The sequence below is a fragment of the Garra rufa genome, chromosome 3 (genome assembly GCF_049309525.1).
Source record: "Garra rufa chromosome 3, GarRuf1.0, whole genome shotgun sequence".
Lineage (NCBI taxonomy): Eukaryota > Metazoa > Chordata > Actinopteri > Cypriniformes > Cyprinidae > Garra > Garra rufa.
Window position 1 is genome coordinate 30,488,222 of NC_133363.1, and position 144,179 is coordinate 30,632,400.

The window sequence follows — 144,179 nt, forward strand, 5'->3', positions numbered from 1 at the left end:
TATTAAAACCTGCTGGAAAACCAGGAAGTTAAATAAAAGATTGCATATATAATGTGACGTCACCTGATCTGAAGGTCCATGATGATCTGCCGCTTGTCCACGTTCTCAGAGTAAACTTTGACCCCATTGATTCTGAGAGGCTGTGACAGAGATGAGCACAGATGCCCTGTCAGGGGGTTGACATTTCTTTGACCAGCATGCATTCCTTCACAGAGCCCTGACAACATAAACTATTTCCATCTGACAGCTGGTCAGCATTTTAGTGTTTTAGTGTTAAGCAATGTCTTATGTTCAATAAAATATGCAAGAATATGCAGTTTTTGAATGAAATATAGTGTATCAGAAATTATATCGCATTGGTCTTCAATCCACTTATTTATTCATTTCCTCTGGAAAAATTATGTAAACTGTTTGTTTGTTTAAAAATTTTACTTGCTGTATAAAAGACAACACAATGCATGCAAGTTTCATGCCCTCACAATACAGGCTTTAATGGCATTAAATCCCATTGGGAACTCCAGGCTACATAAGCCAAGTACATGATTTATACAATGAAATGTTTAGAGAGACTTTTGAATTAATGCCTAGTTATATTTACAGAATTGTATGAAATGTATACTGTGTCTTATAGCAGTGGTCTGCTGAAGCGCAGTCTGTTCTTACTATTCAAAGTCTCAAAGAGCAATAAGGCTGTCAGCTGCAGTAACTGGGTGTACACACACAAAAAAACAGTGTAACTGACTAGAGGAACAATAAAAAAAAAAATAGTAAAATAAAATGAAATAAAAACTAAACTAAACTAAAATAAAATGTGTACCAGAGATTGAAAAAAAACACCTCAGGAATTGTTGAACACGTTTCCTGTGCAGCTGGTCTGAAGATGCGTAGATGCATCCATCTAATTAATGGCCTTCAAAAGTTAAAGATCTTATAGGTATAACTTTTAAATCAGTAATATATTATCATAAACTACAGTGTTTTTTTGTAGAAAAAGATAATACTACAAAACAACAACATGTCTAGGCAATAAACTACACTAAACATAAATAAATAATTATTTATCATATTAATATGTGGATTTATCATCATAGATGAAACTGTTGTGCTGCCTAATATTTTTTGGAACATGTGGTACTTTTTTCTTTTTGAAAAAAAAACAAAACAAACAAAAACAATATAAAATAGAAGTCTTTACTATCACTTTATCAATTTTACACATCCTTGGTGAATAAAAGTATTAATTTCTCTTTTTTATTTTTGATTAAACAGAGAAACTTAAAAAAAAAATCTTACTGATCCCACACTTTTGATCGACAGTGTATAAGCATAAAATCACAACAGATAACCTTTGTTTATACAATAGCATGCCCTTAAATTGTTAAAAAACATGCATTTCTAAACTTTTAACAAGAGAAAAAAATTTGGCCGAATTTGAAATTCTGGAGCCTGAGGATGAAAATCACCTTTAAAGTTGTCCAAATGAAGTTCTTAGCAATGAACATTACTAAAGATAAATTAAATTTTTATACATTTACAGTAGAAAATTTACAAAATATCTTCATGGAACATGATCTTTACTTAATATCCAAATGATTTTGGCATAAAAGATGAATACAATGTATTTTTAGCTATTGCTACAAATATACCCATGCTACTGTACTTGAGACAGATTTTGTGGTCCAGTGTCACATATTGAGTTATATTGAGGCAATGCCTACTGATTTATTTTTTTTCTTAATTAAAAAAAAAATCAGTAGGGACAGTGGTGACAGCCCAGGAAATAGTGAGAATAGGTGGAGACTCATGTCGTCTGTCTGAGCAAAACCACAAAATGTGGCCGCATGTGGACTGCTAAGCCATTGCATTCCCTTTCAAGACGACACTCTAGGGCTGAATAACTGGATATGTTAAATCTCAAGTTGACAGAGTGAAACGAGCCAAGAAAAGTGCATGCAATTCGTTGGTGTCTAAGTGTGAGCCTTAGCTCTGTAAAATACAAGCCAGCTTGACTGATGTTACATTAAAGGTGCCATAGAATGCATTGATACAATATTTTAAATTGTTCTCTGATATCTACATAGAAGGTATATGGCTTAGTTAAGGGCAAAAAGTTCATTTACAACCCTATGATTTGTCCCTAGAATGAAATGGTCTGTTATTACCTTATTTTGAAGGTTCCTGAATAATAATGAGGAGCTCCGCTCGGATTGGCTGTCTCACAGAGCGGCTCGGCTCTCACAAAGCATGAAGGAAACACATGGAGGAAAATATATATTTAATTACAAGCTCAAGCCGCTATTAATATGCGGGGCATTGAAACTGCCTTTTTGAATGCACGATAGCATTTTAGTTTCACTTTTGATATTTGCATCGCACGTGCCCTGTGTAACATTATACTACAGCAGCGGTATTTACCACATTTGACAAGTTCAGATGCTGTTGGCAGTGATCAGGATCGGCAAATTATTTGCCATCATCCACGCAGTCATCTCTCCTTATTCTGTTGTTTATATGGTAAGTGAAATCTTATTAACTGCAAAATAACAGGCTAGTGCTAGCAAGAAGCTAACCGTGTCCCTTTAGTGGCTCGCCTTATAATATTAGATTGCCTTATTTGTTTTCCTTGCCTTTCTGAGTACAGACACCAACCACCCCTGCACTTGACATCCCATGCACAACCTGGAACATAACATTTATTCCCGTGATCTGCCATTTTCACTATTGTCCTTGCTTTTCTTTTTTTCCACAAAAGCCTACCGGCAGAACGTCTGGGGCCGGTGTTCTGAAATATTCGGTGTCTGAGATTTTCTGTGACACTGGGCGGAGCTAACATGAATATTCATGAGTTTCCTGTTCATGAGTTTTGTCTTAAAGTTGCACTCAAATATTAGTGCTCCTGATAAAAAAAAAAATACAGCTTTCTGTAACCTAATTTAAAGGATAACTATTGCCAAAATGCAACCTGGGCTGTTTTTTTTTTTTACTGTAAACGAGACAAACTTATATCTAAAAGCATAATTACGACAAACAGGCCGTTTTTGAGATTGACCGTGATTTCGTTTTGTGGTCAATGGCCGGTGAATGGGAGTACTAAGGGCATAACTTTGAGCGCATCAAAATCGATATTTTCAAAACGAATACTCGAAGTATCGCCTGGGTCTCTACACATGAACTCGAGCACTGAGAAGATTGTTTGTGTACACAGAGTTTACTAAAAAGAAAGTTTTTGAACAACCCACTTTCACTGTTTGAGTTTCCGCTCGCGGCCGTCTTGCCAGTCAAGAGGTGTCGATCTCCGAATGCGAGTAGAGTAAAGATGGATAGCTCCTAAAGCATATTTCCATATAAATGCACGGCTAATTCATTGTTTTGTCGCAAGTGAAAAACAATATTAACCCTCTAGTTGTAAAAAGAGCCTCATATAAGCCTAATATTTCGTCCTATGGAGTCCATTCATTCGTATTCGGAGATCAACACTTCTTGACTGGCAAGACGGCTGCGAGCGAAAACCCAAACAGTGTAAGTAAGTTGTTCAAAACCTGTCTTTTTAGTAAACTCTGTGTACACAAACAATGTTCTCAATGCTCGAGTTCATGTGTAGAGACCCAGGCAATACTTTGAGCAAAGTTTCATGGTGTGTCGAGCCTTCTTAGTGTTGTGTTAGTGTTAGGCCCAATCCCAATTCTATTTTATACCCCTTCGCCTACCCCTCGCCCCTTCCCCTTGTCCCTTGAAACAAAGTGTAAAGGGGAAGGGCTAAAATATTTCCCTTAAGAAATGGGACACCACTACAACACTGTTATACGTCATCATAGGTTGTCGCTAGTTCCTAATGTTACGTCAGAGGACATGCGCAGATGTTTATCACTCATTCCAAGATGTCAAAATGTTGTCATGTTTCAAAAAGTACAAATGTACGGCGTACGCACCGTTCATTCACAAACAACGCATTATCATATGCGCGGCAAATTGCTAATCAGTGTAGTGGTGCCTGGAGAAGTATATGCTTCATTTGTGAATTTCGTTTTCAACTTTCTCTTTGAACGCGTTCGTTTTCGTTTTTATTATTATGTACTGATTTAAATTACTGGTGCGGTAGACTTAGCGGGCGCAGGTGCATTAGGCGCAATCATCAAATACATTTCAAAGCAAGCCGGCTCCACGGTCCTGACTGCATCATCACTGCCTTTATTGGGTGTTTTTAGCGAATATTTACATTTATTCACATGACTGGATGTGGTGGACTGCCATGATTTTGGCGAATGCAGGACACTACTGAATAATGCGCATCAGAGGGGATTTAAAAAGTGGAAGTGTGTATACACCGTATACCTGCGTACACCATCCACGACTACACCACCGTTGCAAATTGCCGTGCCTGGTCTTTCATGTTTCTAACATGCAGTCAAGTGTATATGACATAAAAATATATTTTGTAATATCGTGCAATCAGTGCTATCTGCTAGCAAACTTTAGTGATTTTTTTGCAAACGTTTATTTACAAAACACCATAAACACAAACACAAGATTGAAGGTAATATACATATAATGAAACATTGTCATCAAAATCCTTATTAAAGACAAAAATTACTTATATTTACGAGTCTGCTTGCTCGAGTGAGCAGCCATGTTGGAAATTTCTCTTAGCCCTTCGTTTGAAGTGAGGTCCTGAAAAATCTTCGTTTGGAGGGCTATCTGGCCCTTCCCCTTACCCCTACCCCTCCAACCAAAAGAGAAATGAGACACCCCTACCCCTTCACGTGAACGCGCCAAACGGAGGGGTAGGGCTAAGTGTAGGGGTAAGGGGTAGAATTGGGATTGAGCCTTAGTGTCTGCGACGTAAATGGACACTAAGTTACAATTTACACACTACTAAATATTTTTGAGTTGCACCATTAAACTTAGTTTCAACGTAACTCTACGTATAAACTAAATATTTACGGAAGCGTCTGGTCAGGAGTAACAGTTGGAATAAATAGCAGACTGAGTGAACTGCATCAAAATGCTCTTTTTTGAACCGACAACTTTCAATTTAGACATATATGATGCTGCTGACATTTACACTCACACACATTAAGAGAGTGAACAATATGTGAATACCGGTAAACGTGCTTGTTTCTTTTTTAGCGCGTCTTTAACACCCCATCTACAGTGCGACTCTATGCACTTCGTGTTGCGCATGTCAGATGAAATAATAAATAAATAGCATTTATTTATTTTATTTTTTTATTGATCCTTATTTATTTCAGTTAGTCTCTGAATGTTATTTACACATGTGACCCTGGACAAAAATAGCTTACATATAAACTAATGTTATTATTGTTTCGTTTTTAATGGAAACTTGTTTTTACCGTTAGTATATGTGAGGCAAAATAAGTTAGAATGAAGGATAAATTACAATTCATAGCATTTAAACAAGTTCTGCTCGTGTATTTTGAAGGTTTCTATTGGATGATTTAGTGTAAACGTCATATTATGCGACTACGCATTACTTTACGGAGAGCTTACGATCTACTAGCTAAGTCCTGCCTTACGAACAACTGGTGCAACCAAATAATGTATAGATTTAGATACAAACTAGCTAGTAGTTACTAAGCCTCTAGTGTGGACTTTACGTTCCAATTTAAGTAAGAACTTACGAATGGCTGGTGCAACCCTACCCTGATGATTGGGCGATGCAAATGTTGGGGGCATAACTATTAACGATTGTGACCATTATGCAATAGTCGCTGTTATGTTGGAATTGACCTATCTTTCAGTGGTCTTTTGCAAACACCAGATTTATATAAGAAAGAGGAAACAATGGTGTTTTAGACACACAGTATGTCATGTCCATCATGTACTGAACTGTTATTATTCAACTATGCCAAGGTAAATACAGTTTTACTTTCTATGGCACCTTTAAGCATTATAAACAAAGACGTTATCTAACAGGACACACTTTGTGAGCATTTAATTTTAATAGACAGTGAGCATAAGCATGAATACCTTATCTCCGAGATCAACCTTGGTAAAGCTGAATGTACTGAGGTGGGCATTGGCTTCTTTGATTGCTGGCTCGATTGTTCCTCTAAACAGCTTCTCCACAAACTGACACACGTAAGGCCACATCTGTTTCACTGTCTGAAAGGCAAAGAGTGTTTCTGCTCAGTACTAAGCAAGGTATGATAAATAAACTGTGTTAGTTAAGTATCATTAGTTTAAAGGGATAGTTCACCCAAATGAAAATTTGGGTGAACCCCCAGGGCATCCGAGATGTAGGTGACTTTGTTTTACTCATTAGAACACAAAAAAAGACTTTTAACTCAAAGCGGTGCAGTCTGTCAGCCATATAATGGCAGTGTATGGGCACCAAACCTTTGAAAAAAAAAAAAAAAAAAAAAAAAAAAACACATGCACAGACAAATGCAAATTACACCCTGCGGCTCGTGGCGATACACTGATGTCCTAAGACACGAAACGATAATTTTTGCTAGAAACTGAACAGTATTTATATCATTTTTTACCTTTGATAGACAGCCATGTCCATCTGTCCTGAGCATAAGCTCATAATCTATGGTAGGCCCAATTATTAAAAATGTGTTTACATGTTACGTGTACAGACGATATAGGCTAACGTGTGTTCACGTAAATGTGTCGTGTTGTGATGTTAACGTTTGGCCAATGGCAAGGCCAAAAACATCCAACTTGGCATAAAATTGATTAAACAAATAATAGTGACGTAAATACCTACATAATTACATGTCATTAATTAATAATACATATAAAAGTACCAACATAACGCACTTGGTCTATCCATAGTCACATGATAGTGCCGTATTACTACCTAGAAGGCATTTCAAAATACACGTCTTAATTTTTTATGACTTACTTTGGTCATTACTACAAGATAAAAAGTCTAAATTATGAGATAAAAAGTTTCAATTGACTTATGACTTTATAATCACATTGGTCACAGGATAGTGTTCTAAACGGGACATTCCATAACTAATTAACTTGTCTTAAAACGGTTTTGGATGACCAAGTTTAGTACACCTTGTTAATAAAGCATATTACATTTACAGACAAGCAGAATATACCCCAAAATATGAACGCAACACGCTGAGTTCTGCAATCAAGCGCACGCTTGCCATCAAGATGAAATAGTTAGGAGGTATTTTAATTATTAATAAAGTTTCTCCGTTTTTTTGAGTCAGTGTCACAAAGATAAAGTTGACGATGCTAACAATTTCCTCACACGCCTTTAGAGAGAAATGCATCTTTATGGATTACATGTCTTTGTTTAAAAATTATGGTTTTAAAGTAGTCTGTTAAATTCGAAGCATTCTATGGATATTTATCTTGTCTGTAAAGCAAGTAGGCTATTTGCAGAGTTTTGATTAATCACTGTGAAGCGCTCCTGTTCAAGAACGAGATGGCTGAAAAGCACAACCTTTTTGTTTTATTAATTTTTATCTCATAATTTTGAATTTTTAAGTCATAATTATGACTTTTGAAGACAATATTTTTTTTTCTTTCCTAGCGGAAATAGGTTTCCATATGTTATTTAAACAATATATACACTGTAAAATTACACCCTATTTCCACCAGGTAAGAAAAAAATCATGTCTTCAAAAGTCATAATTACGAGATGTCGAAATTATGACTTAAAAATTCGAAATTTTGAGATACAAAGTCTCTGTTACAAAAAGGGGACGACTGAGAATGAGGATCCAAATGCAGGCTTTATTGTAAAGATCGTAGTCAGAGCAAACAGGGTTGAACACCAGCAAACAGGAACAAACAGGGCAAGACAAAAAGCGAAATCCAATAAGGCAGGCGGGGTCGAAAACCAAGAGGGCAGTCCAAAGTAGCAAAGAAACCAAACAATGAAACTGGGAAGAACTATGGCTAAGACTGAAAAACAAAAACAGAACTATGGCTAGGGAAAACAACAAGGAAACTTGGAAACAAAGAAACTAGGAAAACGCTTGGTAGTGTCTGCTGGAGCAAAACAATACTTTGCACTGTGTTTTTGGCATGGCCTTCCTTAAATGGCTGACAGACAGGAAATAACCAACGAAGCAGCAGAGGGAGCAGCAACTGTCTGACTGGGTGAGGGCTCCCTCTGCTGGGCTGGTGTTACATAGCCAGCGAGAACCTGGGCCATGGAGCAGTGGTGGACTGGATCTTGGAACAGAAGAGGGCCCGGACCGTGGAGCAATGGCAGACAGGGAAACAACGGAGAACCTGGGCCATGGAGCAGTGGCAGGCAGTGGAACAACGGAGGACCTAGGCCGTAGAGCGATGGGAGACAGTGAAGCTCTAGGGGCCTGGGTAATGGAGCAAAGGCAGACTGTGGAGTAGCGGAAGCCAGGGTGGTGCAGGCAGAGCAGGAAGCCTTGGCGGAGCAGGCAGAGCAGAGGGCCTTGGCGGAGCAGACAGTTCAGGAGGCCATAGTGGGTCAGGGAGCTTGGGTAGCCAGGGCAGAGCGAACAATTCAGGAGGCCATGGTGGATCAGGGAGCTTAGGTAGCCATGGCAGAGCAAACAGTTCAGGAGGGCATGGTGGATCAGGGAGCTTAGGTATCCATGGCAGAGCAAACAGTTCAGGAGGCCATAGTGAATCAGGGAACTTGGGTAGCTATGGCAGAGCAGACAGTTCAGGAGGCCATGGTGGGTCAAGGAGCTTGGGTGACCATGGCATAGCAAACAGTTCAGGAGGCCATGGCGGATCAGTCAGAGCAGGAAACCATGGTGGGGCAGGCCGAGCAAGAACACTGACAGTGGTTGAACAGACAGTGAGTTTATATATAGTTTGCACCTCCTCTTGAGGATCTGCAGCGGAGCTGCCTCCTCAGGGGGTTCCGCCGTAAACGCCGCCTCCATAAGAGGCATTGGCGCAGCGGACACGTGGACAGACGAGATCTTCAGAGCAGACTCATAGACAGACAAGGCCTCTGGAGCAGACTCGTGGACAGACTTATGGACTAAAGAGGCCTCTGGAATGCATTGTGCAGCAGACACACTTAAAATGGCATCGGCCATCACAGGCAGTGCAGTGGTTAAAGGGATGCCCACCGGGCTTGAGAGCGTAGGCTCTGCGTGGCTTGGGAGCGTAGGCTCTGCGTGGCTTGGGAGCGAAGGCTCTGCGTGGCTTGGGAGCGTAGGCTCTGCGTGGCTTGGGAGCGAAGGCTCTGCGTGGCTTGGGAGCGAAGGCTCTGTGTGGCTTGGGAGCGAAGGCTCTGTGTGGCTTGGGAGCGAAGGCTCTGTGTGGCTTGGGAGCGAAGGCCCTGCGTGGCTTGGGAGCGAAGGCTCTGTGTGGCTTGGGAGCGAAGGCCCTGCGTGGCTTGGGAGTGAAGGCTCTGTGTGGCTTGGGAGCGAAGGCCCTGCGTGGCTTGGGAGCGAAGGCTCTGCGTGGCTTGGGAGCGAAGGCTCTGCGTGGCTTGGGAGCGACTAGACGTTGAAGGAGCGGCTGTGACTTGGCTTGGCTCTGAGGGATTAGCTGTTATGTCTTGGCTTGACTTAGGGTGTGACGCAGTGTCTTGACTTGACCCAAGAAGTGAAGTTGTGTCTTGACTTGACTCAGGGAGTGCTGCTTGACTCGACTCAGGAAGTGCTGCTTGACTTGACTCAGGAAGTGCTGCTGTGACGTGACTTGACTTAGCTGAAATAGCAGCTGTGACATGACTTGACTTAGCAGGTACAGCAGCTGTAACGCAACTTGACTTGGCAGGAACAGTGACTGTGACGTGACTTGACAAGAACAGCAGATGTAACTTGACTTGACTAGACAGGAACAGCAGCTATAGCTTGACTTGAATTGACAGGAACAGCAGCTGTAACTTGACTTGACTTGACAGGAACAGCAGCTGTAACTTGACTTGACTTGACAGGAACAGCAGCTGTAACTTGACTTGACTTGACAGGAACAGCAGCTGTAACTTGACTTGACTTGACAGGAACAGCAGCTGTAACTTGACTTGACTTGACAGGAACAGCAGCTGTAACTTGACTTGACTTGACAGGAACAGCAGCTGTAACTTGACTTGACTTGACAGGAACAGCAGCTGTAACTTGACTTGACTTGACAGGAACAGCAGCTGTAACTTGACTTGACTTGACAGGAACAGCAGCTGTAACTTGACTTGACTTGACAGGAACAGCAGCTGTAACTTGACTTGACTTGACAGGAACAGCAGCTGTAACAGGACTTGACTGAGGAACCGCATCTGAAGGGACGGCCATGATAGGTGCATACTCTGGAGCAGAAGACATGATGTGAACAGGCTGTGGCTTGGCTGACATGACGTGAGCGGGCTCTGACTTGGCAGACATGGCGTTAGCAGGCGCAGACTCTGGCGTGGCGGCCATTTTGGGTGCAGGCTCTGGTGTGGCGGCCATCTTTGTGACAGGCTTTGGCGTGGCGGCCATCTTGTGCAGTGGCTCTGGGCTGGCAGCCATCATGTGAGCAGACTCTGGAAGGATGGCCATCTTGGCCGGGACGCAGGAACGGCGGCCATCTTGGCCGGGGACGCAGGAACGACGCCCATCTTGTGAACAGGCTCTGGAAGGGCAGCCATCTTGTGAACAGACTCTAGAAGGGCGGCCATCTTGTGAACAAGCTCTGGAAGGACGGCCATCTTGTGAACAGGCTCTGGAAGAGCAGCCATCTTGTGCTGTGGCCCTGGGCTAGCAGACATCTTGTGCAGTGGCCCTGGGCTAGCAGGCATCTTGTGCAGTGGCTCTGGGCTGGCAGACATCTTTTGCTGTGGCTCTGAGCTAGCAGACATCTTGTGCTGTGGCCCTGGGATAGCAGCCATCTTGTGCAGTGGCTCTGGGCTGGCAGACATCTTGTGCTGTGGCCCTGGGCTAGCAGACATCTTGTGCTGTGGCCCTGGGCTAGCAGACATCTTGTGCTGTGGCTCTGAGCTAGCAGACATCTTGCACTGTGGCTCTTCTAAAACACCCACAGTTAACAGAGAGCCACATAGCAACAACGCATACTGGATAAAGTCCTGTAGTGAGCATTTAAATTCCCCTCCAGTCAGCATTGATTTGGCGGGTTCATTAAGTCCAAAACGAAATAAGTCCTTAAGCCACGCTTCATCATAAAAGGGTACTTGATAGGAAAACTTACAAAACTGGTGAACATGCTCCTCAATGGGCTGATATCCTTGTCGCAGATGAAGTAGCTGGTTGTGAATAAAGCTGCTGGATCCGGGTTTGGCAAAGTATTCTGTTACAAAACGGGATGACTGAGAATGAGGATCCAAATGCAGGCTTTATTGTAAAGATCGTAGTCAGAGCAAACACCAAGGGTCGAACACCAGCAAACAGGAACAAACAGGGCAAGACAAAAAGCGAAATCCAATAAGGCAGGCGGGGTCAAAAACCAAGAGGGTAGTCCAAAGTAGCAAACAAACCAAACAACGAAACTGGGAAGAACTATGGCTAAGACTGAAAAACAAAAACAGAACTATGGCTAGGGAAAACAACAAGGAAACAAGGAAACAAGGAAACAAGGAAACAAGGAAACAAGGAAACAAGGAAACAAGGAAACAAGGAAACAAGGAAACAAGGAAACCGCTTGGTAGAGTCCGCAGGAGCAAAACAATACTTCGCACTGTGTGTTTGGCATGGCCTTCCTTAAATGGCTGACAGACAGGAAATAACCAACAAAGCAGCAGAGGGAGCAGCAACTGTCTGACTGGGTGAGGGCTCCCTCTGCTGGGCTGGTGTTACAGTCGAAATTCTGACTTTACAACTCGAAATTGACTTACTGACTTTAAAACAATTGATAAATGTGACATTCCAGAAGAATTAACTTGGCTTAAACTGTTCAAAATTCAAAAATTCAGTACATACCTTATTAATAAATCTTAACTTTTACAGACAAGCAGAATATAGCCAACCCTAAAATATAAACGCAACGCGCTGAGTTGCACTATAAACTTGTAGAACCTGGCTTTCAGCTATTAAAATAATTCAGTTTAGTAATGTCATTTGTAATGGCAAAGTGATTATATTTCGTTTCGGTTTTTTTTTTAAGTTAATTTAGGAAAACGTTTGGATAAATATAAGTTTTTGATTTTTAAAGTAACGACCAATCGTCCAGTGGCAGACATCAAGTTGATCTGTTTGATCTATTTAGCCTTCTCAAAACATCATAACTTGCCTAAAATTAAATCTACAGATATTAAAAAGTTCAAGCATATCACAATTATATTATATACAATTATTTAAACGATAACCTATATAAATGTGCACTGCTTAGACGCATATACAATCGTTTGTGCGGAGAGTGGAGGCTAGCACGCTTTACAGGACATGGAGGCGCACTTGCATTGAAAAACATTTTAAAATACGCCACCTTTTTTGTTCATAAAATAAGAGACAGAGTAATAAATTATTCGGACCTGTAAAGGGTCTACGTTTATTTGTGTGCACTCACAATAGTAACAAAAAGTTGTGCTTCATAAAGAAAACAAAAAGGATGCGCTTTTCAGCCATCTTGTTCTTGAACGAGCGCTTCACAGTGATTAACCAAAACTCTGCAAATAGCCAAGGTCTACTTGCTTTACAAACAAGATAAATGTCCATAGAATGCTTCGAATGTAAAACGACTATATATTATCACTGGATAAATGTACGAATTTGTAGAAGTAAAAAAATATCACCACAATAACACACTCAGCAAAATATAGTCTAATTATTGCTATTGATAAAATACCAGAAAATATTGTTTTTTTTTTGGTCAGTATTGCACACTCCTATTTCTGAGTAATGCATAATGAATGACTTTTACTAACACTGAGTGCTAATTTTACTAGTTTTTTCAAGAGGCTTTTAATATATTTTTTTTTAATAATGGAAAGGAAAGGAAAGGAAAGGAAAGGAAAGGAAAGGAGGTGATGTGAGGCCAAGTATGGTGACCCATACTAGGAATTTGTGCTCTGCATTTAACCCATCCAAGTGCACACACACACACACACACACACACACACGCCGTGAACACACACCCGGAGCAGTGGGCAGCCATTGCTGCGGCGCCCGGGGAGCAGTTGGGGTTCGGTGCCTTGCTCAAGGGTCTCACCTCAGTCGTGGTATTGAGGGTGGAGAGAGTGCTGGTTATTCACTCCCCCCACCTACAATCCCTGCCGGACCTGAGACTCGAACCCGCAACCTTTGGGTTACAAATCCGACTCTCTAACCATTAGGCCATGGCTGCCTTTTTTTTTTTTTTTTTATCAAAATTTAATTAATATAGTATATTAATTATTTATTTTAAATTGAATTTTAATTATTATAAATAGTGTATTTATTTATTATTATTTTAAATTATTATAATTATTAGTGTATTTATTCATCAAAAATTACATTATGCTACACAATTTAGTGTTTACATTATTTAGATTAAATATTAGAAAAGATTATACACAACAAATAATACACAAACAAACAAATAAATAAATAAAGTGTAGGTTTTGTGCAGCTAGTGGATGTCACTTTTATTTTGACACCGAAAATCTTTTGTTCACATGTCTACGTAATTACGCATCTACGGGTCAGAACGTCTGTACATGAAATAACGCGTTAACGAAACAGCTTTATTTATCTTGCATCGCATACAAGCAAGAGAGAGAACCAAAATGTGCGCGTGTCACTATACTCCATTCACAACAGAGACTGTGTGGATTTATGATTTTTGAACATTTTTAATATATAATAGAGATATATATATATTAGTGGTGGGCCGTTATCGGCGTTAACGTGCTGCGTTAACGTGAGACTCTTATCGGGCGATAAAAAAAATATCGCCGTTAATCTATTCTCAAAGTTGGGTTGGGAGCTGGGTCTAAACTACGTAAACTATGATGACTTTCACTTTGATATTTTAGCGCGGATGACGTAAACCTATACGAATTGCACTGTAGGAGGCGGGAACGAGTCTTCAACTTCTGGTGAAATTACCACATCAAATGAGACGTGCAAACATGAAGTTATGAAGCCGCTTCAGGGCAGGTGCGTGCGTTGTTAGACCCTTTTTACTGGGGCACGTGTCCCAATGAAAATCTGCTGTGCCCCAGTAAAATCTCAAATTTGAGTTATAATTTACTTTGATAATCCCGAAATAAAGACATTAAACTATATGCAACAACTGAATTGACGCTTCTAAAAGCAACGCAGTTTAATCGAAGCACGGATAAATCCATGCCCGTGCGCGTCTGTGTATTTACCGGCAACGCGCACGTCGTGCAGCCTTTTGCGCAGAAGTACTTGGTTACACAAGTTTGTATAGGTAATTATGTTGTAAATGCAATTGTCAAGCAGTTTGTGATGCATTTTGGAAACAGGAGATGAGCGCCTGGTCTAATGCGCCACCTGACCCGTTCTCGAAGACTTACTTTTAGTCATTATTTGGGTAGCACACATATTCTGAAAATGCCTTCAGCAGAATTCAAATTAGCCATTTTAATCTAGATTAATCTAGATTAATTCCAAGATTTAATCTAGATTAATCTAGATTAAAAAAATTAATCTATGCCCACCCCTAATATATATATATATATATAATAGAATTATAATTGGGATGGTATGGGGGCCGTTCGTTTTACAGAGGGGATGCTTTTTGTCATTTTACTCAAGTGGGATGCATTCCCTCGTATCCCTCTTCAAATTGAGCCCTGGGTATAACAGGTTTATTGTTATACTAACCACAAAAGCCTATATATATATATATATATATATATATATATATATATATATATATATATAATTTACTGTACAATGAGTAAGGAATAATTGACTTCGGTCTGTAGAATTCTTAGAAAATAATGCACACCTGAGGTGGTGATGCGGCCACGCACGTAATACATCAAACTCATTTTTGAAAAAGAAAGATAAAAACTAAGATTTCAACATTAATATGTTAAATTCAGTACAACTTGAAAGTTAAACCTATTCACATCACTAGATTTATTACACATCGCCACCTGCTGTGGAATGAGGGTAAGAGTTTTTTTTTATTAATGCCATAAACAGATAAAACAGTAATACAGAGAAAATACAGAAAAGACAGAGTTATTATTTGATCATTTTTAATTCCTAATTTCCAAATTTTATAGCGCTGACGTCACGTGAGGTTGTCACGTGGATCACCCGCAGTGCTAGAAGTTGAGAGTTCAAGACGTGTGGTCAGACGTTCGATTAGCCGTTTGGTCGGTCGCTTGGTCGTTCGGTTGTATGGTTTTGGCACGGAGTACGCGCCATAGAGTACACGCCATATACGTATACTACGCCAGAGAGCGTACACATGTAACGAGCCGGATGATGAGCTCGTGCTCAGGACAGACGGACATTGCTGTGCATCAAAGGTAAAAAAATGATATAAATACTGTTCAGTTTCTTGCAAAAACTGATCGTTTCATGTCTTAGGACATCAATGTATTGTCACGAGCCGCAGGGTGTAATTTGGATATATCTGTGCATTTTTACTTTTAAAGGTTTGGTGCCCATCCACTGCCATTATATGGCTGACAGACTGCACCGCTTTGAGTTACAAATCTTCGTTTGTGTTCTAATGAAGCAACAAAGTCACCTACATCTTGGATGCCCTGGGGGTAACCAGATAAACATCAAATTTAAATTTTTGGGTGAACTATCTCTTTAAATGTATTGATTATCAGTAAAGTATGTTGTTTGATACTCTCTTGACTACTATGCTGAAAACAGTCTTCAATGCATGCAAAATATATTTTTCCACAACAAGGTTGTGTGATACGGTTCACAGTTTTCATTTAAACAGGCTCAAGGACATGTTGTAACTTGACTAACTGTAAATACTCTAGGCATTTGGAATCTGTTCTCCATGACAACAGACCAGGTAGACACGCTGGGACAGCAAATACATAATTATTCAAATATAAATGTACGATTGTGCGTCTGAGAGCAAACAAATATATCTAATATATCTAACAAATAATATCTAAGAGATGTAGACTGCCAAATTATGAAAAAGAAAGAATTAAACATGGTTTTACATTCATATGATGTATATCACATTTATGAGTTACAAACTGCTTGTGTGGAAATTTTGGTTGTAATATTAGTATCAGTACAGTACTGTAAGACATTTTATCCTTCTCAGTTCTGTTGAAAACATCAGTGATTCTGCAGTGTTTCATGTAAATAGTTTTGATCACATGATTTTGAATGTTGCAGATATACCTTGCAGAAGCATGAGGCCATTCAGGTACATAAATTACGCCGCTGGGAAAAAAGCCACTGAAATATACATTCAGTGGTTCCCAGCCTTGAAAAAAATGCCTGATTTGAATATGTACAATGAATATTTTAAAAAGCCACAACGTGTAGTTGCTATGTGTAGTGTAACATGAGCAAAGCACACTGAATTATCACACCAGTGCACAGCAAATGTTAGAGAGTATCAGACTGCATATTACTAACTGCAGACACATGAATGTATGCTGGATGATGATTACTTAGAAATGTTGAGGGACAGGCAATTATTATGTAATAATTCTCTCACCTTATTTAGCCACTCAACTCTCTCCACATCTGGATAATGAACCTGTTGGAGAAATATACAAATGTATCATGTTATTACGAGAGAGAGAACAAGACTGCTTCTGTAAACATGCTGCAGTGTATTCAAAGAAACCCCTGACTATTTTACACACGCACACCCTTGGTTCATAGATGAGATGAAAAAGATCAGTCAAAGTATTATAAAATAAAAAGACTTAGTCTAAACATGTGAAACATTCTCTATACAAAAAAGTGGCACCCATGTGTATTCTCTCAGTGTTATCATGTATGTAGAGCAATAGGATCAAGGATGAGTGTAGCTGCAGTTAAATCCTTGCATGCCTAAAATGCTTAGTCTGGATTTGTTTCATGCAGTGGGAGAGAGCAAGATAACACACTAACTTCAGTGAATCAGGTGAACTACCCCTTTAACTAATCAGGTATCAAAATTTTCAGATATTTTGCTCAGATACAGTTTTTTTGGACATTGTCATTATTTTGGTGGCCATTAACAGATTCAAGTGTGAACTGGTCACAGTCCTGAACTGACCCACATGCACAAAAGACCAATACTATACAGAAGTGGTGAACACGTGATAGGGAGGACAAGGATAAGGAGAAAGTGGGGCTGGATAAAATACAGATTTCTCCATTTTAAACTAGTCATTTTTACAAAATGATAACAGAAGAGCCAGCAGAGGAGCCAAAAGAGCTTTGCAGCTAATTTACTGCTTTAAAAAGCCAATCAACTATGTGAATTGAGCACTAGAAGACAAATAAATAGATAAAATAAAATAAATCAAACTCAACAAGTCAACTGAAGCCATAAATTATTTTATTATCATTATTATCTTTATTTTTTTTTTTAAATCACGGATCAGGGAGCTGCACTCATAGCTTTTTGAGCTTCAGGTTTGAGCGTCGGGACGGAGGTAATGTTCATAAGCAGCTGACGACCATCACCCCATGGCCTTCAAAGCAGAGACTTGAGTTGAGGAGGCTGCAGTCGTAGCTGCCCCCTTGCCCAAAGAATGAGCTGTGTAATGTCCTGGGGGAAGTTCAAATGAATCAGTGCGTGAAAATTCACCACCTCTGAGAAAACCGTAAAAAGCTGTGAGTAAAACAACTTCTAGCAAAAGATCAGAATAGGAACCGAAGCACCTTTCTCACAAATGTGATATTTGTACGAGTGGAAGTGAGAATGGGAGACGCTGACCTTTGCCTTAGTAAGCTAAGGCTGGAAGGATCCAGGCAGTGCAGTTGGAATTGAATGCCGGCAGACATACATTTGATGCTTGAAGGCTGCATCCTTTGTGACTCGAAACAGTGAACTATGAAGCACTAACATACAATACATCAACAGGCATAATGGCTACAGAGAATGTAGAACAGAAAGATTTCATTAGAGCGTTATGCAATGAGCGAGCTGTTGAGTGCCAATAAGACTGAAGCATTGTGTTCAATCTAGCACTGTTTGACTGAAAGGGGGGCAGACCAGGCTGGACGCTGCTGCCTCTGGGCACAGGAGGTGAAACTTCTGAAATTCAAACCAAGACAAAGAATCAGCTACTTGGTTATTTAAACTCTGCTCTCTTTCTCTCTCTAAAAAGTTATTACTTGTATTTACATATTTTGTAACTTATGTAATGCATTTAGGTAGACATTAGTGTAGCAAGCTTGAAGCCTTTAAACAAGAGATTTTGAGACACAGATTCTTTAAGACACATGTCCCAGAGAACCAAGAAAAAACTTGACATAACACACTTTTCCAGGAACCACAGAGAAACTGGACAAACAAGTCATCAGTGTTTCAAAAGCTACTTCTTGGTGTAAAAGCACGGAACCACAAAATGAGAATAATCACAGAATCCATAACTTCACTGTTTCTTAGAAAACAACTTCAAACTCATCAACAAAAAACAGTTCAACAGACTTCTAATCTCACAAAGGCAAACTGACTCAAGTTGGAATGAAATTTGATTAAGGCTCAAGAGCAGTTAAGACTAAATGAAGTGTAGACCATGTAATGAAAACATATCTGATTATTATCCATCATTGGAAATCCCATACTGACTGACCTCTAATTTATTATTTACAAGATGTCCCCAACAAGGACTGTAAGATGCACAGCTTTTTTGAACCAACATGTTTATACATTCGCAAGGCTCCAGAAAGCATTTCACTTCTATATAAATCATCATTTCAAATAAATAATTTCTTACATCTCCTATTCAAAACACTTTACATGTTTTGAAAGGAAAAAAGCAATAATACAATAATGTGCTTAATCTAAATTTTAACAGTAATTCACAATAAAATTACATATAATGTAGTTTATCACCAAATATGGTAAGATAATTATAGTTAACTACTTAAAGGGGTCATGACATGATAAATCAAATTTGCCTTGATCTTTTGGCATATAATGGGTCTTTCTATCAATAAAACAACCTGCAAATTTCATAGCTTAAAAAAATCCTCATTATAAACCAATTATTTAATTAATCTCAAAAAAATAACTCGTTTGGATCCAGAGCAAGACATTGACAAATAGTCGTCTTCTCATTATAGGCCCCGCCCACTGGCGTTCGGTTGCTTAATGGCTGACACTCTGAATGTGAGTGTTGCGTCACGTCAAAAGCAAATAGAAATTGCAATCACTGTCGCCATCTTGTCTACACTGGATACAGTATATAAATGTGCATTCGCCTGGATCGTGTCAGTGGTTTGATAGGAGCATTTTGTTTTGTAAACGATAGGGATGCACGGGAGTTGCTAGACCTAAAGCACTACTGGGGCACAGGCCCCCATTACTCGTAAATTCAGTTGTTACATGTATTTAAATGTCTTTATTTTGGGATTATCAACGTAAATTATAACTCAAATTGGAGATTTTACTGGGGCACCGCATATTTTTCCCGGGGCACGTGCCCCAGTAAAAAGGGTCTAGCAACGCCCCACCGAATATTCGGCCACCGAAAATTTTCGGCCGAAAATGGCCCAAAAGTGCATTTTCGGTTTTCGGCCTAAAGACTTTTATCACCGAAACAACACGGCCGAAACAGTACGTTGACGCAAACAGAAACCGCGGCCTGCACGTGCTTGTCTGAAGCAACACGTCTGCGGTGTGGACTTATTTCAGTATATCTGAGAGAAAGACCCTCGGATTGCGATTTGCAAAACATGTAATGCCGAAATTTCAAGAGGGGGTGTGTCTGCAGTCGTGCGTGCAGCCAGTGATGAGAACAGAGATCGGCGCATTGCAAGCAGACAGATGTACGTTAGCTTTCAGTGAGTGAAAAACAATGGCTTTATGTTGGTGTTATATCGCAATATTTTAAAGATATGTCTTTTCTATATACTGCATTTTTATAAATATTTATGTTTTAAACCATGGAGATGAGCCAATGGATATCACACAAGCAACGTGAAAACTGTGCAATATGTGAAAGCGAAAGTAAAAACTGACAGTTCTTTCAGCATCTAATGTGCTTTCTCTCAGATACAATGAGAGACGATTATATTTAATATGCTGATATTAAAGCCCCCTAATATTTTTCTTGTGCCCCGAACATGGTGGGGAAAAAATAAAAAGAAACATATTTTGTGTAAGGTTTGTTTTTGAAAGTCGGTTCTTGAAATAAAGCTCTTAATTTTCATTGATGACTGCAGTGTTATTTCAGGTGGTCTTAAATGTGGGACTGAAAGACAAGAATTGCAATGAAACTTCAAAAGGCTATCCATTGAATAAATGAGCGCTGCACGTTTCAAAGTCATTTTGCTGCACTGCTTGGTGTACCAGTCTGACAGCGCCTCCTGCTGGAAGAGAAACGCATGAGTTGTAAATGTGAACTGATGGATCCACAAGATAATGTTTTAAACAATTTAAACAAAGGCTGTATGTTATTTAAGTAATATAATGCTTGATTGATAATAATTGTTTAAATTAATATAACTGATTTATTCTTTATAACTTTAATATTAATTTATGCAATTGCAATGCCTTGATTTTAGTAAGATTAGTACACAATCATAGTTATAAATTCAATGGTACTAATAATTGCCATAATTCTTTCGGTGTTTCGGTTTTCGGCCTTGGTTTCGGCCAAGAATTTTCATTTCGGTGCATCCCTAGTAAACGAGGCACAGTGTCAAGGAGAGTTCACAAAGAAACATTTGTTGAAAGATGAAGCAGTACTAGATCTGACTGCAGCTGCATCACAAACTGTAAGTAAATGATTTCATAAATGCGTTGTCTGGAAATTACCTTTTTTATTTTTTATCATGATGTCAAAACACAAAGCACTGAGACTATTTCCTATGCAATGACAGGGTACCAGGGTGACATCACTTGGACATAAACCTTTGCATAAACACTGCCTCCAGAGCAAGGCATCAACGAATAGTCATCTTCTCTCCATAGCCCCCGCCCACTGGCATTCAGTCACTTAATCACTGACACACTTAATGCAAATAGAAATTATAATCACTGCCGCTATCTTGTATACACCGAACACAGTATACAGATGTGCATTGACTTTCTGACACAATACTCGCGCTTGAGTCTGTTGTCAATAGGACAAAAGTAGTGAAAGAATGTTTGCTTTGACACATTTGGTTTAAACAGCTTGTTTGTGTCTTTGTAGATATCAGAAGGATCCCAGCGTATGGAATGAATGGATAGCTTATTTTTAACGGCATCACGAATCCTGCCTGAGGACTGATCAGAGCATTTTGTTTTGTAAATGAAGCAGTGTCATGGAGAGTTCACAAAGAAACATCTGTTGAAAGATGAAGTGCAACTAGTCTCAGCCTCAGGCGTCACGCCCACGGAACGTTGGCTAAACGTCTGATGCATATGGTACACTTAACTGGAAACACTTCAGGAATGTCGAAGTCGTGATCTGATTAGTTGAATTTGATCGGATATCCGGAACACGCGAGTGTCGCGTTTATTTTCGGTCTGCCGGGAAACAAAGCGCAGACTGATTTACTCGCGTTTTGCTAAAAGGTGCTTATGCAGACGTCGTTGTTGTTATACACATTTGCGACGTTCGCGAACAAATTACTGACTTACTGCTTGTTCTCCCTCTTCTTCGTTAACTTTCAATGCTGGTTATTTCAATGACTGACTTGTTGCACGCCAGTCTGTTGTTGTGGGGGCATTTCTACACCCCGAAACGTGACGCTGAACGAAACAAACTGTGATTGGTTGTTTGACATGTCGGTCAAACGGCCTTATGGGCGGGCCTTGGCCAATTAAAGCTGCCATGAATTCCAGACCTTCAGCCATCAGTCTGAAGGTCTGGCTACGCGAGACTAAAGTGCAACTAGATCTGACTGCAGCGTTGCTTAACGGCTGACACGCTGTATGAAAGTGTTGCATCACGTCAATAGCAAATAAAAAAACACTTACTGCCACTATCTTGTCTACACTGGATGCAGTATACAGATGTGCATGCACTTTTGTCTATGCGCTTGATTCTGTCTCTAATAGGACAAATGGAGTGAAAGAACGTTGCCTTGACGTGTTTGGTTTAAACAGATCATTCGCATCATTTGTACAGATATCAGAAGGATCCCAGCATAAGGAATGAATGGACAGGTTTTTTTTTAACGGCATCCCGAATTATGCACTCTCAGAAAAAAAGGTACAAAACTGTACCTTTTAGGGTGGAAGTAGCTGTCACTGGGGTAGTACCCTGAAGGGTACAACTTTTAAAACACGTTTTGGGTACATAATAATTGTAGCCTAAGGACCTACTGTGTACCTTTAAATGAACCGTCTGTAAGAAATTTATTTCAGTTAATCATAAAATGGCCCTGACATGTCACTAGACATTAAGAAATCATGTTCATTTCAAATACTTATATCACTGACAACAGTGGTCCGGCCAGGATATTGTCATTTAAAAGTGAAAGTTGCAGCCATCAACTGATGTTGATGTTTTCATGTTGTGTTTTGGCCTGAGGTGCCACCCTCCAGCTATCTACCAATCACGAAGTCAGTAGAGTTTCGTCATCCGGGTTGCCAGTGTCACTTAGGACAGCGGGCACCTCATAACTGAGGTCTGCATCAGGCTGATACAAGTGAGAGCAGTACAAGATCTACCTCAAAATAAACATTCTCTACCTTTTGGGCTATGCAGTAAGTTAGTGATGGTTTGGAAGTACTAGGTGAAATTCCACGGTAAAATAACTTTTTGTAATGTCCATAACACCAATGAAAAAAGCACATTGTAGCCTATGATGTGAATAATTTGGCCCACTTGGAACGTTTTGTAATGTTACTTGTTTTTCATGCAAGAAATAGTAGAATGTCATGTAATCTTTCACATCACATATTTTAGCGTTATGGACGTGGACATTTCCTTTGGCATGGAATTGACCCTCGACTTTTGAATGCTATATTCTACCATGTTTGTTGGTATAGGCTAAAAGCCCTGTGCTTCCGTACACAGTGGATTTTTCACGGTCGCCCGTGCTAAATGCGTTCATAAAAAGCTTTATATCGCACCACTAGCAGGGTATGAAAACAATCTATGTTCTGACTGAAATGTGGTATTTCAGTACGTCTTTACGAAATATTTTTGCGATACATAATCACTTCGCAAAACATCTCTCGTGAAGCTGATTTGCAAGCAGGACTGGAGAATACTTCAATTAGTTAGCACGGACTACCGTGGAAAGTGCTCGCAATATGCTTATGTAAGCGAACCGGGCACACCTCTATGTTGTAAACTTCAACATTATATAAGGCATTACACTGTGTAAAACCATGCGCCATCCTTTATCATTACTCCAACTAATAAGACAGTGAAGCTGCATCAATCCATACATTTTAGACTACAGTGGGCACACAGCTGAACAACTATAGAAGCCTGAGTTATAACCACTTAGCAGGACACAACATATCATACATAACTACATATTTTGACCAATCACTAGAAAATACAATCATCAATTATTAATCATACTTACAGATAAAGGTTCAGAGGAGCAAGCTTCTGATAAACTGGCCACTGATCCATCTTTTAAAGCCCCCATGAAATCAAAATTAAAAATTTTGGGCTTTTAGTATAAATATATTAGCCTTAAGGTTATCTATAAGCTAGTGTGCTTCAAAACAACGACAAAATTTACATTTATGGGCGATGGCGAGGTGGCTGTGTTGGATTGCGCAGTCGGGCGCAGTAGCTCTCCACCGACTGCACTGACCAAAAGCACGATGGGAAACGACTAGCTGACGACACAGCTTATTGCTCATTGGTTCAAACAACTGTGATGCTACGTTCTCTTCTAAAATGTTTTATTTTTTAATCTAATATCAAGTGGTTATGTGCTTAAATTACGCATGCATATTCCCAAACACTATGATAGTGCGATCTCTGTGTGTGATATGTGATTGTTGTCATATTACTATAAAAATCTAAAATGCATGTTTGTATTGAAGTAACAAATGGATGATAAATACGGCTTTTGTATGGAATTAAATAGCAAGAACTTAGAGTGTCTTGTGCATCTTATTTATTTTCATATAAAAGCAACAGAGCTGAAATTATATCATGTTTATCAGCAACACAGCACGTGAGTGTGTGAATAACGCGATATCCGCCTTTGATCTCGTAGGTATCTGTTCCGCTTCCAGAGCTCAGAACTGTCCGTCTTGACTGCGCTTATTTTACTCCTCCCCTCACTGCAGCTGCCTACTCTCGCCTACATTTCAGGCAAGGCAAGGCGCATCTCAAACGAGCCTAACGATTTTGATGATATCAGCGTGCACTTCAGCTTCTCATCAAACATTCTGTCCAATCAAATGCTCTCTAGACTCCGCAATGTGTCCTGCCCCCTACACTATAAATAGACGCTGACTCTGAGGCTAAGATCGGTCCCTTGTTCACAGTGTAAGGGTTTTCTGTTTGGTGAATGGCATGTAGTGCGTAATGTAGGTGATAGAGAACGATTCAGACAGTGTAAATGTGCTTTCCATTGGGGCAAATGAGGTCTGGTTTGACGTTGTGCCACGCGAACTGTGGCTAATCAAAAAAAGTGGGCAAGGCTGTTTTGGTTTCAGTTAAAATTACGTCACCACATAGAATAACACTGCATGTTTTAAGGCACTTCAGTGGACCTTTAAGAGCAAGCATTTAGTGAATCTGCATTGTACCAAAGACAATAGAATACCCAAGACTTGTCACTCGTATAGTTTTGAATGGGGGAAAATGCAACACTCATTATGGCCCTTTTTCAAGCTCATTTTTGAAAAAGCATAATAGGAGCACTTTAAGGGAATATTTGCATTTAATCACATGCGATTGAATAACTATTCATGTGGTGGACTGTCATGATTTTGGCTAATGCACAATCACTACTGAATGATGTGCATCAGAGGGGATTTAGAAGTGGGTACACGCAAAGCTGACAAATAAAGAAGTGGGTGCTGTATACCCTGCACTACACCACTGGTTTAAACTGCTTGTTTGTATGTTTGTACAAATATTAGAAGGATCCCAGCACAAGGGGAGTGTTTATTTTTAATGGCATCCCAGATTGTGTCATAGGACTGGTCAGAGCATTTTGTTTTGTAAATTAGGCACAGTGTCATGGAGAGTTCACAAAGAAACATTTGTTGAAAGATGAAGTTGTTCTATGTCTGACTGCAACTGTATTACAAATTCATAATGCTTTGTCTGGAAATGGCCATTTTTTAATCATGTTGTCAAAAACACACATGCAATAGCGAGGGGGCTTTGATACTATTTCCTATGCAATAACGTTAATCATAACAGCGGCCAATTCCTGCCCCTTAAAACTGGCCATTTTAGACAAAGGGTCAGAATAAGGGTTGAAAATTGTATTTTTTCCCTACATACTTTTGTGCAAAAAACTGTATTAATGTTGTGACCCTTTTAATTGATATTTACATTTTTAGCATTATTCTGTACAAATTAAATTTTTATAGCATACAGATTGCTGGGGAGTAAATCCTCACTTTTACCTACAGACTGACATTGGTTCTCACCCTTCAGGTCTAAATATCTCATTACATAATGTGTATTTACTTTGTTGCACTTTGGCTTTTTAATTACAGCCATGATGAGCAGAGGCTCAAGATAATGCTTATACAAGATAAAAATAGACAGAAAATTTGTAAAGACACATGTGGCATCATTTGGAAAAACACTGTTTACCTTCACAGACAAAAGGGCAAAAAGTCTGACAGCCTGGGATCAGATCCAAACTTAGTTGTTGTTTCAAGCACAGAGTTTGGTGAATGGACACAACATTAAAAGCAAACAAGATGCCCTAATTTAATAAGCATGAATGAAGAGAAACAACTCTGAGTCTGAACATGTGTTTGTTTATCAAATTTCAAACTTTAAACCACCCACCCACAACATCAATTTCACAAAATTAGAGAACTCATTCTGTCTTTTTTAGTCCAGCTTTGGTGATGGACAATTTAGTATTTTAGAAAATAAAAATTAAACTCGGAAAATAAAAAATAAACTCGGAAAATTAAAATGAAACCCGGTGAACCGGGTTTAAAACTCACCCATGACGGTAACTCAGTTGTCTCCAGCTCCTGTTTGACCGTGTCATCTTGCTCAAAAAAGGAAAGTGCTCGATGTAAACGGTTCTTACACCTCGTGTTTCTTCTCCAAAAGAAAAATATCGTGAGTGCGATTAAAAGCCAGCTAAAACTGAACTCAAAATAACCCAAGACATATATGGAAAAGATAATGACGAAAGCATTGGCAAACTGCAGCCACGTGCGTGACAGTTCGCTGGTGCAGGACGGGGAGTCCTGGCTGAGCTCCGCGGGTAAGGTGGAAGGGATCGCCCCGTTGGTCGGTTCAGTTTGTCCGCTATCCTTTTGCCCCGAGGCACCTGCTGTTTGAGAAAGATTTCCACGCACAGCCGTCATTATGTCCTCTGTCATATTCAGTGTTACGCACGGCTGTCTAGTCAAAGCTGTACATTATGCTTAAATGCAAAAGCTTCGAGAGTAAACAAGATACTTCAGATCATCCCGGTGTTGTGTAATATTCAGTTCCCGTGAAAAACTGTTCCAATGGGCGGTGTTATCATGAATATTCAAAGGAAGTTCCGCGGTGGGCGTGGCTTTGTGAGCTACGAACAATCGAATGGAATGGTATAAATTATTTTGTTAAGGTTATAAAGCCGAGTGTTCATAAGTCCCGTTTAGATGTACAGCTGTTTATGTTATTCACATAAAAGGCTAAAATGCTTTTTGTTTTGTATGTGCTTTCATCAGAACGCTTTATCATGGCCATATGACAATGTTTTTTGCGGTGTGCCTAACGTGAATAACAAACACCAAGCACAGCATGAATCGAAGACATTTCTGTTGTTCCTCATTGTTTTGTTTTTTTTGTTTTGTTTTTTTGTCGTTTATTTAAAAGCTGTGTCAGTAGTTGCTGTGTATTTCGCTTTTCATAACTGACTGATAGCAATTAAACTCAAATGTCGTTAGATGCATGTTCAAATAAAGATTATTTAATGTACTCAGGTGTTGTTTTGTGTTGCCTTTTTCCTTGTTTTTTTTTTTTTTTTTTTGGTCAAGTGCCTTGCAACAATTCAAAATTTGCAAATAAGAGATGTTGTTTATGGAGCATTTAAGAGAAGAGAACGAAAACAAAGTTATTTTAAATTTACTGCCCATAGTAGGCTACTTAAACACATGAAAAGTTAACTTTTACAATTTTATTCATGCATAAATACTTGCAGCAATGCATTACACAGAATGCCTAGACATTACAAGAAATTACATTCTATTCAAATAATTATATAGCACTTTGCTATCCTGTGTTGTATTAAAGCAGCTTTACATGAAGAAAAAAGAGCAAAACTATGAGAAAAAATAAATAAATACATGGAGTATTCCCAGAACCAGAACTTATGCATCTGTCAGTCACAGGTTTCCTCGGGATGGGTGTCACATCTCCACGGTCTCTGTGAGAGGTTGGCATACAACTGGAGCTGGGGATTATATGGACATCCTGAGGTAAGGTGGAAAGGCAGAGAGAAGCATGTTCTACAGCAACATTCAAAGAACATTCAAAGAGCAATTGCTGATTGACAAACCCAAGAGTCCTGTGTATCTTGTGTGGATGGATATTTGTCCCCACATGCCAAGCATAAGTCTGAAAGGTCATCTATGGAAATAAAAGCATCAATATAATGCACTTAATATTGATTAAACAAAGTGTGTGTGTGTGTGTGTGTGTGTGTGTGTGTGTGTGTGTGCGTGCGTGCGTGCGTGCGTGCGTCTGTCTGTCTGTCTGTCTGTCTGTGTCTGTCTGTCTCACACACACACACACACACCACATTCTTGTAGCAGACACAGGGCCATTTCTTTGCGAAACATCTCAACATTGGCAGCTGTGGTTTCAAACTCCAAATTGCAGCCTATTAGAATTGCTTCTGCAAACTACCAGAAGAACTCATTAAACCCTCAATACTTTTAAAAATTTTAATTAGTAAGTGTGCATTTAGAAAAACACCTACTTTACATACAAAAATACCACATGAAGTGCCATCCTGTTGGAGGCTGTGTGGTAAAGTGCCACATTCCCACTCCCCATCCATTCCTTTTGTGGCCATAAAGTTGCTTTACAGAAGCTTTTGAAATGTTAATAAAAACAGACAAACAATTGATAAATGAGGACATGAATGGCATATGTTTGTTCTGACCTTATAACCTTTTTACCCCAAGCTTCTTTTTGAGTGGTTTCACCAAGGGAATTCAGGTATAAAATTCTCCATTCTTTCGGATATATCACCTGCAAAATAAATAGTTTAATCTTGATTTAATCTTGCTTTAAATTTAAAATCACTTTAGTTTATAGAAGGATGAGATTTGAAAGAAACAGACCATGAGTGTCCAGTAGTTCTTATTAATTGAACCAATCACCATATCATATTCTTCTGGATCCAGCTACAATGAAGATTCATGGAATACTGTAACACCTAAAAAAGGCCATTTTACTAGTTCTAATATAACAATAAAGATCCATTTGAATAAAGGAATTTTGTTTTTACCCTTTTCATTGAACTGACACTGCCATTCCAGAGGTTCCAGAGGACGGACAAGGAATAAGTTGCCAAACACAGTATTATATATATATTTTAGTTTGGGCAGTTGTTTTTCATTGCTATAACCACCTTTCACATTTTTATATTTTCCAACTTGCTTTAAACATACTTGTGTACATGTTTGTAAATTTGTGTAAACATACAAAAACATGGAGACATGTCCTAGCAGTGTCATCTATATTTCTTTTATTTATTTTGTAATGTCTTGTATTTGTACATCCAGAGAGAACATGCATTGTGATAATACCTACTATGTGTAATGCATTGCTGCAAGTATTTATGGATGAATAAAATGGTAAAAGTTGACTTTTCGTTTAAGTACTAGAGGCACAGCCTTTTATGGGCAATACATTTCTCTTCTCTTAAATGCTCCATAAACAACATCTCTCATCTGCAAATTATTATTTTTTTTAATTGTTGCAAGGCTCTTGACCAAAAAAAAGGAAAAAAGCAACACAAAACAACACCAGAGTACATTAAACAATCTTTATTTGAACATGCATCTAACGACATTTGAGTTACTATCAGTCAGTTATGAAAAGCAAAATGCACAGCAACTACTGACACAGCTTTTAAATAAACGACTAAAAAAAAAAAAAAAAAAAAAAAACAATGAGGAACAACAGAAATGTCTTCGATTCATGCTGTGCTTGGTGTTTGTTATTCACGTTAGGCACACCGCAAAAAACATTGTCATATGGCCATGATAAAGCGTTCTGATGAAAGCACATACAAAACAAAAAGCATGTTAGCCTTTTATGTGAATAACATAAACAGCTGTACATCTAAACGGGACTTATGAACACTCGGCTTTATAACCTTAACAAAATAATTTATCAAACCAGAGGTGAAGAACAGACAACGCATTCAATTCCATTCGATTGTTCGTAGCTCACAAAGCCACGCCCACCGCGGAACTTCATTTGAATATTCACGATAACACCGCCCATTGGAACAGTTTTTCACGGGAACTGAATATTACACAACACCTGTTCGAGTACAACGCTTAGCTAAATCAATTTGAAGATGTTTTCACAGTAGTTCGCCGATACACAAGTCCATGTTGACGCGGATACTGGCTCGCTTTGCTTTAGTCTAGCTGTGCATAACTGAAGACCCAACTCAGCAGACGCCAGCGCTTCTGTTTGTGTGCCGTCTGGTTTGCTCCTGCTGGCTGGTGTGCTCTGGAGAAGGGTGTGCTGTTGTGACAATCAGCTGATCGCTTCACACACGCGCGCGCGCACACGTGTACACACACACACACACACACACACACACACACACACACACACACACACACAGCGGGTCTAAGGGCCCGTATTTATCAAGCTTCTCAAAGTGCCATTTTAGTCTTAAGTGCTGAGAATTCATGAAATTTACTCCTACTTTCAAACTTATGTATAAAAGCAATTTATCAAATTTCTTAAAGCTAAGAATCACTCTCTCACAGTTATTTAAGACAGCTCCAGAGGTCTCTCAAGCTCAGATGACACGTCAAACAGACATGGCTGCTCCTGTCAAATTTCCACAAATTTTTCTTCCATTTCTTGGGTCTAAATAAACCGAAAGCCATGCTTGTTGATATTGTGGTCTATACCTTCGTAACTCAACATCCCGCCGGCCTGGATGTTATTTTCTCAATGGCTGTAGGTAATCGACGATGTTATTTTCAGTCAGAACACATTTCACACGGCATGATTTTGAATCACCGACAGGTCCAGATATTTAGCATGCCAAATAGCTCACGGGTGTCAGCGACACGTCGGTGATTCTCTCAGATCGCGTCTTTGATGGTTAAATTTGCCTGTGATTTCGGGCAGTTGTCAGCGATTTCTCAAAACCTGTTGGCGAGTCAAAATCGGGGTTCAAATCATGCAGTCTGAACTGAACTTGCTTCAGTAGGTACTACATTTAAGGGTGATTCTTAGACTATGGGCACTTTTATGTACCTTGGTCATATTTTTTAAAATACATACAATTTTGGACAAATTCCTCTTTCTTTGTCAAGCTAACAATAAAACCAATCTAAAAAAAATTTACTACCTTTCTATTATGATTTTTTCATACTTTTCAACCGTCTTATAGGTGTCAAAATCACTGTTTTCTCCTTGTCGCACACCCAGACTTTTAAACTTCAACAATGAAAATACAGTTTAAAAATATGACTTATCTGGTAACTATTAATGTACTTGAACTAAGCACTAGTAAAATAATTAAAATACATTATAGTATTTAATGTGAGACCTCTATCAATATTACTTTTTATACAAAATATAGCTGTCGCACAGTATTAGTGTCATTTCCACCACAACACTGTAATGTATCTTTAAAAAGTTTGTGTGAAAGATTTTTTAGGTGGTTTCAATGGAAATGTTCAGGGACATCAGAGCACATGTTGGACATGGAGAGAATTTAAATTTTCATCAACAACAAATGAAGAAAAATCAAAGTAAATATTGCTTGATCAGTGAATGTCATTTCCACCACATACTGTACCATCAAGGGTGTTATTAAAAAGCTAAAAATGTTAAGTTAAATAAGAGTATTTTACATACACGAAATGCTAAGTACTAATTCAAAGCCAGTCAGTGAAGCTGTCTTCCATTTTTTCACAAAAAACTACAGAAATGTCATTTCCACCACACTGCCCTATGTGGTGGAAATGACATTTATGGTTACAAAGTACAATTTATATGGGTTGTGAGAATAGATTTGCATGACTGCAAATGTTTCAATCCAGAAAGAGTCATGTTCCAGCATTGGGACGAAGCTTCCTTAAATTTACCTTAATTTCTTGTCATTTCCACAATACGCTGTCATTTCCACCACCACCATGTCATTTCCACCACACACACATCTTTAAAAAATATTTAAAAGGTTCTCATCACACATAAAAAAAAAATATCCACAATTTATGAACCATGCTCTACTTAATATAAAAACCAAAGTTATTCTATTTTTTAAATAACAGCTGTATATTGAGATGCACATTTGTTCATTGCAGGTCAAAAATAAAAAGAAAATATTAACTATTTCTCTTGTAATATAAGTTTGTCCTCTTACAGACCTTAAAACTAGACAAATTATTTAAACTTATGAGACTGTGTTATGTGACTTTTGAACATTTTTTTTTCTTCAAATTCTCAAGGCTAAAAGTGCACCTAGTTGAAGAAACGCCCTTAAATTTGAACGTACTTCCCGACTGTTAAAGTGCTCCTATTATGCTTTTTCAAAAATGACCTTTCATGTGGTGTGTCATGTAGCTGTATGTGAACATAAACTAGCTGCAAAGTTGTGAAGCCGAAAATGCATGATAAATAAAGTTATTGCCTATCAAAAAAAAAGTTCCACTGATCTATAATAGAGAACTGGATTGCTCATGACGTCATAAGTGAAGCCACCGCACCGCCATATTAGTATTCGCATACATTCTATTGAATGAATAGGAAATTATATGATTTTATTGAGAAAACATACTTCCTAAGCATGTAAACGGTTATTTGTTTAATGTCGGGAATTCCCTCTGCTTATTAAAAATGTACGTTCACATAGCCTACATTTACAGTCATGTACATCAGATAAACATAAACATTGGACGTTCAACATATGTTTACAAATGACAAAGTGCTCATTTAGAAATCTGAATGAAGATTTATGATTTGTAGGTATGTAGGGGAGAGTGGGGTGAGTTGTGCCAGTTTTTACTCAAAGTGACTTTATAGTGAAGCCATGACAGTAATCCCTTCAATTTAAGTATGTGCATATATTTCAGGATGTGGTGCATCTCTGGGAACAATAACTTTGGATATGAAATAAACAGATTCAGAATTATAGCTTTCATAAAAAAAGTGGTCTTGTGGCACAACTTGCACCCGGTGCGGGGTAAGTTGTGCTTTTGGGGAGAATACATCGGGGTAAATTGTGCCAGTGATTATTAAAGTAAAAAAGAACATTTTAATGTCATGAACTATAATGCAATATAAAATCAAGACAACTTCAATACAAAATTACTCATTTAATGTTTATTTAGATATCGTTACCCTATTAAACTATTGGCATGTCATATTTTCTCAAATACACAATATATGATATTTGTGAATCATTAGAACGCTCTCTGTCAACAAAACACTGTCTGTCAATTATGTAACATATAAGAATAAAGTGGCTTTTTTCTGAACAATTCTGAACATCCCATTGTGACTTAGGCCACTTAAAAAACCGAATAAAACTTCTCTTTAATAGTGCAAACTCAAAACTCAAAAAATTAGTGTTAGCTAAACTAAACAAACCGCAGGTAAATCAAACACTGATGAGGCACGCTCCTCACACAGATTATGCCCTGTGGGTATGTGGGTCTAGATCAGGGCTGCCCAACCCTGTTTTTGGAGATCTACCATCCTACAAAGTTCAGCTCCAACCCTGATCAAACACACCTGAACCAGCCAATTAATCTCTTAGGTAGCACATGATAATTACAGACAGCTGTGTTGGAGCAGGACTGGAACTAAAGTCTGCAGGTAGGTAGATCTCCAGGAACAGGGTTGGAGGGTGTTCCATAAAACAAGTTTACCAAATAAGTTAGGCTTATTTCAGGTAGTCTGACTTATTTTGAGCCAAATCAAGTGATAATAAGTCAGACTAACTAAAATAAGCCTGGCTTATTTGATCAATTTGTTTTATGGAACACCCCTCTGGTCTAGATCCGGACTACTAACATCCCACCGGCACAACTTAACCCCGTCCCTTTGGCACAAATCACCCCAGCCCGACAATTTTGAAAGACTAGCATGATCCAGCAGTTTAGAGCTAACATTATGCTAACTGTATAGACTCATTGTGTAGCATACTAATGCACTAAAACATGTGAAATATTTTCAAACTTGTATATAATTGTTCAGACGCAACAATCAAAAAACCTTGATCATATAAATTTTACTTTGAAAGGCAAAAAAATGTTTTTTGAGCTAAAATGTGCTTAGATCTCATGCCATGTGTCTCTCTTCTTTGGGGGATGGGTTAATTGGATGGCTCTTCAAAAGTATGTGGACAAATGACCAATTTCTTCTATGGTTTTCTAGAAACAAGGGGTGGAACTACTTCCCCCCTGGCACAAATCACCCCACTCTCCCCTATATATATATATATATATATATACAGTCGTGGCCAAAAGTTTTGAGAATTACATAAATATTGGAAATTGGAAAAGTTGCTGCTTAAGTTTTTATAATAGCAATTTGCATATACTCCAGAATGTTATGAAGACTGATCAGATGAATTGCATAGTCCTTCTTTGCCATGAAAATTAACTCAATCCCGAAAAAAAAACTTTCCACTGCATTTCACTGCTGTCATTAAAGGATCTGCTGAGATCATTTCAGTAATCGTCTTGTTAACTCAGGTGAGAATGTTGACGAGCACAAGGCTGGAGATCATTATGTCAGGCTGATTGGGTTAGAATGGCAGACTTGACATGTTAAAAGGAGGGTGATGCTTGAAATCATTGTTCTTCCATTGTTAACCATGGTGACCTGCAAAGAAACGCGTGCAGCCATCATTGCGTTGCATAAAAATGGCTTCACAGGCAAGGATATTGTGGGTACTAAGATTGCACCTAAATCAACAATTTATAGGATCATCAAGAACTTCAAGGAAAGAGGTTCAATTCTTGTTAAGAAGGCTTCAGGGCGTCCAAGAAAGTCCAGCAAGCGCTTCCGGAGAAGAAAAGGTGAGCGCTACCATCAGTCCTGTGTCATGCCAACAGTAAAGCATCCTGAGACCATTCATGTGTGGGGTTGCTTCTCATCCAAGGGAGTGGGCTCACTCACAATTTTGCCCAAAAACACAGCCATGAATAAAGGATGGTACCAAAACACCCTCCAACAGCAACTTCTTCCAACAATCCAACAACAGTTTGGTGAAGAACAATGCATTTTCCAGCACGATGGAGCACCGTGCCATAAGGCAAAAGTGATAACTAAGTGGCTCGGGGACCAAAACGTTGACATTTTGGGTCCATGGCCTGGAAACTCCCCAGATCTTAATCCCATTGAGAACTTGTGGTCAATCCTCAAGAGGCGGGTGGACAAACAAAAACCCACTAATTCTGACAAACTCCAAGAAGTGATTATGAAAGAATGGGTTGCTATCAGTCAGGATTTGGCCCAGAAGTTGATTGAGAGCATGTCCAGTCGAATTGCAGAGGTCCTGAAAAAGAAGGGCCAACACTGCAAATACTGACTCTTTGCATAAATGTCATGTAATTGTCGATAAAAGCCTTTGAAACATATGAAGTGCTTGTAATTATATTTCAGTACATCACAGAAACAACTGAAACAAAGGTGTGAAAACTAATATTTGTGTCATTCTCAAAACTTTTGGCCACGACATATATACACATAACATCTTACTCACATGGAAACGGAAATGTTAGTAAATTATTACAGAATTTGCTGATCTGAATAGTCTGAAATAGATGTTTCTCAATCAGGCACATAAAAATATGTACACCATAACTCGAAAATATAACTTACCCCTGACTACTGTTACGATTCGTGCTGGTTTGATGAGACGGGAAGCAGGATTCTGACAATAATAACTTTAATCAACTTCTTTAACAGAACAGGAGACATCCACACACGCAGGTAAACGTTAATCAATGACCGACAATAGACTCAACTCAAAGACAGACTTATAAAGGCAAACTAATCAAGAAACACAGGTGATACAGATAATGACTAAACAAGGACTAAACCAAATGATTACAAACAGACGGGGGAAGACTGAGGGAGAAACCAAATCAGAATAATGCAAACACAAAGGCAAAAGACAAGAAACATAAGGCTACATATGACATTACGTCCCCCTCCCGGTAGGCGCGTCTCGCCCTGGCGGGCGCCCTGGAGGCCGTTACGGGGCAGGACCTTGCTGGGTTGGGAAGGCCTCCAGGGCGGAACAGGAAGCCATGGCGGATCAGGCGGCCACGGCCGGACAGGCAGTTCGAGGGGCCATGGCGGATCAGGCGGCCACGGCCGGACAGGCAGTTCGAGTGGCCATGGCGGTAGAGACCTGCAATCCCGCGGGAGTACCGCGGGACCCGCGGGACCCAACGCAACAGAGTGCGGCGCGGGACAAAACTTGATGGGCGAGTGCGGGTGCGGGCGGGTAGAGACTCGTGTGTGTGCGGGATGCGGGAAAATAAAATGATTCGCGGGACTCCCGCAAAATAGAAATATCTAAACATAAAATATCTAAAAACAAAAAATTGTTATTCATCTATTGCACAAAAGCAGCAAGAACAACATAAATATGATCAGTAAGCGCAAGAATAGGCAGTTTCGGTTTAAAACTTGTTTGAAGTGTGAGCAATGTAGCCATCTGCTGATTTCTGGAGCGCATCGCCAATCAGTGGTGTTTAAGTTAAAATCCACTCACTGCTCAAAAGTATTGAACAGTGTTGAATATTGGGTGCTTACAAATTACAACACTCAAAGTGTAGACATGTATGAAAGATTAATTGTGCATAATATCCATTGTGTTATAAGAGCTTTATGAGATCGCGTATATACTGAGATGTCAGCTTTAAAGGAGCCTTGTTTGTTTGCATTCTGCCGTGGATGCACGCATAGCTCATGTTTGCTTTTTTGTTAAGAATAACAGTGGTTTGTGAATGTTGATGCTTAGTCTAAATAACACATATTTTATCCAGAGCGTTTATGCTGGGGTCTAGTGGAACTTACAAGATGTTACAGAACTGTTTCATGTAAATTCAATCGATGTACAGAAAAAATCAATATAGATTAATTTTATGCGGGCTTTTGCGGGCGGGAGCGGGACAAATCATCAATGTCGCGGGCGGGAGCGGGACGAGATAACGTATATTTCTGCGGGAGCGGGCGGGCGCGGGACACAATCTTGCGGGAGCGGGACTGAAAAATCCGTCCCACGCAGGTCTCTACATGGCGGTTCAGGCGGCCACGGCCGGACAGGCAGTTCAAGTGGCCATGGCGGATCAGGCGGCCACGGCCAGACAGGCAGTTCAGGTGGCCATGGCGGATCAGGCGGCCACGGCCAGACAGGCAGTTCAGGTGGCCATGGCTGGGCAGTCCCCGTGGCCCTGGCCTCAGTCCTCGGCCAGACAGGCAGTTCAAGTGGCCATGGCGGATCAGGAGGCCACGGCCAGACAGGCAGTTCAGGTGGCCATGGCGGATCAGGAGGCCACGGCCAGACAGGCAGTTCAGGTGGCCATGGCGGATCAGGCGGCCACGGCCAGACAGGCAGTTCAGGTGGCCAAGGCTGGGCAGTCCCCGTGGCCCTGGCCTCAGTCCTCGGCCAGACCACGTGGACTCGGGGTATGTAGCCCCCCCCCCCCAATTTTCTTTGGGAAATTCAGCAGTTCATAGGGGGGATACTCTGGAAGGCTGGGTTGGACCAGCGGAGGCTCTGGAAGGCCGGGTTGGGCCAGTGGAGGTTTTGGAGGACTGAGTGTAACCAGCGAAGGCTCTGGACGTCTGGACGGGACCATCGAAGGCTCTAGACGGCTGGACGGGACCAGCGAAGGCTCTGGAAGACTGGACGTGACCAGCGAAGGCTCTGGACGGCTGGACGGGACCAGCGAAGGATCTGGACGGCTGGACGGGACCAGCGAAGGCTCTGGACGACTGGACGACCCCAGCGGAGATTCAGGAGGGCTGGGCGTCTCCAGCGGAGACACTGAAGGAGCTTGCTCTGGGCGAGTGGTCACTGGAGGGCGCTCTGGCGGCGCAGTCACTGGAGGGCGCTCTGGCGGTGCAGTCAACGGAGGACTGGGCCGAACCAGCTGGGTTTCAGGAGAGAGGATAAGAGCCGTGAACTCCATAGGGAGAGCCATATCCATAATGTCAATTTCACCCCTCTTGGCCGGAGACTCAGGAACATCGGCCATCTTGGCTGGGAAAACAGGAACATCGGCAATCCTGGCCGAGAACTCAAGAACATCGGCCATCTTGGCCGGGAAAACAGGAACATCGGCCATCTTGGCCGGGAAAACAGGAACATCGGCCATCCTGGCCGGGGACTCAGGAACATCGGCCATCTTGGCCGGGAAAACAAGAAACTCAGCCATCTCGGCCGGGAACTCAGGAGCGCTGGCCATCCAGACTGAGGGATCAGGGATAGCGGTCACCTCGACCGGGAGATCAGGAGCTGTGGCCAGCGGTGTTGGGCTGAGGAAGCCTATGGAGCTCTGGAGGGTTGCCGGATGTTCAGGGCGAGGCAGGCGGTCTGAACCGTTGGATCGGTATGTAGAGGCACTTGGCGTGGGGTGAGCTGGTGCGATGTATTGTGTTTCTGAGGGGGTTGGACTTTGGATCGGACCGTCATTCTCTATTTGCTCTATCTCAAAACTGGAGCCATTTAAATAGAGAATAATGTTAACTAACTCGACAAACGGGAAATCATGGACAGAGAGATCACAACGAATAATATCCTTGTCCAACCCCAACAGAAACACAATGCCAATAGAGGCGTCGGGCCAGCTCACCCGATGATAAAGCTCAATGAAATCCTCCACATACCGCTCCAACTCCCGACCGCTCTGCCTCAAGCGCCATAGGCGTTCCTCAGCACTGCAGTTAGGGTCGGTCATTCTGTTACGATTCGTGCTGGTTTGATGAGACGGGAAGCAGGATTCTGACAATAATAACTTTAATCAACTTCTTTAACAGAACAGGAGACATCCACACACGCAGGTAAACGTTAATCAATGACCGACAATAGACTCAACTCAAAGACAGACTTATAAAGGCAAACTAATCAAGAAACACAGGTGATACAGATAATGACTAAACAAGGACTAAACCAAATGATTACAAACAGACGGGGGAAGACTGAGGGAGAAACCAAATCAGAATAATGCAAACACAAAGGCAAAAGACAAGAAACATAAGGCTACATATGACAACTACATATGGTATAGACTTAAAGACATGAAGCTTTATTTCAAAAATTTTAATTTCAATACAACGAGCAACAGAGTAACAGAGGCTTGTATTATATTATTTATTGTATAATCAAATCAATTTCAGATACTAATACCAGATATATGGTAATGTTTATTATTTCCTGCATAATTAGGTACATAAATATAATCAGTCTCTGCAAGTGCGCAGCTGATACACCCACCTAAACGATTTCAATATATCGCTTATCCAGCTCGAAAAGACCATAAACATTCCAGATAACATCTTAAGTACAAATTAATGTACAAACACATATCCTAAAACTTAAGCCTGTGTGAATGATACGCTTCAAATCAGGTGATTTTAGGTCAGTGGTTTACATGCAAATCAATGGCGCACTCTGCCGGTAGGGAATAGTAGGACAGAGCTCTGTAGTAACTTTTGTTTTATAATCACTTCCAAAAGATGAATCTACAAAGAATCAGTGGTTAACAACACATTTTTTTCAACAACACCTCAGCAGTACTTCCAATCTTGTGTTTCCGTTATTTTACTGATGACTGCTTTTACAAACTTGGGGAGTACACCACCAAACACTTGCTCTTAAAACATGGATCAGTGGCCAGTTTATCAGAAGCTTGCTCCTCTGAACCTCTATCTGTAAGTATGATTAATAACTGATGATTGTATTTTCTAGCGATCGCTCAAAATATGTAGTTATGTATGATATGTTGTGTCTTGCTAAGTGGCTATAACTCAGGCTTCTATAGTTGTTCAGCTGTGGGCTCACTGTTGTCTAAAATGTATGGATTGATGCAGCTTCACTGTCTTATTAGTTGGAGTAATGATAAAGGATGGCGCATGGTTTTACACAGTGTAATGCCTTATATAATGTTGAAGTTTACAACATAGAGGTGTGCCTGGTTCGCTTACATAAGCAAATTGCGAGCACTTTCCACGGTAGTCCGTGCTAACTAATTGAAGTATTCTCCAGTCCTGCTTGCAAATCAGACCGTGTCTACACCGGACGTGACAAAGCCACCTTTGCAAATCATTTGAACTTTTTGTGAGCACGTCATAAATAGAAGGCGGTAGCAGTTTAAGGATTTGCCGTGTCGCGCTGGATCCAGTGTAGACAGCATCATAGGTTCTATTGTATTTTGTGGTGCCACACTGCTCGCGTCCGGCGTAGACACGGTGTCATTTTCTTGTCGATCAGCCACTTCAATAATAATAATAATTTGTTACATTTATAAAGCGTTTTTCTAGACACTCAAAGCACTTTACAGTGTCAGGGGTATCTCCTCATCCACAACCAGTGTGCAGCATCCACCTGGATGATGCGACGGCAGCCATAGTGCGCCAGAGCGCCCACCACACAGCAGCTTACTGGTGGAGAGGAGAGAGAGTGATGAAGCCAATCGGAATATCAGAATATGATATATAGAATATATATCACAAGGTGAGAACCCCCTGCTGGCCTCACTAGCACCTCTTCCAGCAGCAACCTAGTTTTCCCAGGAGGTCTCTTATCCAGGTACTGACCAGGCTCAACCCTGCTTAGCTTCAGTGGGCGACCAATCTTGGGCTACAGGGTGATATGGCTCCCAACCGTTTCATCATCAGACTCTAACTCGAATTGATAAGGCACAATCGATACCATCTTTTATGTATTGACAAGTCTCCAGGGCAGTCATTCAGTTACGGCAATGGGCTTTTTGTTTCCAACACATGTACGTGGTGTGGTAGACCAATGCAGAGCCATCTCTACGACTCTGGACCAATCATAAAGGATTAAATTTGACATTAGAATTCGTAATGGCGGCACTCATCGTTTACTCAGGAAAAAGGTCTATATAGTATGAATATGGATAGTATGAATGGAATTCGGATGTACTACATCTGCCTTGCTGATGTTGTCATGTGTAATGCGTCTCCACTTTCCGCCTTGTTTCAAATATGAGGACTTCTCTCCCGGAGCCTCACGGGATAGGAAAGGAAAGTGTCCATGGTATGCATACTACAGAATGCGGGCGGAAACAGTAGGTCATCTGGGTACTTCTTGCCTACTGTATTTCGAATACTATGAATTCGGACATACTACTCACCTCGCATACTGTTTTTCACGTACTATATAGTAAGGAAGTATGCAATTTCAGATGCAGTGTGAAGATTTAGTCCTACAGTTAGCTTAAATTACGACTGAGATGCTTGATAACTGACTTTTAAGTGCAGATTTGAGCCAAGAATTTTTTACACTTAAATTCAATTTCTTAGCAGTGTTCTTGAGAGTATTTCTTAGATGCTTGATAAATACGGGCCCTGAAGGTCAGTGAGTGTTGCGGATAGCCCAAACTCGCCACCCTGAGCCAAGCAACTGCAGTACACAAACAATGAGGCACCGACAGCGACACTGTACCCAAGTGTTAACTGCAAATTAAAGCAGTGGCGGAGCTAGGTTGTTTAGGGGTGGCCAGGGAGGGGCCAGCAAACAGTCTGGGGTCACAGAAATCTTTATTATTTCAATAAAAAAGTGTTTGACTATAAAGTGCTGGAGTGTTTTAGAGTCTAAATCAAAACTGAATACAATTAATTTCTGCTTAATTATAACTGTGATCAGGGGCGGACTGGCCATAGGGAGCACCGGGAGAATTCTCGGTGGCCTGGCAACCAATTTGGCCCACTGCCCTACAATTTATTATTAATTTTTTTTATACTGTTGTTATTGTTGCCTGCTGAATGTACTAAAATGATTATTTACGAATTCACCATTCAAACTCTAATAAATCATGTGTTGGTTAGTCTTGAATGGCAATGCGATTCGCCTCATTTGTCCGCCAAAAGGCAAGGCCATGTTTACCACAGTGTGGAATCCCCTCTTCTTTCTTCTGCAAACGTCTGGGGACTTGCTCAAGTTTAGGAATAGGAATGTTGTCCCATTCTTGTCTAATACAGGCTTCTAGTTGCTCAACTGTCTTAGGTCTTCTTTGTCACATCTTCCTCTTCATGATGCGCTAAATGTTTTCCATGGGTAAAAGATCTGGACTGCAGGCTGGCCATTTCAGTACCCGGATCCTCCTTCTACGCAGTCATGATGTTGTAATTGATGCAGTATGTGGTCTGGCATTGTCATGTTGGAAAATGCAAGGTCTTCCCTGAAAGAGACAAAGTCTGGATGGGAGCATATGTTGTTCTAGAACTTGGATATACCTTTCAGCATTGATGGTGCCTTTCCAGATGTGATATTGAAATTTGCATTCTGTTTTTAATCAAAATTTGTACAGTGTCCCAACTTTTTTGGAATCGGGTTTGTATAAAATAATCTAAATAGAATATTGTAGTTTTGTCTTAGTTTACTTAGTTAAGCATTAAACTGTTAGCAAATGTTAGCAGTAGCAGTCAATTACTACAAAATTAACCAAAGTAGGAATTTAGCAGACAAATATTCACATTAAGTCAGACAACAACAACCCTTTTGAGAATTAACCATGTTTTACAAAAAAACAAAAACAAAACATGGTTACTATAGTTAAACCATGGTAATCACAAATTAACAATGGTTTTGCTACATTATGTAGTTTCGCCATAGTATTTGTAGAAACTCTTTTTATACAAATGGTAATCAAACCGCCAAAAAACATGGTTACTATACTTTTACCATTGGCCTATTACCATGGTTAATTTTCATTAGGACAAAACATGACCCTTGATAATGCTAAAACATGTTCAGTTTTAAGATTGTTCTATAAAGATATATTCAAGATGTAGCAATTTTTGTACTAATTTTGACATTTAGGCAAGATAAAACAGAAACACATGGTCCTAATGTAATACTTAAATAAATGTAGGCCTACTATGTGCAAAAAATTACAATGAGGTGGTTGTTTTGCAACAAGGTGGAAATGTGTTGTTGAAAATGTGACAGGTAAGAAAATTTGTGGAAAATATAAACACGCACATGAGAGACAGAGAGATGTCAGGGAAAATAAAGAGACTAAAAAGGAAACTGGAAGTTAAAGATAAACTTTAATTATTTAGTGGGGCCATAGTCTAGGGATTTAAACTTTTTTATGTGGTGGTGATGATGATGATGATGATGATGGCCGTACAAACAATACTGTTATCTGTGGATTCAAAATTTGGTGTGGGTGTATAGGATGGCCTATATAAAGTGACATTTCCCAGCCTGAAATTCTGTCCCAGTCCACCCCTGATGGTGACCAAGAACCTGATGGTCACTCTAGCTGAGCTCCATGATCATATACGCCGACGGGAGAAACTTACAGTTACTTAAACTATTGCTCCTGTCCCAAAGAAACCCCACCCTGCCTCCCTCAACGATTATCGCCCTGTAACCCTGACCTCTAGTAGTGATGAAGTGCTTTGAACGGCTGGTTAGAGACTTCATCATTTCTTCACTACCTGACACACTGGGTCCACTGCAGTTTGCATATCGCCCGAACCGCTCTACAGATGATGCCATCTTTCACCTCCTCCATACATCACTCACTCACCTGGACACCAGAAAGGGGAATTATGTTAAAATGCTCTTTGTCGATTACAGCTCTGCATTTAACACTATAATTCCCTCCACACTCACCATGAAGCTCCATCTCAGACGATTGAGAGACTTTAGACTGCCCTCTAAGGTGCAACTTCTACTCCTGCACCTGCACAATATTTAAAACAGTTGAGTACATTTTTTTAGCATTCTTCGATGAATAGAAAGATCCAAAGATCAGCATTTAAGCTTTTGTAACATACACTATGCCATTCACAGTGTTGGGCAAGCTTCTTGGAAAACATAGTGAGCTAAGCTAACAGTTACTCTTCATTAAATGAAGCTTAACTACACTAAAGCTACAGCCTTGGGTAATGTAGCAAGCTAAGCTACAGCAACATGGCAAAAGTAGTTTACTACATCTAAGATATTTTTTTAAATTAAAATTTTTTATTGAACCAACATCATACCAAATCAATGCTCTCTCAGTGATCAACTAAATTGTCAGTCATACAGGCATAAAAGTTCAGTTTAATTGTTTATTCAACCACTCTTTCAAACCAATTTGGAAACAAAAATCAGTATCATGTACAGGGCTGGATTTATCTCATAATTTGGGGGGTTGTGGGGTTGAATTCTTTCTTGAAAAACATTTTTTTGAAAAACAATGGCACCTGTTTCTGTATATTGAACGAATAAAACAGGGAAAACATGACATTTGTGAATAAAATAATTTTATACATAATTGTATTACATATAGCCGAATGGGTGTTTGTCAACTGATTGTATGCCGTCAGAGTTTACAGTGTTGACAGCTTCGTAAAAAATAGCCTAATGGAAGCGCTGTAGTTTTGCTGTATATAGCTACTAAAATATGAAAGTACAGACACTTAAATTTACTGCCGTTTTTGAACAAAGATAGAAATTGATTTTACTGAATACAAAATGTACTTTTGCCTTATAATTAAAATAAATGGTCTGTCATTCCCAAAGACAAATTAGCACAAATCAAGTAATCAATACAGCATATTCTGTCCTGTATTACTTGTGGTCTATTTGAGAGACCACTTTTCATTTACACATTTTCATAATTTTCCCATTTGCAGTTAAAATGATTCCAGTTGCAGTTAAAAAATCCGAAGGACATAATGTCCTTTTTTCATAAGAAAGCGAAAGATAATAGCTTATTAGTTTGCTTCTAGAGAAAACATTAATGAAAAAGTGAAAAATGACTGAAAAATAATCATAACAAATGTTAGCATGCCCCCTAAAAGCATAAGTGGCCCTGCCTGGCCCCCCAGTTACAGTAGTCTAGAACCGCCACTGGGCTGATCTTCCTCCATCTAAGCTCAATCTGTTCAAGCCTTCTTTCTGGTCCAAAGGGACTATTTAGGGCCATTTGTGATCAAGTCTGGTCGCAAGACTGAGAAACGATGGGGATTACTTTTCAAATGTCAGACTACTAGATGTGTTCACTTGAATTACTGACAAGTCTTGATGCTGATAGCTTTTTACTGGCATTGCGTCGCTTTGTAGCTCGTAGAGGACAACCTTATGAAGTGATCTGTGATCAAGGAAGGAATTTTCATGGGGGCAAAAGTGAAATGAAAAGTGTCTTTGGAGGAACATGGGAGAGGGAAATCCGATCCATCAAGTCTGCACTTCAATCCATCTTAAGAAGTCAAGTTGTTACTGAGGAAGTCCTAATGACTGTATTTGTGGAGGTTGAAGAAATATTAAATTCCAAACCTTTAGGATAAGTCTCTTCTAGCGGCGATGATTTGGATCCTGTTACTCCTAATTTGCTCCTTATGGGGCGACGAGATACTTCGTGCTTTATGGCCCATTGGAAAAGTACTAAAGACTTTCTTGGGCAAGGACGGCCGATAATTTCGACTTTTTATCTCGTAATTACGACTTAAATATGTCATAATGTTGACTTTTTAAGGCATGGATTTTATTCTGACCTGGCGGAAACATAGTCATGTGATCAATGTGTTTAAGTCATAATTTCAACTTTTTATCTCGTAATTATGACTTAAGTCATAATTTCGACTTTTTATCTCATAATTTCGACTTTTTAAGTCATAATTTCGACATAGTAAGTCATAATTTAGATTTTTTTATCTCAAAATTTCGACTTTGTATCTCATAATTATGACTTTTAAAAAGTTTCTCGTTAATATGAGATGTTAAGTCATTATTACGAGAAAGTTTCTCGTTAATATGAGATGTTAAGTCATCATTACGAGAAAGTTTCTCGTTATTATGAGATGTTAAGTCATTATTACGAGAAAGCTTCTCATTATTTTGACTTGCGGAATTTTTTTTTTCTCAACTGTGGTGGGAACGGGCTTCCATAGAAACCAGCCTTCTACACCTGTGGAAATTCTGTGTACTGGCATCGGAGTAAATAAAATATGCAAACGGATGTTGACTCAAGATGTTTTAATTAGAGATGCACCGATTGACCGGCTAGAGATCGGAATCGGCCGATTTTTCGCATGATCGGCCCTGATCGGTGACCGGCCGGTCAATTTCTCCTCTTGCCGATTCCTAGCCGATCCCTTTATTGCCGGTGGCGCATGCAATTACGTCACAGCCACGCGCGCACACTCACAGTCGAGTGTAAACATGTCTTTGGTGTGAGTGAAGATAACACAAATATCGCAGTTTGTAACAATTAAGGCCAAAATACAACGTCAGGGAACAACCACAAACACCTTTCGTAACAACTAACCTAATAAGACACTTCCATCATCAGAACCATCACTCAGCTGAATATGCCCAGTTTGAAAAGAGGAAAGCGGCTAAAGCTAGCGCTCCGAGTCTAAGCCAAAGCTCGCCAAAGTGTCGAAGGTGGTAGATTGTGCCCCCCGCTCTGCATATTTTGTTGTTTCTTGTAGTTAACACACCTGACTCAGATAACCCTCTCGTTAGAAGTAAGCTCTGTGAATGAAATGTGTTCCGATTGACATGGTCCCTGCATAGTGTTCATTGCTCCCTACTCCCTGAGCAGGGGAAATCCGTTCGCGTTTACTACACTTTCATTCATTCACATATTTTTGCTGCGCCACCGCATACAGCCTCTTCACACACTGAAATATTTCGAAGCGAGCATATATATATATATCATTAAAGCATATATATAGGTCATTATATGCGCAAATATGGGAATGAATGTTCCTTAGTGTAGTACCGCTGGATTAACTGATGACAAGGCAGAAATGCTTCTCTTTATCAAGAAACATTGGCCATTAATGCTCAAGCAATAGATTTAGAACTAGCATTGCTATTTCTACCTGTTTGAAGACACAGTGCAAAAAAAAAAAGTAAAAAAAATAGATTTTTGTAAGTAAGCATGCTTTGTTACTTATATTTTATTTCTAATGTTTTCAAGGCTCAGAGCACTTTATTTTGTTAAAATTTTTATTATGAGAAGATGCTGTAATGTTTATTCATTTCTTTTATTATAAAATATCAAAAAGATTTTTGTTACTAGTATAACTATTACAGGAACTAATTTTTTTTTTTACCTTTTTCGAAGGCACAAAGCACTTTATTTTGTTGTTAAAGTTATTTTGTTGTAAGAAGATCCTGTAATGTTTATTAATTTATTTTATTATAAAATAAATTTAATTAAAGAAAATATTTCTGTATATGCTTTCATTACAGTAAAAATCGGAATCGGCAGGTCACACTTACTAAAGATCGGAATCGGAATCGGCCAAGAAAATTGCAATCGGTGCATATAGTTTTAATTGACATCCCATTGTGATGTTCCCCCTGCAAATCAGCAGTAGCCTAAGAGTCTTTTACAGTAACTTTTGGGTGACTGTTTTATTTTTCAAACAAACAGGCAAACAGCTGAATAGCAAATTGCTTCCTTTTGGTCATAGTAAAAGCATAATTCGATACTGCAAAGTCCAAAGCAGTTTAAATTGTCAATATAATTAGCAAAGATTATTAAAATTCATTTAGACTATTAGAACACTGTTTCATTTTTATTACACTATAGAACCTGACCGTTTTTTTGTTTAATTTACTTTTTTTGCTAAGAACGGACCCAAACATTACCACTAGTTTTTTCTCAATACCGCTACAATAAAGGCAGTATGTGTATTGCATTCACGCTTTTGCATTGAGAATTAAACAGTTTTCTGTTGCTACGTGGGCGCTCAGTTTTTTTTTCTGACATTTAGCCAATATATCAAGATTCAGTGCTTCACATAAGCAAGTTGGTTGTCTCAACAACAAATGCAAGACTAAAACACTCTTCTCTTCTCCTCGAATGCAAAAAAAAAACATTAGCCTTTATAAAAACAGTGCTGTATTATAAATACAAAAAACATGTACTTTTTAAATCAACTGTTCTTTATTTACCTTAACCCCTTCAGACCTGAATTTTTTTCACTGAACAATTTTTTTTTTTTTTACCCACTTGATATTTGCTCTTTTCCAACATATAAATGAGTCTAAAAAATAAATTTTTGTGCCATTTTTCTCGTCCACTACAATGGACGCCGGGTCCGAAGAAAAACAAAAATCCTAATTTTTTAACCATACATAATAAATAGTTTGTGCACTATGGTTGAACTAGTGTTTAAGATTTTGTAAAGAACACATACTGTAAGAATAAACAATGCAGTAAGAATGTGGAAAAAAGGTAAGATGAAAAATATTGTTTTTTTTTGGTTGAAGTGGGTGAATTGGAGTATATGTATAAATGTCTTTGTGAGTGTGTGAATGGGTTTATGTGTACTTGCTGATTGTTTTGATGACTATATGATTGTGTGCATTATAGTACCAAGGTATTAGTGTGCATGGAGGGGGTGTGTGTATTGCATTGTATTCACTGATCACACATCCACTATAGCTGTTCCTCACTAAAATCAATGAAATATTGATTTACAGGCTATAGTCAATTTGAAGACATAAATGAAATCATAATATTAATTTCATTCATTTACATCAACATTCATAAAACATTAACATTAGAATTTGTTGCTCTGTAGTTAGCTTTGACATGCTTCAACAAATTTCTCAACCTGTTTTACAACTAATTCATGAGGTTCCTGCTGATATTGCTTGAGACCTGATGTCCATTGCATTAAAAAAAAAAATCCTGTGTTCTGCAAATCTGAAAGATCTTCAAAATAACTTTGAATATTATCATTTGATAGTCTTAATTTTATAATAGATGCAAGTTGATGAGGTTACCATTAACATAACTCTGCATATAAAAGGTCAAATATGGGCTCCCTCTTCCTGTCTAGTTGGTTATCATGTCTCTCTTTTGTGATGCCTGTAGCTCAATCAGATTAAGTTAGGAGTCATACCTTTGTTGTGATTGGTTGATCAGAGACCAGTCAGTGACCAGGCATTGCTCATATTATAAAAACATAAAATTTTATTGGTTTAAACAAATAATCATGTAATGTCCATTCCAATGGACGCAGGGTCTGAAGGGGTTAAGTCCGCAAACAAGCTGAGATGCTCAAAACTGCACGCCGCACTTCATTCACGAGAGAGGCGGGAGGAATAATGAGGTTTGACTGACAGTTTGAGGAGCCAATGGCGTCACAAGGTTTAGTGGTGGTGGCATCGCTTACTGACCCAGGATCAGTGATCCGTAGCAGTTATATTTCCGATTTGAGCTTTAAGTATAAAAGAAATATAAAACTTTTAGCTTTTGTTGACGCTTCCGCACTACTTGACCAAAAAAAAAAAAAAAAAAGAGCTTAGGCTACTGAAAAGCTATTTGATTCTGAAAACAGCGATGCTACCACCACGCTACTGAGAAATGTAGTTAAACTACTGCCCAACACTGGCCATTCAAAAGCTTGGGAGTCAATAAAAAAATGATTGAAATTAATATTTAAATTTAGCAAGGATGTTTTAAATTAATCAAAAGTGATGATAAATACATTTAAAATGCAAAAGATTGATTTCTATTTCAGATAAATGTTGTTCTTCTGAACTTTCTATTCATCAAAGAAACTTCTACTCAGCTGTGTTTAACAAAATAAGACTAATAGTTGCTGAGCAGCAAATCAAAATTAGATTAGAATTAGATCATGTGACTGGAGTAATCAAAAATTCAGCTCTGAAATCCCAGGAATAATTACATTTTAAAATATATTCAAATAGAAAACATTCTAAATAGTAAAAATATTTCAAAATTGTACTGTTAATGAATGCTTGGTGAGCAAAATAGACTTCTTAAAAAAATCTTTTATCTGGTATTATAGAAACAATTTTGTAGTTGTAGTGAGAATCCACCAAAACATTTAGGTTCAAGTTTAATCACAAGCAACTAGCACAAGCAAGTTTTCTTCAATATCAGTCTGAATGTCATGTGCTTTTTCTTTATTTCACACTTTGATTGTAGAATGTAACACTTAAGACCTCAGAGTAGAAAATATTGAATCATATATTCATATCTCAGAGTGCGTGTAGCAATTAACTGGTCTGTGCGTGCTATGAGGGAAAAGTAGAAATATAACAACACATCACACCCTAGTATTTGGATCCAAGTATGAAACAGAAAAGGTAAAAAGGAGGGAAATATTTCTTCCAAGGCATAGCATATTCACTAAAGTGTCTTAAAAAAATAGAAGATTTTGAGAAGACTGACTCTATGAAGACTCAAGAAGATTATAACCTACCGTTATATGCACTGGAAACACTTGCATTTGAAACTGTACTAAAATAGATTGTGATTGCATTGAACCAAGATAAAGTTTTATGGAAGTTTTGTTCATATAGTAAATGTTATTGTATACAGAGTGAAAAACAAAAACAAGAGAGCATAAAGCTGAGAAAACAAAAGGGATAAAGGATTTTGTGGGAAAATGCATAAGCTCTAAACTATTAGCTGCTCGTTTAACTGTTTGTTTGTTGGCATGAATTTAGGATGTCATTCAGCATTCTGACAGTGGATTCATAGATGGTCCTAAGATTGAGAGAGAAAAAGAGCAAAACAACATTAACAATGATAGTACAGTTATCATTGTATATAGGACTCCGACAGCATGCTTTCACAATGAGACATCTAAATCTTTTACCTCTGTATATTGTCAGAGTTTTCTGCAGTGATGTTGTAATAGTTCTGTATTTGTCTGCGTACAGACAAAGCAATTTCCTTCAACTCCACAATAAATTCATCTGCTGTAATGAACAGAAAGGTGAAAACAAAGAAACAAATCAAACTCATTCTTACTTTTCACTTTATATCACTCAAGTTTCTTCAAGTCTAGCTCCCCTGCACTTGTTATATGCTGTAGGCCATGTGAAATAGTGTTGTCACGATACTGGCATTTCTAAATACAGTAAGAAATATCAATATTTGATACCATGACAAAAAATTGCCACAGCATTAAAGGCATACAGTTTAAGCTGTATCTAAGCAAGACATTTTTGTAATTTTAATATGGTGCACCTTTTTGTTGTGATAGTGTCTTAGTCGACATCATATTCACATTTTAGAAAGCCAAACAAATTGAATTTGATAATAATAATAATCATCTTATGTTATTCTTTATATCCAAGACACAACTGTTTTTTTTAATAATAAAAATAAATATTTCTTAATTATTATTTTAGTTTACTATAGCAATGTCTTTATTTATCAGAGTTAAACCCTCAAGCATGGCTCAATTCCATTTTAGACATTACAGAAAAAAAATACTAGCCTAATTTATTCATTGCAAACAAAATATTCATTAAGAAACATAAGACAAGTGAAGTCGGTAATAAAATAAGAAAAATAATACAATAAAAATAAACACATTTACAACAAATGGCACAATTAAATAGAATAGATCACTGAGAGACAGTAAACACAGGGATGGAAATTAACTTTTTTGTCCACCGGCCAGTGTGGCTGGTGGATTTCAAAATCTACCAGCCACTAAATGTTTTTAACCGACAATGTGTAGCTGCATGTGAAAATTAATACTACAAGATCTACTATACTTGAGAGCAGTTTATTTAATCTCAAGTCTCAATAAAATACTGACATTTTCACAAAATTTTTCTATCATGACACAGAGCTATCTTCACAACTACACAACTTATAGCCCACATACTATAACAGCCTAGATATTTTATGTAGCCTAATTTGCGCGCATTGGGGAGTCGCTCTCTAAACGCAGGGTATTAAAGTTGCTTTTGAATGCGTGTGCGCGTTTTACTTTTGGTTTCGTTTTAAGCCTACTATAGCGCGAAACTCTCGGCAGCGTAGAGCGTGCATTCTAAAATACAAGAGATTACTTAAAACCATTTGGGTGGACACCAACGGGATTTTGAAAAGCGTGTCCCCTAGGGGTGGCACGGTTCACAAAACCCACGGTTCGGTTCGTATCACGGTTTTAGGTCACGGTTTTCGGTTCTGTACGGTTCTTGTTTTTATTTTTTTTATTTTAATCTTTAACACTCCAGAAGTTTGTTTTGGCAAATGAAATGTAGCTTGATTAACCACAATTTAGGATACATTATTAAAAAAAAAAAAGTTTTATCATAGCCTGGGTGTCCCCATGCTGCCTTCCATGCAGCGCGATTTTATTCACGCTGGAAGGTAGCATGGAAACCATGGACCAAATTTTCACCTCAGATAGGGAACCAATCACAGAACGGGGAGGGAGCAGCAAGACGATGACGCCTTCTATGCGTCGTGACTCACTGAAGCAGTTTGTTTATAACTATGGATCCAGCATGGCAGCAAGTTATCATTCAATGCAGCCGTTCACATGTCGCGCCTAAAAACGCGTGGAAAACGGTAGGCGCGTCGCTTTCTCCTTTCCAAACCGCTCTGTAGCTTGCGCATGGAAAACGTGAGCGCGTCGCAACCGCGTCGCTTCCATTATGCGCGCGCATACCGCGCGTCTACATTTGAAATAACGAACTTTAGCGTGCAAAAGACGCGACATGTGAACGGCCCCTTAGATAGTGTTGTAAATAGTTTAGAACGCAAGTTTATTTTGAAAAAAGAGCAACTTTTGCCGTTAAACCATCGCTCTGTATACGTCATCTGGTATGATTGAAACGATTGGCTATGAGCTACGCACAGGCGCATTTGATAGACATTCGTAGCACCCAATAAACGGCTCTGGGCATTCGTAAACCACGCCTCAAATATGAGAAAATGAACATGTGGTTCCCAGACCACGAATCATGACGAAGTCATAACGTGGTCTGGCGTTAGCCAGGCTAGTTTTATCATGTAATCATGCACAAACTGAATTGGACTTGACTTTAAGCACATTGAGACCATCTCTGAGGAAAGCTAGGGGAGATTTGATACAGCAATAGAGAAGACATTGATGACATGCTTTTCATTTATTTGGCAAAATCAGGACAATGTGTATCTCCACAGGAATTTATGTGCCTTTTTAGCACATAAAGATTGAACTGAAGAATTAACTTGCATGTCTACCAACACACTGGTGTGATGTCTTCTCAGATGAACTGACAAATTAGAAGTGTTGCCCTTAGCATATTATATGCATTTTCCACAATGCTTGCACACAGTCTCAGTTCGATCTATTCTTTTATTCCCGTCTTCATCACAGGTAACATGAAATCCAAAATGTTCCCACACAACTGACCTGGCTAAGGGGCCGTTCACATGAAGCCTCTTTTGCGCACTCAAGTTTGTTATTTCAAATGTAGACGCGTGGTATGCGCGCTCGTAATGGAAGCGACGTGGTGCGACACGCTCGTTTTTTCCAGGCGCATCCGCGCCGCATCGAGATAAAAACATCTCAACTTTTCAAAATTCCGCAAGCTCACCGCAGGCAATGTGACACGAACCAACTAATCAGCTTCATCCTTTCCTTTAATAAAATTGAAAGCACAGCCAAGTTGGATGAACAGTGTATCATAGCTGGCGCATCCTCCAACTCCGGGCAGCCTTCCTTATCTCTCCCACTTGCCATTTCTACACGTGACGTAACCTGCAGCACTCCACTTTTACTGTCTCTATGTCTACACACACCTCTTATTTCGCGCAAAAAGGACACTCACGAGGCTATATTGCGCATGCGTTGAACCGTTGAACCGTGCGACGCACACACGCACCGAACCGAGACAAGCGAACCGAACGGTTCGGTTGTTTTTCATGTACCGTGCCACCCCTAGTGTCCCCAGTGGAAATTACGCCCCTGTGTGAGTGGAACTCTGCCGCCGAGTTATCATCTGATGTGAATGAATGCCGCGTTGTACAGTATATTGAGAAAGACGCGCCATGAATTGCATCTGACAGAATGTGCGCTGTAGCACGAAATACAATATATTTCTTCAAAAGCAGATTGTAAAGATATTTTAACAGACCTCTTAACGCCTGTGATGTATCACCACATTTTTTTGAAGGTGTGCCTCCGCTAAAAGTGTCCGCCGTCTTCTTCTTCGTGTATTTTAACGGCAGTTCGCAACCAACGTTAAGGTGCATTACTGCCTCACGCCGTCCGGTTGAAGTATGTTATTTTTATTTACCCGCCACGGTGGCCGGTGGGTGAAGCGAGTTTACCCGCCACAACACAAAGTCACCCGCATTTGGCTGGTGGCGGGTGCTAATTTCCATCCCTGAGTAAACAGCGCAGAAGTGCAGAGTTCGCATGTTGTTGCACTTGATTGTTTAAACTGACAAGATGTGATCAGGCCTTAAAGGGTTAGCTCACCCAGAAATGAAAATTAGCCCATTATTTACTCACACTCAAAGCATCCTAAGTGTACATGACTTCCTTCTTTTAGATGAATGCAATCGGAGTTATATTAAAAATTGTTCTGGCTCCTTCATGCTTTATAATGCAATGGGCGGGTGTTTCTTATCAACAGTCCAAAACAAGTCCAATAAAACACATTCATCCATAATAAAAAGTGCCTCACACAGCTCCAATGGGTAAATAAAGGCCTCCTGTAGTAAATCGATGCGTTTTTGTATGAAAAATATCCATATTTAAAACGTAATCACTTTTCTTTAGATTACACTAACAAAATGAGGATTTGTAAAGAAAAATGTCGGAGGATTTCGATATAAGCCAAGAGATTGGTTTTCCTTTGCTAAAGTCAGGAAACTTTGCTTCATTTGCTCCTGTAAATAATGTTAGTTTTCACGAGACTCACAGGCGCATGCCAGGGTTTCTGCAGATATGAACAAGTGAAATTTAAGACTTTAAGACCTTTTTAATACCACCTTATATGAAATTTAAGACCTTAACCTGGAATGTAAATACACATTATATTACATGCATATATGTAATATTTAATGTGTTTAATGTAAAAAGTAAACAATTTCATGGTTGTAATAAATTATATTTATTACTACGATATACAATGAACTTTTCATATCAGCAGATTCTATTCCACACAAATAGTCCCCATAAAAGTACCACTTAGAGATATCTGGTGATGTAAACAATTTATTCTGAAGCAATATTTTCATCAGTGCTCTATCAGCTTTTACATCTTAAATCTGCATATTTGATTTACCTTTATAAAGGCCTTTTTTACTTTTGAAACGTATGCATTATCTTTGAAATCATTACAATTTATTAATAAATTCTATATGGCTGTTAGCAGTCAGATTACATAATTTACACTGCAAAATTAAAAGTGCAATAAATGATGTTATGAGATTAATGTTTAAAATACATTTATGAATGTACAAATTAGAAATGTTGGGGAGGGGATGCATACTTTTAAACATACTAAACTATTAGCAGGTGGCGGTAAGTCACTTAATGAGTGAGTTATTTGAGTTAAACTGAATAGAGCAAAACGCCGAATCATTTAGTAGTAAAATGTTGCTTGGAGAATGTGCTGTACTTCTGCTGTGATCCTTGTTAGGGGCCAAGCACCGAAGGTGCGTAGGCACCTATTGTATCCGTTCTGTTTCCTATTATTAGGGGCCAAGCACCGAAGGTGCGGAGGCACCTATTGTTTTCGTTAGAATTCTTCTTATTATTATTATTATTCCGCCCCAAGTCTATGGCAGCCCATAGAACCGCTTGCGGGAAAGTAGTATAATTTGGCACACTAATACAGGACAGTCTCAACTTTAACCATAGCAAGTTTGGAGTCTCTAACTCAAACTCTCTAGCGCCACCACTTGTCCAAACTTTCACTTTCTTTTTGCTGATAACTTTTGAACCGTAAGACATAAAATCAAAATTCCAATTTTCTCTTAATCTTTGGCTCATGCCGAGTCATATTTCAAAAATCGTAAGGTTTAGTTTTTTTCTATAATTAATTGTTTGAAAAACCTACTTTTTAGAACTCGTCCTAGACAGTTTGTCTGATTTTCACCAAAATTGGCTCAGATCATCTTCAGACCATGCTGGCAAAAAGTTATGGAATTCAAGTTGATTGGACAAACCATTATCGAATAATATGCTAATTAATTCTACGAAAAGAGTGCAAAAATGGATGTGAGGCCATATCTCCGCATCGCTTTGGAGTATTGAGACCAAACTTGTTTTGTGTTATAACAAGCATGACCTGAGGCTACCTGCAGTGTTTCGTCACAGTGCCACCTAGTGGTCAGGAGATATGTAAAATGTTTTTTTTTTTTGCTTATAACTTCTCAGTGGTTTGACCAAAAATATCAAAAGTGGTCTTGTTAGATTTGGAGGGGCATGCTGAGTCGAACCATATCCAATTTTCCCATGTCAGCCATTTTGGGCGTCGGCCATTTTGAATTTTGTTATAAAATGCTATATTTTACGAACGCATTATCGTTACGAAACTCGGTATGTATCTTCGTCACCATGCCCTGACAGTACTCAAAAAGTTTGGTGGCAGCGCCACCTTATGGTCAAATGTTATAACGAAATTTTGAAAAAAGCTAATAACTTTTGAGTAAATGGCTCATTGTAATCAAAGTGATCTCAAAATATTCCTTGGGTCAGGCTGAGAACATTGATACCAATTTAGCCAAAATTGGCCTAACTTCCTGTCCGCCATTTTGATTATTGTAGAAAACCTACTTTTTCGAACTCCTCCTAGACTGTTAGTCTGATTTTCCCCAAATTTGACTCAGATCATCATCAGACCATGCTGACAAAAAGTTATGGATTTCGTGTCGATATTCGAAACAGTTTTCATTTAACGCATCAACGAATTTGCTGGAAAGATGCCAAAGCGCATCTGAAGCTGTATCTCTGCAAAGCTTTGAGATATTTGCACGAAATTTGGTATGAGGCATTACACCCTCACACTGATTACACCACATCAATTTGGTAACAGCGCCACCTATGGGTCAAGAGTTAATGAACCATTCATTAACCATTAATTTTAAAATGATCAAAAATGCTAATAACTGCAGATAGCATGAGCCTATAGTAATGAAACTGGTCTCAAAATAATCCTTGGGTCATGCCGACAACATAGATACCAATTATGCCACAGTTGGCCAAACTTCCTGTCCGCCATTTTGATTTATGTTGAAACCCTACTTTTTCGAACTAGTCCTTGACCGTTCGTCCGATTTTCACCAATATCGAGTCAGATCATCTTCAGGCTGTGCTGACAAAAAGCTATGGATTTCATGTTGATACTTGAAACCGTTTTCGTACAGCGCCTCTATAGATTTTAGGCTTGATGTGAAAATGACTATGAGGTTTTATCTTTGGAAAACTTTGACATAATGACACCAAACTTTGTGCGCACGTTTGTCACCTCACACTAAACACACCACATCGATCTGATAACAGCGCCACCTGTTGGTCAAACGTAATAAGCATTAAATCATATCAGTAGGCGTTCTACATCATTTTTCTGTAATTTTGACTAAAATCATCTAAAAATTGCTTTCTTTTACTTATTGTTGCAGTTGGTCTGCTGTTCCTGGCATCCTTAGCTCCTCATTTTGCCCTTTGAATGCTTGGCCCCGTAATTGCTGCTTGCAGCTATATTTTGGAACAGTTTTCGTTGGTGAAACAGAACAAAACAGTAAATATTTTGTCTGAAATGTAAGTAACTATTCGACTAACTAGTTTATTAAACTAAAATTAATGTAACATCTGTAGTCGTAAGAATATTCAGCAAAAAGCTCCCTTGGTATATTACTGAACTATATCATGTTATAAATAAACTATACATTTTCAATTTTTACCTCAGTGTATTTCTTTAGAGTTTCTTTCTAGAGGATGTGTGCCGTTACGCTCATTTGTTTTGCAGTCTCTCATAAAGAGACCAGAAATACTAACAATCAATTGCTGTTTACGTTGAATGAATTAAAATAGGAATCTTTCTTGCGTTTCGATGCTTCGATGGTTGTTTTTGTTTCTTCAGTTTTAATCAGGCTGTTTGTTCGGTCAGGCAAGAAAAAAAAACATTTTAAAAGTATCTCGAAGGCTGGTGGTCAGCTAGCTCGGCCTTTATTTATTATTATTATTATTGAGACCATTATATACAGAAAAAAAGTTTGTTCAACCTGTATTCTGCTACTGCGATTCTGTCTGAAGACGCAGTAATGCAGTAACTTTAAGACCTATCGAAACTGAATTCAAGACTTAAGGCTTTATATTAGGAAAACATTATTTAAGACTTTTTAAGGATCCGTGGACACCCTGGTATGCGCAACACCGATGTTAGTGGTGCAACGGATCACAAAACTCACGGTTCGGATCATATCACGGATTTGGAGTCACGGATCGGATCATTTTTCGGATCAGTAAAAAACCAACAAAATAAAAAAAGTTTGTTTTTTAATAATTACTGAATGCTAACTTTAAGTACTTCTAATCCACAGCAAAAACTACTAGCTCAACTAATAAAGTCAGTAACAAAACAAGAACAGTTACACAAATGACAAGTGTAGATGAATACAACAAAGTTACTAATAAAATCAATAACACTAGTATTCAGGTGCAGAAATTTAATATTTAATTGGAAAATAACTAGTTCTTTTCACTGCAGGTATTTATAGGATGCTGTCTCTTTAAGCCCTAATTCACGTATCTAATACTGGCACGCATCTTTCTCAGCTGTTTCGGTTCACTGAAGACACAACCGACTGTGTTTACCAGAATACCAAAACGAGTATTTAAACATAACTTTGTATGTATGTTAAGAGAAGTTTTAAAGAGGAATCAATCTGTGAATCACGCAGTCTAAATCGCGCGTCTCTCTCTGTCTCTCTCTCTCTCTGTGCGCGTGCTCGCTTCAGGTATGTGCAGCAGTAAAAAAAAAAAGAAAGAAAAGAAAGATAGAAACAGCGCTCGTGTTCTCTTTTGCTGCAGCAGTTTAAGTAGTTTGAATGGGTAAATTAGCAAGACCAAACATTTGCAAATTATACACTTTTACTCTATGATGGTTAAACTTAACAGTTAATCCGCGAACCACATGCGTACCGAACCGTGGGGTCCGGTCCGCACGGATCACGGATCATCTGCGATCCATTGCACCCCTAATCCGATGTCCTACTTCAATCGCCCGGAACGGCTTCTGTGTACAACTGTTAGCTCAAGCTAGATTAAAGTGATTATTAGCTATTAAATATGGATATATTTTTACAAAAACACATTGTTTTACTACAGGAGGCCTTTATTCACCCCCCGGAGCCGTGTGAGGCACTTTTTATTATGATGGATGCACTTCATTGGACCAGTTTTGGACGGATGAAGAGAAACACCCGCCCATTGCATTATAAAGCTTGAAGAAGCCAGAACCATTTTTAATATAGCTCCGATTGCATTTGTCTGAAAGAAGGAAGTCACATACACCTAGGATGCCTTGAGGGTGAGTAAATAATGGGCTTATTTTCATTTTTGGGTGAACTAACCCTTTAACAGTAGCAATAAATTAGAAACTAAAACTTACATTGTTTCATGATGGTCAGAATGTGTGTAACTGCAGCCCACTGTGTGATACTATCGATGGCCTCGGACTCTATGGAGGAGCTCATTTCAGATAGAAAAAACCTGGAACATACCAGAAAATGATTTAGAAATGTTCAATTTAAGTATAAATGCAGACTTTTAGTTCTAGTTGGTGTTTAACGTTACCTTGTAACAGCAGGAGATCTGAGCGTCACTTTGAGTATGGTGTCTGAGAGAGGTGGAAGGTCATTAACCGTCTCTGGAGTCAACACCTCTTCCACATGAGAGATCTGCATGAAGAAACATCAAATTGTTGCTTTCTACATTTATTCTTCCAAGCCTGAGTGTCTCGAGTTGTTTCATTTATCTATTAACTTATTTTTATACATGGCTATAGTCAGCTTTCCAACACTGCTTATGATTTTATTTTGTCTAAAGAACAAAACACTTTTTATATTGCTCATTTACAATGACATCTGAGTAAAAAGAAATGCTTTGAGCTCAACGAATCTTTCAATTAAAAATACAAGGTAGAAATGCCACACAAACATCAAACAGCACAGAAAACGAAACAATTAGCAGATTTACCTTCTGCAAGGTGCGGCTGATATCAATAATAACTGCGGCACAGAGTGATGAGAAGACTCCTGTGATGAACTCTGACCTCTCAGTTGTAAACTTAGTCACCAGTAAGAACTCATAGAGAGCTTCTTCAGAAGAGAAACACAGCTAAAGATACATAAAGAAAGGCTTTTTAAAATAAAGTGTCAGAAAGAAATGCCGTCAAGTAGAAATGTCAGTTAAGTTTTAACAAGACGTTTGTCAAACGCATTCAGAAACATCTGGAAATGAAAATTGTATTTGAGGAAGGACCTAACGTCTCTTTCGAAGGCCTCACCTCCTGACCCTCTTCCTTGTCTTTACGCAGTCGATGCGCTATGATCTCCACAACTTTCTGGAAGATGTTGGTCAAAATGCGGATAGTGAGGGACTGTTGTTCTTCCTGTGCTTCAGTCATATGGGAAAGGCAGCCCTGTGCCACCTCAGTAAGCAGAGCGAGCACATGAGGGATGCACATGTATCCTTTCTCTAAATGAACACACATACACAACAATTGTGATAAAGGCATTATGCTATACAGTGCTGCAGCTGTGACGTCAAAATCTGGAAGACTAATTTGCCATGGGCTCCTTAGAGACTTTCCTATGGGTTTATATAATGGTGTTTTTCAATTTATGAATAAAACAAGGTCTGTGGTAAATACACTAGCAGTCAAATGTTTTTGAACAGTAAGATTTTTAATGCTTTTTTTAAAATAGGTCTCTTCCACTTACCAAGCATGCATTTATTTGATCCAAAATACAGCAAAAGCAGTAATATTACAGAAATATTTCTACCATTTAAAATAACTGCTTTCTATTTGAATGTATTTTAAAGTTAAATTTTTTTAGCATCATTATTACAGTCTTCAGTGTCACATGATCATTCAGAAATCATTCTAATATGCTGATTTGCTGTTTGAGAAACATTTTTTTTATTTTTATTATCAATATTTAAAACAGTAGAGTACATTTTTTCAGGATTTTTTGATGAACAGAAAGATCCAAAGATCAGCATTTATCTGAATTAAAAAGCTTTTTGTAACATTATACACTATACCATTCAAAAGCTTAAAGTCAGTATATATATATATTTTGGGGGGAGAAATTATAGAAATTAATACTTTTATCTAGCGAGGATGCTTTAACCCCTTAGTGTTCCAACAGGACGTTTTGCATTGAGTTAAGTTTTGACAGGTTAAATTGATCAAAAGTGATGATAAAGACATTTACAATGTTACAAAAGATTTCTATTTCAGATAAATGCTGTTCTTCTGAACTTTCTATTCATCAAAGAAACCTGAAAACAATTCTACTCAGCTGTTTTCAACAATGTTTTTTGAGCAGCAAATCACAATATTTAAATTATTTATGAAGGATCATGTGAGTAATGATGCTAAAAAGTCAGCTTTGAAATCACCGGAATAAATTACATTTTAATATATATTCAAATAGAAAACAGTTATTATAATAGTAAAAATATTTCTATTTTTTTTGCTGTACTTTGGATCCAATAAATGCAGGCTTGGTGAGCAGAAGAGACTTTTGACTGGTACTGTATAAACCGACAATACTTAGTAAGTTTTACTCAGCAAATGTGTAAATTTTAAAGCCGGTAAGTTCATAAAAAAAAAAGTTTAAATAATAAATAAGTAACTACATAAGAACATTTCCAGTGTGAGTGTCCAAAAATTACTAATATATTGAAAAACCTATAAGAAAAAACTCATGATGAATGAGTCTTCTGGGTTTTGGCATCACAGCTATAGAACTCTATTGTAAACTTTTGCAAGAAGGTGGTCAAACATATTATTGTATCTTGACTAAACACATAAATCTGTCAGTTTTATTCTCCAAAATATATAATAAAATCACAGGGCCCTAGATCACCATAAAGACTTAATATTCACCGTTCTGCAGTACAGAGGCAGCATGCTGCAGTAAGTGGTCTCTGAAATCACCATCTCCTACAGAAACCCGCAGCACATTCTTGCAGACTGTTAAACAACCCTGATAACGATACAGAAAGGGAAATTAATTATATACATATAACACAAAATCATGTGTGTCTGCATAATTCCTTGTGAAATTGCGAAGCAATTGATTAGTTTTAGGATCAAGCCCTGTGTTGTCTATCATTTTCAACAAGGAAAACACTATTTTTAATTGTAATGTAGCATAGGGCTGGGCAGTATGACCAAAATTTTATTTCACGGTATGAGAAATTTTATTTCACGGTAATGATATTTTTCACGATATAGTTTTTTATATAGGTAGTTATTCCAGAAAATGTACAAAAGGGTTTTATATAATAAATAAGCTTGAAAAGAAAAGGACTTGATCTTATTTGATTATTTTGTATTTTGTATTTAACCTTATATAGTAAACAAAATATGACTTTATATGAACAACAATTCCACAGTATGTCACATTTCACAGCTTGATGTGGACAGAACTTATTATTGTAAACTTTTCTTAATGACGAGTTCCTCCTCCTGCTCAGGATTTTCTTTTGAGCCCTCCTCGTCTGTTCGTTTCTCCTTTTCCATGTTTTTACAACCTCCCAGCGTATCCTTCAGTCTTGCATTCAACGGTTTGACCAGTCTCAGCCTCACGCGTGCTGCACGTGAGTTGGCCACGCCCACTTATTTACATTTTGCGGTATACACGGAATAAAAAATTCTTTTACGGTACACATTTCATTCCGCTGTAACGATATATACCGTCATACCACCCAGCCCTAATGTAGCACATAAAGCTTTAAAATGTTTTACATGTACACTAAAAGTTTGTTGTAAGATTTTTTATGTTGTTGAAGTCGCTAATGCACACTAAGGGTACATTTATTTGATCAAAAGCACAATAATATTGTGAAATATTATGATAATTAAATTGACAAATTCCCAACAGAAAAAAAAAAAAAATACTTTCACACTGCCACTCACTTCTATTATCTTGCTGCTTAAGGACAACTGTTGTTCACTGCTGGAGCTGGCCAGGAAAGGAAGGACTTTTCTCTCTACCCAGGACACCGAATGCTCCAGGGATTTGAGAAACTCCCGCTCCTCTGGGTACTGCAAAATCAAAAAGAGGTGCTGATTATGAATTTTATTTGTTCGATCTGACAGTTGAGCTGCAGTTAACAAAATTCAAGTATGTCCAATTTACATTTATATTACCATTTGCACAATTCAACATCAAATTCAATTCAAAAAAAAAACATCAATACTTGAAGATTCGGAGACCTACTTTAACTGCTGAAATGAATTGTGTCATGTCACCTCAGTGCTTGAAAATGTATAGCTAAAGTACTGACAGGCAACTTATTTTCTTTAAACCTCTCTTCACATCGCTTGTGTGAGTGTGTATAGCAAATGTTGGCTTTGTTTGGAGTGTGAAGGACTCGAAGAGTGAATGCAGAGGGGTTACTTCAGTACACTCACTTTGTGTTGAAGATGGATACTGAATCTGCCATGGAAGATAAAAGCTCTCAGCGCTGTTTCAATGACTGCCACATTGACCTCTGCCCCACTCAGAGAGGAGAACAACAGCGACTGCACACATAGAAAAAAGATAAATGAGAATAGTTCCAAAATGATGGTACATTCTAGAATCAGTTCAGAACTAAACACTAAGCAGAACTCAAAAGAAGTTCACTTCAAGAAAGAAGTTCACCCCCATGTCTTGTGATGTTCATGTCTTTCTTTCTTTAGTCACAAAGAAATTAATGTTTTTGAGGAAAACATTCCAGAATTTTTCTTCATATAATGGACTTCAGTGGGAGCCAACGGGTTAAAGGTCCAAACTGCAGGTTCAATGCAGCTCCAAACAATGATTTGGAGCTGCAAGAAAAATACAAATTTCTATACTTTTTAACCACAAATGCTCGTCTTACACTAGCTCGACCTCATGCATTACGTAATCAAGCATGCGTGACGTAGGCGAAAGTACCCACCCAGTGTTTACAAAGCCAACGTGCAAAGAAAGTCAAATGCCCTTTACAAAAAAAAGGTAAAACAACTATGTTGGACGATTTTGAAGTTGGAGGGGAAAATTAAATGTAGTTTTTCATTAACCTTACCTTTTTGAACCAAAGTACACAGACGAAGAACTAACCGTGCATGACGCAGATCTAGTGCAAGACTAGCATTTGTGGTTTAAAAAGTATATTTTTTTTTATTTCTTTAAGAACATGCCCGATCGTTTCACTAGATAAGACCCTTATTCCTTGGCTGGGATTGTGTAGAGCCCTTTGAAGCATTGACGCACCCATTTGCATTGAAACTGCAATTTGGACCTGCAATATGGAGAAAAATCCTGGAATGTTTTCCTCAAAAACCTTAATTTCTTTATGACTGAAGAAAGAAAGACAGACATGAACAGCTTGGATGACATGGGGGTGAGTAATTATCACGAATTTTCATTCTGAAGAGAACTTCTCCTTTAAAACTTTTTAACCAGAAAACATAACCACTGAAGACTTTAGTAAATACAACTTTGTTTGAACAAAACAATTCTATAAGCTCATCACAGAGCTGTGACTAACATAATAAGGGCAAAAACATCGTGTCTTCAGCTGAACAATTCGGTGCAGCAGTATCTTCAATGTAAGACTGGTGAAAACCTGCGGTTACCATATTGACTTTGTAACTAATGACAGTAATATCACAAAAATAGCACATTTGCACAAATTCTCTGTAATGATAATCATCAAACTTCAAACCTTCCATTTGTTGAGGGCCTTATGGAGCGGTCTGATCTGATCCAGTGGCAGCGTGAACAGACAGTCTCGTGTTTTAGGGTGCAGGAGCAGATAATCCAGATAGTCTAGGCCCAGATCTGGCTTCGACTCCTCCAGCCCATCAAAATGCACTTTTCCAGATGTATCTTCATCACCTTGCTGACAAGAGAGTCATAATAGAGGATATGAAAACACCATAAACATCTAATGACCCCCCAGTCAGACACTTTACATGACATTTACCGCTCTTACAGGTGTAGCTTCCACAAGCCAGTTCTCTATCAGCTCCACAATATGGCTGATCTGCCCCCAGCTACAGAGACACTCCACCGACTGACTGTATGCCGTCACAGCGGTGCCTGCTTTCAAACTCCTCAAGTGAGACATCACTTTACTCCTGCAGAGAGGAACACACAGTCATGCAGTACACCCAGACTGCCCTACAGACCGCTCTAAAGCCTTGAAAACACACTCAATCCCACCAGCATTAAAGAACGCCTTTGGGATCAAATAGGAATCAGAATTGGCATTTCACTTTTGAGCCAACCTGCTGTTCTGGGGAGATGGCTGAGACACCATGCGGACTGTGTTAGACGCTCAACAGGAAAGAAGATTTTGAAATGCTCTTTTCTTCATTGTACTGTACAGCTCCCCGAAAAATAACAATTCAGATTCATCTCATGTCAAGGAAGTGTTTTCATTTTTAGCAGCACTATTGCTTTAAAATGGGGCATTTAACAATGGGAGCTGCATTGAGGGGTAGTTGAGGGGGAGTCCTACTAACCTCAGAGCTGGAACAGAAGAGGCAGGAAGTAGAGAGGCTAGAAGAATGAGAGGGGCTTTACACCGATCCTCCTGCACACACACACACATATGCACAAAACTGCGTCACGTTGCAACCATATTGCATCAGCTTTAAGGATGTGTGATTACAGTGCTCCGCTTTGCTCTTTAAATCGTCCTTTAGTTCCCTGTGTGAATTTGCTTCTTACCTGGAAGATTTTAAGATACTGGGGCAGAACAGTTGCAAACTTTGACGTGGTGTACTTGAAGGCCTCTTGGTTAGCCATGAGAGATTTCTGAACACTTTTCCACAGAATTACTAGGATCTCCAGCAGGCTGGCCATGGAGGCGGTGTCCTGCACCGAGAGAACATCCTCCAACATCTAGTGACAACGACAAACATGAACATCATTAATTATTTATTAATTGTTGTCTTTCCTTTTTTAACATGCCAGCTTCTATGGCTATGTTCATGGCAAGAGCCAGATTTAGTTACACAAAATTAAAAATAAGTAAAGTATGGTTTAAGATAAATTTTTGGTCTAGAAAAACTTGAAAAATTTGGATTTACATTTTTATAGCTGTTTGAAGTTCCCAATCATTTCTCGACACTTAAAATTTTTATTTTTATTTTTTTCAAAGAATGTCATTTTTTATTAAGCAAGGATGCCATAAATTGATCAAAAGCAACAGTAAAGACTTTTACATCGTTACAAAAGATTTCTATTTCAAAATAATGCTGTTCTTTTAATCTTTATTTTTGTCAAAGAAACCTAAAAAAATGTATATGAAAAACTAAGCAGCACAATGGTTTACAACTTCAATAAGAAGAAATGCACCAAACCAACATATCAGAATAATAATGTGACATTGCAGACTGGAGTAATGGCTGCTGAAAATAGTTTTTACTGTATTTTTGATTAGATAAATGCAGCCTTGGTTAGCAAAAAAAAAAAAAAAAAAAACAACTCAGAAAAGAAATCTTACTGACCCCAAACTTTTAAACAGTAGTGTACATTAAGTCTCACCGTGCTGTTTTCTTTATTGCTAGTTGCAAATTCTTCATCTCCTGCATTTTGAATGCACACATTCAGGCACTTTCGGATCACCAGCATCAGCTTGACTACAAAGAGAAGGCACTGTGAGTTTACGTTGACATTTCTGAGAAAGACACATACTGTACTTCCAAATGTCAAAACTAAACCCTGGCAACTCAACACATGATATAAAACAGAATTCATATTTAAGAAAGCTTACTGGGGTATCCAAAGCAATCTAACCTATATTAGCAGGAGCCGTGTACAGATAAGCGTGTTGGTAAAACTTGCGAGCCGCTCCGGGGTTAGTCTGAATCAGGGTGACGCATCGCTCGCACCAGACGGTCTCAGATTGGTTGACTGGAAAGAATGAGTTGAACAGGAGACTGACAATTCGCTTGGAAACAGGAGGAGAGTCCATTTCCAATCGAGCCAGCAGGTGCTCCAGAGAACAAACTTTCCAAAACTGCAGCATGACGAAGTGGAAAAAAATAGGCAAAAATGAGTACACTAATATTTTGTATTAACATTTTTTAATTTTTGTGTTAACATTTTAAATCAAAGGACAGCAAATTTGGTGAAAGAACAACACTACTGATCAAAAGTTTTTAAATTTTTTTTAAAATTCTCTTCTGCTCACCAAGCCTGCATTTATTTGATCCAAAAATACAGCAAAAGCAGTTAACATTGTGAAATTTTTTACTATGTAAAATAACTGCTTTCTATCTGAAAATATTTTAAATTGTAATTTATTTCTGTGATCAAAGCTACAATTTCAGTATCATTACTCCAGACTTGAGTGTCTCATGATCCTACAGAAATAATTCTTATATGCTGATTTGCTGTTTAAGAAACATTATTATTATTATCATCAATATTTTATTTAAAACAGTTGAGTACATTTTTTCAGGATTCTCCAAATAGAAAGTGATGAATAAAAGTCATTTGTCATTTTACAGAAGTTTTCTATTTAAAATAAATGCTGTTCTTCTGAACTTCCTATTCATCAAAGAAACTTGAAAAAAAATCTGCTCAGCTGTTTTTAACATAATAATTATAATATCAATATAAATAAATGATAAATATTTTTTGAGCAGCAAATCAGAATGTTAGAATGATTTCTGAAGGATCATGTGACACTGAAGACTCAAGTAATGATGCTAAAAATTTGAAATCACAGGAATAAATTACAGTTTAAAAAATATATATATATAAAACAAAACAGTTATTTTAAAAAGTAAAAAAATTAAAACACTTTACTGTTTTTGCTGTACTTTGAATCAAATAAATGCAGGCTTGGTGAGCAGAAGAGACTTCTTAAAAAAACTATAAAAATCTTACTGTTAAAAAACTTTTGACTGGTAGTGTAATAAATTGTCAATTAATGTCAATACAGCTTGGAAGCCATCTTCATAATCTCATAATTTTCTTACCTTGGCTGCCCGGACAGCCTTGATCTTGAGGAGCATGCCCACAAAGGCAACACGCACTTTTTCAGAGCTGTCATGGAGGCTACTCTTTAGAGCAGGCAACAGTTTTTCCATGAGTGGATGACTTAAACTGTTATCCAGTATTATAGACATGCACTGCAAAACAAACAAACAAACAAACAAACAAACAAGCTTTAACAAGGCTTAGTCATGCACAAAAAAATGAAGAAAAAGCACAAAAGTTCAAATCAAGCTAAATTCTGAACTTTTAATTAATGATCGGGTACATTCCATTTTTTCCAAAAATCCTTTTATAGCTCTTAAATGACTAAATCACGCTGAAATCACTTAGCAGAAGACAGTGTCCTTTTCTCAAGCAGTAAATGGCTTTAAATTGCATTTCACTGCAAAACTGGAAATATGTTAAGCAATTGCTTCCCATCTCTCTCTGGTCACTTGCACTTTTCTCAAGTGACTGATAGACTGTCAGGGTTTTACCATGAAGACGGAGCAGCGGACATCTGGAGAGCTTGTGTCATTAGCCAGCTGCAGGATGAGCTTCTCCAGTAGGTCGGTGATGACCGTGGAAGGGATGACCTCCCAGCAACGAGCCAGGACAGAACATACACCCAGCACTGCAGAAGAGCGCACGAGGGGCTGCGGGTCATCAAGAAGAGCCTATAGAGACACAAAGTTTCCCAGTCGTAAAAATCTCAATAATTTTCTCCATAGGGGAACTGATTTTTAATGATAACTTATAAAGTAATGAAAACAGACCTATTGTGAGCTACGAGGTTGTTAATCAATGGTAAATGTTTTTGCTAAAGCCATCAGCCTGCATTTTTCAATATTCATGTCTAACAGCAGAATTGCTGGTGAAAAACTACACTACCCATGATTCCTCAATATTTTTTTCTTTAATTTAAAGTTTGTAATATTGTGATTCATCTCATAGCTGGTTGTTTGGTTCAAGGCTTGTAATTCTTTGCACACACAGAATGCCTATTACCAAAATTCTTATGATTTATTCATTGTGTGAATATTACAAAATATCAATAATGCAATATGGAATCAGCTGTTGACATACAAACAGTGAATCAAGTTGTTTCTGAACTGCTTGGTCCACCATCTCACTGCTCATGCTGGGGTCATGGATGGGAAAAGCCTCAGTGAAGAGCAGTGTGGCATTGGCACGAACCTCAGCATTGGTAGCCTGTTAAAAATGATTAAAAACATGTCTAAATGAACAAGGTGAAATACTGAAGCTTTAACTTCAACAGGCTTGTACAACAGTTTTAAAGTATAAGCACAATAAAACAACACACTTTGAGCTGATTTATGATCTACCTTTAATGCTTTCCACAGAATTGGCTTGTAGAGTCTGTGCAGCATCTCATCGACACCCTCACGAAACTTTTGCTTGTGGAAATAAGTAAGGATCTATATGCAGAGACAGGGACTATTTTTTACTTGCAGTTAAGAATTAAGTTTCAAAATTCATATCACAAATTTATCCGTTCCATTTGTAAAAATCTTCAGTGTACGTAGTAAACAATTTTCCTGATTATTTATCTTATATGTTATTAATATTACATACTATTAGGGATATAACAATATCAGAATCTCACGATATCTTGATATGAAGTCCACGATACAATATTTACTGCGATATAAAAAAAAAAGTCTGTCAATTTTAGAAGTACAATTATTCTATCTAATGCACTAAAGCACTATGAGGGTTCAAAATTACCAGCACCAATCCATGTGCTTAACTAAGAAAACTTAAGTCAGAAAAAAGTGACTTGACTTGTATCCAAACTTTAAAGGGAACTCAACCCTCTTTTTATTTGTGTTATACTGTCTCAGTCTAAATTACCTTTACAATGGTGTTTTACAAAGCCAAACAAGTTTGAACATAGCAATAATATAAAATTGTTGTTATTATTATAACATTATTATTATTATTCCTATAACAGTAAAAGCCATATTGTAAAACACTAAAATAAATGAAAATGAATATTTCAAAGGTATATTATTTTTGCTGTACACTACAGTAGGAAAAATACAATACTTCTTTCCTAATTTCTACACTTGAAAGAGATATTTTGAATTTGGACTGCCGTAATGTTACCCATTTAAACCGCTAGCTGTCAGCAATTCATACTGAATTTTTAAGCTTTCATTTTGACGGAAATGGCAGTAGAGCTTTTGTTTTGACGGAAAACCCCAGCTTCAGTAAAAACAGAACTACAAAAATGCGTTTCATTACAAATCTAGTGAAATGCTGTAATCATCTACTGTGAAAATAAAGCATAACTGGTGGCTGTTGCATTCCCAAACGTGTGCTAAACTCACAGCACATGCAAAAAACGATTTCCCTGCATTCACTGTCAACTAAGCCATTCTGAGGCACAGAAAACATTGGATCACAAGCTGATCGCCTGAACAAAGTGTGTGCTTCGCTTTGAAATGAAAGCGAAAAACAGACTTGATGAGGGGATTAATCCATATTGTGCTTTCGGTTTTGTTTCATGAAGGGATTAAGCCATATTGTGCTTTCGGTTTTAGTTTGTTTGAAAGATACTGTGCCAAAGCATAATGCCCCAAAACACAACTTTAAAGACCTTAGAATAAGAAGTTTCATTATATTTTAAAAACTACACTATTTACCCAGTAGACTTATCATTTCATATTGTTATGTGACCACAATAACATCAAGAAATGTATGCTATTGCAATATCACGATATTGATAATACTGTTACATCCCCACAGACTATTACTGCTTTTATTATACATTTCAAGTAAATACAGCCTTGGTGAGCATAAGAGACTTCTTTTTAAAAACACTAAAACATTATTGGCCCTAACCTTTTGAACGGTAGTGTAAGTTAACAAGTTCATATTTAATTATCCACTTCATTGCAATAAAGATGAAAAACAGTCTCTGACCTGTCTGACTTTGCTGTGTACTGGTGAGTTTCTGTGCAGCAACAGACCATGCTGCATTAAGTCCTGGATGCAGATGGACTCAATCTCCTCCAGAAAAGAACCTGATGCCTTCCTCCATGCTCTGAAGTAAATCTCAGCCACATGAACAGACAGAGCTCTGTAGGTACAAAATAGCAGATCAAACGAAGTAAACGCACATTAGATTACTACAGAACTGTCTTGCTTGGCTTGTTTTAATAAGTACAAGTTTTGTGTGGAGAATATGACATTGAGTGATCACCTGATAACTATGCTACTCAAATAGCATCAAGCAGGTTTTCCTTCAAATATGTGAAGTACTATTTAAATTCATATTTTTTTAAAAGTTCACTGAGTAATTTACCTGCTAAAAAGCATTTAAAAAGATACATCCCAAATGACTTTCAGTCAATTCCAGTCAGTTTTCTTGACTCTCATCTTGGTAACTATTTTCTTAGTAGGCATTAGGCATTTGATGCACATGCGCAATTTCGCATTACAAAATAAATTCTATTGTTGTAGCAGCTATACTTAGCATTTATATATTGAGCGTAGCAGCTTTTCAGTTTCATATTACTGTTTTTAAAAAATGTTTTTGTCTGTCTCTCCCTCATATGGTCTCTTAGAAAAAACAAAGTTACTGAGTGCACCTTTAAGCATTATAAAACAATAGGTCATGAGTGTTTGAAATACTTTGGGAAAAACTGCAGCTGATTCTTAATGGTTTCATGAATCATCCGAATGAAGTTGTCGTTCCAAGAAAAAAGGAAGGCAAGGAACCGTTTCCCCTGAAAAATGAGCAATAAACAGAGTTATATAAAAATGATCTACAGTAGAAGATAATGTCTCAAACGTATGAGCCCACAAATACACAAACCTCTTCTTGTTTAATATGAGAGGGCCTGAAGAAACACTGGAGGAGAGGATCAATGACCTGCTGCCCTCTCTCTGATGCAAAGTCCACACTGAGAAGCACCTCTCGTAGAGTACAGAGCCTTCTGAGCTCACTGACCTGGGAACATATCCAAAAGCATTGATACTTTTCATCCACAATTTAGAATATTAAACGATCTGCCAGTTTATAATTTATAATGATATAAAGTGGTTCTATTACCGGTTTCTCAAGGGTAACAGTGTTCTCCAAACAGACAAGGAAAGCAGTCCAACCGAGCTCCTCCTTCCCTTTTAGATCCCGTTTCCACCAGCATTCAAAGAGCCAATGAATAGCCTGCTGGAGGGGTGTGTGTGACAGTGGCAAAGCACTCTCTATACCTGGAGTAAAAGACACCAATAGAGGAAATACATTCTGTATAACCCTATTTAAGTTTTTATATCAATTATGAACCTTTCTGTGTACAATGTCATGTGAAATGACAATGATCAAATACGATAAATAAGATATTTATATTTATTTATATTTAACTTAGACCATTTCTTAAAAAATACATTTTTACTTTATTCATTATATTGATGAAAAGTGACAGTAAAGCCATTCATTTTTCTATTTTAAATAAATGCTGTATTTTGCCTTTCCATTCATCAAAGAATCCTGAAGAAATGTTTCACATTTCCACAAAAACAGCTTGACAAGCTTGATAAGAATAATTATAAATGTTTCTTGGGCAGCAAATTAGCATATTAGAATGATTTCTTAAGGAGTAATGACTGCTTAAAATTAGTTTTGCTATTACAGAAACAAAAGACCTTTTTAAAATATATGAAAATAGAAAACGTTATTTTAAATTGTAATGCTTTTTCACAAGAAAGCATTTTTACTGTATTTTTGATTTAAAAAAAGTAGCCTTGGTAAGCATAAGAGACTTTTTTTTTTTTTCAAAAACATTTAATCTTAACTATTTAATGGTCGTATAAGTGGACATTTAATATACACTACCAGTCAAGTTTTTGAACAGTAAGATTCTTTTAAAATAATTCTCTTCTGCTCACCAAGCCTGTGTTTATTTGATCCAAAATACAGCAAAAGCAGTAATATTGTAAAATATTTTTACTGTTTAAAATAACTGCTTTCTATTTGAATATATTTTAAAATGTAATTTATTCCTCTGATCAAAGCTAAATTTTCAGCATCATTACTCCAGTCTTCTGTGTCACATGATCCTTCAGAAATCATTCTAAAATGCTGATTTGCTGTTCAAGAAACATTATTATTATTATTATTATTATTATTAACATTTAAAAGTTGAGTACATTTTTTTCAGGATTCCTTGATGAATAGAAAGATCCAAATATCAGCATTTATCTAAAAATAAAAAGCTTTTGTAACATTATACACCCCACTCAATTATTAGAGGGATTATAGAAATAACAATGAAGACATTTAGATTGTTACAAAATATTTCTATTTCAGATAAATGCTGTTCTTATGATCTTTCTATTCATCAAAGAAACTGGAAAAATTTCTACTCAGCTGTTTTCAACATAATAATAATAAATGTTTTTTGAGCAGCAAATCAGAATATTATAATGATTTAATAATAAATGTAAATGTAGGCTTAGTGAGCAGAAGAGACTTCTCTAAAGAACATCAAAAATCTTTTCAAAAACTTTTGACTGGTACTGTAGTGTACATTTATAAATACAGTTGATCAGTTAAACTTATAAATATTTGAAAAAATATAAATGTCTGATGAAATATTAAGTCACGCATTCCGCTGTAAGCTCTATATCATAGAAAAAGGTTACAAAGTCAATACTTTGACAACATTTTCTTGATACTTCAAGAGTTACATTACAAGTACTTACAGTTTAGCATCTGGGCACATTCGAGAAGAGAAGTATAGGTGTCATTTTCCTGCAAAATGTCTACAGAGACTGTAGAAACAATCGTAACGCCCTCTATCACTGCCATTGTCTGCATCTGAAAGGAAACAAGAAAGAAAACCCCCCTGTAATTTTGGTACATTCCAAAAAAGCTTTTGGTTTTCCGTCTCTTTCGAAACATCAGCAGTCTTACCTGTTCCTCAGAAATCTCCACCTCCATGTCCCCCGCGTCCTCCTCGGCTCCAGTGATCCAGCGCTCTGGAGGGTGAGCAGCAAGACTATGCTGCAGCAACTTCAGCTGTCTCTCCCACAGCTCCTGCCTCTGACTCCTCTGCAGCTCTGGCAAAACCTCTGCCAGGTCAAAGGGATCCACTCCATCCTTCTGTAACCAAACACCAGTAACATAAACAGTAGTTATAGCTCTTTCTGAATCCTTGATTTCACTGGTAGTTCCGAAAACTGACTTGCATAGACTTTTGCCTCTTTATTTCAAATGTACACTTGTTATATCTAAGAAATAACAGCATCCTATAGTAAAAATGTAAGGTCTTGTTTGTCTTTTGTTCTCTTTAGTTGGTTAAACAGTTAAAAATGTATCCAATGTAATTTACATGAAGTACATTACATTATGTACTTGTGCTTTAGTATTAGTCACCACTTTAAAATAAGCGTTCTTTTCTAAAGCACGTCAAAACATTAGTGTAACGTTACTTAAGCGTTTTAAGAAACAATCATGAAAGTATACTGTAACTCGCATACTTTACAATGTATTACATTTGTAAACATGACTCACATGCAATCTGATGAAGTTCAGAAAATCTTGGACGTGCTCATGATGGACAGATTCCAGAAACTGCTTTCGTTTCGACATTTCGCTTAGAGTCCTACCAGACAGACGAGAAATGAAGGTAAGGTTATGTACGCAACAACAGCGCAAGTATTAATATAGTTTCAACACGAAAAGCATTATTTTCTAAACTACACCAGCACACTGTAAATATATATTTTCCGTCAGCGCAAACCTGTCAGTTTGTTTACATGCAGCAGAACTAGTCGCACCCTTCGTTTCAATATTTCCCCGCTCAAAATTGAAGCAGCGTCATGACGTCAGGCGTAATGTTTCGTCCTCGACGCGCTGATGTGGCAACGCCCATAGATATATATGGCAGCGCCACCTGCTGTAGGGAAGATGGACCCTCGAGTTTAAATGTAATGGATTTAATCGTTATCGCTATTAGAAAAGCGTATCTAACTCATGTATAACGTTAGTTATATAATCCTTAACACGCTTTAAATGCTAGTTACTGTTACAGAACATCAGCTAGTTCATTTACTACTCTAAAATCTACAACTAACAGATAATGTCCAGCAGATAGCGCCAAAGCACGTTGTATGTTAAGTCAGCCAAATCATAAGCAAGGCACTGAGGTAAAGAATTGACTCTTAAGATATTAATGACAGATGTGATACAAAAAATCGTAATTACATGCTTGCTATCTTCCTGTTATAGAAAAATATTATAAAAAAAAAAACCGAAACTTTTTTTCCCTCTCTATTTTTGAAATACCAAGCCGAGGAAACTTTGTGACCTTTGACTACACAACCAGTCATAAGTAGCACGAATATATCCAAGTATTTGTAGCAATAGCCAAATGGGTCAAAATTATCAATTTTTCTTTTAGGCCAAAAATCATTAGGATATTAGGTTAAGATCATGTTCCATGATGATAATTGGTCAATTTTCTACCGTATTTATTTCAAAACTTCTTTGATTAGTAATATGCATTGCTAAGAACTTAATTTGGACAACTTTAAAGGGGATTTTCCCAATATTTTTTTAGATTATTTTGCACCCTCAGATTCCACATTTTGTCTTATCCCAACAAACCATACATCAGTGGAAAGCTTATTTATCCGGCGTTCAGATGATAGAAATCTCAATTTATAAATGTTTGTGGTTCAGGGTCACATATTGCTTTTTATCAGTATCATGTTCAACAACTGCTGGAACTAAAAACGCCTAAATATTTAGCATTATATTTTATTAGGTTGTTTCAACACTTTCCATACAACCTTGTTAAAATACATAATCAAAAACAAAAGTATGAATAGACGCAATATTAAAATAACTTAAAACAATTCAGATAATAAAATGCATTCAGGCCCTTTAAGTTACAAGTTCAGTGTGATTCAAGTTGAATTTCATATTTTAATGGTATCATGCATAATGCATAGAGAAGAATAAGGCTGGGAATCATATCAACAGCCATTTCACAGTCTTTAAACAATCCATTAGCAAAACACTTTGTAACCAAGCTAGTATTATCTTACAAACATCACTTACTAAACACACATTTTGCTTTTCCTCATAAAACTAGCAAACAAAATGGATATCAAAGATTTCTGTACAGGCTTTTCATTTTGTGTTGTGCAACAGGATACAGTAAAATACTTTAAAACAAATTATCAATGGATTATTTATGAAGAGCTGGACATAACTGTATGTAATAGAAAAAAGCAGCATAAAATCTAAGAAAACAGAAATGCTCATACATAAATGTATACAAACATACATACAAACATAAGTACACATGTACCCTTTTTTGTGTCTAACATACGGCCTCAAACAAACAATAATGCTACAATGTAACATGTCTGACTTTTTTTCTGATGTGATTTTGATTGCTTACAAAACCCAGAAATCAAAACGTTTCAAATAATTATCAAAATAACTTAAAAACAGTAAATAAAGGCACATTTATTGACAAATCTAATGATCGAAATGATCTTTTTGATACTGTTGTTTCTTAACTGGTAAAAAAGTGAAATTCTATGTCCAAATACAAATAAGATGAATAAAAGGATAGAACAAAAATAAGCAGACAAAACAAAATGACAATCACAATAATCCCTAGAGAAAGTGAGCGTAAGCAGGACATTGATGCTTAAGATGGCAATTTTAGCTTTGGTGAGAATAAGAGAGACACTTTGTAGGCCAGTGTAAATCCCAGTAGAAGTAGCCTGGTTTAGTTAGTCCAGCGCTGCTCTTCTGCTACTGAAGCTTCTGCCTTATCCTGTGCGTGCCTTGACATGTCCCAGTTATCTGCTGCTCCCTTCGCTTCTGCTTTCTAGCATGGACCACTACGTCTGCCTTATCTTCTTCGATCCATCCTCAGTCAGATGATACCTGAGAGATAACGGAAGCTTATGAAATCCAGAAAAAGTAAATGTACATTTACAAGAGTGACTGTATGAATGAATGAAAATTACACACCATTGAGTCCATCCTTTAGAAATGTCTTCACTTGCCAAGTCCACAAGTGCCTGTGACAAAGACATCTGTGAGCCTCCATATAAATCAACAGAATAAGAAGGAATAGTAAATGTATACATTTTTTTTTACCTTGCCCAGTAGTACTTTGTGTTTAGACAACAGTCCTCCTCCATTCTTGACAGCCACATCCAAAGTTCTCCTGTGCAGTTCCACTATAGACACGCTGAACTCAAAGCTGACAAAAACAACACAACACGACAAGATATTGTTATTACTGTTACTGGTTTACTATGCTACATGTATCTGCACTTCAGTAATGATATTACACAAAAAGAACATTTCGCAGAAATATCTGCCGTTGCATCATACAGTGCATTATAAAGTCTAGGTTGACTTGGTTTGGAGGGTAAAACAGTTATCTAGCTCTGTTCAGTAAGAAGCTCCGCTGTGGATTTAATATAAAGGGAATGTCATGCAAATGCATACAGCAAGAAAAACAGCAGACACCACTTTGAATCTGGTGGACCCTCTTCTCATTTGAATGCAATTTAAATTGAGTTAAAGATGTCACTATGTCCGGAACCACATTAGGTTTGACATGACTACTATTTGTAAAATCTGTATTGAAAGGAAAAGAAATTAGGATTAGTATACTAAGACAGCAAAACCTGGAAATTGAAAATGAATAGGCATAGTAAGCTATCATGTCAAGCTAAAGAAACATTTTATTGTCAAGGTTATCCAAGTCAGTTTATTTGATTCATCAAAACTGGCACTCTTCTGCTGAAACAATAATGCAGATAGATGTATGTGACATATGGATTGTGTGCTTAATTGTACTTAATGTGCAATGGATTTGTAGTGCACTTCAAATATTAAACGCCAAATGTTTTAATAATCTATTGTCATGTTTTAAAAAAATACACTTCATGTGTGTATTATTTTGACTAACATACCAAAGCACATGTAAAGTACTTGATTTTTTACTTTAACTGTATTGCGTCATTCAATATATCAAGTAAATATAGCACTAAATTGCAACTTCATTAATAGTAATTACATTAGTAGTACAGTAGTTTACTATAAATGCTTGTCAGTATTTATCAACCATATTTCAAAGACAATAGAAGTAATTAAAAAAATACAGCTGCAAGCAGCGATTACCAGGGTTCAAGAACTTTAAGGCATTTGGGCACATATGAAAAAAGACATGTAGCAAGCCTCTAACCACCTAAATCAATTATTTAAAAAAAATTGAATTTTTTTTTAGGAAATGCAGGTAATTTACCATATAAATATTATTATTATTATTTTTTTTTTAACATTTATGACTCTTATAGCACCGGTCTGATCTCCTTAAAACTTTGCATGCTTGTTTAGAATCACCTGTTGCATTTGCTCAGCAGGTTTCGTGAAGTTTTGAGTTTTCCTTTAGGCTCTATAGGATTTGGGCTAAATTTGGACAGGCCCCTTTCCTAAACAACCCTGTTATGGCTTCACTGCACAATGCACAATCGTATACACCCTTGAAAATGTGATATCGTCCCCAGCGGCTGATTTCTTCTAAATTTCTCACAGACCTTTGGGGCTGAGAGTCAAACAGGCCCACTGAGTTTAGTTTGGATCAGCCTTTGTCAACCTTGTCTAATAATTGCTCAAAATTCATCAGCAAATGGTGGCCATGTTTTTTCAAGATACACAAATATTCTTATAGACGCTTGTGGCACGTTGGACCAACACTGTGCTCAGAGATTTTCATGCTGATAGGACAAATCATTGCGTAGCTATAGCCATTTGTATGTTTTTTTCCCCTCTTGTAGTGCCACCAAGTAGACAAGCTCATTTTTGTCCTGTGACCTCAGATTGAGCTCTTATACAAGTGTTCTGAGTTTGGCGAAGAAATCTCATTCCATTCAGGAGTTATAGGCATTTTTCTAAAAGTGGCCCTGTCCATTTTTAACTTTTTGGCATCCCTTTGCGATGGTGAGTCGAAAGTTATTTATTGATATACACTCCCCAGAGAATCTTTCTGCACTTTTGGTTCCAATCGGTCAAAAAACCTACAATTTTCAAAAATTAAAAAATACCCAAAAATGTTGCAAGTCTCACGATCTGGCGGTTTAGGGGTTGTGAGCAATTTCGTACTTTTGATCGCTGTGGCGCCCCCGTTAGGCCGATTGGGGCAAGCCTTGATTTAATATAAATTTAAGTATACTGCTTTTGATTTGTTTGCAATTGACCCTTCGCAAAGACCCTCCACCCTTTGTTCTGTTGCTATGTTCGACAAGCCATGCTGCTCTCACACCACACATCATGTTCTTACACAGTTAAAAATACATTGCAGAGCAAAGAGGAAACTGACAAGTCGACAGACAAGACAGAGCTGGTTTGTTTGTCGGACAACAATGGCAGATTTGGGTGGTAATATTGGTCAGATCGTGTGTAAATCAATCTCCAAGCGAAGGGTCAGTTGAGTGTCAGAAAACATAACATTCCATTTGCACCCGAGTACATTGTTTTTTACAAGGTCTTTTGTACCAGTTATTATAGCTAACATAATTCAACGCGGATTAAAAAACAGTCTGTGTGTTTCTTACGACTGGTCGTAGATAGGATTGAGCGTCTTCTTGAGTGTGCTGGTTTTTCTGCGGCCACTCCGGCTCTTGTCCGGTAACAGGTACAGGCGGACATATGGGTCTGAGCCATCTTTAGACAGTGCTATGAGGTTTCTGCGAATAAGACACATGAAAACACATATTCACACAAAAGCAAGAGAAGTATTTTCACAAGAACCTGTTTTGTCACATTTATACAAATTCAAACATACAAATGCAAACACATGTTCCCTATTATTTGCACACACTGTTAACCACTGATCATTTACCAACACAACTCACTAAACCCACTAGTATACTGGATGTGTTCAGTGTAAAGTGAAAATGAGCAAACAAAATGACTGGAAGTGATACTATAAAACAGAAAGATTAAAGTTAATGTGTATGTGGCATTCTCACCTGCAGGCATGAGCCACTACAATAAGTTTATTCCTTTGTGAGCTGTGTCGGATAGTGAGCTGGACTTCACCAAGTGGATACTGGCTCAGCCCAGAGCCGCTGGAACAGAAAAACAGCAAGTGTGTGAGACTTAGCTTGGATATTTTGTTTCTTTCAACAAGTCAATATGAATTCAAAATATATACTTTCTTAATGCATGCTCCTGATTGTATTGTGCATGATTTCCTTGATCCACATCACTTCAAATGAAACTGATGGTCACACTTTATTTTCAAGTTCCAATTCTAGCTATTAACAAACCATTAACTACGACTTTTGCCTCAATAAACTTCTAATTTACCAAATTGACTTAACATAAAATACTTTTGAGTTTTTCAACCTCTCTTTTCCAACCACCTGAAAATTTTCTGATATTTAACACTTATCTTTTAACAATCAAATCATTCCAGAACTCTCTTCTGCTCATTAAGGCTGCATTTATTTAATCAAAAAATACACTAATAAAAATAGTAATATTGTGAAATATGATTACTATTTAAAATAATTGTTTTCTATTTTAATATATTTTATAACGTCATTTATTCCTGTGATGGCAAAGCTGAATTTTCAGCAGCCATTACTCTAGTCTTCAGTGTCACATGATCCTTCAGAATCAGGATTCTTTAATAAATAGAAAGTTTAAAGAATAGTACTTATTTGAGTTAAAATTGCTTGGTAACATTACAGATGTCTTTACTGTTACTTTTGATCAATAACTTGCTGAATAAAAGTATTAATTTATTTAAAAAAAAAAAAAACTCACTGACCCTAAATTTTCAAATGGTAGTCTACGATATTTAGCATGAATATGCAATATTACTGCCAAAATACTCCAGTTGGTGATGTTTGGATTGGAAATCCTTCTACGTCACATCTGTGTTTTCTCCAGTTTTCCTCAGTGTGGTTTATATTGTTGTTGCCGTTTAATATGGTTTCAACTATGTGAGCAACTTGGATGTCATGATGGTTTGTAACAAGAAATCAGTGACAAATACAAATGGGTCGTGTCACGCTTCCCCACTGCTTCACTGTACAAATTGGTCTGGGTGGCTCAGCAGAGACCAATCTGCTCAGTGCTATCCAGTCAGTCATGCCGTGTTGTTCATTGGGGCGTGCGGATAAATGGTTCACACAGCACTGGGTACTGCTTGATTCTTACTTTTGGCTTTTAGAGTTTCTCACACACAGCAGAAAGTCACCAATTTGGCTTCTAACAAAATAAACATTTCAAAAAGCAAAACACAAATGACTTCTGCATAAAGTGAAGCAGCATGTCACAGATACAGTACAGACTTACTTTTGCAGTTGCTGTAACCTCTGCTGCAGTTCCAGTGTGGCAGAAGGCAGTGAAATGTCAGAGGCCAGACTAGGAGTAGAGTCTCTGTGAGACTGGTGCTTCTGTGAGCTGCTTATCTCTAGACTGGAGACGCTGCGGCCTGTTTCTGCTAACCGCACCGGGGAGCCATCCGATCCTCTTTTTCCTTGAGGGGTGTCCGGTGCAAGGGTATAAGATGGGTTGTGTGATGCCTGGGTGATTGTGGAGTTGCTGGTACTAGTGGCCGTTTGAGGTTGTGGGGACACGCCAGCGTTATTCTGACTTGTGTGTCTGACTCGGACAGAAGATGGCTGGCTGGATGTGACCTCCTTCTCTAAACAGAGGACCTGTTCAGACAAAAACATATTTATATGGGCAAAACATACACACAAAAATGTGACAATATCTTTTCATAGCATACAGACACCAACCCTGAGAGCCATTTTGAGTTTGAGGGTGCTGTTGGGGCCAGAGTTCTGAAGGGGGAACTGCTGATTCAGCGTCATGTCTGCCTCCTTCAGGAGAGAACCAAGTGCCACCCGCACACTACCCAGAGGGCATTTGTGTTTACTATCCCTCACCTGAGACACACAAACAACACCTGTACATTTCAGATGACTTTTTACAAATACAAAACCAAAACAGAAACACACTGTCTACAATCTTTTGAGGAGTTAAGGAAAGGTAGTAAGGACATCATGGTCGTAAAGTCCATGTGACATCAGTGGTTCAACCATAATTTTATGAAGCTATGAGAATACTTTTTGTGTGCAAAGGGGGAAAAAAATGTGTTGTGGTTCTCTTGTAAAGGCACATTGAAGACGGAAATGGAAGAAAAAACTTGGTAAATAAAGTTTCTTTTTCTTTGCGTGCAAAAAGATTTATAATAGATAGATTCATAAAATTACGGATGAACCAGTCACAAGTCACATGGACTATTTTAACGATGTCCTTACTACCTTTTTGTGCCTTGAACATGTTAGTTGTGTTGCTGTCTATGCAGGGTCAGAATGCTTTCGGATTTCATCAAAAATATCTTAATTTGTGTCCCGAAGATGAACGAAGGTCTTATGGGTTTGGAATAATTATTGACAGAATTTTCATTTTTGGGTGAGCTATACCTTTAGGTTTGGGGTTCGGGTTATTATTTATTTAAACTTTATTTACCTCAATTTCCAGTTCCTGAGAGCGGGGGTCGTTGATGAGGAAGTGAAAAGCCTCCTCCCACAGTGGCTCACTTGTTTTATACCTCACCTGAAAATTTAGGAGCAAAAGAGGACTGGATATATGTGTACTGCTAGTCTCAAACAGGATAAAGCTTTAATTTAGGGTTAATGAATGTTACCTTGCTTGTGTACACCTTTTGTCCTACAGCCAGTTTGACAAAAGGATTTGGATCTATGCTTACTTTCTGTTTGGTCTGTTGAACCAAAATAGAAAGAAAACATTAAACTGTACAGTACAATATGTTCTCCTTTAATAGTGAACAAATCTGCTTCAGCTCTCTGGTAACCTTATACATGGTTAATACTTAGTTAATCAAAATTACATTATAATGCATCATTAAATACAAAAACACTCATTTTATTTTCTTAGTTCAATAAAGATATGGATGAATGAAACACATGCAGTGGTGCATGAGGAAAGAATACATTGGAGAAGCAATTAGGAAATAAACTAAATCACAAAAGAATTAAACAAACCATAGAAGACGTGAAATCATGCTTAGTGTCCAGATGCGAGTGCAATGTTCATTATGCATGCCACGGTATAAACGACATGCATTCTCAATGTACCTTCAGGCCTTTATAAGGGGGTTTGGGGCCATCAGGATTAAATTCAAGAGGGTTGGTCTTTCCACAGGAAGGATTGAGAGAAATTGAGAATAGGACAGTTAATATACAGGAAGAGGACATGCAAGAATGATAGTTCGATTGGTCCAGCTTTACAGATTTCTAAAAAAAATTACAAATCAAAATCATATGGAATCAATGTAACAATATTGGCAGGGACAAAAGAGCTCCAAAAAAAAAGTTTTGGCTTTCCCATCAGACTGCTTACTAAGTCTAGATCAGGAAATGTCATCATGTCTAAGAACAAACAAGCTGTGTTTAGATCAATCATGTGACTTAATGTGACTGTAAAAATAAATGGGTGAACAAAAGCTATATATTTAAACCTTGGCTTCTGACAGTCTGATTAAACACAAAATGTACAACCAGCCCAAAGTTTTTAAACAGAAAGATTTTTTATATTTTTTAAAGAAGTCTCTTCTGCTCACCAAGCCTGCATTTATTTGATCCAAAGTGCAGCAAAAACATTACAATTTTGAAATATATTTACTATTTAAAAGAACTGTTTTCTATTTGAATATTTTAAAATGTACTTTGTTCCTGTGATTTCAAAGCTGATTTTTTAGCATCATTACTCCAGTCACATGGTCCTTCAGAAATCATTCTAATATTCTGACTTGCTGTTAAAAAAACATTTATTATTGTTATTATTATTATCATTATTATTATTATTATGTTGAAATCAGCTGAGTAGAATTGTCTGATTTCTCTGATAATAGAAGGAAACAGTTATTAAATAGTTAAAATATTTCAAAATTTGACTGTTATTGCTGTACTTTGATCAAATAAATGCAGGGTTGGTAAGCAGAAGAGACTTCTTTAAAAAACATTAAAAATCTTACTGTTCAAAAACTTTTGACAGGTAGTGCACATATAATTAAACTACCCATACATACTCAGTTGCTGTGTGATTATGTTAGTATTAAATGGGACAAAGATCTAAGAAATGTGATGTTCATAGTTTATTGGATGACAGTTACAAGTTACACATGCCCAACAGGCAAAAGTAGCAGTTCACGTGCATCAGATCAACGATCAACGTAACCGGTGTTGTTTGTTTGTTACTGAAGAACATCTTGAATGGAAATAATGTCTAGTCACAATGTTAGGTAAACAGCTACAGCTAGATCTAGAGAACCAGGATGCAGATTACTGTCAAACTCACAAATAACGTTCTATAGAGAGAGTCGGGGTTCTCACAAAAGACTAGACCAGAGGCCCTCCTCTCCTTTAGGTTTCCACAGCCAAAGCTGCCCTCAAAGACACTCTTACAGTAGAGGAGGAAGGCACAATGCAAAGCATTAATAAAGTCACCACTGTACTGACAAATTTCATAAATACGTAATTCTATGGCTGCATAATTCAAAAAAGGTGTCACGTAAATACCAAACACTCCTTAAAATGACAGCACAGCCCACAAAGAAAATTTCAATTTTGTGAAATATTGGACATCACTGACTTTCATTGTATGCACAAAAATAGTTGGGCTATAAAATGTCTTATATTGTGTTCTGCAGACGAAAGCAAGTTTTGGAACGACATGAGAGCAAGTAAATGAAGACAGATGTTTCTTATTTGGGTGAATAATATCTTTAGGGAGAAACAAGAATGTAATTGAACCTTGCAAGATACAGCCTGGGGAACAATATCAGTGCATGTAAATCACTAGGGTGTGTAAAATCGCAGCTTGCTCATATTTGTATTCATATCAAACTAGACTATTATAGAACATAAATTCAAACACTTTCAAGTATTTCATAAAAGTAAAACATAAAAACAATAAAACTGAAAGTAAACAAGAATGTAAAACAAGTATCTGCCGGAAGACTTCAGGAAATATTGCCCTACGGCAGGTCCTCAGACAGAATCTATGTATACTTATCACTATTGTTCTTACCGGCAGATTGCTGGCAGAGTCCAGGTAAACAACTAGCAGAGCTGAGGAAAGATTTTCATTAGTCCTTATGCTCCATAATACCTAATAAGAGAGAAGAGAGGAAATTATTGTTTAAAATGGTTTAGGTAGTGTTTAATCACTTCTGTCAGTATTATTCAGTATGTGGGGATATGTTACACCAAATGTCCCCACAAGGATAATAATACCAGGAAATTTTGACCTTGTGGGGACATTTTTTGGTCCCCATGAGGAAAAAGCTTATAAATCATATATAATATTTTTTTAGTTTGAAAATCTAAAAATGTAGAAAATTTTGTGTGAAGGGTAGGTTTAGAGGTATGGTTATGGCATCAGTAAGATTTTTAATGGTTTTTAAAGACTTTCTTATGCTCATAAATGCTGCATTTATTTGATTAAAAATACAGAAAATAATTAAATATGTTGAAATATTATTTCAATTTAAAGTAACTGTTTTCTATGTGAATATATTTTAAAACGTAATTTATTCCTGTGATACAAAGCTTAATTTTCAGCAGTCATTACTCCAGTCTTCAGTGTCACATGATCCTTGAGAAATCATTTTATTATGCTGATTTATTATCAAAGTTGAAAACAGTGCTGCTAATTTTTTTTGGAACCTGCCTGTGATACTTTTTTTCAGGATTCTTTGATCAATAAACGATTAAAAAGAAAAGTATTTATTTACAATAGAAAGGTTTTCTAACAATATACACTACTGTTCAAAAATTGTGGGGTCAGTAAATTTGTATTCATTCTTTTTTTTGAAAGAAATCAGTACTTTTATTCACCAAGAATTTGTTAAATTAATAAAAAAGTGATAGTTTTAGTCCAATTTTAGTCGACGAAAAGTCAAAAAGGTTTTAGTCTAGTTTTAGTCAAAAAAAAGGGGAAAAAAGTAGTCTTTTAACAAATTAATGTAGGTCAGTAAGTATTTTGCTGTTGGGTAGTGTCACTTATAATTTCTGAAAATAGCAGATCTATAGTTCAACACAATGTGAGCTTCCGGATCGACTATTTTCACCAATAATTACAATAATGAAGGAATGTTTTAGAACATAAAAGACAAACAAGGATGGAATGCTAAAATGGCTTGCCATACTAGTATAACAAAGAGTATTTAATGCTAAAACGGCTTGCCATAGCGTCAGATACTTTTTGAGTTTTAATTGGCATGCACAATAAGCGGAAATGTCATGCATTTTAAATGTCTGACGGACCACCCACTAACATTTTCGTCTATTCTCGTCTCGTCAACGAAAACTCACACACGTCTCGTCATGTTTTAGTCATCAACGAGCCATTTTTATCTTGTCATCGTCTCGTTATCGTCATGAAAAAAAGTGGCGTCAACGAAATGATTTCGTCATCGTCGACGAAAACAACACTGATTTTATATTGTAATAGCATTATGCAATATTACTGTTTTTTCTGTATTTTTGATCAAATAAATGCAGCCTTGAGCATAAGAGACCTCTTGAGACCTGATTCCAAACTTTTAAGCAGCAGTGTATGTGTGTGTGTGTGCTCTTGTACAGCTATCTTTGTGAGGGCCGGTTTGAGTTTTAGATCATTGGAGTAAGAACAAACAATAAAGTGAGGACATTTTGGCCAGTCCTCACTTTCTGAGGCCCCTTTAAAAGCCTGTTTGAGGGTCAAGATCAGGTTATAATCGGGTAAAGGTTAGGTTTAGGGTAAGGATCTAAGTGAGGCACTTAGTTCTGATAAGTAGGGTTGAGGTAAGGAGCTAGAGATTGCATAATGTAAATGAAAGTCCTCACAAAGATGTACAGGGTGGTGGGTGGGTGGGTGTGTGTGTGTGTGTGTGTGTGTGTGTGTGTGTGTGTGTGTGTGTGTGCATACTTGATCTAGTTTCTCAGCACTTGGGTACAATGACAGCCACTCTAATCTCAGATGAAGTTTGCCTGTAGTAACTTCTTCCAAGTCAAACCACTGCAGAAAAAAAGTGTGATTAGCATACTGGAATGGTAGCTATGGTCATGTAGAACATTCCTTTCATTCCAAAACAATGATGAAACACATTTCTTCAAAAGAAATGACACAACTGGTGATAATCTTTTCTTTGGAAAATAAAAGTCACTATCAATATACGGAAACGTCTACATCTATGGAAGCTCAAGGTCAGTTCATTAATGAGATGAAATTAAGTACTTCTGGATATTAATAGTGGAAAAGAAAATGATCATATTCTTGTTTTGAAGTAAAAAAAGACAACATTAGGGTTTTTTTCTTTGTGGTTTAATAATTCTTGCATCAGAGACTTAAAGTGGAGGCAGTACTATGAATGACTGAAATGAAAAAAAAAAACCTAAACCTACTTACAATACAGCCAACAAATTTAGAAATTCTGTCAGTTCATAAAAATAATTCAGTTTATTAATGAGAGGGTGCTGAAATAGAACTGGTGGTGACATTTGTTTGCGAGCTGTAAATGAATCTCAACAAGAACAAGAGTGTGAAAGCATTACCTCATCAACCTTCTGTTCTTTATGAAGCTCACTCAAGTCAATCATTAGACTGGAACAAAAATAAAAGAAACATTATTTGTCTCTAAAAAGGACTATAATATATAACACTGTATATTTGAGCTATACAAATGAATGTGGCACCTGCCCAAGAAGTCATCTTTATCTGGGTCTTCATCGAAGAGCTCAATTTCCAGATGTTGCCCTGAATGTTCATATACTAGTGCCTGAAGATCAAACACAAGCATTCACATTTTAGTGTATGTGCGTAAGTGCAGTTAGTGAGCGTGTGTGTATGTATGTATTCACCTCATACACCTCATTCCATTTGGGGTGCAGGCATTCTTTGATGGTCTTGCTTCGAAAAAGCTGATTGCTGACCAGCAGCATGCCATAGGGGTCAGACTTGCCTTTGATCAGCCCACCCAAATATGTGTCCTTAATTTCCAGATTCTGAGCTTCAAGAAAATGAATCCGTAGAACTCCCTAATGAGTGTGAGAAAAAATATAGCAAAAGACAATGAGATATGGACAAGCATTTGTAAGGTTTATTGAATTTGAGTGTAAGTGTATTCACCTTCGGCATGGGGAAACGGAGCTGTGCCAGTTCAACCTCACCTATCAGTGGTACAGTGATCCTGTTAGGCAACACCATGTAAGTGCTGATAATATCCTGAATCATGTGGTCTGAAAAACCACTGCCAAGAAAAAACAAATAATGAGTTACATGAAATTTTCCTGAAAGTGCAAAAGTGGTGATGTACTTCTGGGAATCAATCATCTTCTATGCAATGGACAAATGTGTAGCTCTCTCACAATACATAATTTTGTGGGAAAAAGAAGATCAAATCTTGTGTTGATGTTAAAAACAACACTATGATATTTTTCCTTTGTGGTTTAATATTCATGCATCAGAGAGCTGAAAGCAGAGGCAGTGTTATGACTGATTGGAATTAAAACAAATGACTCAAATAGAAGAAGTTGTTCACTTCCAGAACAAAAATTTACAGATGACTCTCTCAACCCCTTGTTATCCAAGATGTTAATGTCTTTCTTTCTTCAGTCGTAAAGAAATTGTTTTTTGAGGCAAACATTTCAGGATTTCTCTCCATATAGTGAACTTCTATGGTGTCTGCAAGTTTGAACTTCCAAACTGCTGTTTAAATGCAGCTTCAAAGGGCTCTAATGGTGCGTTCACATTCGCGCATAGTTGGACGCTTGAACATTTTGAGTTTACTCGCTTCATTCGCGCGTTTTTTACAACTTACCAGATTGTCCGACCTCTTCACTCACTTTCTTCCAAGCAAGATCCTTTTTATTCCCGTTTCTATAAAAAGTAATAAGATGTATCATACAGCTCCGAGTATCCACATCCAGCGAGGATGATTTTTATATACTTTTTAACCTTAAATGCTCATCTTGTCTAGCTCTGTGTGTACTACGGGTCAATACAGTTAGGGTATGTTAAAAAACTTCCATCTCATTTTCTCCTCTAACTTCAAAATAACCCTACATTGCTGCAGAAGAACCGACCCAGTGTTTACAAAGTTTTTCGACATACCTTGACTGTCATGAACCAGAATACACAGTTCACGCAGAGCTAGACAAGACGAGCATTTGGGGTTAAAAAGTATATAAATTGTACATTTTCTTTAGACATTAACCAATCGTTTCGCTAGACAAGACCCTTCTTCCTGCTTGCTTTAGAGCCCTATGAAGCTGCATTTAAATTGCATTTTGGAAGTTTCAAACTCTTTAAAAAACAATTTCTTTATAACTGAAGAAAGAAAAACGTGAACATTTTAGGATGACAGGGGATGAGTAAATTATCTGCAAATTTTTGTTCTGGAAGTGAACTTCTCCTTTAAAAAGAAAATATTTAAACCTACTTAAAATGTTTCAGAGAACATTTACGTGGCAAGCAGCTAAACCTATTTATTAGTGTCTAAATGAGAGTGTTTTCTCTGTAGATGATTTAAACAAAAAGACAAAACCAATTCTGTACCTGCCGGATGTATTGCCAACCACAACAACCACATTCAAACGCTGACTTGCTCGCTAAACCAGCAATATAACAAAAGTCTCAAATATCATCTGACACAGTTTAAGTATGTTTTTTTAACATTAGCATGAATACATATTCAACATTTCAGCAGACTCCTACAGCACCATTTGTTGTGACAGTATATGCATCTAATTGGCCTGCAGCCTGTCTGTCTCAGCACGAAAGCACCACGACCTTGTTAAAATACAAGCACAAGCAGGGGAAGAGGCAATGGAGAGGAAACAAACAGGACCAATAATGCCATTTTGTGGTTTGTGCTGGCATTTCTAAGCTCCCCCCTCTCTCATTTTAACCATACTCCTGTCTCTAGGCAGCTAACTGTCTTTGTTGAAAAGGCTGCAGATTTGTCAGTGCCACCTGGGTTTCCTCAAGCCATCTTAACTCTGGCCTGGACATACTGCACAGAAATATAAATTACCTTTGCCATAGTAGTCAGAGAGCCAAAAGGTGCACAAATGCATTTTTGTAGACCTTTTAGAGACCTTTACTGCTTTACTTATATAAGTATAATTTAAGTCTTATGCATGCTAATCTCTCACTGCATACAATAAAAACACACCACATTCAGTCGCATTTATTAATAAGTAAATACATAGATAAATGTGACCCCGGATCACAAAACCAGTCTTAAACAGCATGGATATATTTGTAGAAACAGCCAACAATACATTGTATGGGTCAAAATGATCAATTTATCTTTTATGCCCAAAATCATTAGGATATTATCAAGTAAAGATCATGTTCCATGAAGATATTTTGTAAATTTCATACTATAAATATCAAAACTTTTCTCAATGTTTTGATTTTTTTGCACCCTCAGATTGCAGATTTTCAAATAGTTGTATCTCGGCCAAATATGGAAAGCTTATTTATTCGGCTTTAAGATAATGTAAAAATCTTATGACTGGTTTTGTGGAACACAAATAATTACTTTGTACTACATAAATATTCTGCTTTATATTATTATAGATTACAGTACATTTTAAAGCATTGTGCTTTGTTCTATTAAAATTTAAGTTAATCAAAAGAGCAATTACTCATTTTGAGCATGGCTGTTGTCAACGCCAACTAACACAGGCCTTCTATCAAAAGCACAAATAAATCAGAAAACAACTGAACAAAGACATGTATAACAACCATTAAGCAAACAGCAAGTGTTCATTAATTTATTTATTATTTCATCATTAATAAAATAATCATGGCTGCCAAAAGTGGTGACACACTTAATCATTATCTTTTATGCAATGAAAAACAAGACAATTGTTTTTGGACAATGTTTTTTTTTTTTACTGCACTTTCCTTTCTACAACATTTGTTTTATTTGCATTTCAAATGATTTTATACTGCAGCAGGAAAGTTTCAACAGCTGAACATTTAAACTTCTAAACAACCAACCAAGGACACATAATCTTCAGCATACTTCTAATACAACAAGCAAAGCTTCAAGGCAAATCCATTTGATCTGTTCCCTGGAACCCAGCTCATGTACAAGATAATGAAACATGACACTCAACAACAGAACAAAGAATGTTGAACTTCATTTGAAACGCCGATATGAGTTGCAATCAATGACAGAAAGTTCAAAGCTTGTTCAACACCTAATCAACATCAAACATAAAGTTAAGCTCAAGTAACTACTTTCAATTACATCCAAGTAAATAAAAACCTTTCTAAAGGTGTCCCTAAACAGCTATGGCCATCAGATAATCTCAATAACCATTAAAGGGCTAGTTCACCAAAAATTAACATTCTGTCACTAATTACTCACCTTCATGTTGTTCCAAACTCGTAAGACGTTTGTTCATCTTCAGAAAACAATTAAGATATTTTTTGATGAAATCTGAGAGCTTTCTGACCCTGCAAAGACAGTGATGCAACTGACAAATTCAAGGCCCAAAAAGGTAGTAAGAACATGGTTAAAATAGTCCATGTGACGTAAGTGGTTCAACCTTAATTTTATGCAGCTTTGAAAATATTTTTTGTGCACAAAGAAAACAAAAATAACTTCTACGATTTCTTCTCTTCTGGGTCAGTCTCCTACGCCATTCACAAGAGTACCATGACGTGACATCAAAGACTAAATGTTAAAGACGGACACGTATGTGAAGAAATTGTTGAATAAAGTAGTTATTTTTTATTTCTTTGCACGCAAAAAATATCCTCATAGCTTCATAAAATTACAGTTGAACCGCTGATGTCAAATGGACTATTTTAATGATGTCCTTCAGACAGAAAGCTCTCAGAACAAAGGTCATATGGGTTTAAAACGACATAGGGGTTTATATTTAATGGCAGGATTTATGGTGAACTATCTTTTTAAGAGCTTTGAATGGAGGATGTGCAAGGCCAATGTATGATTTCATGAAGACAAAACACTTAGTCTTCACCAAAGTTATTATAGTTAACGAAAACTAACGAAAAAACTAAAACTAGAATTGAAAAAGCATTTTCGTTAACTGAAATAAAAATAAAAACGAGAGTTTAAAAAAAAAACGAAAACTAACTTAAACTGTTTTGTGTGTATACAAAACGAACTTAAACTAACTAATATTATAGCAAAAACGTCCTTCGTTTTCGTCTTTGTAAATACATTGTGGCGATATGGATCCAAATCTATACCGGCGTTTGCACCTTGCCCACTAATTAAAACGGAAGTCTGGGAGTGCGCGGAAGGAAAAAAACGTGAAGGAAACGGTACCTGAAAGAAACTGTGACCAAAGGTGTTGGATTGTTTGCTTGCGCAGACCGAGTGTGAACGCCAAAACATCGGAGAAAATTGGTGGTGCATTAATACCGGTTGCAACTTAAGTCCAGCCTGGTTCGCCTGCCGCAGGTGCTACAGTTTCTCTTCTTCTGATAAAACTCCGCTGAAGCTCCAAAGATTTGTGTCCCGGCCTGTAAATTGGTTGGCCGACCAGACGCTGCCTGCTTCACGCAGCAGATGCGCACACAAACAATCACACTGCACGAAAACTCACGCTCCCGCACTCACACAATACACAGTGCAAACTGATCGAACCTAAATTTATTTTCTCATTTTTGATTTTTGTCTTGTGATGTGTGAAAACGGTGAACTTTAAGACAGTTTCCAGTTGAGTTAAAAAAGAAAAAGTGTTCTTTTTTATGGTTTCACTTTCTATTGGACTTTTTGAATTGAGCAAGTGAAAATCCTTTTTCTCAATAAATTCATGTTTTTTTTTTTTTTTTTTATTATTAATGCTGTGAAAACGAAAAAAAAAGTAAATATATTGTTTTCCACTTAATTCTTTCCTTCTGATGTTTGTGTTGTGTATTATTTTTTTTATTTGGCAAAATTTGGAATCTTTGCCTTGTCTGGTGCCCGAACAGCACTATTAAGTACAACCCTAAGTTGATTAAATTTACCTTTGGGGGCCGCCACTATTACAACATAAGCCTTTTGGGTTGAAATAAAAATCTATTTAGGCTACTTCACATTGCCTGTTTTATGCCAGGTGTTTTACCCGTACGGCACCACGTAGTCTGTGATGTCACGTGTCAATAGTCTGTCTGCGAATCATGCACCTGACAAATATCCTAATTTACAAAAAAAAAAAAAAAAAAAAAAATACTAAAACTAACACTGTAACTAATAAAAACTAAATTAAAACTAAGCAATTTCAAAGTATAAAAACTAATAAAAACTAGTAAATCTGCCTCTAAAACTAATTAAAACTAACTGAATTTGAAAACAAAAAGTCAAAACTAAATAAAAACTAAAACTAATGAAAAATCCAAAACTATAACCTTGGTCTTCACCAACCCCCCAATGGAAAGTTTATTAAATAAACTCAAGATTTAAAAACTCTTTAGCCTGATTTATATATTTTTATATAAACCTCAACTTATCTCACTTATCACATTCTTTTTTTTATATTTACCAAAATCTATTTTGTTCCCATTCGTGCTATCCATTACACCTGTTCCTTCTATTACCTTCCCGCATCCAGTTTGTTTTTCTCCATTTTCTTCCAAATTGCTTTCTCATCTCTCTTGTCAGCAACACTTCACATTTAATCTCCCAATTCTGTGATAAAAGGCAACTTCATTTTGAATTACATCCTCAGTAATAAAAAAGCACCAACATTCACCAGATAACACAACACGCTGAACAGAAATTACAAACACCATAAAAAAAAAATGAAAGCAAGAATGATGACCATAACTCTCTTATTGATTTGCTTGCAGAGCAGATGCAGTTCCCCAAACATCTTCATAATGCAATCATAGCGCTCTCTGAGGCTACAATAATCTCTCAGTGGTCCTAAACAGTGGGACACCACAGATGTACAGCACAGAATTACACTGCATTAGGTTATCATGGCCGCCTGGACTAACAGATCTAAAACCAGAGTAATTTTTCCATTAGCTATATGATGCAAGAAGCATGGCTGAGATGGGAGCAGCACTTGTGCAGTGAAGATCCAAAGCAGCACCAATAAACTTTAACAACCTAAGACAAGCACTCTCAATGCTGCAGTGCTAATGACCACAGCCTATTGGTTCTTTTGTTTGCTTGCAATAAGGATTATCAAGACATCAAGCTCCCGAACAGCAACAACTAGTGTAATTATTCAGTTTTCCAGAAACATGATACACAAAAATATTTTAAACTTTAAGGGAGCTCTTCAAAATACTGACATATAAATTCCTATGGACCACAGTAGCCTGTGTTAAGAAACAGCTAGAGGGGTGTAATCACTCATCCGCCTGTGTGTGTGTGTGTGTGTGTGTGTGTGTGTGTGTGTGTGTGTGTGTGTGTGTGTGTGTGTGTGTCTGTGTGTGTGTGTGTGTGTGTGTGTGTGTGTGTGTGTGTGTGTGTGTGTGTGTGTGTCTGTGTGTGTGTGTGTGTGTGTGTGATCAGCACAACCAGAAGTGCAACACTCATGAACCTGCTCCAACTTTTTACTGCAGACAGTATGTTACAGCAACACATTAAGGGTCTCTTTAATCTGCATTACAGGGAACACTATACATTATTTTAGTTAATGCGTCTAAATGATTCCTAGGGAACACACTGGAAAAACGTGTAGCTTGAATCTACATGCATAATGCATCAATTTAATTATTCTAACTTAATTGGGAATGCAGTAAATGTTATTCTGCTTGCTGTATTTGAAGTAGATGGAGCAGGTTGAAACATGATTAAAATTATATTACTATGCCTATGACGTAGCTTATTTTAAGCGAACAGTTCCTCATAGCCACTAGCAAGTTTGATATTGGATGTAATTTTATTTTTATTAATAATCACCAGTAACATTATTTCTAATTCAAGTTTCATCACACAGCCAAGGGAAGAAAGTATGGAAGCCCATTTTCACCACTGAATAAAAAAAATAAGAAAAAGGTAATCGCAACATTTTATCTCACAATTCTGACTTTTTTCCCCCTCAGAATTGCGTGATACAAGCTTGCATCACTTTTTGTCAAGTAAAGTCAAGTCACCTTTATTTATATAGCGTTTTTAACAATACAGGATGTGTCAAAAGAACTTTACAGTATTAAATAGGACAATAGTGTGTCAATAATGCAAAAGGACAACAGTAAACAATCAATTTTCAGTTAAAGGCAGTTCATCATTGAATTCAGTGATGTCATCTTTTGTCCTTAGATTTATATAAACTCGCAATTGTGAGTTATAAAGTTTATTTGTGACTTTTTTCTTAGAATTGCGAGTTTACATCTTGAGTTTGTATTATGCAACACTAAGAAAAAAAGTCAGAATTGCAAGTTTATATCTTGTAGTTCTGACTTTATTACTCGCAATTGATGATGATAAAAATCCACCCAGTGGTATTGTTTTAATCTTTAAAAGTAATATCCCCTTTTTCAAATCAGGTCATTCTCAGCTTCTTGTCGGTGTGACGAAACACAGTCAGAGGTCGCTCCCACGATAGTAGATTGACATGAGCGTCTTACCTTAGACCTGCCCTCACCGAGTTGAAATTGTCCGACTCCGATTGCCATTGTGTCGGTGCAGGGGAAGACAAGAATGTCTCAGATTGAGCGATTGAGGTGTTCTGTTGTTGGATGTAATACTTAACATAGCAGTCGTCATTTACTCCCAACATCTGAGCTGCTGAAGACGCAGAGGATTAATGTTACTTTCATTTTTTAAAAGGAAAGTGCCGATTCTGATCTACATATCCATCTATGTTTGTACGAATCATTCGTGATGCAGCTTCAGCCACAGCAGGAGTGAGTATAAGGGTTTTTTATAAATATTTGCAGATGGCCTTTCTTAATAATGTGCTTGTTGGCAAGTTTCGCTGCTAAATGTGGCTAAAGTAAACATCACGTCTCATCATCCCAGGCAGAGAGGGGCGGGCGAGCAGAGCTCATTTGCATTTAAGGGGATACCATGCAATAATATTAGTTGATTTTGACAATGTAAAAGGGTGTTTTTTTACACTACTATTGAGACTTTTTTACCAAAGTATTTTATAGATTTCCATTAAGACCCTAAAGAATCATATGAACTTGTGGAAAATGGGCATCTGATGCCCCATTTAAAAAAAAAAAAAAAAAATCAGAATTGCAAGATAACTAAAATCTCACATTTGTGACTTTCTGAATTGCAAGTTTATATCTTGCAATTCGGCTTTATAACATGCAATTGCGAGTTTATATCTCACAATTTTGTAGAGCTGCAAAATGATTAGTGTGATTAATAAACTCAAAATAAGTATGTTTGCATACTATATGTGTGTACTGTGTATATTTATTATGTATAAATGAATACACACGCAAACATGTATATATTAAGGAAAAATATGTTCGATTTATATTTAAAATATTTTTTAAATCATTTATTTAAAATATAAATCTTTTCTAACAATATACAATACTGTTCAAAAGTTTGGGGTCAGTACATTTTTATTCTTTCACTTTTTTAAAGAAATTATTACTTTTATATAATTAAAAGTGTGTTAAATTTATAAAAAGTGATAGTAAAGACTTTTATTATTAATTATATTGTCAGAAAAGATTTATATTTTGAATAAATGCTGTTCTATTTGACTTTTTATTCATCAAAGGATCCTGAAAAAAAGTATCACAGGTTTCAAAAAATATTTGGTAGCACAACTGTTGCCAACATGTATGATTCTAATAATAAATCAGCATATTAGAATGATTTCTGATGGATCATGTGACATTGAAGATTGTAGTAATGGCTGATGAAAATTAAGATTATTTTATATTGTAATAACATTTTGCAGTATTATTGTTTTTTTTGTTTGTATTTTTGACCAAATAAATGCAGTCTTGATGAGTGTAAGAGACTTCATTAAAAAAAACATCACAAGTCTTACTGATTCCAAATTTTTTGAACAGCAGTATATGTGTGTACTTATATATACATAATAAATATACACAGTACACACACATATGGTATGCAAACATAAACTTTTATTTTGAATCGATTAATCACAACTAATCGTTTTGCAGCTCTACAATTCTAAGATAAAAACGGGCAATTATGACATTTTTCTTCACAACCCCAAGTTTATATCCCGCTATTCTGACTTTATAACTCACAATTGTATGTTTATATCATGCAATTCTGAGAAAAAAAGTCAGAATTGTGAGTTTATATCTCGCAATTGTGAGTTTATTCAGTGTAATTCTGCAGGCTTGTATTACGCAATTGCGAGATGTAAACTTGCAATTGTGAGAAAAAGTTAGAATTGTGAGATAAACTCGCAATTACCTTTTTTATTTTTTATTCAGTGGCAGAAACGGGCTTCCATAGTAAAGTGTTTGATCTTAGAGTGAAATATAGAAATATAGAGTTATATAATATTCATTTATTATATACAATAGGTATTTACTCTTTATTAAGGTGTATAAATACATACAAAGGCAACATTTGAAAGTCTACAAAACTTAGTTGACAAGTTTAAAGCATTTAAGCATAAACCTTTATGTGCGAAACATAAATTCAGTCAAGTGTGTCAGACTGATAATTGTTCAGGTAAAGTGGCCAAAAAGCTAAATTCATCACTACTCAAAAGTGAGACAGTCTAATCATAAAAAGCGTAAAAGCTTATAGTTAAAGTCAACATAATACATTAGAGAGAAAGACGGATGTCTTACATTGATTATGCACTAAAACTGCGGAACAAAGGCTCTTTCAATTATCTACAGCAAACAGGCCTACAACCAAGTAAATGAACAAAAAAAAAAAAAAAGAGGTTTAGACTCAACATTTTACAAATCTGTGGACAAGAACCAAGAGGCCCTGAAATCAAAACAGAATCAGAAGCCTGACCAGCATAAACCAGAGGTTATATCAAATGCTTTGCAGGACTTAAAAAAGTCATTCCTAGAAACACAGATTGTTGTCTTAGTAATTAAAGATATAATCCATTATAGGAAGAAAAAGTTCACTTACTTAAGCCCTGGAATGTCCAATATATTTGTGAGGCCTGTCCAGTTTATGTCCAATAGCTGAAAGAAAAAGAGAGAATCAAGCATATAGATAACATAAACAGACTACACTGCTAACACAGAGAAAATACAGATTGTCTGTCCAGAGGATGGAAACAAGCACAAAACCAGATAACACAAAAAGACAAACAACAATACAATATGTCTAAACATGCCTGAGGCAGTAATATAATATCAACGGTGATGTCAAGTCTCACTGTAAAGCCAGCACATAAATAAAAATACTATGTACTGTTTGTTACAGTGATGAGAGCAATCAGTGTCTCAGTGTACCAGAACATAAACAAGAAAGAAAGAGCGAAGAATGGATGGAAGGAGAATACAGATATAGAAACATCCATTAAAACTGGGATGCAATATAAAACTGTGCTCTTAGCCTCTTTCCCCCTGTGAATTTTTTTCAGTGTCGCCCACACTGCAGAGAAATATATATGAAGAGAAGTCACCTCTGCAGTGCATCACAGTATAGTCAGGCCGCAGGACACTGGACACCTCACACAGGACTCAAACTCATTCAGTTTTCCCACACCTGTCTCATTCAAGCCTTCATTCAGGAATAGCAGTAGAATGTGTGCTAGAATCAGGCTGAGCTGTGATAACCTGCTGTGAAATTAGCTCTGCTACTAATCTGGTACTGAGAGACTGTAGAATCTGGGTCAGTGACGCTGACTGTCTGCCACTGCTATATGCATGTGGTAAAGCTGTTAAGATCATTTTATGCTAGTTAGCAAACCTTTAAATAGAACCTCAATCATGCAGTTTTGCAAAAGACAAGTTTCTCTTTTTCTTTCAAAAATATATCCTATAGAGGATCAAAAATCCTCTATAGGCCAACTAAATTGGACTTTATTGAATGTGTGGAAAAATATGTGTTTGGTCAAGGACAATCTTTAAAGCAATAGATCTTTGTGTTTTTACAAGCACATTAAAGAGATATCACTGTCAAAATGATGGGAATTGTGTCATCACAAGTTGTTCCAAACCTGTATGATTTTCTTCTTCTGTGAAACATTAAAAATATATTCTGAGAAATGTTTTAGAACATGTCGATACAAAGGAAATACATTGGGGAACTTCTAGTTCTAGACTTTTTCCCCTCCATCAATGATAACTACAACATCTGTAGATATACACTGCTATTCAAAAGTTTGGGATCAGTACTGTTTTTAAAGAAGTTTCTTATGCTTGTCAAGGCTGTATTTATTTGATCAAAAATACAGAAAAAATAATATTGCGACATGTCATTAAAATATAAAATAATGGTTTCAATTTTAATATACTTTAAAATATAATTTATTCCTGTAATGCAAAGCTGAATTTCCATCAGCTATTACTTCAGTATTCAGTGACACACAATCTTTCAGAAATTATTCCAACATGCTGATTTATTATTAGAATTATATATGTTGGCAACACCTGTGCTGCTTATTAGTTTTTAGAACCTGGGATACTTTTTCCCAAGATTCTTTGATGAATAAAAAGATAAAAAGAACAGCATTTACTCGAAATCTAAATATTTAAAATAAAATATATATATAAGTCTTTGCTATCACTTTTATCAATTGAACACATACCTAGCTGAATAAAATTATTTATTTCTTTAAAAAAAAATAATAATAAAAATTTACTGACCCCAAACTTTCGAACAGTAGTGTATATTGTTAGAAAATATTTCAATTTTAAATAAATGCTTTTCTATTTTAACATTTTATCCATCAAAAGTATCACAGGATCCAATAAAATATTAAGCAGCAAAACTGTTTTCAACATTGATAATAAATCAGTATATTAGAATGATTATGAGTAATGATGCTGAAAATTCAGCTTTGAGGAATAAATTACATTTAATAAATTACGTTTTAATATATTCAAATAGAAAAACGTTATTTTACATCATAATAGTTTTTCACAACATTATTTTCCTTCTCTGTATTTGTGATTAAATAAACAAAGCCTTGATGAGCATAAGAAACTTTCCAAACATTTGAATGGCAGTGTATCGTAATGGCTCTATATTCGTATTCAGCTGCAGTTAATGGAAGTAGAAATAATTCTTCCTAGACATTCTCAGTCTTCTGCATGCACTCATTACTGAGGACTCTATGATGTACTCAGTGATGTAAAGTTAAACATTTCCTGCTGTTTTACAAGAACCAAGCCACTGCCCACTCACATTCCACACTGACTTCTGCCTTATCTTCTTTCAGCATTCACAACCTTATTTAATAGTCATCTCATCAGATGTCTTCAAGACACTCCTTCCTTGAGATCCTTTCTTCCTAACACTCACCCTTTGTACGCACAGTAGAAACATGTTTATTCACATTAAAGACAACGCTCCTTTATATATTATGGTAAAATAGATGTTTTGGGGGAAAAGCTCACACTGAAATTCAAGTTAAACATAGGTGCAGGACATGAGGCAGCAAATGTGAAAAATGTCCACACAGTAATATTACAGTTCCATCTTTATCAGAAACAAAGAAACTTCAGTCCTCATTAAGGAATAGTACATACAATAGTAGTAATAAATATAATAGTAATAAATAGTTCATAAACTCACTGGCTTCTTGAGGAAGAAGAGGGAAAGAGCACCAACCAGCGGCATATTCCCCAAAAGTGGTTCAAGAATCACCCGCAGAACTCCATGTAGCTATTCATACATGCAGCCAAGTACATACAGAGAGAGAAAGAGAAATGAGACAGACAAGTCACATTAAACTTTGAAACGCTGGTATGGATTCTCACTAGAGGTTTGGTGTGTTTACCCTTCTCTGATTGAGCCTTAACTAAAAAAGCTAAATAAAAATTGGCATTCACCAGATTATATTAATGAAATCTTTGCTGTCTTCATTAGGAACAGCCCACTTTATCACCATTAGCCTAGCAGTCCTCAAATGGAATGACAAATTTGTATTTCATGTGAATTTATTTTGTTCTAAGGATGGTTTTCATTTCTGGAAAACAAGATTTTGTGAGAGAGCAGCGCTGTCAAACTAACCACTACGCGCCCCAGACTGATGATGAATATTTCAGGATCCTGACACTGATGCATTTATTATTTTACTTCTGACAGCACTCCACATGCTCAGTGATTTCACCTTCTCAGCCATCACTTCAGCTCTGAGCAACAGAATTACTGTATGAGCTTCTGTTTTGAACAATCATTCATTACCAAAGAGCTGCTAATGAGAAAAAATAACTCAAGGGAATGTCCTGTCTCAAGTAGTCCTTTATGGAACCATATGTGGAAGAGATCACATAAGTTCAGTCAGTGTAGATTAACGGCTTATTCATTCTGCAATGCAGTGATTACAGTGGCTTGATGATGCCATAGCATTGTGTTATGTTGTGAATAGCTAAGTAACTGATTTTAATAATATTTTTCTTTCTTTTATTTTTTTACTCTATTTCTATTTCTTTCCTATGGGGAGGTACCTTTTTGAAAGGTACAAATCTGTACCATTTAGGTACTAATATGTAGACCTTAGGTACTACTATGTACCTTTAAGGTACTTACAGTCAAGCCTGAAATTATTCAGACGCCTGGCAAATTCTGACTTAAAGTTACTTTTATTCAACCAGCAAGTTATTTTGACCGGAAATGACACAGGCTTAAAATTATTCATACCCTTTGCAAACTGTCACAGTCTATGGGAAAATCCAAAGTTCTATACCATTCCAAATAGTCAAAGCTGTTCTAAAGCATCCTAATTACCCTGATTCATTGAAGCTGTTTCAATCAACAGGTGAAAAACAGAAGCTCTCTGTTGTTGGTTTGTGGACAGTCATGGCTAAGACAAAGGAGCACACTGAGGACCTGCGGCTGCTCACAAGTCAGGAAAGGGCTAGAAGACCATATCTAAATGTTTTGAAGTTCCAGTGGCTACAGTGCAAAGTATTACTAAAAAATACAAGACGTTCCGCACTGTGAAAAATCTCAGAGGATCTGGTCGAAAAGTGAAAAGTGACACCTGTGCTGGCCAGGAGGATAGTGAGAGAGGTAAAAAAGAATCCAAGGATCACCACCAAGGCCATCCTGATGAATCTGGGCTCTGCTGGTGGCAACATCTCAAGGCAGACAGTCCAACGAACACTGTACACCACTGGGTTTAGTGTTGGGCGATATGCTCAATTTTCATATCGCCCTATCGTCAGCCTGAGAGATCGCCGATACACGATACTATCGTTCTAATTTAATAATGTACTAAATTCCTTATTCATTTTGTAAAGGTAGACTTGCTATTGGCATATGATTAAGTTGTGCATGTAGAGCGCTGACTGTAGTTCTGCCGGAGTTGTTCAAGTTACTTTCGGTTTCATTCTCTGCTATCGTCACTCGTCAGTGAGTTGTAGATGTGCGTGCATGAATGTAAATGAATGAATCTTTCTTTACCCGTCATATGTTACCGCTGTATATCTGACCGTTGTCATCAGGTGATGTTGTAGTTCAGTTCATATTGAATGCGGAGAAGTGATGCGCGTGTAATTCACGTGCGTATGTTTAGTGCCATTTGATCGCATCGTAATTCTAATTAACATATAGATGTTACTGAGATGAATGTTTGTGTTTACTATATACAGACCGATTGGTCTTCTGTTTTATGGTCAGATGAAACAAAAATTTAATTGTTTGTCCACAATGATGTAGCCTTCATTTGGCGTAAAAAAAGGAGAAGCCTTCAACCCTAAGAACACCATCCCCACTGTCAAACATGGTGGTGGGAACCTAATGTTTTAGGGGTGTTTTTCAGCCGGTGGACCAGGGAACCTAATCACAGTAAACGGCACCATGAAAAAGGAGCAATACATCAAAATTCTCAACAACAACATCAGGCAGTCTGCAGAGAAACTGGCTTTGGGCACCAGTGGACATTTCAGCACAACAACTACACAAAACACACAGCAAAAGCTGTGAAGAAATGGTTAGCAGACAAAACATTAACGTTTTGCAGTGGCCCAGCCAGAGTCCTGACTTAAATCCAATTGAGAATCTGTGGAGGAAGCTAAAGATCAGGGTGATGGCAAGGAGACCCTCCAACCTGAAAGAGTTGGAGCTCAGCGCTAAAGATGAATGAAAGCTGGTCAGCAATTATAGGAAGCGTTTGATTGTTGTAATAGCCAATAAAGGCTTTTCTATCGATTATTGAGAAGGGTATGAATAATTTTGGACATGCCACTTTTTGTTCAAATGTAAATAAAAGATGAGTAATAATTTTTTCCACAATGATGCCTCTTGTACATCGTCTTATTATCTTCTGGGAGATGTCTGTGTCATTTCTAATAAAAAAAAAAAAACTTGCTGGTTGAATAAAAGTAACTTTAAGTCAGAATTTGCCAGGAGTATGAATAATTTCGGGCTTGACTGTATATGCACCCTATAGGGGTAAATAAGGTACAAAAATGTAACTTCTGAAAGCTTACTGCCCCAGTGACAGCTTTTATACCTTTTTTTCTGAGAGTGCACGAAAGATGCTATATACATACACTTGGCTTGCCTTACTCACTAATTTGAATTTTGTGACTTGTAAAACGCAAAAGTATTTCATTATATTATTGTACCTCTTTTGCCAGTGGGTAATTATTTTATGAGTGCTCTTAAAGCCATGAAATGTGCTAATATGTTTTTCTGGAACTGAGCAAAGATGGCAGCCTTACACTTCACTTGCAGAGATAAATGGCAATGCGAACAGCTCTCTCCAGTCCAGGTATTATAAAGCTCCTCGCTATATAGTAAAAAATACATCATACATAAACACAGCATGCTGTCACACAGAGAGTTTACTCTGCTATGCATTTAATGCAATAGAATGAAACAAGTCCATAAATCATGTACAAAACGGTCATTGTGTGAGCATGTGTGTGTGTATCTGATCATGCACTACAAACGGTACAAGGGCATTTTAGTATTTGGTTACACGCCTCCCTATAAATACACACACACCCTTTCTGTAAAAATAAAAATAGGCTCCGTTCTACAGTCGACTGGATTCCTTCCATGAAACACGTGGTTGCGTCACAATATAGGAAAGAGCTTCTCTGTATCCAACAAATTAACTCTCTGGCCTTGGCTAACATAATCCATTGAGTCATGGAAGATGGAAGATGCCATACATAACAGTGCTGCTGTATACATGTGGTGTGAACAAACAACAGTGGAGAATACAATCCTACTGCTTTATGTGGCACAAGAGCAGAGAATATCACTTTTAAAATGTTTAATGAGAAGATGATAACAATATACCTGTATACTTTTGATCCCTGCTCTACAGTAGTACCTTTTGACATCCACATCGATTTCAGTATTTCCAACGTAGCTATAAAAGAAAAGATAAATATTAAAACCTGCTGGAAAACCAGGAAGTTAAATAAAAGATTGCATATATAATGTGACGTCACCTGATCTGAAGGTCCATGATGATCTGCCGCTTGTCCACGTTCTCAGAGTAAACTTTGACCCCATTGATTCTGAGAGGCTGTGACAGAGATGAGCACAGATGCCCTGTCAGGGGGTTGACATTTCTTTGACCAGCATGCATTCCTTCACAGAGCCCTGACAACATAAACTATTTCCATCTGACAGCTGGTCAGCTTTTCCAAAAGGTTTAAATTTCTTACGTCAACCTTTCTACTCCTGATGCAATATATAGCTTTTTAGTGAAATGTCTTTTTAGTGTTAAGTAGTGAAGCAATGTCTTATCTTCAATAAAATATACAAGATGGTCTTACACTGCAAATGACCTACACGGTTTTTGAATGAAATATAGTGTTACAGGTTACATATATAGTATCAATTATACTGCATTGGTCTTCAATCGACTTATTTATTCATTTCCTTTGGAAAAAATGATGTAAACTGTTTATTTGTTTAGAAATTTTACTTGCTAATAGTGCTTTAATAGACAACACAATGCATGCATGTTTCATGCCCTCACAATACAGGCTATAACAGCATTAACTCCCATTGTGAACTCTAGGCTGCATAAGCCAAGTATATGATTTACACAATGAAATGTTTAAAGAGGCTTTAGAATTAATGCCTAGTTATATTTACAGATTTGTATGAAATGTATACTGTGTCTTATAGCAGTGGTCTGCTGAAGCACAGTCTGTTCTTACTATTCAAAGGCTCAAAGAACAGAAAGGCTGTCAGCTGCGGTAACTAGGTGTGCACACAAAAACACCAGAATAACTGACTAGAGGAACAATAAAACTAAAAAATAAAATAAAATATTAACTAAAATAAAATAAAATGTGTACCAGAGACTGAAAAAAAACACCTCAGAAATTGTTGAACACTTTTCCTGTGCAGCTGATCTGAAGATGGGTAGATGCATTCATCTAATTAATTGCCTTTAAAAGTACTTTATTATTATAAACTGATTCCAACACTGATTATAAATCAGCATATTAGAATGATTTTTGAAGGATCATGTGACACTGAAGACTGGAGTAATGATGTTAAAACTTCAGCTTTGCTTCACAGGACTAAATTATATTTTAAGTATATTAAAATAGAAAACTGTTATTTTAAATTGCATTAATATTTCACAAAATTACAGTTTTCCTTTATACAAACACATTCAGCCTTGATGAGCAAAAAAAAACTTATTTAAAAAACATAAATCAGTGTATAAACAAACAATTACAACAGAAAACCTTCTGTTATACAATAGCATGCCCTTAAATTGTTAAAAACATGCCATTCTATACTTTTAACAGGACTATAAATATCCTACACAATATAAAAATATATAGATACAATTTTTATAGGGCTATTAAATCAATTCCCCCTATATGTGACCCTGGACCACAAAACCAGTCATAAGGGTCAATTTTTGGAAATTGGAAATCTGAAAGCTTGCAAAATTTGGCCGATGTTCAACTATTTGAAATTCTGAAGCCTGAGGGTGAAAATCACCTTTAAAGATATTAGCAATGAACATTACTAAAAAAAATAATAATAATTTTGATATATTTACGGTAGAAAATTTACAAAATATCTTCATGGAACATGATCTTTACTTAATATCCAAACGATTTTTGGCATAAAAGATAAATAATGTATTTTTAGCTATTGCCACCAATATACCCGTGCTACTTAAGACTGCTTTTGTGGTCCAGGGTCACATATTGAGTTATATTGAGTGAATGAGCTAGGCAATGCCTACTGATTTCTTTTTTTTTTTTTCTTAATTAAAAAAAAAAAAAAATCAATAGGGACATTGGTGACAGCACAGGAAATAATGAGGAGAAGAGGTGGAGACTCATGTCGTCTGTCTGAGCAAAACCATGTGGCCGCATGTGGACTGCTAAGCACTGCATTCCCTTTCAAGACGACACTCTAGGGCTAAATAACTGGATATGTTAAATCTCAAGGTGACAGAGTGAAACGAGCCAAGAAAAGTGCATGCAATACGTTGGTGTCTAAGTGTGGGCCTAAGCTCTTTAAAATACAAGCCAGCTTGACTGATGTTACATTAAGAATTATAAACAAAGATTCACATTCTCTAACAGGACACACTTTGTGAGCATTGAATGTTAATAGACAGTGAGAATAAGCATGAATACCTTATCTCCGAGATCAATCTTGGTAAAGCTGAATGTACTGAGGTGGGCATTGGCTTCTTTGATTGCTGGCTCGATTGTTCCTCTAAACAGCTTCTCCACAAACTGACACACGTAAGGCCACATCTGTTTCACTGTCTGAAAGGCAAAGAGTGTATCTGCTCAGTACTAAGCAAGGCACTTAAGTTATCTTCATTTCTTACTGCCACTGGCTTATAAGCTAGTCGGAAATGTATTAGTTATCAGAAAAGTTTAACTGTTGTTTAATACTCTCTTGACTGCTATGCTAAAAACAAAGTCTTCAATGCATGCAAAATATATTTTCCACAACAAGGTTGTGTGATACGGTTCACAGTTTTCATTTAAACAGGCTCAAGGACATGTTGTAACTTGACTAACTGTAAATACTCTAGGCATTTGGAATCTGTTCTCCATGACAACAGACCAGGTAGACACGCTGGGACAGCAAATACATAATTATTCATATATAAATGTACGATTGTGCATATGAGAGCAAACAAATAATATCTAAGAGATGTAGACTGCCAAATAACAAAAAAGAAAGAATTAAGCATTTTTTTTTTACATTCATATGATGTATATCACATTTATGAGTTTCAAAATGCTTTTTCAAAATTTTGGTTATAATATTAGTATCAATACAGTACTATAAGAGATTTTATCCTTCTCAGTTTTGTTGAAAACATCTAGGTTCTGCAGTGTTTCATGTAAATAGTTTTGCATGATTTTGAATGTTGCAGACATACTTTGCAGAAGCATGAGGCCATTCAGGTACATAAATTACGCCGCTGGGCAAATTGCCAATGAAATATTCAAATCAGGCATGTTTTTTTCAAGGCTGAGAGCCACTGAATGTATATGTACAATGAATATTTTAAAAAGCCACTGATTTTGACACTGATGGAGAAAAGGGGTTGCTACATGTAGTGTAACATGAGCAAAGCACACTGAATTATCACACCAGTGCACAGCAAATGTTAGAGAGTATCAGATTGCATATTACTAACTGCAGACACATGAATGTATGCTGGATGATGATTACTTAGAAATGTTGAGGGACGGGCAATTATTATCTAATAATTCTCTCACCTTATTTAACCACTCAACTCTCTCCACATCTGGATAATGAACCTGTTGGAGAAATATACAAATGTATCATGTTATTACGAGAGAGAGAACAAGACTGCTTCTGTAAACATGCTGCAGTGTATTCGAAGAAACCCCTCAGGCTATTTTTCACACGCACACCCTAGGTTCACAGATGGCATGGAATATAAACAGTCAATGTATGACAAAATAAAAAGACTTAGTCTAAACATGTGAAACATTCTCTATACAAAAAAGTGGCACCCATGTGTATTCTCCCCTTTTCTTTCACTTCAGTGTTATTATCATGTATGTGAGAAACAGGATCAAGGATGAGCGTAGCTGCAGTGAAATCCCTGCATGCCTAAAATGCTTAGCCTGCGTTTGTTTCATGCAGTGGGAGAGAGCAAGATAACACACTAACACTGCAGTGAATCAGGTGAACTACCCCTTTAACTTATCAGGTATCAAAAAATGCAGTTATCTTCCATCCAACAATGACCACACAAAGAACTTCTGAGAGCATGGCTACATTCACATTGCAAGCCTAAGTGTTCAATTCAGATATTTTGCTCAGATCCAGGTTTTTTTTTTTTTTTGGACATTGACATTATTTTGGTGGCCATTAACAGATTCAAGTGTGAACTGGTCACAGTCCTGAACTGACCCACATGCACAAAAGAACAACACAGCATGCTGTCATACAGAAGTAAATGTGGAGGCCACTGACGTTAGTGTTTATGCATTCAAATGTGATCTGCAGCATAAGCCAGCAAGTTTGCGGTGAACACGTGATAGGGAGGACAAGGATAAGATGAAAGTATGACAGATTTCTCGATTTTAAACGATTCTCATTTTTACAAAATGATACTGAGTCTTAAATCTCAAGAATCAATTAGTCTAGCCTGTTTTTAGTTAAAGAACGTAACATTGTAGCACACCTACCATCCAATAAAGCACAGTAAGCTCTGTGCTTTCTTACTTTTGATATGAAAGTCTCAGTTTTCAAATTCTGTACATTTTATTAAAATATTCAAACAATATATGGTGCCGTTTAAAGTGGAGTGACAACTCACTGTAGCGCCTCAGTTCAAGAGAATCAGCAGCGCGAAGCGCATGAACTGATCGCGTCCTCTGCTTTAAAGGTTGTATCAGCGATTTCTAGCCTGAAACATAAAGTGTCAATTTCAGCTGACCTTTCTTCACGATCCGCTCGCTGCCTGCCCAATCAGCAATCAGCGTCAGGGATTTGGTGTTGTGGACTTTCGCTCCGCCTCCCTCACATCCCTGCACCAGTAGGAAAGTCCACAACACCAAACCCCTGACTTAAAAAGTATCTGACGCTATGGCAAGCCGTTTTAGCATTCCATCCTTGTTTGTCTTTTATGTTCTAAAACATTCCTTCATTATTGTAATTATTGGTGAAAATAGTCGATCCGGAAGCTCACATTGTGTTGAACTATAGATCTGCTATTTTCAGAACTTATAAGTGACACTACCCAACAGCAAAATACTTACTGACCTACATTAATTTGTTAAAAGACTACTTTTTTCCCTTTTTTTGACTAAAACCTTTTTGACTTTTCGTCGACTAAAACTAGACTAAAACCTTTTTGACTTTTCGTCGACTAAAATTGGACTAAAACTATCACATATAGAAGTGACTAAAATTTGACTAAAACTAAGAAGCATTTTAGTCCAAAAGACTAAAACTAAGACTAAATCTAAGATGGTTGTCAAAAACAACACTGTTTCTACATCAATCTACACTCTGTGCACCATAATGACAATGCAAAAACAGAATTGTCACAACTTCATAAATTTATTAAAAATAAAACACTGAAATAAGAACTTTGCATAAGTATTCACACCCTTAACTTAGTTCTTAGTTGAAGCACCTTTACAGCCTCAAGTCTCAAGAGTCGTGGTTGTTTCAGACTTCTTCCATTAAGGGTAGCAGAGACTATAAACTTCTGTGACTACACACTTTTTCAATGCAGCAGATTTTTTCTGAACTCTTCCCCAGATTTGTGGCTTGATGCAATCCTGTCTCTAAGATCTACAGGCAGGGCTTGGTTCTTGCTCTGATATGCATTTTCATCTGTTAGACCTTTTATTAAGACGTGCGTCAAATCATACCCATTCAATTAAATTTGCCACAGGTTAACTCCACTTGAAGTGTAGTAACATCTACAAGCAATGCTCCTATGATCAATTTAATTTGTCCTAGAATACTTATGCAATGGAAGTTTTTTATATTCAATAAATTTGCAAAGATGTTAAAATCCTTTTTTTTTTTGCTGTGCCATTATAGTGTATGGTGTGTTGATTGAAGTGAATTTTTTTTTGAAAAGCAGTTTAACAGGCAGTAACATAACAAAATGTGAAAAAAAATTAAGGGGTAGGAATACTTTCGCAAGGCACTGTAACAGAATATGTCACATAACATTTACCTCAGAAGAAAAAATATTCCGTAGCCATACATTCATTAGTCAGCTAGAAAACATAAGAGCGTTTTGGAAAATATATGCACCATGTATCATATTTTCAGTATAATTTTACTGTTATTCAATGTTTAATTTATGTTTGAATAAATCAGTCAGGTTTTTGTGACAGCCACCATTTAAAAGTAAAAAAAAAAAAAAAATGAATTGGCATAGAAATATAATTATGTTATTGCAACTTTATTATTATAAAAACTGTAATTTAAGCATTCATATACAAATCAGTTCATTTAAATTATCAATATTATTAGTACCAACTGACTCTCATGTATATTTTACAGCATTAGTTGAGCATTAGTTGCAGCTTTCTTCCATATTCTGGAAAGTAAAAACTTTGCGTGTCTCCCGTCAACGCAGAATTCCAAGGAATGTTAAACCTTAGTGATATAAACTTCACATGAATTATGATACGACTATTCAGAAAGAGGTCACACACTGCAAAAAAACAAAAAAAAACAAAAAAAAAAACAGACATCTATCTGACTTATGACCGAGAGTGGCCCAAATCAGAATCAAAAAGATCAGATTTCATGTGGTTTGTGCTGTTCACATTGTTATGGAAACAAAAACAGATCGGAGTCTATTAGCAAAACTAAAAAATAGGATTTTCGGCCACTTTTGCCTACAGTCTGAATGTAGCCTTGGTGACCACAAAAGGCCCCTGCAATTTAACATCTTAAAACTAAAGCTTTAAATTATAAACAAATGCTACACACAAGCAAAACAAATGTATAGGGCACATTTGAATCTCATCACTATGGTAACACAGCTGCAAAACCATAAACGCTTCTCTCCAAGACATTAAGCATAAGCTGAAAGGAAAATCTCAGGTAAGTCACATCAGGTTACCTGAGAATACAATGCGCTCTCAGCATGAGAAGATAATGCGTTTGTGGCACCTATGAAGTTAACCTCCTTTTGTATGTCCTATAATGGTAACATTTTTATTGTAATCTCAAGAGACAACATGGGGGTGTGTGACTCCCTTCTGCAGTGCAATCACTCTGAATTTATTTTAATCGCAAAACAGTGTCGGTGTAGCTTCGAGCAGAGTACCATATATGACAGCACAGCGCTTTCCTCAGCTAGCTCTCCCACTGACATATTTTGGCATAACCATCAATCAAGACAAACAGGACTGGACACAGCTAGAGCTACTCTAACCAGCACTAGACTGAGTATCCCTCCAAAATAAATATTAACTATTTTGTTTAGTATTAATGATATGTGGAGAAAGACACTGAAAGTTTCCATGGTAACTGTGTTTCTATGGTCACTAGAGATCTCTGAGGAATTCCTTTCATTGACAAGAGCATAGACAGATAACTATGGAATGTATGTATGAATTTTGGCTAGAGGCGAGACAGATTGTAGAGTTGCCACAGTAATGTAGAGATATAAAGACTAAAGATTCCTGACAGTGACATAATTTGATGAGAATGTGATAATCTGTGATGTAAATGGTTTGTCTTTCTAAAAATAGGACACTGAAGACTGTAAAAAAAGTTGTTATCAGGGACATATTTAAAAAAGTTATTACATGTATTTACATATTTTGTAACTTTGAACTCTGTAATGCATTTAGCTAGACATTAGTGTAGCAAGCTTGAAGCCATTAGGCAAGAGATTTCGAGACCCAGATTCTCAAAAACTTGACATAATACACTTTCCAGGAACCACAGAGAAACTGGACAAACAAGTCAACAAGTGTTTCAAAAGAAACTTCTTGGCTTAAAAGCACAGAACCACAAAACGTGAACAATCACAGAATCCATAACTTCACTGCTGTGAAATATTTTCTTAGAAAACAACTTCAAACTCATCAACAAAAACCAGTTCAACAGACTTCTAATCTCACACAGACAAGTTGACTCAAGCCGGAATGTAATTTGATTAAGGCTCAAGAGCAGTTAAGACTAAATGAAGTGTAGACCATTTTATGAAAACGTATCTGGTAACTGACTAACGCTACACAGACAAGAAGATGCATTACATGAAAACATGACACTTAGGGAATCCATCATTGGAAATCCCATATTGACTGACCACTAATTTATTATTCCCAAGATATCCCCAACATGGATGGTCAAGGACTGTAAGATGTACAGCTTTTTTGAACCAGCATGTTTATACATTCTCAAGGCTCCAAAAGACATCCCCTTTAATATAATTAATCACTGCTAACAATAAATAATTTCTTTAATAATTTTAACAGTATTTCACAATAAAATTACATATAATGTAGTTTATTGCCAAATATGGTAAGGTAATTATAGATAACTACTTAAAGGGGTCATGACATGATAAATCAAATTTTGCATTTGCATCTTTTGGCATATAATAGGTCTTTGTATCAATAAAACATCCTGCAAGTGCATAGCTTAAAACATCCTCCTCATTATGAACAAATTATTTATTTCATAAATCTCCAAAAACAACTTGTTTGGATCTGGGGCACAAACATTTGCATAAACACTGCCTCCAGAGCAAGACATTGACAAATAGTCATCTTCCCACCATAGGCCCCGCCCACTGGTGTTCAGTCGCTTAATGGCTGACACTCTGAATGTGAGTGTTGCGTCACGTCAAAAGCAAATAGAAATTGCAATCACTGTTGCTATCTTGTCTCCACTGGATACAGTATATAGATGTGTGTTCGCCTTGATCGTGTCAGTGGACTGATGGGAGCATTTTGTTTTGTAAACGAGGCACAGTGTCATGGAGAGTTCACAAAGAAACATTTGTTGAAAGATGAAGCAGTAATAGATCTGACTGCAGCTGCATAACAAACTGTAAGTAAATGATTTCATAATGCTTTGTCTAGAAATTACTGTGTTTTTATTTTTTATCATGATGTCAAAACACATGCGATAGCGAGGGGGCACTAATACTATTTCCTATGCAATGACAGGGTGCCACGGTGACGTCACATGGGCACAAACTTTTGCATAAACACTGCCTCCAGAGCAAGGCACTGACAAATAGTCGTCTTCTCATTATAGGCCCGCCCACTGGCGTTCAGTTGCTTAACGGCTGACACTCTGAATGTGAGTGTTGCATCACGTCAAAAGCAAATAGAAATTGCAATCACTGTCGCTATCTTGTCAACGCTGGATGCAGTATACTGATGTGTGTTCGCCTTGATCGTGTCAGTGGACTGATGGGAGCATTTTGTTTTGTAAACAAGGCACAGTGTCATGGAGAGTTCACAACAAAACTTTTGTTAAAAGATGAAGCAGTACTAGACCTGACTGCAGCTGCATAACAAACTGTAAGTAAATGATAGGGATGCACTAGGGATGCTCATATTGACCGTTTAACCGTTAACCGACAGTAAGAATTTTAACCGATTATTACTATCAGTTAAACGGTTTAAAAGGTTTTTTTTTTACTCTTTTTTTTTTTACGTTTGCTGCATGGTGAAAGAAATAATGCTATTTGTAAGTTATCTGTTTACTCATGCACGCGTGTCGACACGTGCAGTGTGGCTGTACAGACATATTTCGCTTCACCTTTACTTAGTAAACAGATGTAGTATATGCAACTCAATGGCAAGTGGCGTTATTGGGTTATCAGAGAGTGAATCCGTGAGTGAATGTATTCAAATTCTGAATGAATTATAGTCTAGAAAGTGCGCAATAGGCGTTCCCGTTACAATCACTGGAAAGCTATCACTCATCCTAGAGTAGTTCATCGCAATCTCATAAAGTTATTAAAAAGTAATAAAATAACCTTTACACTGCACAATTAATCTCTTATTTATATAATGCCAACACTTTCTTTGTTTTATTAAGAGAGTTCGCGAAAGTGTAGAAATCAGCAAAACTGAAACCGGCACTTTGGTTGGTGAGTGGATTGTAACATAGCCTCCTCTGATTGGCCACAGTGATAATCTAATCAACATACATGTCTGTGATTGGCTATTGCTGAACGCTGTAAAACACGCGCTTCTCCACACGCATATGACAGTGGATGGAAGTCCCGAACCGCAAATTGAAAGGGTTTTTGTGATGGTGTTTTTTTCGGCGGATCTAAGAGTTAACAGGCAGCGGTCCTGCCTATCCGTACAGCATGTGGACATGTTAAAAACTAGGCACACTGAGGTATTGGCTGGCCTGCTATATATTTTTATGTCCGACGAGAAGAATAAGACCGGTACAGTTCTTCAAAGCGCATAAAAGGATTCAGTGTGTTTTAGTTTTGTCATCTTAATTAGGTAGTTATTTAATTTATACATATTTAGTGTAGGCCTATTTATATTATTCTTTTTTTTCATTCAGATTTTCTCTGTTCTCAGAAGCGCAGCTGATGCGTGATAATTTAAGTATATGTCAATACAGTTTTTGTTGTTGCTCTGTATGCTGCTGTTTGCACGTTAAAATAAAACATTTGCTTGTATTTTTAATGTATCATCACAGATACTCGTGCATTCTATTTTTATTTTAAACTAATTTATTATTCTAATTTTATCAGTTAACGGTTAATGTTCGGATAACGAGCAGCGGTTGTCGGTCAGGAAAATTAACCGAAATGAGCATCCCTAGGATGCACCGATACGAATCGGCCGATAATGCTTGCGCGTTTTGTCAGTAAAGCCGGTTCTGTAATCAGCGGTAAATGCCATCAGGTGCGTGATTTCACGTTGAGCCGTATATACTACACACAGCCGTTGTTTACCGACGAGCTGCGCAAATCAATGTTCATTATCAGTGTGAAAGTGCGCAGCTCGTCAGTGAACAACGGCTGTGTGTAGTATATACGGCTCAACGTGAAATCACGCACCTGATGGCATTTACCACTGATTACAGAACCGGCTTTACTGACAAAACGCGCAAGTGATCGGCCGATATGGATCGGTGCATCCCTAGTAAATGATTTCATAATGCTTTGTCTGGAAATGACTGTTTTTTATTTTTTATTTTTTATCATGATGTCAAAACACATGCGATAGTGAGGGGGCACTAATACTATTTCCTACGCAATGACAGGGTGCCAGGGTGGGCACAGACTTTTGCATAAACACTGCCTCCAGAGCAAAGCATCACAGAATAGTCACTGGCGTTCAGTCACTTAATCGCTGACACGCTTAATGCAAAAAAAAAAAATTATAATCACTGCCGCTATCTTGTCTACACTGGATACAGTATACAGATGCACATTCACTTTCTGACACAATACTCACGCTTGAGCCTCTCGTCAATAGGACAAAAGTAGCGAAAAAAGTTTGCTTTGACGCATTTGGTTTAAACAGCTCGTTTGTGTCTTTGTAGATATCAGGCATAAGGATCCCAGCGTAAGGAATGAATGGATAGTTTATTTTTGATGGCATCCCGGATCACGTCTGAGGATTGATCGGAGCATTTTGTTTTGTAAACGAGGCAGAGTGCCAGAGTTCACAAAAAACTTTTGCTGAAAGATAAAGTGGTAGTAGATCTGACTGCAGCTGCATCACAAACTGTAAGTAAATGATTTCATAATACTTTTTTCTGGAAATTAACGTGACATCACCGGGGCACAAGCATTTGCTTAAACACTGCCTCCAGAGAAAGACATTGACGAATAGACATCTTCTCACCATAGGCCCGGCCCACTGGTGTTTAGACACATAACGTCTGACATGCAAGTGTCATGTCGTGTCAACATACAGTATACAGATGCGCATGCACTTTCTGACACAATACTCACACTTGAGTCTGTTGTCAATAGGACAAAAGGAGTGAAAGATCTTTGTTTTGACACATTTGGTTTAAACAGCTCATTCATGTCTTTGTAGATATCAGAAGGATCCCAGCGTAAGTAACCAATGGATTGTTTATTTTTAAGGGCATCACGGATCGTGGCTGAGGATTGATTAGAGCATTTTGTTTTGTAAACAAGGCAGTGTCATGGAGAGTTCACAAAGAAACATTTGTTGAAAGATGAAGTGGAACTAGATCTGACTGCAGCACCATCACAAACTGTAAGTAAATTGTTTCATAACGCTTCATCTGGAAATTACTGCTTTTTTTTAATCATGTTGTCAAAAAATTCATATGCAATAGCCAGGGGGTGTTGATACAGTTTCCTATGCAAAGACAGGGTGCCAGGGTGACATCACCCGGGCACAAACATTTGCATAAACACTGCCTCCAGAGCAAGACATTGTGAAATAGTCATCTTCTCACCATAGGCCCCGCCCACTGGCGTTCAGTCACTTAACGCCTGACTCGCTGTGCTGTCAGTCACAATCAAACATATTTCAAAGGAAGCCGGCACCATGGTCCTCACAGCATGACCGTCTTTAATGTTTTTTTTTTTTAGGGAATATTTGCATTTATTCACATGCGATTGAATTCATGCCGGTCTATTCATGCTATTCATGTGGTGGACTGTCATGATTTTGGCTAAGGCTAACGCACAATCACTACTGAATGATGCGCCTCAGAGGGGATTTAGAAGTGGGTACAAGTGGGTACAAGCAAAGCTGACAGTGGTGTAGTGCTGTATACCCTGCACTACACCACTGGTTTAAACAGCTCGTTTGCATCTTTGTACAGATATCAGATGGATCCCAGCATAAGGAACAAGTGGATAGTTTGTTTTTAATGGCATCTCAGATTGTGTTAGAGGACTGATCAGAGCATTTTGTTTTATAAATGAGGCAGTGTCATGGAGAGTTTAAAAAGAAACATTTGTTGAAAGATGAAATGGTACTAGATCTGACTGCAGCTGCATCATAAACCGTAATGATTTCATAATGCTTTGTCTGGAAATGGCCATTTTTTTAATCATGTTGTAAAAAACACACATGCAATAGCGAGGGGGCGTTGATACTATTTCCTATGCAATGACGTTAATCATAACAGTGGCCAATTCCTGACAAGCCTTAAAGGACCTGCCCCTTAAAACTGGCCGTTTTAGACAGAGGGTCAGAATAAGGGTTAAAAAAATATTTTTTTCCACATATTTTTTGTGCAAAAAAACTTTATTAATACTAAAAGTAAACCTCAAGGAACATATTAAAATAATTTAAATCTGTGTTTTGACCCCTTTAATTGTTATTTACATTTATTTAACCATTATTCTGTACAAATTACATTTTTAATAGTATACAGACTGCTGGGAGGTGAATACTCACTTTTAATTACACAGACTAACATTGGTTCTCACCCTTCAGGTCTAAATATCTCATTACATAAAGTGTATTTACTTTGTTGCACTTTGGCTTTTAATTACAGCCATGATGAGCCTAGGCTCAAGATAATGCTTATACAAGATAAAAATAGACTTAAAATTGGTAGAGACACATGTGGCATCATTTGGAAAAACACTGTTCACCTTCACAGACAAAAGGGCAAAAAGTCTTGGTCTGCCTCCTGTCTGACAGCCTGGGATCAGCTGGGATCCAAACTTAGTTGTTGTTTCAAGCACAGAGTTTGGTGAATTGACAAAACATTAAAAGCAAACAAGATGTCCTAATTTAATAAGCCTGAATGAAGCAAAACAACTCTGAACAAGGAAATATCATGTGTTTCTTTATCAAATTTCAAACTTTAAACAACATTACTACTACCCACATACCACACTCCAACTCAAAGAGAACTCATTCTGTCTTTTTAGTGCAGCTTTGGTGATGGACAATTTTATAAAAAAAAAAAATGTGAAAAAAAGAAAACAAAAATGAAACCCGGTAAATGTTATCAGTGAAAGAAGAGTTTAACTCACCCATGAGGGTAACTCAGTTGCCTCCAGCTCCTGTTTAACCGTGTCCTCTTGCTCAAAAAAGGAAAGTGCTCTATTTAACCTAGTGTTCTTACACCTCGTGTTTCTTCTCCAAAAGAAAAATATCGTGAGTGCGATTAAAAGCCAGCTAAAACTGAACTCAAAATAACCCAAGACATATATAGGAAAGATAATGACGAAGGTCTTGGCAAACTGCAGCCACGTGCGTGACAGTTCGCTGGTGCAGGACGGGGAGTCCTGGCTGAGCTCCGCGGGTAAGGTGGAAGGGATCGCCCCGTTGGTCGGTTCAGTTTGTCCGCTATCCTTTTGCCCCGAGGCACCTGCTGTTTGAGAAAGATTTCCGCGCACAGCCGTCATTATGTCCTCTGTCATATTCAATGTTACGCACGGCTGTCAAACGTGTGCATTGTGCTTCAATGCAAAAGCTTCGAGAGTAAACAAGATACTTCAGATCATCCCGGTTCGAGTACAACGGTCAGCTAAATCAATTTGAGGATGTTTTCACGTTAGTTCCCCGGTACACCAGTCCATGTTGACGCGGATACTGGCTCGCTTTGCTTTAGTCTAGCTGTGCATAACTGAAGACCCAACTCAGCTGTCGACAGCGCCTCTGTACGTGTGCCGTCTGGTTTGCTCCTGCTGGCTGGTGTGCTCTGGAGAAGCGTGTGCTGTTGTGTTGGTTTATGACAGACAGCTGATCGCTTCATACACGCGCACACACACACAGCGGGTCTCAGGAGGTCAGTGAGTGTCGCGGACAGCGCAAACTCGCCACCCTGAGCCAAGCAACTGCAGTACACAAACAATGAGGCGTCGACAGCGACGCTGTACCCAAGTGTTAACTGCTAATTAAAGAACAATAACAAGAAGCTGTTTCATGTTTTATTCATATTTTCAGATAGGCTGTTTGTGCCAAAACGTTTCCTGTCGTGCGTTCATCTGAGATTTATACTTTATTTATAAGTTTTTAAGTTACTGCTCATAGTAAAGGCTGAACGCAGGACAGGGAGGACCACATAAATAAAACAATAACAGTAAACGTATGCTGAATTCGGAACCGCATAGCATACTACTGGTACTATTTTTATAATAGGCTATCTTTCTGTCTAAGAGATCTGGTTCGAAATTCAGCAATGGACAAATGTATTCCACAAAGCAGTCAACACTTTTTTTTGGCACAAACACAACACCATTTTTTTGGAAACTTTTATCCACCTTATTTTTACCGTAAGAGCGGGCGTGGCCATTTCTAAATTTTATGGGTTTCTGCATCCAGCTAATTTTAGCTATACAAAACAGCTCGTTTTGCTGCTTGATATTGCGAATTGGTGTGTCTTACCATATTATTTTAATGTGGTATTTAATTATGAATACACTGGTTTACTGCACGTTGTTATTCTTCTTCTTTTTTCCCTATAGCAGCTAATGAACCGGAAGTCTCGCCCATTATTTCTGCGTTGAAGATTAAGGTGGATAAATGATAGAACAAAACACGGGGATGACATTAAAAAAAAAAAAAAAACATATAGGCAAAGACTTTATATGCCCAGGTAGAAATAAAGTATACTTATTTAATAATTAAATACAAGCAAGTGCATTTGTAAAACATTCTTATTTTTGTGTCAAATTTTTTTACAGTAAACTAAATACACTAATTAAAAGTATATTTACTTTATTTTATTTACTATTTCAGAGCACTTGAAAAAGTATACTAAATACCACTAATGCTTAAACTGATTTTAGTGCATTGGAAGTAAATTACCAGTCAACAGTTTTGAACAGTAAGATTTAATGTTTTTAAAGAAGCCTCTTCTGCTCACCGAGCCTGCGTTTATTTGATCCAAAATACAGCAAAAAACAGTAAAGTTCGGAAATACAAAAACAAAATATCTGTTTTCTATTCATATATTTTTTCAAATGTAATTTATTCCTGTGATGTCAAAGCTCACATGATCCTTCAGAAATCATTCTAATATTCTGATTTGCTGCTCAAAAACTTTTATTATTATTATTATTATTATTATTATTATTATTATTATTATTATTGTGTTGAAAACAGCTGAGTAGATTTTTTCAGATTTCTTTGATAAATAGAAAGTTCAGAAGAACAGCATTTATCTGAAATATAAATCTTTTGTAATATTATAAGTAGATAAATGCTGTTCTTTGGATCTTTCTATTTATCAAAGAATCATAAATCTAATATTTCTTGAACAGCATATCAGCATATTAAAATCATTTCTGAAGGATCATATGACACTGAAGACTAGCATAATGATGCTGAAACTTTAGTTTTGAACACAGTAATAAATTACATTTTAAAATATATTCAAATAGAAAATCATAATTGTACAGTTTTTGTACTTTGGAGGTTTGGTGAGCAGAAGAGACTTTTTATTAAAATTATACAGAGTTTTTGTGTGTGTGTTTTTCTTAAAAGTGTGCTTTGAATGCTTTAAAAATGAGACCAATCTTAGACTTTTATATAGTAATCCTAAATTTAAATTAAAAAGATTTTATTAAAAATATAACTATTACTAATGTACTTCTTCTAAGTACATTTTCCCAACCGTGGTACTTAAGCTCTCTATTATAGATCAGTGGCTATGTCATTGTGAGGGGTGAGAACCAGAAGGGCGTAAGTGACATTTTGTGTGAAATGTCACTTACGCCCTTCTGGTTCTCACCCCTCGATTGTTAAACACGTCTTATTAGTTCGATTTTTCGATTATTATCTAAAGTCGACAGTGTTGCCATAGTAACATATGTATTAAGCGATTGCTCTTTGCTCGATTTGCTCGGTCTGTTGTTGCCAAGGCTTGACAGGTTACCATAGAAGCATTAAACTGCGCTTGCGCTTTAGCCGTATAGCGGTATGGCGGTGAAAGCTGTCAACATAAACTTGTGATTGTCGGATTGAAAAGGAGTAGTGAGAAGAGGAACACTTTAGTTATGCACCCTGTGAAGGTAAAGCAATGGCGTATGTCGTATGGAGCAGCTGTTGTGTAGCGATTGTTTTTTTCTTGAAAATTTTACAGGTGAACAGCACGATTAGCCACTCATCGACAGCCAAATAAAACTGATTACCTAACGTTACTTTAGTTAAATCTGTTTATTTCAATAGTAAGCGAAAACGTTATTATATAAACACTTGGCAGTATTTAGTTAGTAGTTATGTTAAGTAACTGTTATTCGAGTCACAGTAACACATTTGCTGTCCATTTTCCCCGTCCTCTCATAAGAAAATAACAAAAGAAGATACTTGGAGGTCTGATGACTTAAAAGTGCATATTCAGGTAATCTGCAGTTTGTTTGTGTGTAAGAAAAACACAGTTTAAAAGCACAACCTATAAAAGTGTCTTTGTAAAATTGTTTTGTCAGGCACACAATGAGGAGAGCAAAAGAAGACCCAAACGAGAAGAGGAGCACAGAAAATACAGGGATGGAGAATCTCTGGATCGCCGACACAGAGACCCTGATCGAGATGCAAGGAGAGAGAAAGAAAAACAAAGAGAAAGAGAAAGCACAAGAGAGCTGAGTAAACACAGAGACCCAGGCAGGGATAGAAACCAGGATATCAAGCGGGAAGACATCAGGGAGGACAGATATAAAGAGAGAAAGAGAGAGCATGAGAGAGACAACAGACACAGAGATGGAGATGAAGAAGAAAAAAGACACAATCGAGGTGAGAAGGAAAACAGTGAAAGACGGAGGGATAGAGAAAAAGACAGATATAAAGACATGGAGGTAGATATGCACCATCAGGGGGACAGAGGTACAAACAGGGAAAGAGAAAAAGACAGAGACAGAAGGAGAGCTGAGAGAGACAGGGAGCGAAGAAGTGAAACAGATAGAAGGAAAGAGGAGAGAAGAGAGGGAGAAAAAGAAGAAAGGGAGAGACACAAGGAGCGAAAAAGTGAAATGGATAAAAGGAAAGAGGAAAGAAGAGGAGAAAAGGAAGAAAGGGAGAGAGACAAAGAACAAGAAAGAGAGAGGAGAGAAAGACACAGAGCAAGAGAGAGTGAACAGAATCGACATGAATATGAGGAAAAACACAGGGATGGAGAAAGGAGAGAGAGACGCAGTGAGAAAGAACAATCTGGACACAAAGAAAAAGGTATGATTATTACAGTTCATTCATAGCGGACATGCACACAGTCAAAAAAATGTGTATGATATTAATATGATCTCTTTTATTTCAGAACACAGAAGAGATAGAGGGGATAGAGAGAGGAGAAGAAGGGATAAAGAAAGTCATGTAAGCCATAAGATTGTTGCTATTTATTAGGAAGATATTATACTGATAAAATAATTATAATGTAATTCTGACTGTACTGATATTATGGAGGAATGTTTAAAAATTGTGGCTAGTCAACTGATGAACTATATTGGAATTATAAGTTATTGCTTTCAACAGGTGGCAAACACAAGTCACTCTCGAGAAGTTGAACAGCACGCCCAGGAGTGGAATGAGTCAAAGGATTATTTCCACGGAATCAAAGATGGGGATAGGGAAAATGCCAGGGAGAGAGAAGAGAGAGATAGAAGGCGTGAAAAAAGGCACAAGGAAGCTTTAGACTCCAAGAGGGGTGACAGAGAGAGGAAACATAAAGATTCATCAGACAAAGAGGTATAAACATTGTCAACTGAATGCATGAGATTCATGACATTCATTTGCTTTTAAGGTTGGTGAGGCTATAAATCTCCACTACATATGTTTTATATTTGTGTGGATGTGCAGGATCCTACCAAGATACCTCAGTTAACATGGAGGTCTATTCAAGCTGAAATCAATGATCCAGTGATCCCTGTAAGATTTCTGTTTAAAGTTCAGTTAAGTAAGCATGAAAGGAAAATTCAACCTAACTAATGCATGTTACGTCTTTTAAAAACATCATGGAAGAACATCTCCTGTAAAAACACCCCCTAATGTATGAAAATATTAAGTAAAAAATTTAGGGCCAACGCAAACCATCTTTTGACGTTAAAATAGCATTATCAGGATTTACTTAAGACGAGAAGTGAAGAATTAGCGCTAGAAAGGCATGGACCTTTTTTGCGCCTGACTTTATTGAATATGCATTTGTAGGAGTTTCCCTTTCTGACGCAAAATTTATGGGAGGAGAGTATTAAAATTAATTGCGCAACACGATTTAATAACATTTGCGCTTGTCAAATTACTGGTATTTGTGCCATTATTTAATGTCACACGCAGAATTTTCCCTTCCCATTGGCGCTTTTATGGAATTGCTCTCTAACATTATTTTGCCCTGTTTAGTAAATCTGGCCCATAATGTTAACTCTTCTGGCCTGAAAAGAAAACCTGACTGGATCCGACTTGCCTAGTACTGTTGAAATTTAAGACTAAATTGAATCGTTCTCTATTTGTATTTTCCCTGACTGAACAGAGCTATAAGCACAGATTAATACAAAACAGTGTAAGAAAATTTGATAAAAAGGTAAATGCACTTTAAAATGTAAAGCAAACAATCACGTATAATACAAACTTGAACCAATACAAAGCCGTACAAGTTATGTAAGAAAAAAATCGGGTATTAGACCTCTAACAACAGCTAAAACAGTCAAGCCCTAAATTATTCATACCCCTGACAAATTCTGACTTAAAGTTACTTTTATTCAACCAGCAAGTTTTTTTTTTTTGACTGGAAATGACACAGGCTTCTCCCAAAAGATAAAAAGACGATGTACAAGAGGCATCATTGTGGAAAAAAATATTACTCATCTTTTATTTACATTTGAACAAAAAGTGACAAGTCTAAAAATTATTCATACCCTTTGTAAACTGTCATGGGAAAATCCAAAGTTCTGTACCATTCCAAATAGTCCAAGCTGTTCTAAAGCATCGTAATTACCCTGATTCATTAGGAACAGCTGTTTTAATCAACAGGTAAAAAACAGAAGCTCTCTGCTTCTGCAAGGAGCTCACTGAGGACCTGTGGCTGCGCATTGTGACTGCTCACAAGTCAGGAAAGGGCTATAAGACCATATCTAAATGTTTTGAAGTTCCAATGGCTACAGTGCAAAGTATTATTAAAAAAATACAAGACGTTCTGCACTGTGAAAAATCTCAGAGTATGTGGCATTTGATTGCTGTAATAGCCAATAAAGGCTTTTCTATTGATTATTGAGAAGGGTATGAATAATTTTGGACATGCCACTTTTTGTTCAAATGTAAATAAAAGATAATATTTTTTTCCACAATGATGCCTCTTGTACATCATCTTATTATCTTTTGGGAGAAGCCTGTGTCATTTCCGGTCAGAAAAACTTGCTGGTTGAATAAAAGTAACTTTAATTTGCCAGTGGTATAAATAATTTCATTATAGTAAGGTATAGTATGCATGTTAAAATAAATACAAGAAGCTGCGTTTCTACATTACAACAACCTAGATCAACCTAAATGACAGATCTGATACAAAAGCACTTCCCTTTCTCAGAACTCAATGTGTCTCTCAGAAGTAATATTTAAAGTTGTTTAATTGCATGTGTTCATTTTTACTTTTTAGGTAGTTTTTACTTTTTTAGCCCTACTGTTAATTTTATGTAAGAGAGTAAACACACATTGTGGCTAATATGATTGTATATCTTTGTGTTTCAAGGTGGAGAATGAAGAAACTGAAGAAGACAAACAATTAAGCAAGGATTATCATAATGATTATGAGGAGGATTTTGAGGTGTGATGCAGTTTAGTGCTCCCATTACAGTACATACAATAACCTAAGTTTAATAGTACACAATACTATAAATGATGAAAAATGAGGGACAAAGCCCTCATTTTGTCATAATAACATGGAGTGTCATCATTTCAGACATCAAAATGTTTTCTGGATTTTTTTTTAAACAACATTTTGGTAAATATGATGAATACAAGATAACCTAAACATGAATTCTTGGTTTACATTACCCCCAAAGCTAATTTGAATCTTACTGCTTGTAACCAATGATTATACCCAACAAACTTCTCATTCTTATTCCACATTTTATTATGCTGTTATTTTGGTGATGCTTTTAGGATTATGAGGAAGACTTTGAAGATGATGGTGAAGAGGATGATGATCATGAAGAGGAGGAGAATGAGGAACATGACAATAAAGTGAGAGAAGACGAGAGGGAGTTGAGTCCCAAAAGAAGAGAAGAGATTGAAGCCATCCAGAAAGCCATTGATGAGGAAAATGAGAGAATCTACTCTGCAAGATCAAAGCCCACAACCACAGAGTCAGCTGTCACCCAGAGAGGTAGTTAAACAAAGGTTTATGTTAATTTGCACTTTCTACTGGTGACTAAAAAAGAAAGACCTAAATCTGTGCTTTTGCTGTTTTCACAGAAAGACACTCTGACAGAAGTCGAACACATGGCAAAATTATTGATTTTGTATCAGCAAAGCAGCGAGAGGTCAGCCAGAAAGTGGCCAGGAAACAAAAGCAAGTTTTCTACCTTCATAATAATCTAATTAGTAGTTATTGGAAAAACATACTTTTTTTTAAATAAAAAATAAATAGCTTTTGTTGACTAATTAATTACATTGAATTTAATTGATTTGAAGGAAGCGCAGTGAAGAGCTTCTGCGTCTGATTGATTTAGACTTCTCCATCACCTTTGCTTTGCTGGACCTGCCTCCTGTCAATGAGTATGACATGTACATCAAGAATTTTGGAACAGCCAATACAAAACAGGTTAGAAATCTAGGAAATTGTGGTTCCTCCGTGGTAAAGGGCAATGGTGATATTTGAAGTATTTAGCCATATCACATTAGACTAATGAATTAGCACAGGACAGATCTGACTCTATATCTACCAAATGTGTTACATCTTCTCTGTCAACTAACAATTTTTTTTTCCTGCTTAAAATCTCATGAGATTTTTGTCCCTCCAGGCTTATGTGCAGTGCAATGAAGACAACACTGATCGGGATATACAAACAGAAGAAGTAGACATGACAGACAAATGGACACAACACCCACCAGAAGCAAATGCAGCATGTGGAGGTATTGTGTTCATAATTGACTCTATTATTAGTAAGGAATACCACATGGAAATGTAAAAAATAACAAATATAGTCTATGATGGTCTGTTTTGTTCTCTGAACTGTAACCAGGGTCTAAGGCGTCTCAAGACACTGCAGATGAATCCACTTCAAGAATAAATACTAATTCTCAGCGGCTGACTACTTTTTTACGTTCTGCTGCACAGGTAAAGAATATTGTCAATGAATCTATTTTTATTTTAAACACTATTTTTACTTTTTAAAGTACTATTTATTTGTATGTCAGGTGATGGCTGTTCTGATAGAGGAGAATATGGCAGAGAGTAATTCTGTCAGAAGACTTCGCTCTCAAACAGACGCGCTGTCGTTTAGTGATGGCTGCATTCAACTCAATACCAAACTCCCCTTCCTGCATGGTAACGTTTTCCAAATGACATTTGCTGTTACATAGCAGTGATCATGATGTGCAGAATACATTTTGATGTGGAATAAATGTTGACAGACTATAGACTGTAAAAAAAGATGAACAACGAGTCTCCACTTCCTTTCATTGTAGAAAAATTAGGCCAATATGTCTCTAAATATTGCACTGATTATGTCATTTGGAAGCAGAGTTTGCACAGTACTGGGTTGCATTTCCCAAAAGCATAGTAAGCCTAAGTTGATCAAAGCCCCATTGGTTCCTGCAGACTCAGTCACAGCATCAAATAACTAAAACCAAAAACGTTTTAGAAAAACAAACACTTGAACACATGTGTGATTAGAACTAACTAAAATGACAGAAATTACATAATTTCATTTGCGTGTATGGCACACTTTGTACTCATTTCTGCCACTGAGTAAGAAAAAGTTTTTTCTCAGAATTGCGTGATATAAACTTGCAATTGCAAGTTATAAAGTCAGAATTGCGAGAAAATTATGTGATTTAACAATTCTGACTTTTTTTCTCACAAATGTCTTTGTATCTCGCAATTCAGACTTTTTTCCCACAATTCAGACTTTTTTTCCTCAAAATTGTAAAAAGCAAAAACTTGCAATTGCGTGTTATATTCACAATTGTGAGATATAAACTTACAAATCGGAGAAAAAAAGTCAGAATTGTGAGTTTATATTGTGCAATTCTGATTTGAGAGTTTACATCTTGCAATTCTGACTTTATAACTTGCAATTGTGAGTTCGTATCACGCAATTGTGAGAAAAATGTATATGTGTCTACTTGCAGGTCGGCAGGTGAGTTTGCTGCAGTTCTCTCAAGTCCAGAGACAGACTCTTCTGTCTGTTCATCCTCCTTCCTCCAAAAGCAGTGCTGTACGGCTTGACAGTGAGACAGTTATCTGTATTTGGAACATCTGGGAACCATCCAGACCCCAAAAAGTTCTTCTTTATGAATCTGAGGTATGAAGGAGAACATACTGGAATCATTAAAAATTATTGTTGATGTTTCAGAAATGAATTGCTCTACCATAACAGTCAGTAAAATTCAATCTTTTTCTCCTATTTGTCTAACCCTCTCAGGTGAGGTGTTGTTGTTTGAGTCCTGGTAAAGTTACACTAGTATTTGCTGGTACAGACGTAGGCTCAGTGGTGGTATGGGACCTCAGAGAACATTCTGGCACTCATTTGAACATGGTGGTTGGCCAGGAGGTGTGGACACTACGCTACCCGACCTTCTCAACAGGTAAGTCAGTGCTCACTGCTTTTAATTTACAAAACTGTATTTAGATATAGATATTTAGAGTCAGGTCTCAGGTTAAAGTTTAACTGACCTGTGTTTTGTGTATGCAGATGCTGTGCTTTCAGGGGTGGGTCATCTTTCTCCCGTGGTGTCCATTGAACCTGTACTGGCGACTGCTGATACAAGTTCAAAGAGTGCATTAACTGCAGACATAGATGGTATGACAGAATTCTTTTAAATAAATATATTGTATTTAATTAATTTATAGTTTTATAAAAGATTTGCTGTTCTTTTGAAGATTTATTCATTAAACAAGCAGCACAAGCTGTTTTAACATTGATAAGAATAATTTTTTTTCAAGTAACAGATCAACATATAAGATTGATTTCTAATGGATCCTGTGACACTGGAGTAATGGCAGCTGAAAAGTCAACACTCCCATCAAAGGACTAAATTACATTTTAAAATATTTTAAAATAAATGTAAACTTGTTATGCACAAGAGACTTCAAAAACATTTAAAAAATTTACCCACTACCCACAAAACATTTGAACAGTAGTGTATATTTAAAAAAATTACCAAAATAAATTCCTTGTTTTCTTGTGCAAAATCTAGAGTCTCTGGGACTGTCATTCCAGTTAGGATCTCTGGATGAAAATGGAGTGTTAACTCTCTGGGTATGTCTGCAATTCACCAAGAACTTTATTTTCACAGAAACCCTCTTTCATTTGCTGCTGTGTTTTTGTAGCTTTTTGTAAATAAAAATGTTTATTTTGTCTCTGACAGGTTGTGGTTGAGCTGCCAAAAGGAAATGATTCTGGATCTCAAACAGACCTAGGTAAACCTAACTTTAAAGTTATTTTTCTATTTTCTGTAAATCTGCTTTAATCAGTGTGTAAAAACACTATATTTATGAATTGAGTTGAAATCTTTCTTGGTGAAATCATTTTTTTTTTTGGTAGGTCTCAGGCCTGGTGGTAAAGTTAAGCTGCTCCACAGCTCCTCTATACAGACCACTGAGAAATCACCTCAAGATGTTATAATGGGATTTGGACCTCCTGTGAGCCTTCAGTTGAAGTTCCTCCCATCTGACTCGAACCATTACTTTATTGGTACTAACATGGTGGGTGTTGCATGCAATTGTTGAAGGTAGTGGATATTTGGATTAGTGGTGTTTCCTATAAACTCTCATCTTGGTCTTAAAGTATTTCTTGAAATGTTTTTTTTATTTTCCTCTACTATTGAAGGGTCTGGTTAGACATGGTACGAGGCATAGCTTAAAAGTGCTTCCAAAGTTGTACAGATCGCAGTTTGATAGCTGTAGACCAGTGGAGGTCACAGCACTTGACTTCAGTCCTTCTGGGGAACCCTTGTTCTTGGTAAGAGCTTGGTACTGTATGTGTATTGACATATTTCTTTGTTCGTGGTCATCTGTTATTAGTGATGAAACAAGTGTTTTTACATGTTCTAGCTGAAAGAGTAGGAACATTATGTTAACCCCTCTAATTTCTTTCTTCAGGTTGGCTGCAGTGATGGAACAGTCAGATTGCATTCTGTCCTGAGAGAAGATGCGTTGATGGAATGGTCTGGATATTCCAGTGGCGCTCCTGTTCTGTCAGTTCAGTGGTCTCTGACACGGTCAGCTGTGTTTTGTGTTCTCGATACTGCCTCTGATCTTCAGATCTGGGACCTAACTGTAAAGGATTATGTGCCAGTCGTCACTGAGAATATACACAATGACCGGTAAATATTAGGACGTCAAATATTAGATTTTTTCAATACAATAAAAAAAGTTCAGTTAGTGCAGTTTACATACACCTTGTAGAATCTGCAACATGTTAATTACTGTATTTTACCAAAACGGCATGTTATTTTTTATTTAGTACTGACCTGAATAAAATATTTCACATAAAATATGTTTGCATATAGTCCAAAAGAGAAAATAATAGTTAAATTCATAAAAATGACTCTGTTCAAAAGTTTACATACACTTGATTCTTATGCATCATATGCAACTATTATTATTTCTGGGAAACATGTAAGTATCTTCTGTAGCTACTAAACTATGATATTTAGACAAAATAAGAAAAATGTACACATCTTCATTCTGTTCAAAAGTTTACACCCCTGGCCTTAAATGCATCGTGTTTCCTTCTGAAACATAAGTAAGCGTTTGAACCTTATGTAATAGTTGGATCTCAAAATCATACAGTCATTGTTGGAAAGGGTTCAAATACACAAAAATGCTGAAAAACTAAAGAATTTGTGGGACCTGAAGGATTTTTCTGAAAAACAATGGGCATTATACCTCATTAACAACTATCACAAAAAAAAAAAAAAAACACAGCTGTGGGTCATTCAGATAAAAACACAATATTAACCATCAAGTGTATGTTAACATTTTTATAAATGTAACTATTATTTTCTCTTGTGGACTATATGTAAATATCTTTTATGTGAAATATCTTATTCAGGTCAGTACTAAATAAAAAATAACATGCATTTTGTATGATCCCTCTTATTTTGGTAAAATAATTAACATTTTGCAGATTCTGCAATGTGTATATAAACTTTTGACCTCAACTGGATGTCAGATAATTCCTTAATTTGTATTTACAGAGGTAGATCATGTACCTCAGGCATTTAAGTGTTTCTTCTTTTTCCTAACTATTTTTCACAGGGTGACAGCCATGGCAGTGTTTGGTGAACCAGCCAAACAGAACACATTTTCTGGCGTTGCGCTCGCCAAGCAGTCTGGCAAAGTGGAGATTCAGTATTTTAAGGAGTCACTTACAGTGCCTAGCGCAAACGACAAAGAAACACTTCATTCTTTTTTGCACAGTACTTTTTTGATATGAGATGGATTCTCATCCAAATCAAGTAGAGGTCTATCTGAGCTCAGATTTAAATTAATTTCCAGTTAAAAACATTATATGCAAATAACAGAGAAAAACACAAAGAGACATTAGAGAACGTCATGCACACTATGAGCAGAACTACTAAATTATATTTCCTTGTTACATCAATAAGGTACCTAAAGCTACATTGATGGTGACCATAACAGCATTAAAAGAATGAGAAATGGTTGTTTATTACTGTCAAGGTGGCTACCCTTTTTGGTCTGTACAAATGACAAACTTCCCTGGCTTCAAATTTGTTACATCTGAAACTTTGCTGACGTTAGCTAGAACATGATGCTTTTGTTGCTGTAAGCAGCATTTTGTAAGGTTCGATCAAACACTAAAGGGAGCACATAAATATGAGCTTTCTGTTCCTCAGGGATATAAAGACATTATATCCATTTTGTATTATTTTACAAATATGTACAGTTGAATATTTACTCTAAGTAGCATTTGAACAATTTCTTCACCATCAAGTCTACTATCATACTGTAATTATCAATGGATTTTTTTAAATTAAAAAACAGTTACATTTAGACTTTTTCTCTCGTTCAGTTATTCACTATATTAGCAACTGATGCTATATTAGCATCTTTGTCAACTCTTTGTCACAACATATAAATCATGATGTTAATAAAGAAAAATATTTCTTAGTACATGTCATGATACATTGAGGATTTATCATGAAATCCTTTAAAATTTCTATCTATTTGCATGGCAATGTTTATTATCAAAAAGAAATGAAACACTTTGCTAAACTAGTCTTAAACTTTTACCGTCTTCCTCAAAAAAAAAAAAAAAAAAAAAAAAAAAAGCCAGTTGAGAGTTGAATGGACAATAATCTGTTGTCTGTCGTTTTCTCCATGGTAACTGTTGCCCAACGGCTCTATTTAGACGGCTCTCTGGTAATGACCTTCAGCTCTTTCAACAAACTAAACCTAGCATGTTACTTTTAAATGTATGTTTTAAACCTAGCACGAGCAGTAAATTACATAAACTAGCGTTACATAGCCTACCAGTCGAATAAGAAGAGAGAAATGAATCAAGTAACGTTACCGAAGCCTCCCGATCACAAGTGACTTGACGGTGAAATGGAGATGGTTAAGGACAAGACGGAGAAATCACAGGAGTCTGAAAAAAGTTTATTTTCTGAACGAATAAACGAAGAAGAAAGCTGTGAAATGTGGAAGGAGAGCATCGATAAAGTAAGGGAATGTTTGCTTTAGCTCAAATTACTTGGGTGACTGACCCATAGTTGAGATCAAAAGTTTACATCCCCCTTCAATATCTGCAAAATGTGAATTATTTTACCAAAATAGGAGGGATCATACAAAATGCATGTTATTGTTGATTTAGTACTGACCTGAATAAGATATTTCTCATAAAAGATGTTTACATACACAAGAGAAAATAATAGTTGAATTTATAAAAATTACTCCATTCAAAAGTTTATGTCCCCTTGATTCTTAATACTGTCTGTGTTGTATGACTTGCATGATTTTGAGATCAATCTCTTCACACTGTGGACAACTCAGGGTCTCAGCTATTACTCTGCAACTATTAAAGAAGGTTCAAATGCTAACTGATGATCCAGAAGAAATAGACATGCATTAAGAGCTGGGGTGAAAACTTTTTGAACAGAATGGAGATGTGTAAACTATTTTGCCTAAAAAATGTCATATTTTTGTAATTTAGTACTGCCCTTCAGAAACTACAGAAGATACTTACATGTTTTTCAGAAGACAAAATAAATCTCATTTGAAGATCAGGGTAAATTTAACTTATTTTGTCTTCTGTGAAACATACTAACTATCTTCTGTAGCTTCTGAAGGGCAGTACTAAATGAAAAAAAAAAAAAAAAATGCAAAATGAGAAAAATGTAAACAGCTATATTCTGTTTAAAGGTTTTTTACCCCCCAGCTCTTCCTTCTAGAGCATCAGTGAGCATTTGAACCCTCTGTAATGAAGGTTCAAATGTAACTTTTGACCTAAACTGTACAATAATAAAGTATAACGTATTATATTATGTTATATGTATAGCTTATGCTTTAATTATTCTTAAACATTGTAATGAATGATTAGACAGCCTGAAATCACAAACCACAGTACTTTTAATTTCCTGTCATTTCTTTTCATTCTCCTATGGACCTACTTCATCACCTTTTACTTTTACTCTGTTAAACATCCTGCCTCTGTTCAGATGAATCATGGGAATGTCAGCTCCAGCATTCTCACCCACGGTCTTTGTCATGTTTTCCACCTCTCCTGTGAAGAGACTGTTAGTCACATGACCTGTGGTGAGGGTGCCACAGGCTTTGCTAGTCTCCACAGTAATGGTCATGTGCAGTTCTATTATCCTGATGGCCATCTAAGAGATACGTCTTTTTGCCAATCCCTCACCATCCGTTATGCTGGCCTCACCTCCACACATCTGCCAGGCAGACTGGTTGGCTGGGGACCTGGGGCCATTCTTACCATACTAGATGCAGAACTGAATCCTCTGGTTCATGCTGTGGAGCCCATGGATGTGAGAGTGTGCAAGGTACTGTATGACTTTAATGAAACCTATTCAAACCATGCTTGATACAGTTAAACCATGCATACATTTTTTTTATTATTAAATAAAAATCATCAGTGGATCACTGGAACTTACTGACAGTGAATTAAAGAGAAATGTTTTCATCTGTCTGTGTCTCAGATTTTGGAGGACTCTAATGAGCTTGTCACAGCTGGAATGGGAAATGTATGTGTGTGGTGCCTCACACACTTGGTGTGTCGTAAACGGGTGGTGGAGGGTTTGGGAAGACAAGTCATTTTCACACATTTAGCACTGATGCCTAGCAGGACTCAGCAGTGCCTCAGAGCACTGGCTGCATATGGACGAGCTGTGGTTGTAGTGGACCTTACAGAGGGATGCATTATGGAGCACAGGAAGAACCTACATTTAAGGTATGTTGCTATCTGCAGCTATTAAGGCCTGTTTATAAGGATTTAAGTAATTCTAAGATATGGAATATATATCAAATACAACATTTTTCTTCTACTTTCTCCTCTTCCTCTCTTGTCTGGTTTGTTACATTGGCTTGTCAAAGGAGTAAAATACATGCACTAAGTTAGCTGGGGAACATTTGTGATTAAATGGGTTCATTCATTTAAAATCTTTACATTTGTTCTGTTGAATCATTCTCTTCTTTTTATTTTAGGGAAATCACAGGGATGGTCTACTGTGCACTTAGGGATATTGTAGTTACTGCATCAGATATGACAATCCGAGTGTGGGGACCAGACTGGGAACTTCAAATGGCCTTCGTGGGACATACTGGTTAGAAAATTAGCAAATCTCACTGCTAATAAAGTTTCAAAGTATGAGTAATACTGTAATTGCAGCTGCATTGTTGAAATATTCAACAATGTAAACTATCAGCGCAGGGACCCTGGGTATTAAGACTTACAATTGGCAGAGACAAGAAATACTTAATGCCATCCTGGCAGGATGTAAACATGCCGACGCTTGTCATGATGCCGCAGCCACTGAAGGAGTTTCTCAGTGCAGATTTCACTCAATATCCAGGTGCATTTAGACTCTTTGTGTGTGGTATGGACTTTGGTTTAAGCCTATGCTCATATCCATCGCCACCTGCAAGGTCTTTCAGTAGCTGTGGTCATTGTATAAGTATTTTATTTTTATTATATTTATAGGGTTGTGTTTTGGTAAAAATAGCGTAGCTCATTGCCAGTAGCTCACGGAGTACAACCATTCTACGCAATCAAATTAATGGCGCCTCCCATAGTACAAAATATGCATATAAAGATGTGGATTTTTTTAAATAACATGAATATTTCATGGGTTTTGTACTAAATATTTCAGCAAGAGACATCATTTGTATTATAATAAGCTATACAAGTCGAAATACCCAGGGTTCCCTTTAAAACCTTTGTCAGTTCACAGACCATTTTGGATCAAGTTTTTGTATTTCATTGACGATAGAGTCTGCCATCATGACTGTGTGTTTTTGTACCCTTATTCCAGCTCTTATCACATCTCTAGTTCTGTGTCCTGTCACTGGCCTGTTGTTTTCATCTTCTCTTGATGGTACTTTGAGGTGTTGGAGACCAGAAGTTGGAGACCAGGTTCAGACTATTTCCATTCCTCATGAGTGCTTACCTCCTCTAGTCATGGGAGGCGCAGATAGTGCTGGTACCTTCTTCTCATACTCCACCAACAGTGTGGACTTCTGGATCTTCAACAGCCTCTACAACCTATACTGCAGACTGGACGGGGCCCTAAGAGGTCCAGTCCACCAAATCTTGACCCCTCCAAGTCCCCCTTCCTTCCGTGCTTGTGTAGTTTGTATTCATGGAAACAACAACGTCACAGTTGTTGCAGAAGCAACGGGTGAAGTGCTCACTACATTCCAGGCCAATGGAAGAGTAAGGTGTGCTGATTACTGTGTGCCTAAAAAGATCTTACTGGTCCTCACTGAGGATGGAGTGGTAACTATTGCTAGTACATTGACCAGTCCCGTAACAATACTGGATGAGTGGCATGGGATAGAGCATTGGGATTGGTCAGGTGGGAAAATGGAAGCAAATATAGGCACAGTGTGCTGCATGGTGTTATACACTGATGTTACAGATACACAAAGTGCACAGAAAGAATGGAGATCCTTACAGATGCAGAGATCACACAAGCCAAAGAAGCATCTACATCATGCAAAAAACAGGTTCATATTTGTGTTAATGTGTGTGTGTTTATTTATGTGTATGTGTGCTGCAGGTATTCATTTATTAATTGAAAATTCTGTCTCACCCTCATGTTGTTCCAAACCCACAAGACCTTTATTCATCTTTGGAACACAAATAAAGATATTTTTTTGATGAAATCTGAAAGATTTCTGATATTTTGGGTTGCGTTGCTGTCTATGCAGGAATATCTTAGTTTGTGTTTTAAAGATGAACTAAAGTCTTACGGGTTTGGAATGATATGAACGTGAGTAAATATGGCAGAATCTTTATTTTTGGGTGAACTACGCATTTAAATGTTATGTGGCCATCATGTGTGTTGTCATACCCTTAACAAAAAGAAGTATACTTCAAGTTTTTTTTATGAGTAAAGTTCAAGTATATTTTTAGTATACATTATGTAGTAAGTATACAAATATCAGTGTACCAGTAGTATACTTTTAAGTGTACTATTTCAATACTCCTTGGGACTAAATTGGTCCAATTCCTAGTATATAAAAGTATACTTTTAAGTATACTTTAAGTATAAAAGTAGTAAACTTTGAGTACTCAACTAGTTTAAATCAATGTTTTTAGTTTGTACTGAAAGTATACTAAAAGTGAACTTATAGGTATGCAGATAGTTTACTAATTAAATAATTTTTTTATGCAATTGTAGTATACTTTGAAGTATAGTCTCAGTAAACTACTAGTTTAGTAGTTTTTACTGCAAGTATACTCGTAAGTTTTCTTTAAGTCAATTTTACATCATACTTTAAGTATACTACTATGTCTCTATTAATTATTATTCTTAGGTATTAATTTGTATATATTTTGTTATAATATCTGAACATACAAAACATCAAAATAAAGTACAGGGTATCTGCTTGTAAACAAAAACTATTTTCTACCTTCATGCATTCTTTTTTATAAACACTTGAATGTGGGGGAGTTTCATAAATAAAAGATAAATAACATTTTCAACAAAAAGCTAAAAAACTATTCATGATCAAAATGTAGCTGGAGTCAATAAACACCCCAAAGCTTGACAGTCTGTTGCTGTTATGTCTGACGATTGTGTTAGATTACACGTGGAAGCATCTGTTGTTTCGATTTCTTCTTCGCTTGTGTTTTGAAAATTCTGTACAGAAGATGTGTAATAGCGTCCCTAGCTAAAACAATGAAAACATGGATTCTCAGAGCACAAATATAGCTCAAATATATTTAGATTTTTTTTCTAAGTATACTTAAATGCCATTTTAAGTATATTTCTGAGAAGTATATAAAGCACATTTCTGAAAAGCACATAAAAAGTAGACTGAAAGTATACTTTCTTATTTTTTAGTTTAAAAAAGTATACTAATAACACACTTGAATAAACTTCTTTTTCGTAAAGGTATTTACAGGTTTGTTGCAGTGCGGCTGCATTTAGCTTTATCTTTTTGTGTGTGTCTCTTACAGGTTTCTGGTTATACTGGGCCACTGTGGTGGTTGTGTGTCTGTGTGCAATATGCATTCAGGCAAAATCCAGTTCAGAAATTTTGCTCACAACAACCAAAATATCAGCAGCATGCAGGCATATCCCAACAGTGGATACCTACTGACTGCAGGTACTGATACACTTCATACACTCTCTGCATCATCACACTGCATTCAAACAGACTATATGCTAATTATAATCTTGATGGTTTTGTATTGTAGGTGAAGATAAAGCTCTGCTGGTTTGGCGTGTGTTCCCATGTGCTCAGCAGTGTTTGAGTCTCCATTTCAGTGTGTTGTGTGATCTGCCTCCTGTTTTGATGGCACTGATGGGAACCCAACTCACCCTTGCCTTACAAGATCCTGAGAATAATACTTATAGCCTGGTGCAGTACAGCTTAGAGACCCAAAGCAGATCTGACCAGCAACCCAATGAAAAGCATGGCAACAAAATCACAGGTTTGAGACTGTGTGAACTGTACTTTAGAAACTGTACAGTTAGAAATATCTAATATTAAAAATAGCTTATTCTTTCATATAAGCAAAAGCAAGTTTACTGCTTTTAATCTGTGCTGATTTTCATTTTAAAAGAATTATCAGAACAAAATCCTAAATAAAAATCTTAATGACCCTAAATAGAGTAATTTTTTTCCTCGTAATTTTGAAGTGAAATATGACTCAGCCATTGACCGGTTGAATGAGATAAAAGTATTTCACACCCTGACCCTCCTGAGACTGAGATAGTCTGTTTATGTGTTCACAGGCCTCTGTGCATGTCATCAGCTCAATGTGTTTGCTTCAGGCGGTCAGGATGGGACTGTAAGGATCTGGGATATGGAGAACCGGCTTCTTAGGTTAGGACAAGTGCTATTTTTTTGTAGTTGTGTATAGAAAAAGCATAGTTTTTGACACCAAATTCTGTGCTGTTTGTTTCAGAATTTTTGAGCTGAATGCAATGCCAGAGTGTTTGGCATACTGTGAGAGTGGAGACCTGCTGTTGGGCATCAGAGGAGACCTCTACAGAATATCCTGCACACAGCTACTGTCACCAGACTTCAAGACACAAGTACAGCTTAAACTGTTATCTGATGGCATTCAGGTTATTTAAAAGTGCTTTTAGTCAAACTTTTTAAAGAGTTGTCAGACTCTTGATAGCTTTACCAAGACCAATGTTAACAGTGAAAATACTTTCATGTAGGTTTACTCCACAAAAGTTTATTTTAGAACATAGGAAGGATAGTCTGTTAATACAAAATGAATTATTCATTTTGAATGTATTCACTTTACTTTGTCACTGAGAAATGGGACCCAGACTCTGAATTACCTAAATCCTTGATACCAACCACGAGTCACAAATGCAGGTAACTTTCTACTCAAATAAGCACTCATAAATAGATACGCATCTATATCCTTACTGATTGCTTTTAACATCTTACTCTATAGGACAGAGAGTTGCCATGTTACTGAAAAGGATGGCCTTGAAAGGAGTGCTAGGATAAAAGATCCAGTAAGTATCAAATGTATGTAAGAATGTGTGTATGTGTGTACAACAATCCTGTGTCCTCATAAAACAAATGCCTTAGGAAACATACCAAAATGTGATTTTTTTAATCTAAAAATTCAGAAAGTTTTCTTATGGTAAAAGGATAGAAATTACAGTATAAAAACCATTACATTATATAAAACCATATGCTTGTTTTTCAAAGGACTTTGGGGCACTCATGACAAGACATAAAGATCTTGAATCCCTGCAAAAAGGAGAAGTTGAGTGCAGAAGAAGAAAACCAGCCAGCATGCAAACCAAACAAGAGGCAGTTTGCGCAGTATGAAAACCATTACACCTATTACACCCCTGTAAACCACATATACCAGAATGTGTGTGTGCGTGTGTCAGAGTTTATCCATATGTTTGTTTTAAAGGACTTTGGGGCACTCATGACAAGACATAAAGATCTTGAATCCCTGCAAAAAGGAGAAATTGAGTGCAGAAGGAGAAAACCAGCCAGCATGCAAACCAAACAAGAGGCTTTCGATAATTACCTGGGTCTAATTTACAGGCAACCCCTTGATATAAGAGTATGTTTATCAACATTGTGCACATTGTCTTTTCAGACAATATTTTCCTATCAAATAATCAAAAATGTTGAGTTTATGTAAATGACTGCCAATATCAAGATTTTGCATTGTTCATCTAGATTCCACTAGAAGATATGTTTGATGTGTATGCTATACGTTTTCCACCTAAACTTCCTGAGCTTCCTCCTCTGAGCCCTGCCTCCAAAGATCGCTTATCCACGAGACTGCGTTCCCCTAAAACACAGGTGAGAGAATATCTATTAAATACAAATGAGTTCTTTTATTACCAAATTATCATTTTACCTACATAATATATCCAATACTAGTCTGCTGTATATGCATTACTCAATAAAGTCAATCTTTGGTAAAATATATATACTGTAGTATATATCTTTGCATAGTGTGAATCATGCAGAATAGTTTTTTTTTATAATGGAAAAATAAATATATAATATGAATGGTTCTTAAGTTCCTTAAAATTTTAAATTCATTTTTTTGTGAATGCACAGAGTATATAGAGGGGAGAAATAACTAAATTAATAACTGAATAATTGCATATCATGAGCAGAGTGAACTAGATGAAGTCTTTTTGTTTAGTAATAGTTGTTTGTGAGTCCCCTGTTTTTGCTAAACAAACTGCCTGCTGTCCAGGTTCCACAAATTCTTTGGTTTTTCATCATTTTTGTGTTTTTGAACCCTTTCCAACAATGACTGTATGATTTTGAGATCCATCTTTTCACACTGAGGACAACTGAGGGACACCTTACAGAAGGTTAAAACGCTCACTGATGCTTCAGAATGAAAAACGATTGCATTAAGAGCTGGGGGTGAAAACTTTTTTAAAAGAATAGAGATTTTTACATTTTTCTTATTTTGCCTAAATATCTTTTTTTTTTTCCATTTAATACTGCCCTTCAGAAACTACAGAAGATACTTATATGTTCCCAAAAGACAAAATAAGTTCTTCAAATTCAAAAAGATTTCACCCCTGGCTCTTAATACATTTTGTTTCCTTTTGGAGCATCAGTGAGTGTTTGAATCTTCTTTAATATTTGATAGTCCTTAAGTTGTCTTCAGTGTGAAAAGATTAATCTCAAAATCATAAAGCCATTGTTGGAAAAGGTTGAAATACACAAAAATGATGAAAAACCAAAGAATTTGTGGGACCTGAATGATTTTTCTGAAGAACAGCGGGCAGTTTAACTGTTTAGGACAAACAAGGGACTCATGAACAACTATTAACTAAAAAAAAATAACACAACTGTGGATCATTCAGGTAACAGCACAGTATTAAGAATCAACTGTGTGTAAACTTTTGAACTAGGTACTTTTTTATAAATAATCATTCTTATTATTTTCTCTTGTGGACTATTTTTTATGTGAAATATCTCATTCAGGTCAGTACTAAATAAAAAATTAAAAATCATTTTGTATGATCCCTCTTATTTTGATAAAATAATTAACATTTGCAGATTCTGCAAGGTGTATGTAAACTTTTGTCTTAAACTGTATTTGAGTAAAATGACATAACATATACGTATATATAGGCATTGACTATGTTGCATAAAGGTGTGATTACACAGGCAGAATTTGACAGGCTATAAAGACAGTAAATGTGACCACATTTTAAGAAAGGAATGGAATGATATTGCATAACCACTTCATCTTGTACACTTAATTAATTTGATCTCTCATGTTTGCAGCCACAAAAGCCCCTTCCACCAATAAAGAATCCTACACCTCCTCCGACTCCACCTTCTGAGCCTGCACCACCTTTACCCCCCCCTGTCCTGCCCTCACCCAGATCTACCCCAGCTTCTCCACCTAAACAACCCACACCCTTGCCCACCCCACCCTCACATCCACCAGACTTCCTCATGCAGTTTGTGGATGAACAGTGGTTTCAGAAGATGTTTCCTGATCTAAGTGTAAGATGAATACAAAGACTATGAGCCTATCAAAAAGTCTCTTGAGAAACAGTGAAAATATACACTAATATCACTTTCCTTCTAATTTATGCATCATTCTTATGTATCCTTGCATGTGTTTGCAGTGTATTTCTAGTTCTTTATGCCCCAAGGAATTCTGCACGCATCTATTGGACATTATGATGACTTGCAGCATGGCTCAGAAAAAAAATATCCTTAATGCATTACTTACACTAACACAGCAAGAGGTGTTAGTGAGAAAGAAAGAATCTCTCGCTACAGGACTCCTGGTTTGCCTGGAAAAATGCATTCACAAAAACATGGTAAAAAAATTGTGATAGTAATATAAATTTGTACAGGCATGTTTTAAAGTTTGGATTGAATTTCACGTATGAATACAAAACATTTAAGATGTATAAATTCTCTTTCAAGACTACTGACAAGTCTATTTAATATAAGAAAATGTATGAATATATAAGTATGTGTTTTGCAGTCAAGGGAGCAACAGCATTTTGTCGGTGAGCTTCTGAATTTGATGGTGTATCTGAGTCCTGACAGTTTTGACACCATTGTGGAGCTACTCGCTGTGTTGGCAAACAAGGAAGTTGATCTTAAGTAAGGAATATTGCATGTTTAACACAATACAAAATACAATGTAAATGTTTTTCCATGCCCTATATTAGTACCTCATGAAATAGCTTGCGACAGAGATGTAGCAACTCTCCAGTTATTGGTCCTACCACTGTCAAGGCACAGAAAGTAATTAGAATTTTTTGGATGAACTAATTCTTTAAACATTCTATTATTACGTCTTTTGCAGGGCTTTAGTTCTGTGTGTTTTGCAAAGGTTGGGTGTGGAGGAAGCCGAACTGTGGTTATGTCCAGAAATAGAGTCCTGGAACTCTCTGACCAAGCATAAGCTCAAACAACACCATAGTCTTCGAGAAATGGCCAGCCACTGGCTGCTGTCCTGGACCAGAAAGTACAGGGTATGGAGCAGATATCAATTTAGAGATTTTTGAGGAGAACAGTTGTTGTTTTATTTGAATTGTATTCGTATTGTGCTTTACAGGTGCACAGTGGGTCTGTGTTCCTACGCAGTGAAGGAACACAGAGTGTGTTCACACCGGTTAAGGTGCTCAAATATTTCTGCTTTGTGCAAAGAGGCAAACACACTCGACCACCAGAGGGCAGGAAAGACACTATTGTCGTGCCTTCAGACTTGCCTACGTATGTCATACTCATACATGAACTCATATATTATTTGTCTGTTGTATATTTTTAGTCAGCATTTCTACACTTAAAATAACTTAGAAAATTGCTAATTAATAGTCTGTTTAGAAATAATATTAACAAATGTCTAAAGAAATCTGGCAAGGTTTTGCATCAATGTCCCTATTAAACTTCAAAAAGACCCTTATATAAAATACTGAATATATCTGTGTTAAAATAGTTTGCATAACCAATGAATGCTCTTAAAATAAGTGTTGTTTTTGTTTAAACTGATTAGAAATTCTTTTTATCTGTTTAGCCTGAAGCCTATTCAGCGTCTTGGCGAGACATACAGCATGTCTAGGATACGTGGGCCTCAAGGTTAGAATATATACAGACTTTCAACATTCATTTGTTAACACAGTATCTCACAAAAGTGAGTACACCCCTCAGATTTCAGCAACCATTTTAGTAAATCTTCTTTAGAGGCAATACTATAGAAATGAAACTTGGATATATTTTAGAGTAGTCAATGTTCAGCTTGTATAGCAGTGTACTGTCCTCTGAAAAGTACTCAACATACAGCCAATATTGTCAAAATATCTGGCAACAAAAGTGAGTACACCCTAAGCGAACTTGTCCAAAGTGTAAATTTTTTGCGTTAGCACCGTTGTTATGTGCAACTGCCTTAGGCCCCGATCACACCGAACGCGTCTTTTAGTTCTAAAAACGCGAGGCGCACAGCACTGCCTTGTTTGGTGACTTTTAATAAAAGAGCAGTGTGCTGCGGTTTTTTTATGTTGCTAAGCAATGACCAAGACAGCTGTCCTGTCAGTCAAATCAAAGGATTATAGCGCGAGCGCTCTAAAATCTTAGTTTTTTTGCTGTTAAGTAAACTGTCATATTAGCAGAAACCCTAAATAATACAGCTCCGGGTTACCCACGACAGACACCAAAGGTTTCTCCTCTATTTCTTGCAGTCTCCGGACTTTTTAAGCAACGGTAAACTTTCATCACCACAACAGAAGGCCCGCCTCTCCATTCATTCGATTGGACAATGGAAAAGAACGCGAATGACGTTGGGCGTTTTTCCGCTCAGAGTTGATTTTTTTTCAACTTCAGGCGCTCAGAGCGCTTCTGCAAAAAAGCGAGGCGCAGCAGGCGGCGAAAACGCGAGGCGCCCGGTGCGCATAAGCGGCGCGCAGAACGCTCACTGCCAACAGAAAACCATTCAAAAGAGGCGCCTCCAACTGCAAAAACGCGTTCGGTGTGATCGCGGCCTTAGGCCCTGATCACACCGAACGCGTCTTTTAGTTCTAAAAACGCGAGGCGCACAGCCCTGCCTTTTTTTTGTGACTTTTAAAAAAGAGCAGTGTGCTGCCGTTGTTTTATGTTGCTAGGCAACGACCAAAACAGCTGTCCTGTCAGTCAAATCAAAGGATTATAGCGCCAGCGCTCTAAAATCTTTGGTTTTTGCTGTTAATTAAACTGTCATTTTAGCAGAAACCCTAAAAAATACAGCTCCGGGCTACCCACAACAGACACCAAAAGTTTCTCCTCCATTTCTTGCAGTCTCCGGACTTTTTAAGCAACCGTAAACTTTCGTCACCACAACAGAAGGCCCACCTCTCCATTCTTTCGATTGGACAATGGAAAAAACGCGAATGACGTCGGGCGTTTTTCCGCTCAGAGTTGCTTTTTTTTTTTTACATCAGGCGCTCAGAGCGCCTCTGCAAAAACGCAAGGCGCAGCACGCGACGAAAACGTGAGGCGCCCGCGGCGCAAAAGCAGCGCGCAGAACGCTCACTGCCAACAGAAAACCATTCAAAAGAGGCGCCTCCAACTGCAAAAACGCGTTCGGTGTGATCGCGGCCTTAATCATCCTGGGCAGGGAATTGACCAGAGCGTCACAGGTTTTTGCTGGGATCCTCTTCCACTCCCCACAAACTGCTGGACATTAGACACATGGTGCTTCTCCACCTTATGCTTGAGGATGCCCCACAGGTGCTAAATAGGGTTTAGGTCTGGAGACATACTTGGCCAATCCATCACCTTCAGCTTCAGGTTCCTCAGCAAGGCAGTTTTCATCTTGGTGGTGTGTTTGGGATTGTTATCATGTTGGAAAACTGCCGTTCGGCCTAGTTTCTAGAGGGAAGGCATCATGTTCTGCTTCAGAATGTACAGTACATAATGGAATCCATGTTTCCCTCAATGAACTGCAGCTCCCCAGAACCAGCAGCACTTAAGAAGCCCGAGACCATGATGCTACAATCATCATGCTTGACTGTAGGGAAGACCTTCACCAGGGCATCACCACACATGCTGAACACCATCTGAGCCAAACAAGTTTATCTTAGTCTTATCAGACCACAGGACATGGTTCCAGTAATTCATGCTCTTGGACAGGTTGTCTTCAGCAAACTGTTTGTGGGCTTTCTTGTGAGCCAGCTTAAGAAGAGGTTTCCTTCTGGGATGACGCCTATGCAAACCAACTTGTTGCAGTGTGTGGTGTATGGTCTGAGCACTGACAAAATGACCTACTTCTGCAACTTTTAAAGCAATGCTGGCAGAAATCATTCATCTGCTTTTTGAAGCCAGGTGTTG

General features: G+C 37.3%; 4 protein-coding genes across 4 annotated transcripts in view; 1 reads left to right on the forward strand and 3 right to left on the reverse strand.

Annotated features, from left to right (window-relative positions):
• The window catches only part of LOC141331544 (extended synaptotagmin-2-A-like), a 59,448-nt gene extending 21,819 nt beyond the window's left edge, over positions 1-37,629 (reverse strand). The window contains exons 1-7 of the mRNA XM_073836599.1: positions 37,417-37,629; positions 29,726-29,833; positions 27,427-27,553; positions 26,086-26,504; positions 16,531-16,572; positions 5,989-6,123; positions 64-140 (exon numbers count right to left, since the gene is read on the reverse strand). Coding sequence (XP_073692700.1) covers positions 64-140; positions 5,989-6,123; positions 16,531-16,572; positions 26,086-26,504; positions 27,427-27,553; positions 29,726-29,833; positions 37,417-37,629 — 1,121 coding nt within the window. The remainder of the gene's footprint in view (positions 1-63; positions 141-5,988; positions 6,124-16,530; positions 16,573-26,085; positions 26,505-27,426; positions 27,554-29,725; positions 29,834-37,416) is intronic.
• An 11,741-nt stretch (positions 37,630-49,370) lies between these two features.
• On the reverse strand, positions 49,371-74,257 carry LOC141331047 (condensin-2 complex subunit G2). The gene is made up of 26 exons (XM_073835899.1): positions 74,039-74,257; positions 73,439-73,627; positions 73,228-73,342; positions 71,579-71,736; positions 71,342-71,476; positions 71,158-71,252; positions 70,447-70,603; positions 68,844-68,936; positions 68,584-68,709; positions 67,995-68,174; positions 67,500-67,652; positions 66,310-66,532; positions 66,058-66,152; positions 65,239-65,412; positions 65,031-65,101; positions 64,490-64,643; positions 64,229-64,405; positions 62,949-63,059; positions 62,451-62,579; positions 61,416-61,515; positions 59,805-59,995; positions 59,495-59,635; positions 59,093-59,196; positions 58,908-59,008; positions 50,153-50,255; positions 49,371-50,040 (listed from the first exon to the last, which is right to left on the reverse strand). The coding sequence occupies exons 1-26, from the start codon at positions 74,114-74,116 to the stop codon at positions 49,971-49,973; spliced, it is 3,423 nt and encodes a 1,140-aa protein (XP_073692000.1). The 5' UTR covers positions 74,117-74,257; the 3' UTR covers positions 49,371-49,970.
• A 1,011-nt stretch (positions 74,258-75,268) lies between these two features.
• LOC141331545 (extended synaptotagmin-2-like) lies at positions 75,269-118,286 on the reverse strand. Its single transcript, XM_073836600.1, has 24 exons — positions 118,125-118,286; positions 117,562-117,972; positions 107,357-107,398; positions 106,250-106,384; positions 104,078-104,154; positions 103,923-103,995; positions 100,242-100,331; positions 97,623-97,678; positions 87,719-87,839; positions 87,451-87,627; positions 87,286-87,368; positions 87,145-87,193; positions 86,519-86,608; positions 84,638-84,718; positions 83,906-84,007; positions 82,233-82,307; positions 82,055-82,141; positions 81,319-81,468; positions 80,870-81,234; positions 79,534-79,632; positions 79,117-79,248; positions 76,649-76,754; positions 76,520-76,569; positions 75,269-76,432 (listed from the first exon to the last, which is right to left on the reverse strand). The coding sequence occupies exons 1-24, from the start codon at positions 118,284-118,286 to the stop codon at positions 76,387-76,389; spliced, it is 2,859 nt and encodes a 952-aa protein (XP_073692701.1). The 3' UTR covers positions 75,269-76,386.
• A 2,169-nt stretch (positions 118,287-120,455) lies between these two features.
• On the forward strand, positions 120,456-130,659 carry LOC141331899 (cytoplasmic dynein 2 intermediate chain 1-like). Its single transcript, XM_073836941.1, has 22 exons — positions 120,456-120,546; positions 120,822-120,875; positions 120,961-121,696; positions 121,782-121,837; positions 121,997-122,209; positions 122,321-122,389; positions 124,200-124,274; positions 124,613-124,835; positions 124,925-125,025; positions 125,148-125,273; positions 125,473-125,584; positions 125,695-125,789; positions 125,870-125,999; positions 126,806-126,978; positions 127,099-127,261; positions 127,369-127,476; positions 127,874-127,935; positions 128,045-128,096; positions 128,221-128,381; positions 128,506-128,637; positions 128,778-129,001; positions 129,939-130,659. Exons 1-22 carry the CDS (start codon positions 120,532-120,534, stop codon positions 130,114-130,116), a joined length of 3,258 nt encoding a protein of 1,085 aa, XP_073693042.1. The 5' UTR covers positions 120,456-120,531; the 3' UTR covers positions 130,117-130,659.
• The last annotated feature ends 13,520 nt before the right edge of the window (positions 130,660-144,179 follow it).

What these genes read in the sequence shown, in the direction of transcription:
- LOC141331047 (XM_073835899.1), bottom strand. Translation starts at nt 74,116, where the DNA reads ATGTCGAAACGAAAGCAGTTTCTGGAATCTGTCCATCATGAGCACGTC. An exon ending in TACACAGCAAAGTCAGACAG is followed by an intron (nt 68,937 to 70,446) that starts GTCAGAGACTGT and finishes CTCTGCATATAG; the next exon opens with ATCCTTACTTATTTCCACAA. An exon ending in TCTGACCATCATGAAACAAT is followed by an intron (nt 50,256 to 58,907) that starts GTAAGTTTTAGT and finishes TGTTCATTACAG; the next exon opens with CAGATGAATTTATTGTGGAG.
- LOC141331899 (XM_073836941.1), top strand. An exon ending in ACTTAAAAGTGCATATTCAG is followed by an intron (nt 120,876 to 120,960) that starts GTAATCTGCAGT and finishes TTGTTTTGTCAG; the next exon opens with GCACACAATGAGGAGAGCAA. An exon ending in ATGGAGTGTTAACTCTCTGG is followed by an intron (nt 127,936 to 128,044) that starts GTATGTCTGCAA and finishes TGTCTCTGACAG; the next exon opens with GTTGTGGTTGAGCTGCCAAA.
- LOC141331545 (XM_073836600.1), bottom strand. Translation starts at nt 118,286, where the DNA reads ATGAAGCGATCAGCTGTCTGTCATAAACCAACACAACAGCACACGCTT. An exon ending in CAACTGAGTTACCCTCATGG is followed by an intron (nt 107,399 to 117,561) that starts GTGAGTTAAACT and finishes TTTCTCCAACAG; the next exon opens with GTTCATTATCCAGATGTGGA. An exon ending in ACAAAGTACTACTGGGCAAG is followed by an intron (nt 76,570 to 76,648) that starts GTAAAAAAAAAT and finishes TCTTTGTCACAG; the next exon opens with GCACTTGTGGACTTGGCAAG.